Here is a 144,179-nt window from a genome sequence, read left to right as displayed (position 1 = left end):
TTAAAATTACAACGCGATCTACATGCAGCTTAGTTTATTATAAAGATTTCTGACTTTTTAAACCGTCCATATACATCCGAGTTTGTATCGATGGAAAATGGCCGAGGTGGTCCGAATGCTTCTATTTATGTTAGTACTTTTTTAGTTTAAATATAGGTGCATACAACCTGCATGTAATTAGATTTTAATTCGCCCGAGGTCCTATCATCAACTATCGGCAGTGGATGATACACCAGGTCCGCCGGGGCAGGATAGAAGCACATAAAAAACAAACAACGTTTAAGTTTTCATCTTTGAAAGTATATATATATAGCCAGTAGTTCCAGGTGTGGAGGGAGCAATTAAGCCTTCTAAGTTGAATCTGCCTCGCACGCTCACATCAGTTATTTACATGCGCAAAGCAAACAGTGATGTCAATAAACCGGGTCCTTTGGCATCCGTCGTGCGCATCGTCGGAAACCCACCACTAAGGATTGCTATTGAGCCTTAAACCTTGAACGAAAAACATCTTTATTTATCGAAAAATAGGCAGAGCTCCATTTTTGTCCATATATTGATATCAATCATCTGCTTTAAACTGAAAATAACAAAGACGGATAAATTTATCTTTATCAATTTGCATACAACTCGATTTTAACTGATATACAAAACATCGCAACGGAAATAAAATGGGCAATTAAAGTATCAAATTGTTAGAATCTATGGGATTTGCTCAAGTGTGGCTTAACCAAGGGGTTGGAAATACAATTTATTTTACTCACCTTTAAGATGAGCGCTAGAGATTGTTTCATGCAGAAATGGAATGAAGAATTACGAGAATCATCAAGGGCATCAACATATATAATATTTGCAAATTTTGATTAACAGTCATATTTCGACACCATACAAAACAAAAAAATCAGAACAGCTTTATCACGACTAAGAGTAGCTTCACATAGATTAGAAATAGAAATGGGCAGATGGCATACGCCCAAAATAATAACAAGAAATGAACGAAAATGCCGACTTTGTAATACACTTGAAGATGAATTCAATTTTCTCTTAGAATGTCCATTATACCATGAATTAAAGACTCTTATACGTCCATTAAGCGATATTATTGGGGCAATCCATACATTCCAAAATTCATCGCACTATGAAGCTATTTATAGAATAGGAAATTATGTTGTTTTGACCAAAAGGGTTTTGAACTGCGTCAGTACACATAGTAGACACTTTTCTCTACTGACTCTATTTTTCAGTATTATAAGCAGATGAGTTTTAACTTTATTTAGGTAATACATAATGAAGGATTTTAAAACTTTTGAAAATGACATCCTTTGCGTCGTAACATTTATAGAACAAACCGCTGGTATAGTGCTTTTAAGAATACGGTGAATACTAAATATAAACACGTGTATTCGTGCATTTAAAACAGCGGCTACAAAATTTCAGAAGCGATGACAAATATATAAAGCAAATGAGTAATAGAAACAAAATCAGCAGTGAAGAAAATAAATGACAATGAACACCAAACAACGTCGACAACAACGTTGCAGTGACACTTGAATAAACCATAGAGATCTAACAAAACTGAACGAAATAACGATGCACTACCAGGAACAATTAAAGATCGAAAACGAAAAGGCAGGTCAATAGAGGCTGTGCGCATAACGTTGGTGAAACACAAATTTTGTTATACGACGACGCAGCTTGTAAATCATAACCAACAAAGAAAGTATATTTCGTCAATGAATAAAAGCACACGGTTGCATTATCAAATTGATTTCTTTGACAACCTCCGACAAAGGAAACAGTCTTAGCAAGGCTTTAATATATTGGCCAGTCGTTGCAATTTGTCGAGATCATCTGGCAAAGGTTTTTTAAGTACATTGGTAAATGCTACCTTTTGTTTTTATTTATTTACAAAATATGATCCTATTACTAGTCAACTGATCACAATGGATTGAAGATATGGCAGCGATTAGGGCCTTAATCTAACTCTTGGAAAACAAATTAAACTCACATTTTAAATCCCCTGACACATACTTAATACATGAAAAGGCATAAACATTGGCAAAACATGCAATTTGATGAGAGAGATGGCTGTCCGTGTATGAAAGAATCACACCTTTGATGCTCCGACCCGTGCTTTCATTTGAAGGTGATGTGGTAAAAGCATGGTCGTTGAGTACTTGAAGTATAACATAAGTTGATATGAAGTTTTGTTTTATGCTACATTTCCTTTAAGTTGCCTCGGCGTGGCTTAAATGTGTTAAATGTTGCACGTATTAGTAAAACTTGACGCAAGCTTGAGGTTGAGCGCCTGTGAACCGGTTTCACACCAGAGAGCTCCTAATCACTTTTGCTGACAATGCTCCTGAAAGCTATATTTTGCTATGTGTATTTGGTGTTGTTGTGTGGCGTTGTGTGTCCCTTGTTTACGTTCTAGTGTTTGCTACTAGTAGTTTTAAGCGTAACATTTGTTAAATTTTAGGTACCGAGTAACGGAATAGTCCGATGATGTGGCAGAAGTTAAGGAGATCATAATTGAGAAGCGTTGGTATCCGATGGTGTTCGAGGTCTGAACTGCATAGTGAACTAAGGTCTGACAAAGGCTGAACTACGTAGCCTACTAGGGTAAGATTCAAACTGTACTAAGTAGTGCACTAGTGTAAGACAAAATTGAACTTGAAATTGATACTAAGCTACATATTGCGACAGCGATTTCAACCAAGCCAAACTAAAAGACAATTTTACCAATTCGTTTAGTGTGACCTTAACATTTGACCTTGCACGCAACATGTACTCATGCAACTTTAATATTCTATACAGTATGGCCAAGCAAAAATTCAAGTAGACTTAAACAATGATTATTTTTTATTGTGATCTTGACCTTTGACGTACAGACATATGTCTTGCACTCGATAAGACTGCTTTTTAGGGCGAATATTTGTGCGTATTTATTTTGAAATAAGCATATGCGAAAGTAAAGTTACATACCAGCAACGTAGGACGGACAGACCGCCACCACTAATATAGACTCGACCGCTATGCACATAATCTGCTTCACCATTTTGCACGCACACACATTTATTTAATGCTAGGTCATTCTAAAGTAGCTTTTTCGCAAACATTGTAGACGTAATGCAACTACTAGAAACCAAAATAGCACAAACTAACATATGCACGGACGCACGTCTACATGCTGGCTTTGGTTCTTACGCTAGCTTTAAATGCAATTGTTGAATGTTGCTTTTGTGTATTCTTTCTCTAAAACGTAGAACATTTGGGTTTACTTCGTAACAAAAACGATGCAGAAATGCCAACTGATGGAGCCATGACTTTAGACACTGTGCCGGCGGTTGGTGAAACGAAGGTATCGACGATAGTGAAGTCTCTGGGGCTGAGGGTATAGCCGTCGCATCCTCACCACTCATATCTTGGTATTGCGGCATAACCCTCGCCAGAGAAAAGAATAACAAGATGAAAAGATAAAAAAGAAAGGGAATAGGCTTTATCATGTTTGGATTGCGTATCAACCCTTAAACAAGAAATAAAATGAATTGGAAGGTCTCTTTCGTTTCAAACATGCTATCCATTAAAAGAAATGCCAATTCAATTAATTTCATTGAAGCATAATCCATTTTACACACATACATTTATACATGAATATTTTAAGCATTATGAAAAAACATTACTTCTATAGTTAAAAACGTCAAACAAAAGAAGTCTACGTTACGTGTACCTCAAATATCATTTGCAATAACATCATAATGTTTATTTTGCGGATCCATTCCGTAAGCAGCATTTGGAATATATACACTTAACTATGCATATACTAATATTCCTTCAATACATATCCTTATTTAGTATAACAAGAGTAATTTCAATCTTCCATTTCATTTCCGAATTCCTCCGAGAAATGAAAGCACAGTATCATCACGAACAGATAAAACGCATGTCGCTTATTGCAGGCCGTTTACTCATGAAGAGTTTTTGTTTTTTATGCCGCAACATATGCGTATAAGATTCAAAGACGAGCAAAAAGCCGAAAGCTCCATAAGCGGTCTACAAACAAAAAGTTCATCTGGAACATACCCAGTAGATTGCAGCAGCGGTTGCCACTCTCAAAGAGCCACACAATTCATGGAGACAGGTGATTCTCAAGTTTATAATCGCAATTTCACCGTAATAATGGAAGTATAGCAATCACCTGAATATGTCGACCTTCGGTTAAGATCCCAACAACATCATTAAATTGCAATCTGTTGTCCAAGAAGCGTCTAAAACCACAAGGACCCTCGTTAAAAGACCCATGAAAACTACACATTTAGCGTCTTTAATCATTTGTCCGATTTCATGGTTACAGTGCTGTCGGACCAAATAGTCAAGTTGTAGTTGCATGGTACTTAATGTTGACGCTTTAAGACTGAATGTTTTATTACTTCATATAAATGCTTCATATATTAATCAACGATTAAAAATAGTCCGTTAAATAAGTCGATAAATGTTTTAATCCGATATCAACATTTCAATAAGTTTAGCAATTATTCTTGTATATGCTTTGTAACGATGCCATTCTGCAAGTTACGTTAAAACATGTACAGGACGGGTCGCATAAACCAGGCTACAGTGCATGAAGCCATCAAACTACCCCAACTTCGTAGACATAAAACGTGTCAATCAAATATTTATATATATATATATATATATATATATATATATATATATATATATATATATATATATATATATATATATATATATGTATATATATATATATCTTCATTCCCGTTCTCCGAATACCTAAAACGTCGATTCATGAATTGAATATTTATTTACAAATTCCCCATTCATAATAATGTTCTCCTTAAAGAAGTAGACGAGGAAGAATGTTTACTAAGATTGACAATACTTCGACATTTTACTTTGACAAACAGACATCTAACAAGATGCCAATAGTTACTTTTTCCTCTGGGATTCCTGAAGCGATATAGAAGAATCCCATTAGTGATAATCAGTGTATATGATGTTTAAATGTCCATCGCTTGGTAGAGGGACGACACATTGTAACCAATTAAATTGTTACATGTCCCAACGATTTCCTCACGTATCCATGAAATTCATAAGCGGCTGTCGAAGGAGTCGTTAACAGGTAAAAAGGAATAAATGGACAAACGGATAAACGGACGAATAATTTCATACCTTAATATACGTCTCGTCTAAACACGTCCATGAAGTGAACTATCTAGATACTGACACAAACACGATAGCTGGCTAGAATAAAATTAACGAGTCATTCTTATTCATCATTCACCATTCAAATTCAATATCAGCTTACTCAAAAGCATAATGAATAACATATTAATATTTTAGGAGGCTCATGTTCATCAGTCAGGTTCTCCTTACCTACTTCCCTCTTTAATGAAAGTGACTGATCGGTTTGCACACCAATTAGCAAAAGGGGTGGGCAGTTGGACAGAACATCGGACAACTGCAATTCTAATTTGTCTCTTCTCAAAGGCGTGGATATATAAATACAAAAAATCGAGGGTGGTATTCAATACCGGTTTTTATTGGATCTATCAATAATGTTGCTAATCGAACTGCTCGCTATAAACAACGGACCTATAGAGTGAATGGAGTCAATGATTTATGATCACAAGGTTGACCTAAGTTGCATATGGAATACCGCTCAAATTTCTGTTTTATATTTCACTTACACCGTTTGAAGCTATATTTATGTTCAAATACGTTTCCGTCGCTTTATGACATTGCCTTATACATTCTCTTCAACCTACGAAAATTGTATTTCATACAATGTCTATTTCGCACAATTTCTATCAAGAATTGTTCGCCAAGAAAATGCCATTTTTCTGTAAACGCCGCTTTGTTTCTTTTCTTTTCTCAGATAAAATTTGTACAGCACTGTACGTTTTTTAGATGTGCACCTTGTCTGTAGTAACGTTCTTGTCTTTTTTTGCACAAATTACAAGAGCGTGTTGTAACCGTAAACCTTCCTGGTCAATCGAATGTCATTTTCCCTCAGCATTTGGAGCTCCTCGGCCATTTTCCATCGAAAACAACCTCGGGTGTATGCCGGTACATTAGTAGAAGTAGGTCATTAAATTTTAAATAATAGTTTAAATTGATTGTCGGTGAAGTGTTTTATTGCATAAATAATTAATATCCCTAAAATAGTCATTAGGTTTAACTGCTAAATTGAAATAACCTCGCGATCAACTTGCATCGTAGTAAAATGTAAAGATTTCTGACATTGTAAACCGTTCATATACATCCGAGGTTGTTTTCGATAGAAAATGGCCTAGGTGTTCCAAATGTTTCTTGGAGACGATAACTGGTGATGTGTATGAAAAGTCCATAACGTCGCGTATTCGCTACACGGCTATAGGTGTCTTTTCAGAACAAGGGCAAAAACTATGCCGGATAATTCCCAGCATGAAATGCGGCCATTCCAGGGTAACTGCTGTGCAATGGTTTCCTGCACAGTTGAACAACCACCAACGGCAGCATGTCAATATCGTCACTTGTAACTCCTATCAAAGCATTATTAAACGTCGACTTTTCAGCATCCGATTCGCTAACTATAGCTATGTCTACTATGTTGTGTTTCAAATAGGAATGGACTTTGTCATCATATCCATGCAAGAGGTCTTGCTCAGACAACTGTTCGCTTCGTTTATCTAGATGACTTGATATCCAGATCGTTCTCAAGAAGAACTGAAATACAAAAACATGTACCATGTGTTACATAAATAAACAGTTGATAGTTTAAAATGTGGTCCAAATCAAGCCAACAGTGTGAACTAAAAGTAGCATAATTTGAGAAGTTATGACTATTTTATCATTGAAGAGATATATGCAAATGTAATAGTTATAGTAAGGATTATTAATTCAGAACAGGTATTTCTATTATAATATCTCCAAATCGTTATTGTACGGTCAAGATCTATAAAAAAAGGTTTTCAGGTTACATTGCTTGTGTTTGCAGTTATATAATCATTACAACTTAAGTGTACTCAGTGTAAAAATGTGAAGTCACACTGTTTTCATTTAAATAATAAAATAATAGTTTCTTAAAACTGGTATGACACTGTGAAATCCATGTACACTACACAGATATATAGATACTGATGCATATACGTAGCATGATACAAAAAAGCTTCAATTACCTTAAAATCCACATAACTTTTGAACGGCTGCTGATACAAAGCATGGTCATAGCATGGTAATAGCTAAACGGCACGAGTGTTAAGGTATACATTAGATTAAGTAGTGCATACAAAGCCTTTCATTTCTCTCCTCCTCGTTTGTCTTTTGCAAAAAAAATTAGGTTTTGGCATAACATTCGTAGTTGTCAAAGGAATCTTAATGGTGCACAAAAACATTAATGTTGAACAAGTATATTGAAGAGGATAAACATACATGTTGCAAGCCGAGTAATGCCGCCTTAAAAATAAGGAAAATGGACGAGGATAGGTATCCCCATTGTTCAAATGCAATATATTTGGTCACTAGTACTTAACAACCGTAACAAGCCCCTTTGATAATAGTGCCAAATAAAATCCACGCGTAACACTTAAACTATGAAATTCGCGACCAGCAAGAATCGAATACAAATGATGCACAACTGTCAACGCCCCTAGCACTGGCTTCATCGGTATTATTTTCATTTGAAGAATTAATTAAAATAGACAAGAAAATAAAAACAGCTACACTGTGGACGAACTCGCACATAACATAGCCGACTATTTTACCTATTCTGCGCACATTGCATTGTTTTACGTTATTCATCTTATTAAAAGGTTAATCACCAACAACACTATTTTGAAATTTATTAAACCTATTTCTCGCTGATAAACTGTTTTATATTTGAACAATATGTCATAACTAGAACTTATCTAGAACCTTATCCATATCAATCATATCAAATATGTTTTGAAGCATGGTGGACATTTTAATGGGCAAAGGAATACCATAATACGGTTAAAATGATGACCAAATGTTTCAAATATCAACTGGGGACACAAAATAGACGAACGTGCATTTTACAAATATTCAACACCACAAAAATAAAATATATTTAAAAACACAAGAGCATGTTTGGATCGAAGAGGAACAACATTAATGCAAACAAATTGCAAAATTAAAAAAATTGGTAAATAAAAGTTTTACAACCAACGTTTGCACAATTTCCTGAATATACATGTTGTCGGTTTAAATGTTTATTCTTCGTCAGTCTACCAAAGACGATATAAAACTCGCAGGACAAATCGAAGCCATAAATTCTGCAAAATGTTCAACACCGAATTGATCTCCTTCTGCAAAACGGAAAGTACCCTTTTGCCTAGCGTTTCTTCTGATTTGTATCGCTTGTCTTTTGTAATGGTTGGTTCCTCGAAGGATTTCTAAAAGATTAAGAAATATTCACAATAAAAACATGATACTAATTGTAGCAAATGACCTATTTGTGTAAGTTATTTACTTCATGCTAATTTTCCATTTCAGTCTTTGTCGGCTGGACGATTTTGCCAATTCAAACGGAAAAAAAAACAGTAAGGATTAACATATTTGAGAGATCTTAAATGATTAGAAGTCTATACGCATACTTAAAAAATAAGATAAAAGTCACGTGTTGAAACTTGACATCTTCCAACAAATAAGACGGATTCGCGTCAAATATAAGTTGCGCACCCTCAGACACCTCACTCTCTACCGCCAAATCAATTCGGAACACATCAGTCATTTTCCCACAGAAACAACCTCGGATGTATTCCGTCTACACCATATTTAGAGTGCCTAACAGGGGTATCTTACGATGGGTTATGGGCAGTTAATGAAATCGTAAAAACGTCACTTTAAACATGTGTTGGTGGTGGTCAGAACTATATTATAAACATTTATTAGGCAACAATATTAACATACCATTGAATCTTCATCAGAATCATCCACCACGGCATTTGTTAAAACAGTAAACATTCATATGCGAGGAAATACGATCACAGTATTATATATTAATATTGAGTGGTATGTTATATAAGGATATTTCATAACCCATCAATCCTCAGCAATTAGTAGCAGACTGAACATAGATATGCAACAAAACTACTCCGTAAGATACTTGCAACCGCTCGACAAACGTTGTTCGGCAAACATATTGAAGACCACATGACAGGTCAATATAAATGAAAATCATGACACTTATTGCATGAAAAAGGGATTTAGAGAAAAATAAAATATGAAAGATAACTTCATGCAGGAGATTTCTATAACTATCCAAACTTTATCGTTGAAGTTGTTAGCTTTGAATTGGGATAAACTTTATATAATAATATTGATAAACATAGACGATCGAAAAGCTGAATGACAAAACTAACAAAAAAAGCTAAGCTGAAAAACAATAAAGTATAATAAAAACTAAAATCCCGATCAGCGTTGATTAAGTTTACTGAATTATGTGTTACAAAATGGCCAATTTAAACTGTTTTTACGACATCTCAACGATATTTTGGATATATATACGATTACGTAACATCATCACAAAATTGTCATCTTAATTTTGGGCATAAGTGTTGTAATCTATAGCCGCACTTCAATTTATATACTATTGTATAAGATTGTATGCGACTAGGATTGATTTTGAATGACCCGCAACATAACAACTCAAAATGTGTATTCGAGGGATATAAGTCTCATGTAATTTCATACACTCGTAGGCATAGTATGGTTGTGTATCAAACTACCGAACTAAACCCGACTTAGGGCGTAATAGATCGTACCTGTCCTGTTTATTTCGTGATTTACTTTGTAGTCTTACCTATTTGTTTCAATTCTAACTCACGTCGAATAATTTATTTCATATGAAATGAAATCGCGGCCATGACCTTCTGTTTCAAAACGATTAAAACTCAATCAAAGTTATTGTGACGACATGATGCGATTTATAAAGTCGAACTTGTGTTGTTATATGTCGCATACGAATATAGTTGGAAGTGCTTGCAATCATTTAAAACCATTTAAATAAAACACAATGGACGTCCAACATACAATCGCACGAATGTGCAAGACGGATAAAAACGGCTCACTGGGGAGAAGTGATTCCAAGAATTTCGTATTTACTTCAGAGAAGCATTTACCGTTGACACGACATAAATTAATTCCATATACACTCGACATACGGCCAATTTCCAGCTAGCCGAATTTCCCGAAGCCAAGACAATGCGATAGGGTTATACAACGTTTTACCAAATTGTATGCTTAGTACGTATTTCAAGATGGAGAACCGCTTTGAAACGAAAAAATATTATACTTTATCAACATAGTCGTCTTTGATTAAAGTTTTCAAGCTAGCTTGTAATAATGGATGTGCAATGCATTTGTTCCTTGGGCGGAACACATAAAACACAAACAGCGATCTATGAAAGTACCTGTGTTGTCTGTCTGGACAATGATTTTTTACGAAACCACCACTCATTCATATTAGTGTTATAAGTGTTCATGTGTATTTTGAAGAAATTATAACAAATATATATATATATATGTGTGTGTGTGTGTGTGTGTGTGTGTGTGTGTGTGTGTGTGTGTGTTTGTGTGTATCGCATTAATACTAATTAACACTTATATCCTTGCATCTAGGAATTTACCAAAGTTGTTGCTGGTCAAGTTCAATGTAGAATTTTGGTGTTTCTTTTGAAACTAATAGTGCTGTTTTGAGTGTAATTTGTGATATAATTGATGAGTACTACCTAGCCTAGGTGCCTCTTTAACAGCTTTAACATCTTTCTTCTTCTGTAAGCTTTATCCACGCAAACATCTAAAATATAAATTGAGTGAAAACCATAACCTTGTTTATGGCCACTGGTGTATGTACGTTTGTGTAGTTTGTTTACAGTGTCTCTATCCAGCCGATGAAATCACTTGGTAATGCTACTAGAACCTGTGCATGGTTGTACTTGATCTGTGCTACTGCTAAAACTTTCCGACTCCTGGGGCCGATTTCTCGAAAAAGATTAATTAATCGGATTAAAAACGGGATTAAATTCGTTAAACGATTTAGCTGATCCACTTGTTTTAATCCGATTTCACGAAGCTGTGATTAGTTGATCGAGATTATCTTTCCGTTGATTCGCTTAAAAGGCATGAATACTCTTCAAAAGGAGAATGACCAGTAGTATATGTCATAACATTGGACCGTCTGCATAGACCGATTATGGCTGCCAAAAAACGCTCGACCAATTGGTCTGAGGAAGAAAAGAGCACAGCTCTTGAGCTGATTTCATCCAAAGGGCAGAAGCTATTTGGATCTTTTAATGGTGCTTCGCTGGGGGGGGGGGGGGAGAAGAAGGAGTTGTGGGAGTCCATCACACAACAATTGAATGCGTAAGTTTTCAACAGCGCATTTAATGCAGACACTTTTTTTTCCTTCGATTTTCTTCTTATGATCCAGTGTTGTTGTTTTTTGGAGAAATTTACTGCCTTCTAAGCATCCCTTTCGAAAAACAGTTCATTTCCCCAAAAATATTGTTGTAAATGTTTTTGGAATTTGAAAGTCGTTCTTTCTGGGTCACTTTCATCATACTAGATACTTAATTATCAAAGCTTGCGGAACTTGTTCATCTTATACCATATTTACATTGTACCTTATCAATGCTGAGCTCACCCATGGTTTTGGTAAAAACATAAATATTGATTGATTTGGGCTGATTTTGATGATTGGACATAAAATTATGTAACTGGGTTGAAGTAATCATGTTATAATATCCAGGCTTTTTCTCCTTGTGATTGAGTATGTACATTTGGCTCCAACCACAGGTGGTGCTCTTCTTTTTTTGTTTACATCCTAAAATCTATAAGTAAAGAAATTAAACATCTCTGTTATTTCAGATCGGGTGTCTGTTGTCCATCTAGGACATTGGAAGAGGTTAAGATAATGTACAAAAACTCGAAGGCAGCTGGTAAGCTTAATTATGTATTTTTTTAAAGTGAAATCTAGTACATGTATGTTAAATTTGATTTAAAACTTCACATTATGATTTCTTTACATTGTTCAGAAGATTTCAGTATGTTCAGAAGATTTCAGTAAACTGTTCAGCCATGCCAATGTTTTGTAGCTTAAATGTCTATATTTAAAAGAAAAATAGCAACTAATGACATATTGAGTTATAAACATCAGAATAGTTCAACTATTAAATAAGTACATAGAATTAATATTCAAATATTAATTATTGACAATTATTTCAGTGAAAGGGAAGATCGACTTAACTCGAAAGACTGGTGGTGGGGGAATGATTTGCCTATGCCAGTCAGAGGAAGTAATGGCCAACCATTTAGAAATATTCAATGCTCGGCAGCTAAATGGGGTCCCAGGATGGTTTGAATGTAAGCTTATTAGCCCAAGATGTTCAATGAATTAAATGTGTAAAAAATACATTTTTTGTCTTGCTTAACTGTTAGCACAAAGATAATGTGTTATATTTAAAAAAAACTCTAGCTACTTTAGGTACTATTCAATTTCCTGATATATATTTTTTTAATTTTATTTTGCCATGAGCAGGTGGAGCAGCTGCTAAAGATGAGCATGGAGTGGTTGAGGAAAGTGGATGGAGTTCGCTCCTCGAAAATATGGATACAGATATGTGAGTGATGAAAGCTTCATAGATGGATTAGTTGACATTTGTACAAACTACATCCAAATAGTGATTTTGAAATGTTGCTGTTGCAAATGCTTAAAGCCCTAGGTATCACGTATATATTTATATATAAACCATGTTACAATGTTTGAAATAAAGTTTGGAAATTAATATTTTTCAGCATTCGAAATGTCATTGACTATCATCCAAGTGAAACTGATATCTGCAAAGCAAATGCCCCATTAGAGGATGCAGTGGGTGATTGCGATGTGCCGAGCACATCTGGTTTCGTGCCCTCCAAAGGTATGGGTTTTTTTATATTGCAGTACAAAAATTTTAATAAGGAAAGTTGTGTTATCTACTTTTTCATACAAAGTAATTTGTGCGAGTACTTGTATAACTTAGAAACTAAACCCTTTATGCCTAATGAGTTATCAAGTGAGTACTGTAACTTAGTTGTAACTTTTATGTTTATGATCCTTTATAATTATGTTCTTTAAATATGCACTAACTACTACTTCCACTTCTACCTTCTATGCATCCATTTCTTCTTTCTGAGTGCAGATGTTGTTTCTTGTGAATCCTTGATGAAAAAATCTTTAGAACCGGTGTTAAATAGGACAAGTCTGCATTTTACATTAATCTTTAATGTTAAATAATGATAATTTGACATCTTCAATATTACAATCTTGTACAACATTTGTATAAACAAAAATAATTCTAATTTCCAAAAAACCCTGTTTATTAAACTCATGCTTTAGCAATGACTTCATTTAAATAATAGATATCCTCCAGTATACTTGTAAAATGTTTGTTGTTCGGGATCAGGTAAAATGTCGAGACGAAAGAGAAAAAGTGATGCTGGGGACTAGCTGTTTCAGCTTGAAGAAAAGAGGTTAACAGCAGAGACAGCAGCATTTTCTGCCCAAGAGCACTATTGGAGAGAGAAGAACAGAAGGGAGGAGGAGTTGCATCTTGTTACACTAAATTTTCGCAAACATCAACTTAAGGAATTTCAATAATTTAAAATCAATCAGATGTATAAATTCATCCAAATTCTAAAAATACTAAAGCACTCTTTCTCCAAAATATGATTTACCACATTTAATAATATTGTTTTAAAGATATACCACAGTTAATGATATTGTTTAGATATTACAAAAAGGATGAATAAATGTCAAACATTGGTTCTAAAGAAGGATACCAAGTTTAATTTGAAAGAAATGAGCATAAAACATACTATTTTTTACCTTATGAGACTATAGTAGATCACAATAAATCTTTAAGCATTCACTATTCATTTTTAAAAAATTGAGCTGCTATCAAATACATGGTTAAAATGTTGTAATCAGTATTTAATATTTTCCATAAATGCATGATTAAGTAAGTAGTTAATGGTTTCTCAGTCAAAGATTTTGTTTGTTAAATATAAGTACGTACTGATTTTGAATAAGAGTGTCACTTTAATATTACAAAAAGGATAATTAAATGTCAAAACCAATGGTTATTATGAAGGAAACAGAGTTGTATTTGAAAGAATGAGAATGAAAAAGTGGTATTTGTACCTTATGATACAATAGCAGTCCTAAGAAAATCTCTTAGCACTCACCAATCATTTAAAACAGTGCTTTCTTCTATTTGTAAGATACATGGTTACAATCTGTTATTTGGAAAGATATGTTAGTTTGTTGGTGCTGTTGTAATACTTTACCTCTACTTATAACATTCATTGAAGTTAGACCTACGGATGAACAAGCACGAATTCTTATACTTTTGTTTGGCATCAAATTTTTTAACAAGCCCTGCTATATAAATTTCTGAATTTGAGCAAGCCAAAAAAAACTATTTTACAACTGCAGGGCCTATGGGCTTGTGTTAATTTCGCCCACTATTATAACTGCAATGTATTTAAATAATTTACAAAATATGTAACTTGTTTTGAATACTATGCTTTCTTTTTAACAAATGGAAAGAAAATTTCATCCTCTAATTGCATCCTCTTTTTTCCTGAGCTCTGTTAAATTTGAATGTTAAATGGGATTTTATATTTAAGTTTCTTGCAGTGTCATACAATGATATTCCTAAAATCAACTACTTACGTTAATAATCTACTATAATCTAGTAATCTACTAAGTATAATTGTGTTTTACTTCTTGCTAGAAACAAGTCAGTCGTCCTAACATATATTTTGAAATAAAACTAGATAAGCACAAAGCATTTCAATTGCTACTCGATCTGAAGTATACCTTTCTTGAATTTCAAGTATGTGAGTCACTCCTATAATATAATTGGATCAAAATTTCACAGAGAATATTTATGGGTTTGTAATACATCATGAAGCCTACTCATTTTGATGTAAATTTGATGAAGTATATACATTTTGCCTATGATATTGTTTTATTGTTGTTACTAGTTTTACATGTACATTTGCACACTTCATAATAGTTGTTGAGTTTGTGCAATTATTTGCTGCAATAGACCATACCAAGTTGTTACACTTGTTCTTACTTAACATTTAATTCAAAAAATACCTGACTTCATTTACCAAAGTCTGACAGATGACAGTTCTTTAAAATAACACATTTAGAAATTCATGCTGTGTTCAAATCGCTTTTGTGAAGTTGTTTATTGTTTATAACAGTTTAAAAGATTATATCAATTGTTAGCCATGATAAACGGATCTATGTACCGTATATGTTTCTACAGTTTGTTGATATTACTTCAAAGCTTTCTTTACAATTTCGTTCATATCAGAGGGAGGAATTGCATATATAACAACTTTCATGCAAATTTGTGATATCTTATTCTGTGATACTAAATACTGTCATATATGATATGTATATAAATAAGTCTTTTTTAAGATGTTGTTTTGTTTTTATTTTATATACCATTAAGCAATGCATTCTGTTTTCCTTGAATAAGTAATAACTAAAAATCCATCTCAAATAGAAGTTAAAAATGTATGAGAGAAGTACCATGTTTTTTTTAGGCCCATTTCATTTCAGAATGGCTATTTAAAATTTTCTTAAACTATAAAAGAATTAACATATTAAAACTTATTGAAAGACTACAGAATGTGTCATCCATCCACCTGTACCTTCTGTTCATAGGTCAAATTTTACACAGACTAAAATAGTTTTTTTAAGGCTATTACAACTACATTCATGACTTGCACCATGTTACATGAGTTCAATAATCAGGAGGTAAAATATTCATGACATCATTTTATTTTTACACATGTTTAATAATGAATACAGTTTTCACTCCATATGTGGCAGAGACAAGAATTAAGTAATGGTTCAAGACAAATGCATAAAACATTTATTTTTTAACTTAAATATAAAAATCTTCAATCAAACTCTTTGTCAGCAGTGTTATATAACTGTTTTCCCCAAAATTGGCTTATTCATTCTGTGGGAGTGCAGCTTTAAAGTTTCAATGTAATACATCAAGAATTAGATGAGAAAATAGTGCTATTGGCACCAGCGTGAGAATGATAACATCTCCATATGTACAGAGACGAGCTTTAACTTAACAAGAGATGTTTGTCAAACATTATGACCTTTGTCATGATGACCCCTCAAATCAATATAAATCTTGTACTGGTCAGGCCCAGCCTCCATGTCAAGTGTGATGGCCATAGGTCTAGGCATTGTTGATTAATTACTCGGACAAGCTTTAAAATTTATTGCCACTGTTACCTTGACCTTTGACCGAATGGCACCCTAAATCAATAGGGGTCATCTACTGGTCAGGCCATATCTTTATGTCAAGTTCGATGACCATACTTCAAGTAATTGACAGACTGACCGACATGTGCAAAGCAATATACTCCTCTTCTTCTAAGTGGGGCATAACATATATAAAATTCGACTAATGATATAAAATCACTAGTAAGAATAATTTTGAAGGTGCTTGCTGTTTACCAGTTTGCATTATTGCAAACAATATAAAACCATACAGGTTTTTAAAAATAACGTTGGGCCACAATGTCTCTATATCGAAGTCCATTTTCGTTTGCTGGGATAACATCTGCCTGAGGCTGGTCAATGTCTGTAGCATCGTGCATGTTTGCCATGATGTCTCTACGTTCAATACCATAGTTATGAAGAAAAACACAGGCTATGATCACTTGGCATGCCATCTCTGGTTCCAAATGAAGACCATACGACAAGCATGGGAATCGTCTTTTCAGCACTCCAAAAGACCTCTCCACTGTTACCCGTGTTCTAAACAGTGCTTCGTTATACCTGAAAACATAGTCTGCCTTAAACTGGAAGTTTGACCGCTATAAATAACACACTTATTTATTTTTTTCATATACTTCTATGTCTTTTCATAATAAAGATATTAATCTCAAGTAATGCTGCTGCAGATTAAATGGTACATATTTGATTTTTTGAGAATAACAGAAAAAACTTTTGTTATTGTAGATACCTTTTTCAGAAAATATGATTAGTTTTATATTTCATAACCGATTGCATAAAAATACAGGTATTGACACAAATAAATAAACAATAGCTCTCAACTATTCCGCCGCTTTTCAGATTAAGGATTGATAAGTTTTGGCCAAACATGCATGGATCACTGTTAGATTAGATTTCAATGCAATACATGATGTGCTGAGATATTAACATGAATGTGATTACATGCAAAATTTTAACCAGATTTTTTAAGTGTAATAATAAAGGGCCATTATTTGCAAAATACAGTTATCTAACTTGGTTATTCAATTAGGTTGGGTGGTTGAATACTATTGTATAAAGTCTCAATGCAATAAATCAAGTAGTTGCTGAGATATTATCCTATGTGTGCTAACATGCAAGACCTTAACCAGAATTTCTAAGTCGCATAATAAAGGGGTAAAAATTATATAATATGAAAGATAGAGTTATCTTACTTGATTAAATAAGAAGGTTAAATGGTTGGGAGCCTGTGTGTAAAGTTTCAATGCAATACATGATGTATTCGCTGAGGTATTGACTTAAATGTGGTAACAAGCAAAACCATAACCAGAATTTCTAATTCTAACAATAAAGGGCAATTATTTTGCATTAAATGCAACTAGAGTTATCTAAGTTGATTAATTTAGTAGGTTGGATGGTTGAGTACCATTGTATAAAGTCTCAATGCAATACCTCAAGTAGTTGCTGAGATATTAACCTATGTGTGCTTGCAAGCAAAACCTTAACCAGAATTTCTAAGTCAAATAATAAAGGCCGATTATTTGCATTAAATGCAAACTAGAGTTATCTAACTTGGTTAATTAAGTAGGTTGGATGGTTGAGTACCATTGTATAAAGTCCCAATGCAATACCTCAAGTAGTTGCTGAGATATTTACCTATGTGTGCTTGCAAGCAAAACCTTAACCAAGGGGTGACGCCAACGCAGACAATTGGGTGAGTAGTATAGCTCTCCTTATTCTTCGAATAGTCGAGCTAAAAATAAGCATCTATAATCTACATAAAAGTAGTGTATGTGAAGTACCTTTCTTGAGGTCCTGTTCTTGGATTCAGGTATTGTGTGAGAAGGTATGGCTTACAGCCATACCCACTGTCTCCCAGTATGTACCCATTATGTTGGCCTACAATACAACATCAAGCAAATTATAACAAATGGTCAGTGTTCTGTTTCCGAGATTGATTTTAAAATATTGCAAATTAATACTTTTATTTCATAATCTATAAATCCACCTTTCGTATGTGTGTGTGTATATATGTGTGTGTGTGTGTGTGTCTTTAGACCTTGCACTATGAGGCAGCCAGGGATTGAACCAATGACCTCCCGCTCCATAGGCGGATGCATAACCACTAGGCCACGGAGACAGTTAATCAAGATTGGATAAAAGAAAATTTTCTTAGACAAAATAAAAAAATATTGACCTGACATTTTAAAGAACATCCTAAGTTCATCATATAACATCATAATACCTCTTGAAAAAAATCACATAAAAGCCAAAGTGACCAGTTTGTGTAAAGACCAGGAACCGTTTAGCATAAGACTTCAAAGTCTTCATAATATATCCCTAATAGGAGACTAGTACTTTTATTATCCACCATGCACTGTTGTTTCGATTATGTAGCACTAGTAAATTGTAACCACATCTCTTTTCCCTGATTCCGAAAGGCTGTGGTTACAATTGACTGGTGCATTACTACCAACCTAAAGCAAAATAATTCAAAAGGTTAGAAAGTTAAACAAAACAAAAATCACTCCAGGTACCTTGCTCTATTCTGATGCAAGGCGTGACTCTCTGAATATTCTCGAGTCGTGGACACTTCCTGGCCACTTGGCAACAACATTCATAAAACGAAGCTTTTTATCACAAACCATCTGAAATAGTACACATACAACAGTAGTAAAACTTGTCTTCAAAGCTGCACCCTCATAAATTGATCTTTTGGTAAACCGTCTTCAAATCTTATAGAGAAAAAAAACACAATTTGTGGTCATATGTAATGCTATGGACAAATGCCTTACCCTTATGGAAAAAATTATAAATAATACATGAAAGACCTTAGTACAATAAAACACACTGACTTTGGTTGTCCGGTATGTGAGTTGCTTTTCATCTGGTCGACCCTGGTTCGATTTCCCAGCTTGGGTGCATGACTGCGTCATGCCAGTGCATCAGTGTGAGATTGATTAGTAGATACCAAGTTAGACAATTGTATTATCCAGGTACTCCTGACTCCCAAACAACATAAGACCACACTCTCTCATAAAATCCTGCCAGCGGGAATTAATAATATAATGCTTATTAATTAGTTTTACAATCATAAAAAAGAGATTGTAAAATGAATAAGTTTAAACTATAACAAACTCATCACAACTTCCTTCCATGTACCTGTACATTGATCGAATGATACCCTTTCCTGTTTACATAATCGGCTTCAAACTCATGAGGGGCTCGTACACATACTTGAGTGCCGTCTATCAAACCAATGACATTTGGAAATCCTGAAATTTTAGTAGGTTATTTAGAATAAGATTATATTTACATCATTTTTATTAATACTTAATAAGTACTGTACATGGTGTGTTTGCGGGATAAGAACCAGCTACCTGTTACACTCTGCTGTCATGCTAATGTTTATTCAGTTGTGGATTTGAGCCCCACATTGAGTGCATTTTTCCTCCCATGTTTCTTTATACTAGAAATAACCAGGGAGTGAGAAGTCTGCTTGGTGTGGAGCTCTAATCACAGCAATAATATCAGCTAACCCGTCAGTTGGTTCTTACCCACATACATGCATCACTTTGATAAATACTAATGTACACATCCTTTAGAATTTTTCAGAGTGCTGTCAAGAAATGTGGATGTAATAGTTAACAAATTATTTACTTACACCAATTCCGGGGATAGAACATTTACAATAGCATATAAATCTCATTTACTTTCATCTTGAACAGGTGTTCAAATACAATTAGAAAAGGATAGCATCTAAATGCTAGAAACACGATTGGTTTTTCAGAATAAAGTATTCCCTATTATTACTTAGACCAAACCTAGCTTACCATTAACTTTACGGAAAGAACACGTGAGGTCTTTTATTAAGCAGTATATCAAAGTACGTCTTGCTTCTTCTACAGCTGATCTCGAACTCCCCGAGATGTGCTCACAGACCAGTGACGTCAGCACTTCATGTGTCAACAGGTCAAAGAGTGCACTCGCACTACACTCTCCCCCTGTTTCTTTTGTTGGGACGGCACCGGGGTCTGTAGAAGGCTGATCAAGTCAAAAGTATCTGACAAGATCACTGCTAGGGCTGGTCCAACCAGTAAGTTGAACGAGCCACTGACGACTACCAAAATATCTACATCAGTAAATATTTACTTCCAGCACTTCTGGTTGAGGATACTTGAAGTAACCAACTGCAACTAGGTGTTATGGGCTTAACTTTTGTAAACCCATCTACTTCACCTTCCCCCTCCCACCTAGAAGAAAAGGAAGGCAGCTAATCCTGTATTTCAGGATACTGCTTACAGCCGCTGACTATAAGCGTTGGCTGTCATTGATACTTCATTCTCCCCTGGGTCCCATGTCCTGCTTTCTGCTGTTGTCGGAGAAGCCTGAGTATCAGGCTCAGATGAAACGGCTAATTCAGAGACAGCTATTTGCGGAGAGTCCACTCTGTCCACCGGCTTGCCACTGTCGTCACAGACATGGTGTTGTTGCTCTGTAATGTATTGAGCACTCGCTGATCCCCTGTGCACAATCTCACTCTGTATCGTTGAGCCCTCCGGCCACGAGATACTATGTGCCCGTTGTGTACTACCCAATGTGGCTGTAGCCCCCACTCCCTGACAGGCGCTCCCGGATGCTGGGTTCTCGAAGGCGCGACCTTCCCCAACCTCAGCCTTCTGCGCTGCCACCGGAACTACATCTACCTTCCGGGAAAATGAACCACATTGGTTGTCAGCCCTCACACAATAATTACAACCACCGCAAGGAAGATCTTCAACTGCAACTCCAGCTACATATGAATTGCAGTGACCAGGATTATGCAGATATGGACTTCAACAAACAAACCTTGACAGGAGGTGCAAGTACTGTACCATCAGCTGGCAGAGAACCTGGTGTCAAACAAGGAGAAGGTGTTTTGCCTTGTTCTGACTGTATGTCATTTGTGGTCTCATTTAATGAAACAATGACTGCAGATGGGGCGTCTGGTAGTGAATTGGATGGTACGGTCTCATTAGAAACAAGTTTGCTACATACCTCGTTTCGCTGTTCTGGGTTTGAGCCGGAGTATTCTTGGGTCAAGGATTGGCTCGCTATCCTGACCCTTTTGCGTTTAAAACAAACGCCTTAAAGTCCTTCTTGTGGGGACATTCAGCAATCAAGTGCGACTTACTATCACAAATGTAACAGCCATACGTACCTCGCGGACGGTTGAAACGCTGCTGTCTGCTACGCGGTTGAGTGGGCCTAGCTTCTCCAAGCCGCTTCACCTCTTCTCGCAGACTCTGTAGTTCTCTCTTGAGAACGCTCATGTCTAACGCAGTTCTAGAAGGATTCTGAACGGCGTAGACATTTGCTACATCTTCGTCATAATCTACTGCTTTATTAATAGATTTTTTCTTGCCCATAGCACTCTTGGAATGCTGAAACAACCTGATGTTATTCATGGCCTCTTCAATGGTTGTATACTTACGCATGAAGGTGCTATGACCAGCTTCTCGATCTTGCAGGCCTTGACAGAAGCGGTCTATCGCCTGCTGGTTTGTGAAGGTCTCCGGCAGTGACCGGAAAGCTTCAGCCGCTAACTCTTGTACCCTATCTGCCCAGTCTTCCATACACTCACCTTTTTCCTGTCATTCAACTGCTTTTGTGCAGAGGCAACCAAGGTCTCAAACCCGTCAACCTCTGTCTCAATCTTTGAAACAAGAGGGGTGGTATGGGATGTTTGTACACCTAGAGGAGGTGGGCAGGTGTTGCCGACCAAGTCTCTGTTTGGGGTGAAATCCAACTCTTGCATGACAGTGTCCGGCAGTTTATGCCGAAGCATTGTCTGCAAACTTTCTGGTGTGAGATTGCCATAATGCTCACGCAAATCCACAATAGTAGATGCTAACCTTGGGCCAATATTTGGAATTGTCTGCAAGTCTTCAACAGACAAGAAGTTTACAAGCACTTTACTACTGGCCATGCTTACAAATCAAATGCTCCTGAGTAGAAGATTAACTTGATTGTACAACCACCGACCTTGTTTGTCTTCTGTCCGGCTACTCTTCCCGTCCGAAAAGTTGCTAAGGACGCTGAAAAGGCCTCAAAAAACAAACAAAAGCAAACGAAGGGGCCGGGTTCGTGGCAGTCCATGAAGACTACGACGTAGAATCAAATAATCAACTGGTAAGACCAGAAGAAAATTAACAACGGCCAAAAATTGACGAAAAAATGTGACTTCAAACGCGGGAAAATTCTCGAGGAAAATTTGCCAACAAAAGTTGCAGAATTTCAAAACACCGCTGCCACCATAAAAGTATTCCCTATTATTACTTAGACCAAACCTAGCTTACCATTAACTTTAGGGAAAGAACACGTGAGGTCTTTTATTAAGCAGTATATCAAAGTACGTCTTGCTTCTTCTACATCTGATCTCGAACTCCCCGAGATGTGCTCACAGACCAGTGACGTCAGCACTTCATGTGTCAACAGGTCAAAGAGTGCACTCGCACTACAAGAATAATTAATTGAAATCACGATATTTTTGTGTTTTACAGCTAAATCGATTAATAAATGATGGAAAAATACTTCCTTAGGTATAAAATGTTAAAAATCGTTCGACAATGTTTGACAGCTGCTTCACTTCCGCCACTTCCGGTCCGGTGGTTTTAGGAACTACCGAATTTTATATTCACAGGAAGGAAATACATCGATAATGTTATTATATATAAATGCGTGTATGTTCTTACCCGCAAGTGCATAAAATTCCGCCCTCTTGGCAAGCCTAGCCATAATTATAATAACCCTACGCATTGCGCGACACACAGATGAAGTCGAAAGGCCATGAACATCGCCGATTACGGTGTAATGGGAACTACTTGCCACAAAGTGGAGTGTTACAAATACACTCAGAAGAGGGGGTAGGGGACAAGAACGCTGAGTTGCCCTCTCCAACAAAGGAAACATCAGTGTCACCAGCGTAATAATACTCTCCGGCCTATATCGGTAGCGCCGAAACACCTCCTCTGGCGATAGCACCTCCAACGGGTTTAATCTGTCCCTAAACAGGCGCGGAATAGTAATTCCGGCCGCTCTCTCACGCAGACGCTGCAATCTTCTGTGAAAGTCGGCCATTTTTAAATCGCTTATCCGAGATTTAATCCTATTAATTATAAGAATTAAAATAACGGGATTAAGCTCATTAGATGATCCAGATAATGTTTCGTGAAACCCAAAAATTAACAAGATCATCTTGAAGATCAAGTTCAAAAATTGATGTTTTATGCATTTCCTTTAACCGTTCGTAACGGTTTAAACCATATTTTTTTTAAATTTTTTTCGAACGAAAATATGAAGATGTGCGATCCAGCAATCTTTTATCATTGGTTTACAGATATTTACGCAAACATTTGCTCTTTCCAAGACATAAAAATAAAAATAAAAATGTAAAAAACGGTATATCTGTGAGAGTGCAGCTTTAATAACACTCCATATAAGTTTGACAATTCACCATTGCTATCGTGTAGATATTTGAAATCTAAATTATCTTTATTGTTAAATGATATAAACTCGGCGGCATTCCAATATCCCATTTAAGTAGACCAAATAACCAATACATAGTCGGAGTCATTCTATACATTGTTTTTGCATTCAGAATTAAAGTGAAATTGGTATAATCCATGCAAAACGGCCCGTACCTTGTAGACTTGGCCTTGGATTCGTAAACGTATTCCCTGCTAAAAGTTTAAAGTTATTTTGGAAAAAAATCAAATGTTTTCGCTGTATTTTTTTTTATTATTTGCATGGTCTACTTGTAGTCAATTCACCATTTTGACTTCGAAATACATATGTAAATATTCTTCTTAAGGTCTGATGTTAGAATGAATGATTAATACTTTAAACATTATACCACGTAATAAGTACAATGGTGATAGGTGTACGCATTTAAAAAAAAAGTATTATGTTTCTTCCATCTATGTCTTCTTTTTCAGTATCAATATAGTTTTTGCATTCAACCTGCATGTATTTGGATTATAATCCGCTTTAAACTGGCGAGCGCCGCTGTAGCGAATGAGGTCCTATCATCAATTATAGATAACGGATGATACACAAAGTCTGCCGAGGCAGGATTGGAGCACAACAAAATGAACACCATTTCATCAGACAAAGATTTTCATCTTAACACATATACCTATTCTGTAGTTCCTATAGTGCGGCAAAGTCCTGTTTGATTATCATACACCGGGCCCTTTGACATCTGTAGTGTGCATCGTCGGGCATCCATCTCCGGTATTTGCAGGAATTACAAATAGTTTTATGACCAAGTACAGCATCAAAAACGGAAAATAAATATCACAACACACCAAGAGACCGAACATGAGAATCAAATTTATAGGCAATGTCGCGAAAACAGTAATCCTTTGTGTCGTCAAATTAGGAGCCCCAACCGCTGAAGTTGTGCTATAAGGGGTCGCAAAATGTGTGTACATGAAGCGAAAAACAATTATAACACAGCATAGGATCGAACAGGAGAATTAAAGCCATAGACAATGCCAAAAACAATTTCATCCTTTGCTTCGTTATATTTGGAGAACCAATCGCTTGAATTAGTTTGTTATGTGCCGCAGAATACATGCATATCAAAGGCGGTAGGCACCAAAAGGAGCAACTTCTTAAAAATTGAGAAAGACCAAAACCATGTTGGCTGCTTTTTGAATCACGCCGACGAAACATTAGAAGCAATAATTTATATATAAAAGCGTAGGAAGAATCCATAAGAAATCAGCATTGAAGCAAACAAAGGTGCCTACAATGAACACCAAACAACGATGAAAACTACGTTGCCAGGACACTTAAATCGACAAAAAGAGATTTGACAAAAATAAACGAAAAACAAAACACAATCGGTTCGAGTATATAAGACCAAGATGGGAATGAAAAGTTTCAAAGTATCGATCCTTTACAAGAAACCGTGAGAGAGCTGCACGGAAATAAATTTGCGAACCAAAAATATGCGCTGCACACTGTATTAGAAACACAATTTTGGAATAAAAACACATCCCTGTATTTCAATATTGACCAAAAAAGGGATTGTATTAGAACAAATGAAAACACATTGTTGTATAATCCATATTATTTCTTTAATGACAAAGCTCAAGTGAGTTGACGAGCTAATGATAGTATTGCTTTTTGCAAGGCGCTTCTAGTAAATACATTGGATAATGCAACCATGTGCTTTAAATTATTAACAAAACAGAACCATATTATTGTTCAACTGATTATAGTGGTTTGATATTAGTTTAATGAGTAACGGCCTCATGGAAAACAACTTAAATCATATTATACCTTATTATACCTTAATACAATAATCGGAACAAGAACAACATGAACCATTCTTAGTTTAAGGCCATAAATTGCTGACCTATCCTCAAACCGATGTGCTAAATATTGAAATGTACATACATGTACTTATATCCAGCTTAATACACAAGTCAATCACGACATTTGATACAATCATAGCGTACATACAAACGAACTTACGTTTTTTTCGTTTTTCTTTCACACAGTTTTGAATAGAGCTAAAATCCCTCATATGCCTGCTTACAAATATAGATTTGTTAATGTAAATTTTGAATAATTATTGATGTTTAACAAGTATAATTTATGTCCATGCTCACTATGTAAAATACCTGACCATATGTGTAACCCGTTTTCGAAAAATCAACTTTCGATTTAAATGTATACTATATTAAGAAAACACTCAAAGGGAGGCTACTCAGATATTGTGTAGAAGAAATTGCTTTTTCTTCACATCATTATTAGAATGACGTATATAGCTAAATGAAAAAGATGCCTAGTGGGAATCTCAAATTTGAATGCATGCAACAACCATGCCAAATTTTAATCTTATTTGAATGCGTCTATATACTCTTATTAAGGGTTGTGTGTGTGTGTGGGGGGGGGGGGGACGGGTAAATGAGATTTCATGGCTTTCTATGCTACATTAAAGGATCATTTAAATTTTTTCAATGTTTATATAAAGAAAAAAAACACACTAGTATTTGTCCATTGGATACAGCCATGTATTATCAGTTGCACTGTAAGTAGCTGGGGATGTATTGGATATACACTTCAGTATTTTTATACCATGTACGAGCGAATCTCCCATGTTGTATGACAGCACTAAGGTTGTATATTCAATACACCCCCAGCTTCTATCTGCGAGACGATTAAATCTCATCGAGTGTTTTTTAGTTATACAAATTTTATAATTACATAAATAATTACATAAAACAAAATATTAGGGGTGTATGTATTATACACTCCCTCCACATGATGAATGTATACCAATCGGATTGTGTCATTTATATAGGAGTTAAAAATATTAAACTTTAAGACGGCTTTGTTTTAAATATGTTTAGGCGACAGATGGCTTCCACTGTATGGATGATCATACCTTGAAGGAGATAGCACATTCACGAGTAAAAACTATATAGTAGTTTGTGTTAAATGTTTGTTATTTGTCGGAGTGTGTCTAGTGTTCGCTTGCTCCGAGTACTTTTATGCACGACATTGGTTAAATGATATTGTGGAGGAAACCAATTATGAAGCAGAGTATATCATGTAATAGAATAGCTGAGGTATCGGATGGTGGAGGAGACTGTAATCGAAAATCTGCGATGGCTTATGGTGGAGTTGACTGTAATCAAATAGCTAAGGTACCTGATGGTGAAGCAGACTATACTATAATAGCTGTGGTATCTGATGGTAGAGCAGGATGTAATCAAATAGCTGAGGTTCCTAATGGTAAAGAATACTGTTATTGAATAGCTGAGGTACCGGATTCTGGAGTAGACTGTGGAATAATAGCTAAGGTACCTGGTGGTGGATCAGACTGCTATAGAATAGCTCAGGTACTTGATGGTGGTGCTGATTAATAGAATACCTGAGGAACCTGATGGTGGAGCAGACTGAAAAAAATAGCTGAAAAACCTGGTGATGGAGCAGACTGTAATGGAAAAACTGAGGTATATGATGGTGGAACAAACTGTAATAGAAAAGCTGAGGTATCCGATGGTGAGGCAGACTGTAATAAAATGGCTGAGGTATCTGATGGTGAAGCAGACTGTAATGGAATAGTTGAGGTATCTGATGGTGAAGCACACTGTAATGGAATAGCTAAGGTACCTGATGGTGGAGCACACTGTAATAAAATAGCTGAGGTACCTTATGGTGGAGTAGACTGTAATTGAATAGCTGAGGTATCTGATGGTGAGGCAGACTGTAATAAAATAGCTGAGGTATCTGATGGTGAAGCAGACTGTAATGGAATAGCTGAGGTATCTGATAGTGAAGCACACTGTAATGGAATAGCTAAGGTACCTGATGGTGGAGCACACTGTAATAAAACAGCTGAGGTACCTTATGGTTGAGCAGACTGTAATTGAATAGCTGAGGTACCTGATGGTGGAGCAGACTGTTATAGAATAACTGGGGTACCTGATGGTGATACAGACTGTAATAGAATAGCTAAGGTACCTGATGGTTGAGCAGACTGTAATAAAATAGCTGAGGCACCTGATGGTGAAGCAGACTGTTATAGAATAGCTGAGGTACCTGATGATGGTGTTGACTGTAATGTAATAGCTTAAGTACCTAATGTTGGAGCAGCCTGTAAAAAGACTGTCTGTTATAGAATAGCTGAGGTACCTGATGGTTAAACAGACAGCAAAAGAATAGCTGAGGTACCTGATGGTGGAGCATACAGCTAAAAAATAGATGAGGTACCTGATGGTGGAGCAGACAACACAAGAACAGCTGAGGTATCTGATGGTGGAGCAAACTGTTATCGAATAGCTGATGTACCTGATGGTGGAGCAGACTTTAAAGGAATAGCTGAGATACCTGATGGTGGTGCAGACTGTTTTAGAATAGCCGAGGAACCCGATGGTAGAGCAGACTGTTAAATACAAGCTAAGATACCTGATGGTGGATCAGACTGTTATAGAATAGCTGAGGTATCTGGTGGTGGAGCAGACTGTTATCGTAAAGCTGAGGTACCTGATGGTGGAATTGACTGTAATCGAATAGATGAGTTACCTGATGGTGGAGCAGACTGTTATAGAAAAGCTGCGGTATCTGATGGTGGAATTGACTGTAAAATAATAGCCAAGGTATCTGATCATGGATCAGACGGCTAAAGAAAAGCTGAGGTACCTTATGGTTGAGCAGACAGCAAAAGAAAAGCTGAGGTACCCTATGGAGAAATTGACTGTAATCAAGTAGCTGAGGTATCGGATGGTGAAGCAGACTGTAATCGAATAGCTGAGGTACCTGATTGTGGAGCAAACTGTAAAATAATAGCTTAGGTACCTCATGGTGGATCAAACTGCTTTCGAATAGTGATGTCCCTTATGTTATATCAGACTGTAATAGAATAGCTGGGGTACCTGACATAGAGCAGACAGTTAAAGAATAGATGAAGTATCTGCTGGTGGAGCAGACTGTTATCGCAAAACTGAGGTATCTGATGTTGGAATTGACTGTTATCGAATAGCTGAGGTATCTGATGGTGGAATTGACTGTAATCGAATACCTGAGGTACCTGATGGTGGAGTAGACTGAAATGGAATTCCTAATGTACCTGAAGGTGAAGTAGAGTGTAATAGAATAGCTGAGGTACCTGATTGTAGTGCAGTCTGTTAATGAATAGCTAAGGTATCTAATGGTGGAGACTGTTAATGAATAGCTGAGGTACCTGATGGTGGAGCAGACTGTAAATGAATAGTTAAGGTATCTGATGGTGGAGCAGATTGTAATAGAATAGCGGAGGTACCTGATGGTATAGCAGAATGTACTCAATTAGCTGAGGTACCTGATGATGGAGCAGACAGCTTAATAATAGCTGAGGTACCTTATGGTGGAGTAGACTGTCAAAAAATGGCTAAGGTACCCGATGGTGGAGCAAACTGTTATCGAATTGCTGAGGTACTTGATGATGGTGCAGACTGTAATTGAACTGCTGAGGTACCTGGTGGTGGTGCAGACTTTAATTGAATAACTGAGGTATCTGATGCAGGAGCAGACTGTAATAGAATAGCTAATGTACATGATGGTGGAGCAGAATGTATCAGAATGGATCAGACTTCGATAAAATAGCAGGTACCTTATGGTAGAGCAGATTGTAATAGAATAGCTAAGGTACCTGACATGGAGTAGACTGTTATAGAATAGCTGAGGAACCTGACATTGAGTAGACTGTTATAGAATAGCTGAGATATCTCACATGGAGTAAACTGTAATAGAATAGCTAAGGTACATGATGGAAGAGTAGACTGTTACTGAATAGCTGAGGTACCTGAATTTCGACCTACGATTCTTTAGGAGAGATGCTGACCTCTGGCATACAAACATGCGTCTTACAATCGACAAGCCTGGTACTTATATTGAAAATATGTTATTTCTTATTTTAGAACCAGCATATGCTTAAGCAAATTTACGTACCGGCAACATCGGACGGACAGACCGCCACCTTTAAACTACACTCAACCGCAATTGTAGCAACTGTGTTAAGTGATCCGCACGCTCTGCTCCAACATCTTTCACGCATTGATTTGTTAGTTATTTTTCGCTGGATCTAGAATGTTTAGCCTTATATTACATGTGTGCAATTCATACCTAATCATTTCGATGAGTCAGCCTTCTTAGAGACAAGTTACTCAGCAATAGCACTTGACAATACGGTATAAACGATGAACGCTGCATGGTTTTGATTTTAAATACCAATTTCATTTGGCATCTTACCGTATCAATGTGATCCCAATAACAAACATCTGAACATCAAATCATAAGTTTCTAGTTCAAGGAGGAACAACCTACAATCAAATGTGACTTCATAAAATGTGTTGTATGTCCACACTGGATTATGAACTTCTGCGAACACTATTTTCGAATGATTACTATTTTCGTATTTTCGAGCTTCGTAAATACAATGAAATCTTAAGTAATATTACCAACACTTAACAGTTTAACATTTAGAAACCCAAACAATCCATTTTGAATTCTGTTTTTTTTTTTGGGAGGAATGCTTGAACTTTTAAACTCCACTAAGCATATGTAACTTGAATAAACAAGAGGGTAATGATGGCCCTTAATCGCTCACCTGTGTGAAAGTTTTAAACATTTGTTTTTGTATGATAATAATGAGTTTATTCGTTTGTGGAGATGCAACTAGGGATCAATTTATGAGCGAGTATTGTCAAATCAAAAGTTTAGGGTTTAAACTAAAGGTGTGCGGCTCCGTTTTCCAACACCGGCCTGCTGCGTTTTATTCAGATGATTTCTACCCATTCTTCCGTCTGTACGTTGTAACTGGTGAGAATGTACCAGAGAATCTTCTTTCTCGATGACTCTCCCCGACTGTCATTGAGAGTGCCAATAACTGCCGCATTGTTTGAATAAAATTTCGGATAAACATTTTCAAACTGGTGAGGGGATGGAGGGATTTTTATATAACCAATAAAACTCCATTTGAATATGATGCTCAAATGTTGTGTATCTAAATGATTCTGCTACCTCTACGCTCTCACCCGATATGGTTTCCTTTGCCATGTATATCCCATATTGGGTCAACTACTAACCCCGTAACTAATAATATCACTCACATAAATGACGCAACGCCATTGGTCCTGGACTGGTCAAGCTTCACCAAATTTATATCGTACCAAAATGACGTCTATTTTCCGATATCGATGAATAAATGAAACATTTATACATATTAACTGGTTATCGGCGTGATAAATATCTAACGGGGTGGGTAGGTGACCCAATATTTATATATTTATTTATCACCATTTCTTGAATACCTGAACAGCCGAACAATGACATGAAAGTTTATCACGCTTTATGATGATTGCCTTGAAAGTTAACATCCTCTTCGAAAATATTTCAATGTGTCGTTACTGCTTATCAAGAATAGTTCGTCAAGATAAACGCCATTTCCCTGTTGGCACCGCTTTGTTTTGTTTTCTAATATCCGATATAAAATGTACAGCACTGTGTGTTTCGGGATGCTTCGCTTGTTTGCAGAAACGTTCATATTATTTTCTTCGCTCAAAGTTCAAGGGGGTGTTGTTACCTTAAAGAAAAAATCTTAATCCCAAATAAGACTTACCAGAATTAATTCAATTGTCTTAATATACAAAAAAGGATGAATAAATATCGAAAGCAATGGTCCTCGTGAAGGATACCGAGTTTAATTTGAAAGAAAAATGCAGAAAACACGATATGTCTTCCTTGAGATGAGTAGATCGCAGTAGATATTTTAGCACTCACCAATCATTTAATATGTGTGCGTTTTCAGCTATTCATTACACGGTTGCAATCTTGTTATCAGCAATTAATATTTTCAATAAATGCACTATTTAGTTAGTAGGTTTATCATTCAAAACATATATTTGTTATATATTGATTATGAATTAGAGTGTCACTTAAAACCTTCCTGTACACCCAAATGTCATTTTCACTTAGACGATAACTGGTTGTGATAATGAATAAGTCATATCAACGCATATTCACTTCCAGGTTAATTCCCAGCTTGAAATGCGGATTTTCCAAGGTAAATGATGGTCATTGTTATCACAAAATATTGATTCACAACCAACGGCAGCAGCGCAAATATCGTCACTTGTTACTTCAATAGAAGCAATAATATACGTCGACTTTCCAGGACCCGATTTGCCAACGACAGCATTGTCTACAGCTTTGTTTTCCATCGATTCAAGTATAAATAAAAGTTGTCTTGTAATCTATGCAACTGGTCGCAGTTTTTATCTACATGTCTTGCTATCCAGTCTGTTCTTAAGAGAAAAAATACGTGTGCCCAGTGTTACAATTCAGCTTCGAAACCTACTAATATAGATGGTAGGCAATGGTCTGAGATGGTATAACCATGGTTTGATTGATTCAATGTAGGGATGCAAACGAATGGCAAAATTGATATTCGAATATTCGGTAATTCTTTCGATCGAATATTCGAATACAAAAATTGATCCTTTAAGAATTGTAGTTAACTAATATTCACTAACGTAATAGCCAGGGCCCTGTTACCCTTCCTTGTCGTATTCGGTACACGCGACTGACACTTATTGTTTCACAAATTAGCCTCTGAATTTCCCCTTTTTCAGAATATATCCCAAGAAAAAGCGATATATTTAAAAAAAAAACGAACTTAATCAATAAATAAATAAATAACTAAATAAATAAATAAATAACTTTATCTGCGTTCACCTTTCTAAACAATGCAAAATAAGATCGGGGAATTTCGTTTTTTCCCGGTTAAATGACGATATGCGCCAACGTGTTACTTGCAGCCTCGTTCTGGGATTGATGTTTACGAAATATATTTATAGAAAACGCCACCAACCATGGCCAAACGTCGATTTTGACTGATGTATTGTACAGCAATACAGGACATATATCCTTAAACGTAAACCATACAATTACTTTTCAACGCAAGAGCGTTGTATCGAAACATGGAAAACAGTTTAAAGCACATAACTAGCACATGTCCTTCGAATCATCAAGGCGATTTGCGCAATATCGTCAAGCTTGATTAGCAGTGAAGACAACACATTGGTATAAAGGCCGATCTTATATGTTCCCAAAATAATTAGAATGTGTTTGATGTCACTTGTCTAACAGCCAGTAAATGCAAAATTACGGGGACTGTTTATAGTTCCCGACTATATATCCGATATGGCGCGTGTATAGTGTCATCAAGTTCACACCTCTGGCATTACAGGTCCATCGTTGTAAAAACAAGACAGACGAAGATGACAGTTGTAGGCAAAAAGTTTATTAATTTATTAATTCAACAAAAACATCGAATATTCGAATACCGATTTTGACATTCGAATACCAAACGTTCGATCGAATATTCGATAGCTTAATAGAACGAAGAAGTTTAACTTATACTTTAAGATATTTAGTTCGAACAAAGCTTTTTTTCACTTCTCTCCACCTCTTATTTTACAACAAAGGATAGGTTTTCGTATTTCCGTGGTAATGACGTCGTCGAAGGCATCGACCCAAGATTATTAACATGTAACTTAGACGTTGCAAGTCGAGTTATGCCCCCTTACCAATTAAGAAAATGAACGAGCTATGATTAATACACAGCGTATATGAATGTAGTATACACGAACATGATAGGTGGTGTTTTATCGCTGACGTCACAGAACTTGACTCGCAAACAGTTCTTGAGGCTATCCTACATGCTTATGTATAGGTGCCCGAGTGTCTAAGACATTAAGCTAAGTTTATTTAAACAATGTATGCGACATAGTGATTTTTGCATTAAAGAACTGTATGCATTGCCAAAGTAAATAGCTAATCGGCTTATTTTGTAGTGTTGACAATTTATTATTAATTATCATTTTATGTATTTGTATTTGAATATCACCATGAGGTGGAAATAAAGATAAATTTAGTTGGTATTAAATAAAAACAATAACCATAACATAGAAAAAGAATACCCTTTTCAAAAAACAGTGCCAAAGAAAACCAACGCGTTTTAATTAATCAGTGAGGTCTGCGACCAGAGCAAGGTATCGCGAACAAAAATTAAATCACCACCTGGCAGTCACTTTATCGGTTTTATATTTGTTTCAAGATAAGACAAACCAGACCAAGAAGGACAAAAATGGCTACACTATAGACAAAGTACCATTTAATAGAGTCCGCTATTTAAAGCTGCATTCTCAGCTGCATTCTCACAGATTGAAGTTTTGACAATTTTTGTCTTGGAATGAGCCTATTTTTTATTAAATGTCTGGACACCAGTGATACTAGACTGGTGACAAAATATCAGATCGCAGTTTACCATATTCACGTTTGTTAATTGATGATTTATGGCTAAAAGCGTTACTAACGCTTTTAGAAAAAAATCTATTTTTCGGCGGTTTTCCAAACAATTGAGATCAGTTCTGTTGTGAGTAATCTTATACGACTGAATTAAATGCATTTATACCAAAATCAGCTGAATCTGAGACAAAAACTAAAACAATTGTCAAAACGATCAATCTGTGAGAGTAAGCCTTAACATATTTTCGTCACAGAAGTTTTATGTTCTTCCTCTTAATAAATTTATATCAGAAACAACACTGTTTTGACATTTATAAAACCTTTTTCCCACAGACAAACTATTTATTTATGAACCGTTCGTCATAACTTGAAATTATCTAGAACTGTATAAATTTTTCAACGATGGTGAACATTTTGTTTGGTAAGATGGACCAAAACGAGGTTAAAATTATGTCCAAAAGTTTCTACGCATCAACTGGCGACACATGGAACACAAAAGTGTATATTACAAATATTAAACACCACAAAGATGAAATTTATACACAGGAGCATGGTTAGGATCGACGAAAAACAGCATTAACGCACACAAACACATTGAAATATTGAAACAAGAAGTGATGCCTAGTTACTAACAATCGCACACGTTCATGAATAAGCTGATTGACGGCTCAAATGTATTATTTTGCTCAGTCTACCACAAAGGATATATAACTTGCATTAATAAGGTGATATATAATTTATTCTACAGTGCAGCGGTTTGTAAACACAAACTGGTGAAGTTATAAACACGATACATTGTACAAGTTTTTGTGTGAATTCTATTCAAGTTACTCGATTGAGGTACTTGTTTTGTAAACCATCCATTGCTCGAACACTTTGTTCACATTCTTAGCCTCTTCTTCGCACATGTTCAGCAAACGGTTTAATGTGTAGAAACAAGCAGGAAAGCTAGCCGCTGCAGACACTAAGAGTCCAAAAATGTTAATACTCCCTTTAAGCAGGTTCTCCAACGTTTCAGACACAAGTGGTATAGCACACATCCTAAGAAAGCTTTCTCGTGACGCTAAGATAATATGCGAAGTCATACCGATGTCCTTGTACAACGATTCCAGAGACATACCCATCTTTGCTGCCAGCTGTTCCATGGTTTTCTTATCTGTTCCCAATTGCAACTTGTAAAATCTCACTTCCGTCATAAGTATTGCAACTTCACAAGCTAATCCAAAACCTGGAATCGGGGTAAGCGAGCCAATTGAAGCAAGCAATGCCTGTTTTTGTATCCTTGAACGAAGAGCAGCTACCTTTTCGACTATGCTCGAACCTACTGCCGATATGGAAAAGATCAATGATTGCTTAATGAGTGAAGTCAGAGCTTATGTCAACGTCTATTTTGGTTCTGATGAAACAGAAATGCTTTTTACGTTTTTCAATCTCTCTAACCAGCCATAGGTCATTTTTTTTAAAACGACACTGCGTTATCAATATGAAGAAGTCGAAACTCTCAAACTGCACAGCTTCCAGTTCCAGATAAGATTCTTTCGGAAAGTTTGGGGTTCCAAAACCAGGAAGATCATAAAACAATAATGTCTTCTTTTCAGGGTGTTGGAATTCTTTGCAACCTATCGTCCACTCGTTACAGCCTACCTTGGCCGCTGTAGGATCGTCCCCACTAAGTTCAAGCATTGCATTTATAAAGGAGGACTTGCCTGATCCTGATTCACCAATGATAGCAAACCGTATCGCAATATTTTGGCAAAGGTTCAACTCTGAGCTGATCTTCTTCTCCAAAGCAGAAATTCCTCCTGTGCTAAGCGTTTCCTCATATTCCTTTTGCATTTCGTCAGGCATGGTTATATGCACAAAGGAATCCTAAAAGATGTAGAAAAGTTAAAAACAGCTACAAAAAAGATACGCCGCACAAATAGATGTGTCAATTATTTATGTCAATCGTATTTTCCTTTAAGTAGTAATATATAACCAATTCAATAAGTTACATGGTTGAGTTATGCTAAAAGAAGATATCTCAGTGATTGGCCCAAGATGTCCACTTGAAAGTTACGTTTAATGAAGACAGTGTATTAATCGATAGGATGATATTATTTATATAAATAATATTTACATACCGTTTTATCCACATCAGAACCATTCACCACGGCATTCGCTGAAACAGTAAAATATGTATATGCGAGAAAAACTGCCCATCGTAATAGAGTACAAGTATGTCCTTGTCTTCGGTTGCATATCACAATTAGTTTTCGTTTCTAAATAAATAGTGAATAATTGTTCGTTTCAGTGTAAGATCATTTTGTAATTATCATTTTATGTATTTGTATTTGAATATCACCATGAGGTGGAAATAAAGATAAATTTAGTTGGTATTAAATAAAAACAATAACCATAACATAGAAAAAGAATACCCTTTTCAAAAAACAGTGCCAAAGAAAACCAACGCGTTTTAATTAATCAGTGAGGTCTGCGACCAGAGCAAGGTATCGCGAACAAAAATTAAATCACCACCTGGCAGTCACTTTATCGGTTTTATATTTGTTTCAAGATAAGACAAACCAGACCAAGAAGGACAAAAATGGCTACACTATAGACAAAGTACCATTTAATAGAGTCCGCTATTTAAAGCTGCATTCTCAGCTGCATTCTCACAGATTGAAGTTTTGACAATTTTTGTCTTGGAATGAGCCTATTTTTTATTAAATGTCTGGACACCAGTGATACTAGACTGGTGACAAAATATCAGATCGCAGTTTACCATATTCACGTTTGTTAATTGATGATTTATGGCTAAAAGCGTTACTAACGCTTTTAGAAAAAAATCTATTTTTCGGCGGTTTTCCAAACAATTGAGATCAGTTCTGTTGTGAGTAATCTTATACGACTGAATTAAATGCATTTATACCAAAATCAGCTGAATCTGAGACAAAAACTAAAACAATTGTCAAAACGATCAATCTGTGAGAGTAAGCCTTAACATATTTTCGTCACAGAAGTTTTATGTTCTTCCTCTTAATAAATTTATATCAGAAACAACACTGTTTTGACATTTATAAAACCTTTTTCCCACAGACAAACTATTTATTTATGAACCGTTCGTCATAACTTGAAATTATCTAGAACTGTATAAATTTTTCAACGATGGTGAACATTTTGTTTGGTAAGATGGACCAAAACGAGGTTAAAATTATGTCCAAAAGTTTCTACGCATCAACTGGCGACACATGGAACACAAAAGTGTATATTACAAATATTAAACACCACAAAGATGAAATTTATACACAGGAGCATGGTTAGGATCGACGAAAAACAGCATTAACGCACACAAACACATTGAAATATTGAAACAAGAAGTGATGCCTAGTTACTAACAATCGCACACGTTCATGAATAAGCTGATTGACGGCTCAAATGTATTATTTTGCTCAGTCTACCACAAAGGATATATAACTTGCATTAATAAGGTGATATATAATTTATTCTACAGTGCAGCGGTTTGTAAACACAAACTGGTGAAGTTATAAACACGATACATTGTACAAGTTTTTGTGTGAATTCTATTCAAGTTACTCGATTGAGGTACTTGTTTTGTAAACCATCCATTGCTCGAACACTTTGTTCACATTCTTAGCCTCTTCTTCGCACATGTTCAGCAAACGGTTTAATGTGTAGAAACAAGCAGGAAAGCTAGCCGCTGCAGACACTAAGAGTCCAAAAATGTTAATACTCCCTTTAAGCAGGTTCTCCAACGTTTCAGACACAAGTGGTATAGCACACATCCTAAGAAAGCTTTCTCGTGACGCTAAGATAATATGCGAAGTCATACCGATGTCCTTGTACAACGATTCCAGAGACATACCCATCTTTGCTGCCAGCTGTTCCATGGTTTTCTTATCTGTTCCCAATTGCAACTTGTAAAATCTCACTTCCGTCATAAGTATTGCAACTTCACAAGCTAATCCAAAACCTGGAATCGGGGTAAGCGAGCCAATTGAAGCAAGCAATGCCTGTTTTTGTATCCTTGAACGAAGAGCAGCTACCTTTTCGACTATGCTCGAACCTACTGCCGATATGGAAAAGATCAATGATTGCTTAATGAGTGAATGGTTTAAGGTTTCTGCACCATAACATTTAATGAATATGAGGCAAATAGGGATTGGGGCCCTTTTCCTTGTCCCTATCTCGTATAGCCTGCCTTAAATCCTAGATAATTCATATGTACTATCACCTAGGACTAGGTCTCAGCTACACGCTGACATAGTTCGGTATGGCCCCCTTGCTTGTTTTAAGATTAATGCATCATAACATGTAATAATATGAGGCAAATAGGGATTTGGAGCCTTTTCCATGTCCCTATCTCGTATAGCCTGCCTAAAATCCTGGTAATACATATATACTATCACATAGGACTAGGTTAAATCCGCTGACATAGGTCGCTATTGTCCCTTTGCACGTTTTAAGGTTTCTGCACCGTAACATTTAATGAATATGAGTTTAAAATAGGCATTTGGGGCCTTTTCCATATCACTTTCTCGCACAATCTGCCTTAAATCCTAGGTAATTCATATGTACTATCACCTAGGACTAGGTTTAAGCAACGACCTGCCATAGGTCGCTATGGTCCCTTTGCTCGTTTTAAGGTTTTTGCACCATAACATGTAATGAATATGAGGGAAATAGGCATTGGGAGCCTTTTCCATGTCCCTATCACCCATAGTCTACCTAAAATCCTAGGTAATTAATATTGTACTATCACCTAGGTCTTGATCTAAGCTACACGCTGACATAGGGCGGTATGGTCCCCTTGCTCGTTTGAAGGTTTTTGCACAATAACATGTAATGAATATTAGGAAAATGGACATTGAGAGCATTATCCATGTCCCTATCTCGCACAGACTGCCTAAAATCCTAGATAATTCATATGTACTATCATCTAGTACTAGGTCTGTCCTACATGGTGACATAGGTCGCTTTGGTCACCTTGCTCGTTATAAGGTTTCCGCACCAAAATATGTATATAATATGAATCAAACATGCATTGGGAGCCTTTTCCATGTCCCTATCTCGTACCATTACCTAGGACTAGGTCTCGGCTGCATGATGACAAAGGTCGATATGGTCCCCTTGCTCGTTTAAAGGTTTCTGCACCGTAACATTTAGTGAATATGAGGTAAAAATAGGCACCGCGAGCCTTTTCCATGTCCATATCTCGCATAGCCTGCCTAAAACCCTAGGTGATTCATATGTACTATCACATAGGACTAGGTGTAAGCTACATCTTGACATAGGTCACTTTGGTCCCCTTAATTGTTTTAAGGTTTTTGCACAATAACATGTAATAAATGTGAGGCAAATTGGCATTGGCAGCATTTTTCATGTCCCTATCTCGCATAGCCTGCCTAAAATCCTAGGTAATTCATATGTACTATCATCTAGAAATAGGTCCAAGCAACGAGCTTACATTGGTCGGTATGGTACCCTTATTCGTTTTAAGGTTTCTGCTACATAACATGTAATGAACATGGGTCAAACTGGCATTTGGAGCCTTTTCCATGTTCCTTTTTCGCATAACATGCCTAAAGTCCGAGGTTATTCAAATGTACTATCACTTAGGACTAGGTCTCGTTTACAAGCTTACATAGGTCGCTATGGTCCCTTTGTTTTTTTATGGGTTCTACACCATAACATTTAATAAATATGAGGTAAAAATAGTCATTTGGAGCCTTTTCCATGTCACTTTCTCGTACAATCTGCCTAAAATCCTAGGTAATCCATATGTACTATCACCTAGGACTAGGTCTAAGCAACAAACTCTCATAGGTCTATATGGTCCCCTTGCTCGTTTTAAGTTTTCTTCACCATAACATGTAATGAAAATAAGGCAAATAGGCATAAGAGGCCATTTTCCACGTCCCTATATCGCATAGCCTGCCTATAATCCTAGATAATTCATATGTACTATCATCTAGGACTAGGTCTGAGCAACGAGCTGACATAGGTCGCTTTGGTCCCCTTGCTCGTTTTAAGGTTTTTGCACCATAGCATGTAACGAATATGAGGCAAATATACACTGGGAGCCTTTTCAATGTCCCTATCTCGCATAGCCTGCCTAAAATCATACGTTATTAATATGTACTATCACCTAGGACTAGGTCTCTGCTACATGGTTGCAAAGGTCGCTTTGGTCCCGTTTCTCGTTTTAAGGTTTCTGCACCATAACATGTAATTAATACGAGGCAAATAGGCATTGAGAGCCTTTTTCATATACGTATCTCGCATAGCGTGCCTAAAATCCTAGGTTATTCATATGTACTATCACCTAGGACTTGGTCTCAGCTACATGGTGACACATGTCGCTGTGATCCCCTTGCTCGGTTGAATGCTTACGTGCCATAACAAGTTTATGACTATGAGGCACATATATATTGGGGGTCTATTCCATGTTCCTCTACCGCAAAGCCTGCCTTAAATCCTAGGAATTTCATATGTTCAATCACCTAAGACTAGGTCTCGGCTAAACGATGAAATACGTTTCTTTGGTCCCGTTTCTCGTTTTAAATTTTCTGCACCATAACATGTAATGAATGTAGGGCAATAGGCATTGGGAGCCTTTTTCATGTCTCGCATAGCCTGTTTAAAATCCTAGGTAATTCATATGTACTATCATCTAGGACTAGGTTCAAGCAACGAGCTGACATAGGTCGCTATGGTCCCCGTGCTCGTTTTAAGGTTTTTAAACGATAACATGTAATAAATGTGAGGCAAATTGGCATGTGGAGCAATTTTCATGTCCCTATCTTGCATAGCCTGCTTAAAATCCTAGGTAATTCATATGTACTATCATCTAGAAATAGGTCCAAGCAACGAGCTTACATAGGTCGGTATGGTACCCTTATTCGTTTTAAGGTTTCTGCTACATAACATGTAATGAACATGGGTCAAATTGGCATTTGGAGCCTTTTCCATGTTCCTTTTTCGCATAACAATGCTAAAGTCCGAGGTTATTCATATGTGCTATCACTTAGGACTAGTTCTCGTTTACAAGCTTACATAGGTCGCTATGGTCCCGTTTCTCGTTTTAAGGTTTCTGCATTATAACATGTAATGATTATAAGTCAAATAGGAATATGGAGCCCTTTCCATGTCCCTATCTCGTATAGCCTGCCTAAAATCCTAGGTTATTCATATGTATTATCACCTAGGACTAGGTCTAAGATACACGCTGACATAGGTCTCATTGGTTCCCTTGCTTGTTTAAAGGTTAATGGACCATAACATGTATCAGTATGAGGCAAATAGGCATTGGGATCCTTTTCCATGTCCCATAGCCTGCCTAAAATCCTAGGTAATTTATATGTACCATCACCTGGGGCTATGTCTAAGCAACGAGCTGACATAGGTCGCCATGGTCCGCTTAATTATTTTAAGGTTTATGCGCCAGAACATGTAATAAATGTGAGGCAAATTGGCTTTTAGAACATTTCTCATGTCCCTATCTCGCATAGACTGCCTAATATCCTAGGTAATTTGTATGTACTATGATCTAGGACTAGGTTCAAGCAACGAGCTGTCATAGACCGCTATGGTCCCCGTGCTCGTTTTAAGGTTTCTGCACCATAACATTTAATAAATAAGAGGTAAATATAGGCATTTGGAGTCTTTTCCATGTCCTTATCTCGCACAATCTGCCTAAAATCCTAGATAATTCATATGTACTATCACCTAGGACGAGGTCCAAGCAACGAACTTGCATAGGTCGCTATGGTCCCCTTACTACTGTTAAGGTTTCTTCACCATAACATTTAATGAATATGAGGTAAAAATAGGTTTTTGGTGTCTTTTCGATGTCTCTATCTAGCACAATCTGCGCTATGTTCCCTTGCTCGTTTTAAGGTTTCTGAACAATAACGTGTAATGAATATAAGTCAAATAGGAATGTGGACCCTTTTCCAAGTCCCTATCTCGTATAGCCTGCCTAAAATCCTAGGTTATTCATATGTACTATCACCTAGGACTAGGTCTAAGATACACGCTGACATAGGGCGCTATGGTCCCCTTGCTTGTTTAAAGGTTAATGCACCATAACATGTAATGCATATGAGACAAATAGGGATTGGGATCCTTTTCCATGTCCCTATATCGCATAGCATGCCCAAAATCCTAGGTAATTCATATGTACCATCACCTAGGGCTAGGTCTAAGCAACGAGTTGACATAGGTCGCTATGGTCCCCTTAATAATTTGCGCCAGAACATGTAATAAATGTGAAGCAAATTGGCATATGGAACATTTTTCATGTCCCTATCTCGCATAGCCTGCCTAATATACTAGGTAATTTGTATGTACTATGATCTAGGACTAGGTTCAAGCAACGAACTGACATAGGTCGCAATGGTCCCCGTGCTCGTTTTAAGGTTTCTGCACCATAACATTTAATGAATAAGAGGTTATTATAGGCATTCAGAGTCTTTTCCATGTCCCTATCTCGCACAATCTGCCTAAAATCGTAGGTAATTTATACATACTATCACCTAGGACTAGGTCTAAGCTACACGCTGACATAGGCCGCTATGGTCCCCTTGCTCGTTTTAAGGTTTTTGAACCATAACATGTAATGAATATGAGGCAAATAGGTAAAAGGGGCCTTTTTCATGTCCCTATATCGCATAGCCTGCCTAAAATCCTAGATAATTCATATGTACTATCACCTAGGACTAGGTCTAAGCAACGAGCTGACATAGGTCGCTTTGGTCCCCTTGCTTGTTTAAGGTTTTTGCAACATAACACGTAATGAATATGAGGTAAAAATAGGCATTTTAAGTCTTTCCCATGTCCCTATCACGCACAATCTGCCTAAAATCCTAGATAGTTCATATGTACTATCTCCTAGGACTAGGTCTAAGCTACACGCTGACATAGGTCGCTGTGGTCCCCTTGCTCGTTTTAAGGATTCTGAACTATAACGTGTAATGAATATGAGTCAAATAGGCATTGGGAGCCTTTTCCATGTTCCTATCTCGTATAGCCTGCCTATAATCCTAGGTAATTCATATGTACTATCACCTAGGACTAGATCTAAGTCACACACTGACATAGTTCGCTATGGTCTCGTTGCTCGTTTTAAGGTTAATGCACCATAACTTGTAATAAGAAGAGGCAAATAGGCATTGGAAGCCTTTTCCATGTCCCTATATCGCATAGCCTGCCTAAAATCCTAGGTAATTCATATGTACTATCACCTAGGACTAGGTCTAAGCAACGAGCTGACATAGGTCGTTATGGTCCCCTTCCTCTTAATTATTTAATGGTTTCTGCACCATACCATGTATTAACATTTAATGAATATGAGGTAAAAATAGGCATTTGGAGCCTTTTCTATGTCACTTTCTCGCACAATCTGCCTAAAATCCTATATAATTCATATGTACTATCACCTGGGAATAGGTCTAAGCAACGAACTGGCATAGGTCGGTTTGGTCCCCTTGCTCGTTTTAAGGTTTTTGCACAATAACATGCAATGAATATGAGGAAAATAGGCATTGGGAGCCTTTTCCATGCCCCTATCACTCATAGCCTACCTAAAATTCTAGGTAATTCTTATGTTCTATCACCTAGGATTAGGTCTAAGCTACACGCTAACATAGGTCGCTGTGGTCCCCTTGCTCGTTTTAAGGTTTCTGCACCATAACATGTAATGAATATGAGGCAAAAAGGCATTGGGAGCCTTTCCCATGCCCCTATCTCGTATAGCCTGCCTAAAATCCTAGGTAATTCATATGAACTATCACCTAGGACTAGGTCTAAGCCACACGCTGACATAGTTCGCTATGGTCCCCTTGCTCGTTTTAAGGTTAATGCACCATAACATGTAATACTAAGAGGCATATAGGTATTGGGAGCCTTTTCCATGTCCCTAAATCGCATAGCCTGCCTAAAACCCTAGGTAATTCATATGTACTATCACCTAGGACTTGGTCTAAGCAACGAGCTGACAAAGGTCGCTATGGTGACGTATGGTCCCCTTAATTATTTAAAGGTTTCTGCACCATACCATGTAATAAATGTGAGGGAAATTGGTATTAAGAGCATTTTTTATGTCCCTATCTCACATAGCCTGCCTAAAATCCTAGGTAATTCATATGTACTATCATCTAGGACTAGGTTCAAGCAACGAGCTGACATAGGTCGCTATGGTCCCCTTGCTCGTTCTTAGGTTTCTGCACCATAACATTTAATGAATATGAGGTAAAAATAGGCATTTGGAGCCTTTTCCATGTCACTTTCTGCCACAATCTGCCTAAAATCCTAGGTAATTCATATGTACTATCACCTAGGAATAGGTCTAAGCAACGAACTGGCATAGGTCGCTATGGTCCCCTTGCTCGTTTTAAGGTTTCTTCACCAAAACATGTAATGAATATGAGGCAAATAGGCATAAGGGGCCTTTCCCATGTCCCTATATTGCATAGCCTGCCTAAAATCCTAGATAATTCATATGTACTACCACCTAGAAAAAGATCTAAGCAACGAGCTGACATAGGTCGCTTTGGTCCCCTTGCTCGTTTTAAGGTGTTTGCACAATAACATGTAATGAATATGAGGGAAATAGCCATTGGGAGACTTTTCCATGCCCCTATCACTCATAGCCTACCTAAAATCCTAGGTAATTCATATGTACTATCACCTAGGACTAGGTCTAAGATTCACACTGATATAGGGCGCTAGGGTCCCCTTGCTTGTTTGAAGGTTTTTGCACCATAACATGTAATGGATATGAGGAAAATATACATTGGGAGCCTTTTCTAAGTCCCTATCTCGCATAGCCTGCATAAAATCCTACGTTAGTCATATGTACTATCACCTAGGACTAGGTCTCTGCTACATGGTGACATAGGTCGCTTTGGTCACGTTTCTCGTTTTATGGTTTTTGCACCAAAACATGTCTTTTATAAGAGGCAAATAGGCATTGGGAGCCTTTTCCATGTACGTATCTCGCATAGCCTGCTTAAAATCCTAGGTTATTCATATGTACTATCAACTAGGACTAGGGCTCGGCTACATGGTGACATATGTCGATATGGTCCCCTTGCTTGTTTTAAAGTGACCGTGCCATAACCAGTTAATGAATATGCGGCAAATAGACATTGGGGGTCTATTCTATGTTCCTCTACCGCAAAGCCTGTCTAAAATCCTAGGTTATTCACAAATACTATTACCTAGGCCTAGTCCTCGGCTACACGATGACATAGGTCGTTATGGTCTCCATGCTCATTTAGAGGTTTCCGCACCATAGTTATACCATTTTATGCGATAAATAGTCATTTGGAACCTATGTCATCTCCTTATTCCGCCTATTCAGCCTGAATTCCTAGGAAATTAACATGTTCTATCACCCATGGCCATGTTTTGGCTACACGGTGACATTGATCGCTATGGTCCCATCGCTGATTTTAAGGTTTCCCCTGTATATGAGTTACTGACTATGTGGTTAAATGAGTAACCCAAAAAATAACACGTATACTTTACTTTTAATTATAAACCAACGTTTCGGCGTGTTTTTTTACTGACTATGTGGCGAATAGCCATTATGTGCCTATATTCAAATACGGCATTGCCGGCCTAAAATCCTAGGTTATTCACATGCAACTTTTACCTATGGTTAGGTCTTGCCCCCACAGTGTTATAGGTGTCATATCCAGGAATAAGAGACTCTTAATACTACTAGTATACTGATCTGACAATATATGGAGATACGGTGCTAGCACCGCATCACCGCGGTGATATGGTGATACGGTGCTACGGTGCTAACTTCACGCACATATTATTGATTACCGTCTTACAATTAGGTTACATAACACCATTTCATCATGAATACAAATTTTGGACCCATTATGACTTAGGAACTTAGGTTAAAGTTTTAGGGCACATTGTTAGCGGTAAAAGCTTGGCCAAATATTGGGATCAACTTATCTGGGGCGAAAGAAAATAATTCATGTTTCTATTAATCTCAATACATTACTCCCGTCATTAGTTTTGCCGGTAAACGACGTGCCGAATTGACTTCACGGAGACTATAAAATTCGGGTAACATTTAAGTACATTCAAAGTGCATTAGACTTTATATATTTATATAAAGAAAGAGATTACGGAGTTTGTTCAAACTAATTCTTGTTTCATTTACTAGTTAGAGGTTAAGTGGTTTACCACTAATTCTCAATTGGGCCGCGGAAATGTTGGGTTGCACAATGGTTGCTAACATAAGACTCTCGAGAAAATACCTCAAGCAGCAAAATCAGAAATATTTAGTTAGCATAAACGAAACAGCGTCGGAAGTCAGAGAATTCCAGCAGTACCACTGTGTAGGAACTACCATCCGCAAAGTCTAGTAGCATGACCAAGGGGTTCCATCGGCTGGGTAGAGACTATCAGTATCTTCCATCACCGCTCATGTAAGAAAGGTTCATAACAGCCCGAGCGTAGTTCATTTTGCCGAAACGAGGTCTACCGAGTTTCAGCAAAACACCATGCACATGAATCGGGATGAACCTATCTTACACGAGCGGCCATGGTAGATGCCTTTTCTCCAATCTTCCATACGGTAACTTTTTTATCTTTGCCCGAGGGCAAGATAAGGATTTCCAGCATGCCCAAATATTTGGATCTACTTATCTGGGGTGGTAAAAAATGTAAACTTCTGCTTATCCTTCAGATAAACCAACTATTTCATATAGATGTCCATACACCAGTGTGGTAAAGTAATGGTCTTCACTTGACGTATATTTCAGATGCTCGACTGGATGCAGCTGACACTAACAATTTGAACGATTTGGTATTTGTGCGTTTGGCTAGCTATGGAGGACGATGTTAAAGATGCGCCTAGGACTGGTAATATTCGTCATTTATATCACCAATTACACACAAAAATAGCATCACCAAATTATAAGTTTTAACTTAACCAGTAACAACTAAGGGTAAATTTCTACATTGCATACCATTGCAATATAAAAATCATATGGTTTTTGCACAAGTTTTAATGCTGTTTATATAGAGAATAATTGTTTGTTTGAGCGTAAGATCGCAATATATTTAATACAGTGAACACCTAAAGCAGGAAAGCAACGTGTGAAATATCTACTTTTGATGTTCACGAGGTGAAATAGTTTTTATAATATGCCTATAAAGGATAAAGAACTCATTTAGTCAATAGTGATTTAAAATTACTGCGCTTGATGACGTCAGTAAACAACGTCGCACGCGCTTTTTGATGAAATGTACATAAGTGCGTTTTTTACCTTAATTTTTCCACGAATTGATAATTTTAAATATGCAAGAAAAAATATCAATCATGTATTTCCGGTTCGGATTGAAAAATCCGACCCTCGGGCATGCTGCATGGCCTCGGGTCGGATTTTTCTTTCCGTACCGGAAACATTATAGATACGTATATACTTTCGCCATTATGTGGAACCAAACATACTGACGCCAATATGTAGAATCAAGAACATCAGTGCCAATATGTAGAATTCAAAATACTGACGCCAGTTTGTAGAATCAAGAAAACTAATACAACTTAATCGAATCAAGAATACTGACGCCACTTAATCGAATCAAGAATACTGATGCCGCTTAATCGAATGAATAATACTGACGCCACTTAATCGAATCAAGAATACTGATATCACTTAATCGAATCAAGAATACTGATGCCACTTAATCGAATCAGGAATACTGATGCCACTTAATCGAATCAAGAATACTGATGCCACTTAATCGAATCAAGAATACTGACGCCACTTAATCGAATCAAGAATACTGACACCTTTATGTAGACTGAATAATGCTAACGCCACTCAATATAATTAATCTATACTGACGCTACTTAGTAGAATGAAGATTAGTGACGCCGTTTTGAAGAACCAAGAATACTGACGCCACTTTGTAGAATGAATAATACTGATGCCACTATATAGAACGAAGAATACTGAAGCAACTACGTAGAATAAAAAAATACTGACACCACTATGTTTGATAAAAATAATGACGCTACTATGTGTGATAAAAATACAAACGCCACTGAATCGAATCAAGAAAACTGACGCCACTATGAAGATTTAAGAATACTGACGCCACTCAATATTATAAATCGATACTGACGCCACTATGTAGAATGAAGAATACTAACTCCACTATGTATAACCAAGAATACAGACGTCACTATGTACAATTAAGAACACTGACGCCACTGTGTACGATAAAAAAATAATGACGCAACTATGTAGGATAAAGAATACTGAATTAAATCTAGAATACTGACACCAATATGTATAATAAATATTATAAGTATCTATCATGTGTATTCGGTACGGATAGAAAAATCCGACCCGTGGGCACATGCGTAAGCCTGTAACGAGGTTTGCCGAGTATCTAAATTTATCAATTTGTGGAAAGAATGACGTTGAAAACGAACTTTTGTACAATTGCACCAAAAAGCGCGTGCGGCGTTGTTAACTGACGTCATAGCGCGTAGTTATTTTGAATAAGTAAAAATCGCATTTTTTACGATTATTTATTTTCAATTTTAAATCGAAGTCTTGTAAACATATATATTTGTTTGCTCTTTATTGAAACGGCACAATATACTTTTCATAAACCATACAATAAAAGAAATAAGAAGTGGCGCGTTGTTGCGCGTGACTCATCTTACATGGGGGGGTGGTGTCAGATGGGTTTTTCCCAGGCAGCAGGCACGTTGACAGGACCCACCCTATGGCCACCCCCCTCTAAAAAAATATTTAAAAAAATTCAAGACCAAAAATGATTGGAACATGATCATTTATCATAAAAACATAAATATCAACCAAAAATTCCACTAATTTTTTTCCCCAATATTTACTATTATTATACAGTCGAAACTCGTTGGCTCGATATCTCATGGCTCGATATCCTCGTTGGCTCAACCAGATTAAAAGGATCGATTTTTATTTACTCTTTGTTCATATAAACAAAGACAGAGACAAGTTATTTGGAGAAAATTGGTTGAAAAATAAGTTAGTTACGTGCTTTTCAAAAACACCACCCTACGTACGAGGGCCTTCACATGTCAACCTTTACTACATAATAAAAGTAAATATTGGGGGAAACAAATAGTGGAATTTTTGGTTGATATTTATGTTTTTATGATAAATGATCATGTTCCAATCATTTTTGGTCTTGAAATTATTTTTATGCCCCCGAAGGTGGGCATATTAATATCGCACCGTCCGTCCGTCTGTCCGTCCGTCCGTCCGTCCGTCCGTCCATCCGTCCGTCCGTCCGGCTCTGTAACTTTCCCTTGTATGGAAGTCAAGGTCACACTTAGTGTTTATTCACAATGGAGTGCTGCATATAAGGACATAGAGTATAGGTTGTCGTGTCCGGGCTGTAATTTTCCCTTGTATGGACAGATTTTAAAATAACTTGCCACATGTGTTCCACATACCAAGACGACGTGTCGTGTGCAAGACCCGTGTCCCTACCTCAAAGGTCAAGGTCACACTTAGTTTTTATTCACAATGGAGTGCTGCATATAAGGACATAGAGTATAGGTTGTCGTGTCCCGGCTGTAACTTTCCCTTGTATGGACAGATTTTAAAATAACTTGCCAAATGTGTTCCACATACCAAGACGTCGTGTCGCGTGCAAGACCCGTGTCCCTACCTCAAAGGTCAAGGTCACACTTAGTGTTTATTCACAATGGAGTGCTGCATACAAGGACATAGAGTATAGGTTGTCGTGTCCGGGCTGTAACTTTCTCTTGTATGGACAGATTTTAAAATAACCTGCTACATGTGTTCCACATACGAAGACGACGTGTCGTGTGCAAGACCCAAGTCCCTACCTCTAAGGTGAAAGATACACTAAGTGCTTATTCACAAGGGAATTCTGAATATAAGGACATAACATTGTAGGTTGTCAAGTATGGGTGGTATTTTTTATGTTCAGAGGCAATTTAAAATAACTTGCCATATGTATTTGACACGTAAAGGCAAGATCAACTTTTCATCTACTGACCTTGTTCAATGTCACATTCGGGGGCATTCATCACATACTGTGACAGCTCTTGTTTTTACTATTTTTTTAGAGGGGGGTGGCCATAAGGTGGGTCCTGTCAACGTAACTGCTGCCTGTGGGTTTTTCCAGCACTGGTCACATGACCGGAAACACATGTCCGGTATGCAAGAATAATGACGCAACTATGTAGAATATAAAATACTAACGCCACTGTGGAGAATGAAGAAAATTGTCGTCATTGTGTAGGTCCAAGAAAAGTCTGATGCCACGCTTAGGAATCGAGAATCCTGATGCTACAATGTATAATCAAGAATACTGACATCTCTTTGTCGAGTTAAGAAGACTAACGTAGATTCGTATTATCAAGTATACTGACGCCACCATGCAGAATCAAGAATACTGACGCCACAACGTAGAACCAAGAATAATGATGCCACTTTGTTGATTTAAGATACCTGACGCTACGGTGTAGAATTTAAACTTCTTACGCCATTTTGTAGAATCAAGAATACCGACGCCACTCTATAGAATCAAGAATCGTGACGCCACTATGTAGAATCAAGAAATACTGACGCCACTTTGTGCAGAAAACACAATTATTTCTTATATTCTAACTCGAGTCTTAATCTCCAGTCAAACATTACAAGTAGTTTGTTACGTTCAGTATCAAAATTAAAAAAGTCCATTTATCAGCCTTACGATTTGTTTGTGTGCTAGTAAACATTACCTTAAATTGAAATATGTTTATTTGTAGCCTTAAGCTATTATAATAAGTGAGTGTCCGGCCGTCCGTCCGTCCGTCGTCAACATTTTCCTTCAAACAAATACTTTTCCTAAACCACTGGGACTATTTCAATCAACTCCACAGGAACTTCCTTGGGTTCCTCTTCCAGATTCATTTCAATAAACGTGGTTCCATCCAGAACTGTGGTTGCCATGGCAATCGAAAGGAAACACTTTGAACATTTTCTTTTCATAAGCCACTGACCTGATGAAAATTTTGTTTTCATAAGCCACTGACCCGATTTTAACTTCACAGGGAGCTTTCTTAGATGACCCTGTATCAAATTCCTTCAACTTTTGTGCCGGTTTATTGCCGATTCGGCTTGCGCCTCGTGAAATCCGAATCGGAAAAATTCACTCGCCTGGAATACAACCTCCCGGATCAAAACGCAGTACTAATAACCCTATTTTAGTTCATGTTTTCTGGTGGTTTATAGAGATTGGTCAATTAAATAAATTTGATATATCACTGTTTTGAAACAGCTTTGGCTTTGCCACTCGTGGAAATATGACTTTCGGTGCTCACTTGATGAAATAAAATCGATATCTCACTGAAACCTCCTGTTATTCTCTATCTCGTATACGCTGTCCGATGTTCCGGTGGTTTATTGAAATTGATCAGTAAAATACATTTTGATATTTTTCACTGTTTTATTTTTTTAACTCAGCGCGCACAGGGATGTGACACAATTTCAACGACGGCGTAACGTTCGTGTACAATTTGTTGCGCTTTTCTGAAAAACTACAATTCAACACAATTTTACATATTTTAGGCATATGATAAAAAAGACTACAACACTCTTAAAATAAAACTTTTGGTGCTCGGTCGGTGATATAAATTACGATCTTACACTGAAGCAAACAATTATTCACTATTTATTTAGAAACGAAAACTAATTATGATATGCAACTGAAGATAAGGACATACTTGTACTCTATTACGATGTGCAGTGTTTCTCGCATATACACATGTTACTGTTTCAGCGAATGCCGTGGTGAATGGTTCTGATGAGGATACAACGGTATGTAAATATTATCTATATAAATAATATCATCCTATCGATTAATACACTGTCTTCATTAAACGTAACTTTCAAGTGGACATCTTGGGCGAATCACTGAGATATCTAGAATTGATGGCGTTTTTCCACCAGAAATAAGATGCAGCGCTTGCTCGACTTTGCATTGGTTTTGTATCTTCTTTCAGCATAACTCAACCATGTAACTTATTGAATTGGTTATATATTACTACTTAATGTAAAATACGCTTGACATAAATAATTGACTCATCTATTTGTAGCTGTTTTTAACTTTTCTACATCTTTTAGGATTCCTTTGGGCATATAACCATGTCTGACGAAATGCAAAAGGAATATGAGGAAACGCTTAGCACAGGGGGGATTTCTGCTCTGCAGAAGAAGATCAGCTCAGAGTTGAACCTTTGGCAAAATATAATTATACGGTTTGCTATCATTGGTGAATCTGGATCAGGCAAGTCCTCCTTTATAAATGCGATGCTTGGACTAAGTGGCGACGATCCTACAGCGGCAAAGGTAGGCTGTAATGAGTGCACGACAGAAGACATTATCGTTTACTGACCTTCCTGGTGTAGGAACCCCCAAATTTCCGAAAGAATCTTACCTGGAAGCTGTGCAGTTTGAGAGTTTCGACTTCTTCATATTGATTACACAGTGTCGGTTTAAGGAAAATGACCTTTGGCTGGTTAACGAGATTGAAAAACGTAAAAAGCATTTCTATTTCGTTAGAACCAAAATAGACGTTGACATAAGCTCAGACAAAAGAGCCCACCCACGTTCAGACAATCGAGACAAGCTACTCCAGGAAATTCGAAGCAACACAGCCGACAAATTAAAATCAGCAGGCGTCGGTTCAAGCAATATTTTCCTAATAGACAACTATGATACAAGACTGTTTGATTATGAAAAATTGATGGAAAGACTCATTGTCGACGCACTCATAAAACAATCATTGATCTTTTCGATATCGGCACTAAGTTCGAACGTACTCAAGGAAAAGGTAGCTACGCTTCGTTCGCGGATAAAATACCAGGCACTGCTTGCTTCAATTGGATCGCTTACCCCGATTCCAGGAGTTGGATTAGCTTGTGAAGTTGCAATACTCCTGACGGAAGTGAGATTTTACAAGTTGCAATTGGGAACAGATAAGGAAACGATGGAGCAGCTGGCAGCAAAGATGGGTATGTCTCTGGAATCGTTGTACAAGGACATCGGTATGACTTCGCATTTTATCTTAGCGTCAAGAGATGCTTTCTTAGGATGTATGCTGAAACCATTTTGTCTGAAACGTTGGAGAGCCTGCTTAAAGGGAGTATTCCCATTTTAGGACACTTAGTGTCTGCAGCGGCTAGCATTCCTGCTTGTTTCTATACATTAAACCGTTTGCTGAACATGTGCGAAAAAGAGGCTCAGAATGTGAACAAAGCGTTCGAGCAATGGGTGGTAAACCAAACAAGTACCTCAATCGAGTGACTTTAATAGGATTCACAATGCCAAACATACACTTGTACAATGTATCGTGTTTATTAGTTTACCAGTTTGTGTTTACAAACCGCTGCTCTGTTGAATTAATCATATCACCATATTTTCTTTATGGTAGACATAAGAACAAGTACATTTAAACCGTCAATCAGCTTATTCATGACCGTGTGCGACTGTTAGTTACTAAGCATCACTTCTTGTTTTAATATTTCAATGTGTTTGTGTGCGTTAATGTTGTTCTTCTTCGATCATAACCCTAACCCTAACCCTAACCATGCTCTTGTGTATAAATTTCATCTTTGTAGTGTTAAATATTTGTAATATACACTTACATGTGGGGTGTAAGATGAGTTTTTCCAGAAATAAAAGTACCATGGCGAATTTTCCTATGACTGTAGACATTTCTAGAACATTTCCGAGATAGTCATTATTATTAGTGTAATAGTAAGATCTGTCCTGGGTTAAAACAGTATCTAGCCCATCTCGTCAATGGTACATACAGTCACGGTTTCTCAAATTTCTCTGGCCACAATGTTAACATGCATCGGAGCCTATTTGACGACTTGTATTCAAATATTAATCGTACGTTTGTGTAAGACTCGGCACATGTCTTTTTTCTTTTAAGGACAGACTGAATAAACACAGCGACCAGTTGTTCTAGCAAGACCTCTTGCAAGAACTAGAACACAAATTCTTTTTCTACTTGAATCGATGGAAAACATAGCTGTAGACAAAGCTGTTGTTGGCAAATCGGGTGCTGGAAAGTCGACACTTATTAATGCTTCTATAGAGGTAGCAAGTGACGATATTTGCGCGGCTGCCGTTGGTTGTGACTCATTATTTCGGGATAGCAATGACCATCATTTACCGTGGAAAACCCTTATTTCAAGCTGGGAATTAACCTGGAAGTGAATATGCGTAGATATGACTTATTAGTATCTATCATGTGTTTTCGCTACGGATAGAAAACTTCGACCCGAGGGCACGCGTGTAAGCCGGTAACGAGGCTTGCCGAGTTACCGGAGACGCAGCGTGCCCGAGGGTCGGATTTTTTATCCGGACCGGAAACACATGATTGATATTTTTTCTTGCATATCTAAAACTATCAATTTGTGGAAAAATTCACGTAGAAAACGCACTTTTGTACATTTTATATAAACGCGCGTGCGACGTTGTTTACTGACGTCATAAAGCGCAGTTATTTAAAATCACTATTGACGTCAAATAGTTCCTCTAAAAATCGCGTTTTAACGATTATTTATTTTCAATTTTAATTAAAGTCTTGCATACTTAAATATTTGATTGCGTTTTTTTGAAATGACATAATATACTTTTCATTAAACATACACTTTAAGAAATAAGAAGTGGCGCGTGACTCATCTTACATGGGGTATGTAAGACGGGTTTTTCCAGCACTGGTCACATGACCGGAAACACACGTCCGGTATGCAAGAATATTCATTCTCACAATCAGAGTGAAAATGACATTTAGGTGGACAGGAAGGTTTTAAGTGACACTCTAATTCATAATCAATATTTAACAAACATAACTTTTGAATGATAAACCATGAACTACTAACTAAATAGTGCATTTATTGAAAATATTAGTTGCTGATAACAAGATTGCAACCGTGTAATGAATAGCTGAAAACGCACAAATTTTAAATGATTGGTGAGTGCTAAAAGATTTACTTGTCTCAAGGAAGACATATCGTGTTGTCGGCACCTTTCTTTTAAATTAAACTCGGTATCCTTCACGAAGATCATTGTTTTTTTTTAATATTTATTCATCCTTTTTTATACATTAAAACAATTGAATTAATTGTGGTAAGTCTTATTTGGGAGTAAGGCTTTTTCTTTAAGGTAAGAACACACCCTTGAACTTTGAGCGATCAAAATAATATGAACGTTTCTTCAAACAAGCGAGGGCATCCCAAAACACACAGTTGCGTACATTTTATATCGGATATTAGAAAACAAAAAAAAATCGGTGCCAACAGGGAAATTGCATTTATCTCTACGAACTATCCTTGATATACAGTAACGAGACATTGAAATATTTTCAAAGCTTGAAGAGGATGTTAAATAACAAGGCAATCATCATAAAGCGAGATAAACTTCCACGTCATTGTTCGGCTGTTCAGGTATTCAAGAAATGGTGATACATAAATATATGAATTTTATTAACATTTTTTAACCTGTCCAACAAGTTGGTGTCATTTAATGGTTTCACGCACTGTAACATCATTTATGCGACCCATCCTGTAACTGTTTAGGATTTTAACGAGACTCTCGGAACAGCTTCGGTTCAAAGAATGTACTAAAATACAATTTCAGAAACTAGAATAAGATATTTATTTAACAAATACAACTAAACGGACTAATTTTCAATACAATAATTAATACATGTAGCAGTTCTATAAAGTAATAAACATATACATCTTAAGACAACTTATTGAAGACGGGCATGAAAACCAACACTCAAAGTAAAGTGCCTGCGATAAGCGACATGCATTTTATCGGTTCGTGATGTTACAAGACTCATTTCCCTTAGAAATGCGGGAAAATTAAATGAAAAATTAAAATTGCCAATTTATTGTTATAAATAAGGATATGTGTTGTAGGAATATTAAACTATGCGTAGCAAAGAGTATTGTATTCAATTGACTAATGCTTACGGAAAGGATCTGCAAAATATACATCATCGTGAAATTGTAAATGGTATATAATTGATATCATTATATTACATAAAATAAATAGTTTGTGTTACTTTTATAGTATTGTTCGATGCGAAATGTATTTATTTACATATTAATTTCTAATTTCTCAAGCCGTACATTGTAACTCAGACTTGTTCCTTTGATGATTTTAACTGCAAAACTAATGGGTTTTTTATAATTCATATGGTATTTCTGTATGGATCTATCCGAGTGTTTACATTTCATTACAATCAATCATATTGTTTTGAAAGATTATTTACGGCGTGTCGTGCACAACAAATGTGTGTCAAAATGTTTATTCTTTAATGAAATTCATTGAACTGGTATTTGTTAATGGATTGCATATTCGTGCACTTAATTTTAAATCCTTGTTTGTCTTTAAACACATTTAAATCTGATGCGCAATTGAAACATGGTCAATTTTTTTTTAAGATAGTATTTTTTCTCCAGAAGCAACTTTCGTACACCGATACAATAATTAAACTGGAGAGACTGCGATGGCCGCCCCAGAGCCCGTCTCTATCGACGAAACCTCCGTTTCACCGACTGCCGGCACATCGTCTATTGACATGGCAACATCAGTCTTAAGTTCTGCATCATTCTGCCTTTGACGTAATACCGTAATACCCTGTACCTAAATTTTCTAAGCGGTGCAACAGGAATACTCAATAACAACATTCAACGGATGCATTTATAGCAAGCGCGCGAATTAAAAAGACAGCATGTACACGAGTGCTATTTTGGTATCGGGCAATGACAAATGCAAAAAGTTTAATGAGCTAGAGACTTGCAGATTTAGACTTGTATTTTGCAATCGGTTTGTTACACAATATACATGTGTAAATACTAGTTATTGTTTTATTTATGTAGTTTGTACTTAGCAATTATTTAGATAAGGGTTTTAATTGCTCACCGAATAACTTACAAAGGAAAGGCTAACTAAATAATTGACAATATGATTAATCAAGTCAAGTCATGGCCTTGACCCTTGATATTTTGTTTGTATCATTATACAATGGCCTTCACCCAAATTTGTTCCAAATTATGTCCCTTAATGAGCTATACTGTTAACTTATCAACTACGTTTTTTTTTCTGAAGATACAGCAGTGAAATTTGGTCCATGAGTGCACTTTTGAAAACAAATATCAATGTTTTCTCGGATGAGCGTTACTGTGTCCTTATGAACTAGGATTTTATTGTTTAAGATACAGCAAGGAATGGTCATGTGTATAGTTTTGAAAACAAATGTTAATGTTGTGCACTGATGACCGTAACCACTCCAATATTTGACAATACTCGATCATAGTTTGATCCCTAGTTGCATCTTCATAAACGAATAAACTCATTTATTATCATACAAAAACAAATGTTAAAAACTTGCATTCAGTTTAGCGATTTAGAGCCATCATGACCCTCTTGTTTATTTTAAGTTACATATGCTTAGTGGAGTTAAAAAATTCAAGTATTCCCCTCGAAAAACATAATGCAAAATGGATTGTTTGGGTTTCTATTTGTTAAACTGTTTAGTGTTGGTTATGTAACTTAACATTTTACTGTACTTGTATTTACGAAATACTTGACGAAAATAGAAAATATTCGAAAATAGTTTTCGTAGAAGTTCACAATCCAGTGTGGACATAACATACAGTTTAAGAAGTCACATTTGGTTGTTGGTTGTTCCTAGAAACGTATTATTTGATGTTCAGATGTTTGTTATTGGGATCACACTGATACGGTAAGATTCCAATTGAAATTTGCATTTATAAATCATAACTATGCATCGTTTACCGTATTGTCCAGTGCTATTGCCATTGCAGAGTAACTTGTCTCCAAGTAAGGCTGACTATTTTTCGAATGGATTAGGTATCAATGGCACACAATTATTATAAGGCTAAACATTCTAGATCCAGAATAAAGTAACTAACAAATCAATGCGTGAAAGATGGTGGAGCAAAGAGTGCGGATCACAGTTGCCACAATTGCGGTTGGGTGTATTTTAAAGGTGGCGGTCTGTATACAATCAGATACCTCAGATATTATATTACAGTCTACTCCATATCAGGTACCTCAGCTATTCTATTACAATATGCTCTACCATAAGGTAACACAGCTTATCGATAGCTTTCTGATCCACCATCAGCTACCTCAGCTATTCGATAACAGTCTGCTCCACCATCAGGTACTTCAGCTATACGATTACAGTCTGCTCCATCATCATGCACCTCAGCAATTCGATTACAGCCTGCTTCACCATCAGGTACATCAGCTAATCCATTACATTCTGCTCCACCATCAGGTACTTCAGCTATTCGATTACAGTCTGCTTCACCATCAGGTACATCAGCTAATCTATTACATTGTGTTCCACCATCAGGTACATCAGCTAATCCATTACATTCTGCTCCACCATCAGGTACTTCAGTTATTCGATTACAGTCTGCTTCACCATCAGGTACATCAGCTAATCTATTACATTGTGCTCCACCATCAGGTACATCAGCTAATATATTAGGTTCTGCTTCACCATCAGGTACATCAGCTAATCCATTACATTCTGCTTCACCATCAGGTACTTCAGCTATTCGATTACAGTCTGCTTCACCATCAGGTACATCAGCTAATCTATTACATTGTGCTCCACCATCAGGTACATCAGCTAATCTATTAGGTTCTGCTTCACCATCAGGTACTTCAGCTAATCTATTACAGTCTGCTTCACAATCAGGTACATCAGCTAATCTATTACATTCTGCTCCATCATCAGGTACATCAGCTAATCTATTACATTCTGCTCCACCATCAGGTACTTCAGCTATTCGATTACAGTCTGCTTCACCATCAGGTACATCAGCTAATCTATTACATTCTGTTCCATCATCATGTACCTCAGCTATTCGATTACAGTCTGCTTCACCATCAGGTACATCAGCTAATCTATTACATTCTGCTCCACCATCAGGTACTTCAGCTATTCAAGCACATTCTGTTCTATCATCATGTACCTCAGCTTTTCAATTACAGTCTGCTCCACAATCAGGTACCTAAGCTATTCGATAACAGTCTGCTCCTGCATCAGGTACATCAGCTATTCGATAACAGTCTGCTCCACCATCTGGTAGCTCAGCTATTTGATCACAGTCTACTCATCCATAAGGTAACTCAGCTATTCCATAACAGACTGCTCCACCATCAGGTACCTCAGCTATTCGATAACAGCCTGCTTCTACATCAGGTATTTCAGCTATTCGATAACAGTCTGCTTCACAATTAGGTACCTCAGCTATTCGATAACAGTCTACTAAACCATGAAGTACATCAGCTTATCGATTATAGTTTGCTCCACCATCAGGTACCTCAGCTATTCGATAACAGTCTACTCCAAAATCAGGTACCTCAGCTATTCTAGGAGAGTCTGCTCCACCATCAGGTTCCTCAGCTATTCAATAACAGTCTGCTTCTGAATCAGATACCTCAGCTTTTCGATAACAGTCTGCTCCACCATCAGGTATCTCAGATTTTCTAAACTAGTTTGATCTACCATCAGATACCTTAGCTATTTTTATAGTCTGTGCCACAATTAGGTACCTAAGCTATTTGATTACTGTCTGCTCCACCATCAGGTACTTCAGCTATTCTATTACATTCTGCTTCACCACCAGGTACATTAGCTATTCTAGTTCAGTCTGCTCATCTATCAGGTACTTCATCTATTCTTTTACAGTTGGCTACACCGTCAGGCTCCTCAGCTATTCTATAACAGTCTGATCCATTATCGGGTACCTCAGCTTTTCTTTTGCGGTCTGCTCCACCATCAGAAACCTCAGCTATTTTATAGCCGTCTGATCCACCATCAGGTACCTAAGCTTTTAAATTACAGTCTGCTCAACCGCCGGGTTCCTCATTTATTATATAACAGTCTGCTCCACCATTATGTACCTCATCTATTGAATAGCAGTCTGCTCCTGCATCAAATACCTCAGCTGTTCGATAACGGTCTGCCCCACCATCAGATACCTCAGCTATTCGATAACAGTCTACTCCAAAATCAGGTACCTCAGCTATTCTAGGAGAGTCTGCTCCACCATCAGGTATCTCAGCTATTCAATAACAGTCTGCTCCTTCATCAGGTACCTCAGCTTTTCGATAACAGTCTGCTCCACCATCAGGTATTTCAGCTTTTCTAAACTAGTTTGATTCACCATCAGATACCTTAGCTATTTTTATAGGCTGTTCCACAATCAGGTACCTCAGCTATTTAATTACAGTCTGCTCCACCATCAGGTACTTCAGATTTTCTATTGCATTCTGTTTCCCCACCAGGTTCATAAGATATTCTATTTTAGTCTGCTCAACTATCATGTACTTCATCTATTCTTTTACAGTCTGCTCCACCGTCAGGTTCCTCAGCTATTCTATAATAGTCTGATCCACCATCGGGTACCTCAGTTTTTCTTTTGCAGTCTGCTCAACCATCAGGTACCTCCGCTATTTTATAACAGTCTGATCCACAATCAGATACCTTAACTTTCATTTTAAAGTTTGCTCTACCAGCAGGTACCTCAGCTGTCGATAACAGCCTGATCCACCATCAGGTAAGTAAGCGTTAATTACACAGGCTGCTCCGCCATCAAGTAACTCAGCTATTCTTTTAAAGTCTGCTCCACCATCATGCACCTCAGCTACACTTTTGCTGTCTGCTCCACTGCCAGGTACCTCAGCTATTCTTTAACAGTCAGATCCACCATCAGGTATCTTTAGTTTATTTACAGTCTGATCAACCATCAGATACTTCAGCTATTCTATAAAAGTTAAATAAATTATCAGGTACCTCAGCTATTCTATTTCAGTCTGCTTCACAATCAGGTACCTCAGTTATTCTATAACAGTCTGCTCCACCATTAGGTACCTCAGCTGTACTATAACACTCTGCTCCACCATGATGTACCTTAGCTATTCTAGTACAGTCTGCTCCACGATCAGGTACCTCAGCTATTCAATGACAGTCAGCCCCAGCATAAGGTACCTATTGTACAGCTATTATTTTGCTGTCTTCTCCACCATCAGGTACCTCAGCTACTCTTTTGCTGTCTGCTCCACAATCAGGTACCTCAGCTATTCTATACCAGTCAGATCTACCATCAGATACCTTATTTTTTACAGTCTGCTCCACCATCAGGTATTTCAGCTATTCTTTAACAGTCTTATTGACCATCCGGTACTTCAGCTATTCTATTACAGTCTGCTTCACCCTCAAGAACCGCAGCTATTATTTTACAGTCATCTTCACCATCAGGTAGTTCAGCTACACTATAACAGTCTACTTCACCATCAGTTACCTCAGCTGTTCTATAACATCCGCTCTACCATCAAGTACCTCAGCTATTCTTTTACAGTCTGTTTCACCATCAGGTTCCACAGCTATTCTATTACTGTCTGCTCCACTATCAGGTACCTCAGTGTTTCTTTATGAGTCTGATCATCCATCAGGTACCTTAGCTATCATTTTACCGTCTGCTCCACCATCAGTTATCTCAGCTATTCTGTAAATGTTTGCTTCACCAACAGGTAAATCAGCTATTTTATTACAGTGTCCTTCACATTCAGTTACCATAGCGGTTTTGTAACAGTGTACTCCACCATCAGATACCTCAGCTATTACATTACATACTGCTCCACAATCAGATGCCTCAGCTATTATATTACAGTCTGCTCCTATATCAGGTACCTCAGCTATTCTTTTTCTGTCTGCTCCACCATAAGGTACCTCTGCTTTAATATAACAGTCATATCTACCATCAGGTTCCTCAGCTATTCTATTACTGTCTGCTCCACGCTCAGGTACCTCAGCTACTATTTTGCTGTCTGCTCGGCCATTAGGTACCTCAGCTATTCTATAACAGTCAGATTTACCATCTTAAGATACCTTATTTTTTAAAGCCTGATCCTATATCATTTACCTACGCTATTCTATTACAGTCTGTTTCACCATCAGGTACCTCAGCTATTCTATAACAGTCAGATCTACCATCGAGTACCTCAGCTATTATTTTACAGTCTGCTCCACCATCAGGTACTTCAGCTATTCTATAACAGTCTACTTCACCATCAGAAACCTCAGCTATTATATTAGTACACTCTACACCACCATCAAGAACTTCAGCTATTCTTTTACAGTCTGCAGCACCATCAGGTTCCTCACTTATTCTATTACAGTCTGATCCACCATCAGGTACCTCAGCTATTCTATAGGAATTTGATCCACCAGGTACCTTAGCTATTATTTTACAGTCTGATCCACCATCAGGTACCTCAGCTATTCTGTAACAGTATGCTTCAACAACAGTTACATCAGCTATTTTATTACAGTCTGCTTCACCATCAGTTACCTCAGCTATTTTATTACAGTCTGCTCCACCTTCGGATACCTCAGCTATGACGTTTCAGTCTGTTTTACCATCAGGTACCTCAGCTATTCTATTACAGCCTGCTTCACCACCAGGTTCCTCAGCTATACTATTACAGTCTGCTCCACCATCAGGTTCCTCAGCTTTTCTATAGAAGTCTAATCCACCATCAGGTACCTTAGCTATTCAATTACAGTCTGTTCCACCATCAGGTACCTCAGCTATTCTTTCGGAGTCTAATCCACCATCAGGTACCTTAGCTATTCTATTACAGTCTGCTCCACCATCAGTTACCTCTGCTATTCTTTCGGAGTCTAACCCACCATCAGGTACCTAAGCCAATGTTTTACAGTGTGCTCCACCATCAGGTATCTCAGCTATTCTGTAACAGTATGCTTCACAAACAGGTACACCAGCTATTTTATTATAGTCTGCTTCACTATCAGGTACCTCAGCTTTTCTATAGGAGTCTTATCCACCATCAGATATCTCAACTATTCCATTACTGTCTGCTTCACCATCAGCTACCTCAGCTATACTATTACAGTCTACTCCACCATCAGGTACCTCAGCTATTCTTTCGGAGTCTTATCAACCATCAGGTACCTTAGCTATTATTTTACAGTCTGCTCCACCATCAGGTACCTCAGCTATTCTGTAACAGTATGCTTCGCCAACAGGTACCTCAGCTATTTTATTATAGTCTGCTTCACTATCAGGTACCTCAGCTTTTCTATAGGAGTCTTATCCACCATCAGATATCTCAACTATTCCATTACTGTCTGCTTCACCATCAGCTACCTCAGCTATTCCATTACAGTCTACTTCATAATCAGATACCTCAGATATTCTATTACAGTCTGCTGCACCATCAGATACCTCAGCAATTCCATTACAGTCTACTTCACCATCAGATACCTCAGCTATTACATTACAGTCTGCTTCATTATCAGATACCTCAGCTATTCTATTACAGTCTGATGCACCAAAAGATACCTCAGCAATTCCATTACAGTCTGCTTCACCATCAGATACCTCAGCTATTCCATTATAATCTGCTTCACAAGGAGGTACCTAAGCTATTATATTGCAGCCTGCTTCACCAGCATTAACCTCAGCTATTATATTACAGTCTGCTTCAACATCAGGTACCTCAGCTATTCTTTTACAGTCTGCTCCGCAATCTGGTACCTCAGATTTTCTGCAACAGTTTTTTTCAACATCAAGTACCTCAGCTATTTGATTACAGTCTGCTCTACCATCAGGTACCACAGCTATTGTATCATAGTCTGCTTCACCATCAAGTACCTCAGCTATTCTTTTACAGTCTGCTCCACCAGCGGATTCCTCAGCTATTCTATTACATGATATGCTCTTCTTCATTATCGATTTCCTCCACCGTAACATTTATCCAATGTTGTGCTTAAAGGTACTCGGAGTAAGCGAACACTAGACACACATCGACAAAAACAAACATTAAACACATATTACAATATAGTTATTACTAGTGCCTGTGCTATCTCCTTCAAGGTACTATATTTCTTACAGAAGAAGCCAACTGTCGCCTAAACATATTTAAAACTAAGCCGTAATAAAGTTTATTATCTCACCTCCTACATAAATGACGCTATCCAATTGGTCATAATTGATCACGCGGAGGGAGTGTATAATCCATACACCCCTTATATTTTGTATAATAAAATGTAATTATTTTTGTAAACTTAGTATCTGTATTACTAATAAAAAAACTCGATGAGATATAATCGTTTTACAGATAGAATCACGGTGTATTGGATATGCACCATCAGTGTTATCATACCACGTGTGAGCTCAGCTCGTACATGGAATGAAAATACTGAAGTGTATATCCCATACACCCCTAGCTACTTACAGTAACTAATAATACATGGCTGTATCCAATGGACAAATACTAGTGTTTTTTTCTTTAATTTATATAAACATTGAAAAGTTTTAAATGTTCCTTTAATGTAGCCTTGAAAGCCATGAAATATCATTTCACACACACACACGCACGCACGCACGCACGCACGCACGCACACACACACACACACACACACACACAACCCTTAATAAGAGTATATGGACGCGTTCAAATAAGAGTGAAAATTGGCATGGTTGCATGCTTCAAATTTGATTCCCACTATCCATTTTTTTCATTTAGCTATATACGTCATTCTAATAATGATGTGAAGAAAAAGCAATTATTCTACACAATATCAGTAGCTTCCCTTTGAGTGTTAATATAGAAAACATTTAAATGGAAAGTAGATTTTTCGAAAACGGGTTACACATATGGTCAGGTATTCTACATAGTGAGCATGGACATGCATTATACTTGTTAAACATCAATAATCATTCAACATTTACATTGACAAATCTATATTTGTAAGCAGGCATCTGAGGGATTTTAGCTCTATTCAAAATTGTGTGAAAGAAAACCGAAACAACGTAAGTTCGTTTGTATGTACGCTATGATTGTATCGAATGTCGTGATTGACTTGTGTAATCAGCTGAATATAAGTGCATGTACATTCCAATATTTAGCACATCGGTTTCAGCATAGGTCAGCAATTTTTGGCCTTAAACTTAGAATGGTTCATGTATTTCTTGTTCCGATTATTGTATTAAGGTATAATATGATTTAAGTTGTTTTCCATGAGGCCCTAATTCATTAACCTAACATCAAACCACTATGTACAATCAGTTGAACAATAATATGATTTTTTTTTGTAAATAATTTAAAGCACATGGTTACATTATCCAATGTATTTACCAGAAGCCCCTTGCAAAATGCAATAATATCATTAGCGAGTCGTCAACCCATTTGGACTTGGTCATTATAGAAATAATTTGGATTATACAACCATGTGATTTCATTTGTTAATTCTAATATATTTACACCTCAACTTCCATTCCTTAAATGAACTGCCTTTCGGCAATTGCGTTTATCAATCGATGAACGCAACATCTTCGGATATGTTCGGATCGCAATTCATCGCATAACAATATACATCAAAACTATTGATCTTGTAATTGTTGTATTGTGTCAGTAGGTCTCGTAAATATAAATCAACATTTAAGAAAGTGTTAATTTATTCTATTTTAAACGTATTATTGCCAAATGTGTTTCCAGTGGTTGATTTTTTCCCGCGTTATTGTGACGTCATTTGAAAAAAATGTTTCCGGTTACAGTCGGGTCGTTCTATTTACATTATGGGTAAAAAAGGATTACTGAAAGGTTTTCTTAAATGAAATGAAGTATTTTTTAACAATTCTTGAATGAAATAATGAACTATTGGTGTGAATTTAAGGAATGAATTGCAGGGTTGATGTCATTATCGGGGATATGAACGCAATTGGGCTGGTCAACGTACGCGTGGAATCATTCGGACTCCACACACTTTGACCAGCCCAAGTGCGTTCATACCCCGATAATGACACCAACCCCGCAATTCATTCCTTAAATAATCCCTTTTTGGTCAATATTGAAATACAGCGATGTGTTTTTATTACAAAATTCGTGTTTTTAACATAGTGTGCAGCGCACATTTTTGGTTCGCATGTAGGTATTATGCGGCACATAGCAAACTAATTCAAGCGATTGGTTCTCCAAATATAACGAAGCAAAGGATGGAATTGTTTTTTTGCATTGTCTATGGTTTTGATTTTCCTGTTTGGTCCTATGCTGTGTTGTAATTGTTTTTCGCTTCATGTACATACATCGTATTTTGCGACCCCTTATAGCACAACTTCAGCGGTTGGGTCTCCTAATGTTACGACACAAAGGATTATTGTTTTCGTGGCATTGCCTATAATTTTGATTCTCATGTTCGGTCTCTTGGTGTGTTGTGATATTTATTTTCCGTTTCATGCTGTACTTGGTCATAAAAGTATTATTAATTATTGCATATACCGGAGATGGTTGCCCGACGATGCACACTACGGATGTCAAAGGGCCCGGTGTATGATAATCAAACAGGGCTTTGCCGCACTATAGGAACTACAGGATAGGAATATGTGTTAAGATGAAAATCGTTATGTGATTAAATGGTGTTCATTTTTTGTGCTCCAATCCTTCCTCGGCAGACTTTGTGCATCATCCGCTATCTATAATTGATGATAGGACCTCATTCGCTACAGCGGCGCTCGCCAGTTTAAAGCGGATTATAATTCAAATACATGCAGGTTGAATGCAAATACTATATTGATACTGAAAAAGAAGACATAGATAGAAGAAACATAAGACGTTATTTTTTAAATGCGTACACCTAGCACCATTGTACTTGGTACGCGGTATGACGATTAAAGTATTAATCATTCATTCTGACACGAGACCTTTAGAAGTATATTTACGTATGTATTTCGATGTAAAAATGGAGAATTGACTACAAGTAGACCATGCAAATAAAAAAACATTTAAATACAGTGAAAGCATTTGAATTTTACCCAAAATAACTTCAACCTTTTAGCAGGGAATACGTTTACGAATCCAAGGCCGAGCCTACAAGGTACGGGCCGTTTTGCATAGATTATACCAATTTCACTTTAATTCTGAATACAAAAACAATGTAAAGAATGAAGCCAAAGATTTTACTACGCCGACCCCGACTATGTATTTGTTAATTGGTCTGCTTAAATGGGAATATTGGAATGCCGCCGAGTTTATATCATTTAACAATAAAGATAATTTAGTTTTCAAATATGTACACAATAGCAATGGTTAATTTGCAAACTTATATGATGTGTTATTAAAGCTGCACTCTCACAGATATACCGTTTGTACAACTTTTTTATTTTTTGTCTTGGAAAGAGCAAATGGTTGCGTAAATATCTGCAAACCAATGATAAAAGATTGCTGGCAAAAGCATTGCCTTGTTCAAGGGGTGGTCATAAGACGAGAAAAATCTACAACTAAACAACTAATCAACCAAACAGCAAAATAAGAATTAGGCCAAAAAAAAATTGTTTGTTTAGGGTAACCTTCCCAAAATTTCAAGGTAGGGTAGGTAGGGATTTTTTTTTTTCAAAATCTGTCGTAAGTTCAGAGTGTTTTCTTGCACATTGCAGTCTTTCCTACATTACTGTCATTGCCTGACTTTGTTTTATCATATAAACAATAATTCTGATTAAAATCTGCATTTATCCGCCCTTCGTAACTCTCTATTCGCTAACGAATATTTTTTTTGCTCAGAAACGGAAAAAAATAGTAAGGGTCGGCGCATTTTTATAGGTAGGGTCGGGTTACCCGAAACGGACATATTTTTTTAGGCCTTACCTGGTAAGCAGAAACAAAACAACATCAGGAGCCGGAAAGTTTAAGCAGTAGCACAGATCAAGTACAACCATGCGAAGGTAACATTACCAAGTGATTTCATCGGCTGGATAGAGACACTTAAAACAAACTACACAAAGTAATAATATATAAATATATATACAATACTTTTAATTAAAATTGAAAATAAATAATCGTAAGACGTGAAGCGCGATTTTTAAAGGAACTATTTGACGTCGATAGTGATTTAAAATTACTGCGCTTTATGACGTCAGTACACAACGTCTCGCGCGCTTTTTGGTGAAATGTAAAAAAAGTGCGTTTTCTACATAAATTATTCCACAAATCCATATTTTTGGTATGCAAGAAAAAAATATCAATCATATCAATCGGCAAGCCTCATTACCGGCTTACGCGCGTGCCCTCGGGTCGGATTTTTCGATCCGTACCGGAAACACATGATAGATACTTATAAGATTACATGAGACTTAAATCCCTCGAATGCACCTACCTACACATTTTGGGTTGTTCTGTTGCGGGTCATTCAAAATCAATCCTAGTCGCATACAATCTTATACAATAGTAGGTAAAGTGGAGTGCGGCTTTATATAGATAACAACACTAATGTCGTCCTATTAAGCTCTACATGTTCGTGCATTTCCGATGACAATTTCGTGATGATGTACCGTAATCGTATATATGGCCAAAATATCGTTGAGATGTCGTAAAATACACTCACATTTTGGTTAACCTTTTGTGAATCAGTATCTTGCGAGTTATCTCGCCTTTTACATCACAGCATGTCGGAAGAATGTCGAGACAGCGTGATAGGGGTAGTAGTGATAATTCACCTGGAGGTACGACCGATCGCCGAACTATGAAAACACACAACAACTGCATAACAAAACCCACATTTTGCAAGAAAACTGTTTGGGCAATAGGTCGCCGACCTGTTAACTACGTATGTTTTTAAATTGTCCGATCACCGATCACTTTCAAAGATGAAAACTTAAACGTTGTTTGTTTTTGATGTGCTTCTATCCTGCCCCGGCAGACCTGTTGTATCATCATCTGCCTTTTATTGATGATAAGACCTCGGGCGAATTACAATCTAAATAAATGCAGGTTGTATGCAACTATATTTAAACTCAGAAAAGAAATTAATAACATGAATAGTAGCATCCGGACCACCTCGGCCATTTTCCATCGAAAGCAACCTCGGATGTATATGGACAGTTTACAATGTCAGAAATCTTTATAATAAACTAAGCTGCATGTAGATCGCGTAGTATGTTTTACCCAGCAGTAATACTTTATCGCTGTACTCGTGGGATTTTAATTATTTATGCAATAATTCTTTACTTTGTCAATCAATTTAGACTTAATTATACAAAATATTCCTCAAAACACAATTAGATACTACTACAATTAAAATCTTTATATATGTATAATATACCGGCATACATCCGAGGTTATTTTCGATAGAAATAAGCGAGATGTTCCGAATGAGATAGAAGAAACATGAGACTTTATAAAGATACACGCTGCACCTTTGTACTTGTAACGCGGTATGACTATTAAAGCGTTTGATAATCATTGATTTTAGCATGAAATTTAAGAAGGAATATATACTTAAGTCTTTCGATGTAAACCATGAATAAACTTCAAGTACATTATACAAATGACATAACATTCATAGCGCATTTGAAATGAAAAGAAATGCTTTTATTACAAATACACCGACTCTGGTTCATTTGGTTGATTGATATAATGGGAATATTGGAATTGCGCCGAGTTTAAGTCATTTTACAATAAAGGTAATCAAGATAGCAATTATTTTTTACAATCTCAAGGTGTATTTTCAAACATACATGGAATATTATTAACATTTATAGATAAAACTTTATATTGATATAGAAAGAGACAATCGGAGTTAGTTTTAACTGATTCTTGTATCATTTATTAGTAAAAAGAAACGATACTGATCAGCCGTAAGTATTTGCATTTTGGTAATTTAATTTTAAATAAAGCCTCATTTTGCCTACGTGTATGCCGTTTTTATGTAGTTTTATGTCCGGTTTCTCATGTGGCAATATATTTCCCTTAGCTGTCGACGTTAAGTTATGGAAAGTTTCCCAAGTGATTCTCTTTTTCATCATAAAAGAGTAGATAAGTGCTTTTGTCATTTCCAAAGAAAGGACTATATCGAAGGTAGCATTTTATATAAAGTGTCACGGTTAAACATAGACACTAGTGTTGCGGAAATATATACTTATAGTATAAGGGTTAGTTTCCTCGAAAGCGACGTCAATGTAAGGCAATCATCGTATGTAGGTCAAACTATTGGGTTGGTCAGAGGGCAGATATAAGAGGAGAACATTGCACAAACTTAGCAACTAAATACAAATATGAAATGCAAATACCTAAGCAGATACAATACAACATCAGAAGTCGGAAGTTTCCAGCTATAGCACACATTAACAACAACCTTCTGCATGGTCTAATAGCATTACATACAAGTTTTTATCGCTATGAGATAAACCAACTATAACGATGACCATAAAGCAGGTAATGGCTTCTACTTATATTTCAGATGCTAGAGTGGATACAGCTGACCCTTACTATTGGAATGATTGGGTTGTTTTTGTACGTTTGGCTTACAAAAAAGAACGATGTTAACGATGCGCCTAGGCCAGGTAGAATACGTCATTTACCTCACAAATTATACAAAAATAGCCATACTTGTTTCAAACGCAAAATCAAAATATGGATTTTAACTTGTTCTGCTGGAACTTATTGTCACAATCCACGCGTTTACAGATTTATACTATTGCAATCACATAATTGTTTAAATTTATATTAATCAGTTGTACTTTCGTTACAGCTGTTAAATCGTTTTTGTCTCAAGATGTCCAGACAGACAACACAGGTAATTTCACAGCAGTTGGCTGAGTGGTAGCAATATCGCTATATGTCGTGCAAGGGCATTGTCGTAAATTGAACATGCTCTTCATAAATGAATTCGGAATTTCTTCTGCCCTAGTAAGCTGTATTATATACGTCTTGCAGGTTCATGCAAGAATATGTCACTCTTAAACAAACGGTGAAATTCTCGCAAGCACTTTAATATGAGGAATATTACGACAATGACCATGGAAGTTAACGATCAATCATGGAGTTTATAGTCGTTATGTCTTAGCTTACATAGCTAATTTATTGAGGAGTAAAACCTTGTGCGGTATTATACGAAAAACTAAAATTTTCAAATTAAGGCAAACAATCTTAAGACGCTTGTCTTCATATTTTTCGAATGATATATAATGATGAGTATTTTCCTTGCAGGTAGAAATCAAGCAGTTACTAAAGCCGTTCAGACTGACAACGAAGGTACGTGTAATAATATCATATATTACCGTGTAAGTGATCATGTTTGCGATAGCAAGCATGTAATAAGATATTAACACAAATACTGACAGAGTAAAAAAGAATCAAGACAAACAAAGGTCATTATGTAAAATCAAAAGTATGTCCCGGTCGTGATTTCTTTGCATATGTACACAGTTATAATAGGAAGAGATCGAATGGAAAATAGTATATATACGACTGTAAAGTTCACCTAGAATGCACCAGGATAAGAAACTATATATAACGCCCTACGTACTAAGCAAGGAAGCGTAATCTACAATCATACTATGCCTTTGATAATAAAAGATTACTTGTGACTCAGGTTATTAGAATACGCGAAAGCAATCGCCTGCGGCTTCACTTTACAGTTTTGTTGTTCTATTCGTAGTGCAGTCTTACATAAGTCATCACACTCGCAAACACTATCATACGATAATAGATTTGGTGGAATGGAGCTACCGATAACATAAGATTAATGCCGACCTAGTTAATCGGTTTTTCTGCCTGGAAAGGATAGCTATAAGGTAATGGACGGTTACATAATATTGCAAATGAATGTTCACTAAACACTCGACTTATAGATTCACAATCCGATATTTATCGAAAATCCCGATGCTTTGGACATTATGGCAGTAGCGGCAATTTATACAATCAGAGTGCGTCCGAATCGACGTCGTGTTGAACAGAATAAGCAGAAGAAAATGTTTCCTCGACTAGCGGTCATGTGTTTTGAAGAATCATAATGACTTGAACAGTCGGACAGACAATTTCCCAAATTGTTACTCTTATAATATTGATATTTTATCAACTACTTAGCACAGATCATTCTAATAACCTAAGTTATGGCAGTTTATTTGATTTTTTTCCACCCGGGGACACTTGAAGTGCACATCTTGTATGACACAAAGCTAGCTTAAATACATAAATTATATAAAGACGAATTTGTTGATAATATATACTATTATTTTTTGTTTCGTAGAGCGTCTTTGTCTTAAAAGACGTTCTAAGCAGACTTTTCATTTTTAATAAAACGTTAGAAACCCCCTTACATTGTCTTGACCTTTGCTACAAAATATGGCCGCTTCGAAACTAGCCTTATGTCCAGGGTAAGTAGAAGCGATATACAACATATTACAAGTGTAATGTCGTAAAGGTATTATAATTCAACAAGCTCCTCGGAAAAATATGTCGTAGTTAGGTGTATTTTATTCGCCTTGCCATGGTCCCGATTTTATTGCATATGCATACGATTATTCTAGGACGGAAATTTTAATGAAAGAAAATAATAATGACTGCATGGTTCATCAGTCTATTACACAGCTTAATCCGCAATAAAACTCAACAGATTGTATAATGTTTGTGTAATTATACAAGTTTTGTGTTTAGCTCACCTTAGCCGTAAGCTGTGGGTGAGCTATTAGGATCGATGAATGTCCGTCGTCCATCGTCTGTCGTCCGTCGTCCGTCCACTTTTAGTTTGTTAACACTCAAGTGGTCACATGTTTGCCTCAATTGTCACGAAACTTGGTCAGGATGTTTGTTCCAGTAATTACTCGGACGACTCTAGAGGCTACCTTTACAGTCCAAATATCCTGGAAAGGTTGTTTCGTTGATTTCTCGATCAAGTTCGAATAAAGGTCATCTGGCGTCAAAACAAGGTCATAGAGCCAGAAGATGAAAAAAACCTTGTTAACACTCTGAAGGTAACATTTTCGGCCCAAATATTCTGGAAATTTGTCAGAAATGTTTTACCGTTGATTTCTAGCTCAAGTTCGAATATGGGTCATCCGGGGTCAAAAACTAGGTCAAAATGCCCAAATATAGAAAAACGTTGTTAAACCCTCTAGAGGTAACATTTTCAGCCCAAACCTCCACGAAATTTGTCAGAAAGGTTGTTTTGATTTTTTCATGTCAAGTTCGAATTTGGGTCACCTGTTGTTGTTTTTTATGTTATTGTTTTAAAATCTTTAAAGGTACCAACTTCAAACTTCATGAGCTTATTCACAGTAAATTGTGATTTTTTTTATGACGAGTTATTTAAATCCAACCTAAATATTGTAAGAGTTATTGCCAATTGTATCTTTTAAACAAATACGTATTTGTCATGTTTTTACACGCCTGTTTAAAAAAACTGGACATATAATAGTTCCACCTATGGTGTATGGAAGGGCAGACAGGTACCATCCAGTATGTAGTCCGATCAATTACTTTTAACCCTTTGTCCAATCTTGACCAAATTTGGTCAGAATATGTATGAACGTGTTTGATAATTAGCAAAATTGCTGTAGTTACCCGAGAGTTATTGGGCTTTAATTATAGAAATAACCTAAAATTGCTCTTGTCCTATCAATAACCTTTTAAGCATTTGTCCAATAATCACAAAGTTTGGTGAGAATGTGAATTGGCATTATACATCAGAGAAGCCAAATCCCTGTTACTGTCCTTTAATGATCAACAAGTCTATAGCACAATGTTTTACTCAGGTGAGCGATATAGGCCATCTTTTTTTTAAATTCAACCTTTCTTACGTTTTCCTTGTAACATAAATGGAACTTCAGAGGCTTGGATGCGCAAATATAAATATGATTACTTGCAGCATAGACAATTCAAATGATCAAAAGCAATACTAAATAAGAAACATTCAGAATAAGGCAAACATTCTTCAGACATTTGCCTTTGTAGATCTTCACCATGTACGATAAGGAGAATTTTCCTTTCAGGTCGAAATCAAGCAGTCACTAAAGCCGTTCAGACAGACAACGAAGGTACGTGTTATAAAATACAATAATAGAATCAAGAAAACGGACGCCACTATGTTACATAATTATTTCTGACACTTTTGTGTTGATTCAGTTATACTGACGCCATAATTTAGAATTAAGAATATTTATGCAACTACGAAGAATCAAGAATATTGTCGCCACTATGGAAAATGAAAATTAATGACGCAACTATGAAGCAACAATAATACAATAATACTGAAGCCAGTGAATTATATGAATAATAATTACGCAGTTACGTAGAATAAGTAATAATGACGCTACTATGTAAAGTCAAGAGTACTGACGCCTCTGTATAATAACGAATCCAGACGTAGCTATGTAGAATCAAGTTTATTGACACTACTTTGTACAATCTAGAACACTAACGCCAACATGTAGCATCAGGAATATTGACGCCACTTTGTAGAATCATTAAAACTGATGCAACTATGTCGAAACGCTTTTTTCCAATTAGTAGTTGTCAACCTTTGTTAGAATTGCTTTCTAAATCCAGTTTGTTACTGCCAGTATCAGACAAAAATATATGAACTATTAAAAGTCCATTTACCAAATCTTCATCAGCCATATAGAAAATCAGTTTGTGCGAAAATGGGAATCATCTTGAATTGCCTTCAAATCCTGTTGAAATCAATGCTTTTCATAATGCGGAGGGTATATTATTTTCAACTATTTTATGCTAGATTGAATGTCTGGTTTCGTATCATCTAAGTATTTTTCATATTTATGTCACGTCGGGTATAATTCACAATTAATTAAATTAAGATGATTTTTTTTAAAATTCGTTATGTGTGTAGTTAGGCTCATTTACTTATACTGAGTCAATTCATGTCATAATAATTGAACCATTCTTAAACCATGTTATACCAGTTGATGAAAATGTTCTATTTCTCTTTAATATTGGTTTCGTTTCTGGTCGAAATCAAGCAATCTGTAAAGCCATTCAGACAGACAATGAAGGTACGTGTTATATCCGCATTATAGTTGAAGGAATAATATGTTATTCTACACTAATCATAATGTCACTGTTTTTCCCCTTTTTCCAGATGAAAGTTCCGTTTAAGTGTTTAATTTGAGACGAAGCATAAGATAAGCTACGTGTGTTTATATTTAACATTATCAGTTAACACTCTGGATCATGTCGGTGCTTGTTCATTTATTAGGTGGACTATCGTGCGAATGTCGGCTGTCGTTAAGCAAATAATCGGCATTAACTAAAAACTTCTGTTGACAAATGTCCAAAGGAACTCGGTAATATTGTAATTGTACACCCTTGACGCTGTCGAGACTTTTGCTTTGAGTTGCAACGAGCTGGCGCTGTGAGGGAGAAGAAATATTTTGCTAGATATGTCGTATGAATTCAAACCTTTGCCGCCTGACGGATATGGCCTACGGAACATAAGCTGTTTGAAAATGATCGGCGTCGATAGCTTCGCGTACAGCTTACCATACGCTACGACATTCAATTGCTCATGATGTCTTATGATCTTGCTGACTTAAAGCTATTTCTACACCATTGCGAAAATATGAGACACAACGCGAACATAAGTGTGCCAAATGATGACTGATCCACTACGATATTACTTCGCGTACAAGAACTTTTTTTACATCGAGTTCGTGTCAACGAGAAAGACGATCCAATCGAGTATACGCCTGTGGGCTTCGACTGTTTATGTTTAAATATATGAGACTGTATCGCACTTGTTAAGACGGGAAGGTTTTTTTCAATATTTAGCATTGATTTTCAACGCAGTTGATGGGGCTACTTAATTTTGAAAGCCCATATCATGTTGTAGTATTTTAATTCCGTTTTTTAAAAGATGATTATTAACTCGAAGAGTATTGTACCAAGCCGTACACATTACGTCTCAACTTACCGATTAATAACTTATAAACCCGAACATTTTGACTTGTACGAACCCTTAGTAATTCCAACTATATCGTACAAAGATCTCTGTATTCTCGTGCATTTCCAAAGATAATCTTGATTTTTCGTAACATACATAAATCGCCCGAAATATCGTAGAGATAATGAACAATTCCCCCATACACATTTTGGTCAACTGTTTTTCAAACAACTCGTGGTCTTTCGTGCGGTTGTATCGATCGAGTTATCGCGCTTTATATCGCGGCATGGCAGGATACGACCGATTATGAAAACAAAACTAACAACGACATCCTTTCAATACTTAGTTAAAACTACAGAAACAAGCTCAGTAGCAAAAAGTTTAAACATAAACCCGGTTAAATGGCACTGGGTAAACGCTAAAGACATATACACACAAATTTGCAAGAATACATTTGGGGCGGTAAGTCGCCGATCGGTTTAGTACCTTTTGTCTAGTTTCGTTTGAATATTGTCCGATTATCGAAGGCTTCTTAAGACTGATATCTTTCTGAATTAAATCGATCTTGGCAAAAATATTACAAATATTTAAGTAAACTTTATCAGCGTTTAGCGGGATTTATCTTATTTTACTACTCAGCTTCTTTTAAAGAGTTATTCAGCTTTTCGGTCGTCTATGGAATACCAAGAGGAATTTCCGGCATGAAGTAATATTTCAGTAGCTTAGACGTTAAAGTGATTTTACTTAAATATGAAATGCTTTAAATTTGTCCAAGAAACCAATTCACGTTGAAGAATATATATATATATATATATATATATATATATATATATATATATATATATATATATATATATATATATATATATATATATATATATTTCACTGTCTGGTTAACTGTCTCTCCACGTACGGCCCATTCTGTCACACTTATCAAACCAATTAAGAATAAGATATGATGTATCACCGCTAACGCATAATGTAGTGTATATCACGTATCAAAGGCCACATTTGCATACACATAACTGATTAAAAACGAGTTCCTATTTACATATTTTCTAATTGTATGAACCTGTCGTGTTGTCTGCATAATATTGGCTGTGCAACGGTCTTCAAGTGGTTGCCGAGGTTTGCCTCGTAATGTGCCCTCTACGGGGGAGGAAATATTATTTCTTAGAAAGGAAAACTATTAAGTGTATCTATAAAACGTGTTACACAAAAAGTATATAATAATAACCTAGGATTTCCTCGCATGTGATTCTTTATTGTTTTAGCGAATGCAGCTGTGAATGATTCTGATGACGGGTCAATGGTAAGTTAATATTGTTGCTTTATTACTTTATACAAAACCATTCTAACCACCATAAAATTGTTTAAAGTAACGTATTTCAGTTTCCCCTAATGACCCATAAACAATCGTCGGATACCCACGAAAGACTATTACGTATTCCTAAAAATGCAAACGGAATAAAGTACCAGGGTTGTGGACGATGTTCACAATCGAATACAGATCACAAAGCTTGCAAAAGGGATGGATCCAAAATTTGGCGCAAGAGATGGGGGAGAAACTTCTTGAATGCACATGTTCGTCCCATAGGCTAAATGCTTTATGAAAATAGGTCTATGCAACGTGTCATTAAGAATGTATATTAAATGTTTCTTACATATTTAAGGATCTCTTCGTGGATAATCTGCAAGATGAACATGAAGCAACACTGATCACAGGAGGATATTCCGTTTTGCAGAAGAAGATCATCTCAGAGTTGAATCTTTGGCAAAATATAGTGATACGGTTTGCTATCATTGGTGAATCAGGATCAGGCAAGTCGTCCTTTATAAATGAAATGCTTGGAATTACTTCGGACGATCCTTATGCGGCAAAGATAGGCTGTAATGAGTGCACGCCTGCATGCCAAGAATTTCGACACCCTTGTAAGAAGACATTATCGTTTATTGATCTTCCTGGTGTAGGAACACCAAACTTTCCGAAAGAATCTTACCTTAAAGCTGTGAAAATTGAGAGTTTCCACTTTTTTATATTGATTACACAGTGTCGGTTTAAAGAAAATGACCTATGGCTGGTTAAAGAAATTACGAAACGTGAAAAGCATTTTTATTTTGTTAGAACCAAAATAGACGTTGATGTTAGCTCGGACAAAAAAGCCCACCCGCGTTCACATAATCGAGTCAAACTGCTCAAGGAAATTCGAACCAAAACAGCAGAACAATTGAAATCAATAAATATTGGCCCAAACAATGTTTTCCTGATCGACAACTATGAAACCAGACGATTTTACTTTGATAACTTGATGGAAAGACTCATTGTCGACGCACCGTCACTCATTAAGCAATCATTGATATTTTCGATATCGGCAGCAAGTGCGAACATACTAAAGGAAAAGGTAGCTTCTCTTCGTTCACGAATAAAATATCAGGCAATGCTTGCTTCCATTGGCTCGCTTGCGATTCAGGGAGTTGGATTAGCTTATGAAGTTGAAATACTCATGAAGGAGGTGAACTTTTACAAGTCACAATTGGGAACAGATAAGCAAACGATGCAAGAGCTTGCAATGAAGATGTGTATAAACGTAGAGCATATATACAAGCGACTCGATATGACTTCGTATATTCTCTTAGCGTCAAGTGATAGCTTTCTTAAGATGTGTACTGAATTTGCTGTATCGGAAGCCACAGAGAGTTTGCTTAAATGGGCTGCCCCTTCTTCCGGACATTTAATATGTGCGGCAGCTAGCTTTCCTATTTGTTACTATACACTAAACAGATTGCTGAATATGTGCGAAAAAGAGGCTTATAATGTGACCATAATGTTCGAGCAATGGATGTGCGATGTAACGAGTGCGCCGATATAGTCAGAAGTTCGTGGAATTGCTAAATAAAATCTACACATTTTAACATTTTTCAACGAACGTCAGCTCGCTATAAAATATATTTCAGGTGTAAATGACATATAAAATTTCAAACTGATACATACAATATTAAGGAAACTACTGCTTTTTCATTAACATGAGGTCAGTATAGCCCCCGCAGTTTAAACATCAGAATCTGACGTCAACGTCATAACTTCTTAAAGTAAAAGCCGTTCGCCGCAATACAACGTCGATGTCTCGCTACCCACTGCCGGTAAATGTCACTGAACCACTCTGACTTGTACAGGCGTGTCTGAGGTTCACTCTGTAATTCCTGAAAGTCATTGAAGCGTTTTACCTTTCAGTTCACATTTAAGTATCGGAAAAAGGGCAAAATCACATGGCGCTAGGTCCGGCGAATAAGGGGTGTGGGGAAGGATCTCCGCTTCAAGCTGGAATGTCGCTGTAGTCTGGGCCTCCTCCGATCTATGCGCTGGTGCATTATCCTGGTGAAGAATCCACGCATTATGCAACGCCTGTGGTCTCTTTAATGCCATCGCCCTGTACAAGTCACGCCTCAATACCTTAATAGGAGAACACAACTGAGGCTAATAACATAATGCATTTGTCGCGTTTTGCGTACTTCATCAAGTATCATAACTAAAACTAACACTTATTCAATCCCATGTTTTTAATCATAAACTTTTTAAACAGTGTTTTATGCAGATTTAATCAAGAACTAAATATTGATAAAAATGAATTTTGTTATATATCACTTAACCTTAGAATAGTAAGCACCCGTCACAGATTGGCCCCGTGGAACTGCATGGAGTAGAATAACATCGTGCACATCAAAGAAGACAATAAACATATGCTTTCCTATCGAGCGGGATGATCGTGCCTTCTTCTGAGGCGGGGAACCGGTAGTCTTCCATTGACTGTTTTGCTGTTTTTTATCAGGGTCGTAATATACAGCCAGATTCATCGCAAGTGACTATCTTCTCAAGAAAACGGTTTCCTTCCTTTTCGTACCGAGCTAAGAATCGGCGTGATTCCCGTACTGTTCTGCTCATCTCATCTTCTGTCAGCAGCCGTGGAACCCAACGCGCACTCACTCGACTCATTTTCAAACTGTCTTTCATTATCGTCCGTGCCGACCCATAACTCATGTCCAACATCTTGCCTATTTCATGAAGAGTGACTCGACGATCAGCTTCAACGATGTTTCTCATGGCCTCGACGTCACTCTCCGTAGTTTGTGAAACCGGTCGCCCAGACCTCACGTCGTCACAAATGCTGTCTCGCCCGTCATTGAACCGCTTGTGCCACTTGTACACGAGCATTCGCTTAACTGGAGTTTCACTCGATGATTCATTCATCAGTTTAAGTTTTGCGATGGAGTTTTTCCTAGGTTCACACAGATCTCTATCACTGCCCGTTTTTTCAATCTGTCTTCTGGCGTCATTTTAAACAAAAAATAACTATACCGTTCTGTCTAAAATGCTTACTTTGAAACAAACAAACAAACCCACTGACTTAAAACTTCCCGTCATCACTCGTTATTGACGTCACGTCAAATGTGCAAACTTTCGCGCCGTTTTATTTGTTTCAATGTGATTGGTAAAAAAAAACAAGATATTGTCATGGGTTATTTTAGCAACTGCGGAGGAACGCGCGACCACCTGTTTCCATAGTGATCACTACGTTGTCATAATAACATGCTATTCGATGAAACTCGCATTCCTAATTTCATATTACCTGATTATTATTGTATGAAAGTTTTAAAGATATGCTGCATATTGTTTTCATTTTATCAAGCTTTTCCTACACGAACTTCTGGCTATGCCCTCGTATATAAGTTCACCAGTTTGTGTTAACAAATGGCTGCATTGTTGAATTAATTATATCACAATATTATCAAGCAGGATATATATCCTGCAGAAAAATACATTTGAACCATCAATCAATTTATTCAGGAATGTGTCCGTCTGTTAGTAACTAAGCACCATTTCTTGTTTTAATATTTCAATGTGTTTATGTGCGTTAATGTTGTTTCATTTTGTGGTGGTAATTATTTGTAATAAACACTTTTGTATTCCATGTGTCGCCAAGTGATGCGTTGAAACCTTTGGACATTATTTTAATCTCGTTATGGTACATCGTGCCAACCAAATATTCACCATCGTTCAAAACATCATTGATTTAATTCATACGGATGCAGTTATAGATAAGTTAAAGTTATGACAAATGGTTCAGAAATAATTAGTTTGTCAATGGGAAAAAAGGTTAAAAAAAACAAAAAAGGATTGTTTCTGATATTAATTTACTCAGTGAAAGAACCTAACACAAGCTTCTGTGATCATAATAGATGGACCGTTTTGACATTTGTTATAGTTTTGGCCCAGAATTAGCTGATTTTGATAGCAATGCCTTTAATTCAGTCATGTAACATTACTCACATTAGAACAGATCTCCATTTATTGGATAACTGCCGAAAATTTGATTTTTCTCAAAGCGTTAGCAGCGCTGCGATCTGATATTTTGTCACTAGTCATGTACCACTGGTTTCCAGACATTTACACAAACATCGGCTCATTTCAAGACAAACAAATGTCAAAACGTCAATCTGTGAGAGTGCAGCTTTAAATAGCGGACTCTGTTAGGTGGTTCTTTGTCTACAGTGTAGCTGTTTTTATTTTTGTCCTTCAGGGCCTGGTATATCTTGAAACAAATATGAAAGGGGCTATTTAATTTTTGTTTGCGATACCTTGCTCTGGTCGCAGAGCTCACTTGTTAAACAAAACGCTTTGATTTTCTTTTAAAAGGGTATTCCTTTTCTTAAATTATGGTTATTGTTGTTCTTAAATACAAACTTAAGTCAACATATCTTTATATCCACCACACGTGATATTCATATTATATAAATATGTACGAATGATAACTAATAATATAAATGACAATACTGTACATAATAAGCAGATTAGCGATTTACTTCGGCAATGAATACAGTTGTACAATTCAAAAATTGTGATGTCGCATACATTGTTTAAAAAACACAAGGCTTTATGTCTAAGACATTCAGGCACGTATATATAAATATAAAGGAACGCCTCAAGAAACTGTTTGCGAGTCAAGTTCTGTGACGTCAGCGATAAAACACCACCTATCTTGTTCGTGTTTACTGCATTCATATACGCTGTGTATTTATCATATCTCGTCTATTGTCTTATAACTCGGCTTGCAACGTCTAAGATGAATGTTAATTCACTTGGATATATGCCATCGACGACGCCAATACCACCGTAATGCGAAAACTTCTCATTTGTTGTAAAATAAAACAAAACAAAAACAAACGAGGCGGATAGAAGTGAAAAAGCTTTGTTCGAAATACATGACACATGACGGTGAATTAAAGCATGGTTATACCATCTCAGACAATTGCTTAATCCATATTAATAGGTTTTGAAGCTGAATTGCCTGTGATTTCAAAAACATGCTGAACATGCTGGATATACGCGATCTACTTTTTATTGTTTGCATTTCCAGTACATTGTTTGTCCTCGTTCACCGGATATTGTCATTTAACAAAATACACTGTAGTTACGTTTAACCAATTTTATTTTTCTTAGGAGAAACGTAACTTTTGTCCAACCTTGTTTAATGTTTATACTCAAGTGGAAATTTCTCCCCATATATTATGTTGGGGTCGTGAAGCAGTAGAAATCAGTGATATCGTGCATGCCAATTGGTCAATTGACTATAGAATATATAGGAAATTTATTTAGTGGTCTGTAACCTAATTACAACTCCGAGAGACGTTAATTTGAAGGTAATCAATTTCTATTGCCATGTTTAATTAATTTTTACACTAAAATGGTAATGCTTATAGAACTACAGACACAAGTAATGCAGCATGACAACTTTTCCAAAACTTTAGACATTGCTAGAACAATTTCGAGATATTGTAATGGAAATACCTGTCCTGGGTTAAAAACAGTATCTAGCCCATCTCGCCAATGGTACATACAGTCACGGTTCCTCAAAATTCTCTGGTCAAATTGTAGACAAGCATCGGAGCCTATTTGACGACTTGTATTTAAATATTAATAGTACGTTTGTGTAAGAATGGGCACATGTCCTTTTCTCTTGTGGATAGACTAGAAAGAAACTTGCAAGGCATCTAGATAAACACAGCGACCAGTGGCTTAGAAGACAAATTATATTTCTTCTTGAATTGATAGAAAACAAAGCTGTAGACATAGCTGTTGTTGGCAAATCGGGTGCTTATTATGGAAGTAACAAGTGACGATATTGGCGCTGCTGCCGTTGGTTGTGACTAAACATTGATCCTCATTTACCCTGGAAACTCGGGAAATACCATGCATACTCACCACATTGCTGAAGGTGCCGTTTTAGAACGAGGGCAAACTCACGACAATATATCATATTCATTCTCACAACCAGTTATCGTCTGAGGGAGAATGACATTTGGTTGGTCAAGAAGGTTGGAGGTAACAACACACCTTTGAAATTTGTACGAAAAAAATGACATGAACGTTACTGCAACAAGCGAGCTCATCCAAATCACACAGTGCTGTACATTTTATATCGGATATTATAAAAATTAAAGAGGCGTCTATCTGTACGAACTATTCTTGATATATAGTAACGAGACATTAAACTATTTTCGAATGTTGAAGAGGACGTTAAATAACAAGGCAATCATCATAAAGCGACAGAAACTTTCACATCATTGTTATTGCTGATCAGGTATTCACGAAATGGTGATAAATAAATATATAAATATTATAAACATTTCTACCTGTTCACCAAGTTGGTATAATTTGCTGGTTTCGGGCACTGTTAAATCATGTATGCGACCCGTCCTGTAACTGTTTAGGATTTAAACGAGATTCTCGGGACAGCTTCGTTTCAAAATATGTACAAGAATACAATTTAAGAAATTAAAATGAACGAATGCAAGTAAACGGATGAATTTTCAAAAAGTTACTTTATACATGAAGCAGTTCTATGAAGAAATAATCAAAAACAAAGCAACAAAAGAGTATTCATGAAGCCAAAACTTGACATACTGTCATATATACGACTACGAAGGTTATGCCTAAACCTAGTTTCTGTTGTAAAAGAAAAACGAGGATGAGAGAAACGGAATTGCATTGTATGCACTACGTAATCTAATACTCGTCAACACTCGTGCCTTTTAGCTATTACCATGCCTTGTATCAGCAGCCATACGAAAGACAATTATGTGGATTTTAAGGTAATTGAAGCTTTTTTGTATCATGTATATGCATCAGTATCTATATATCTATGCAGTGTACATGGAATTCACAGTGTCATACCAGTTTTAAGAAACTATTATTTTCCTTTTTTTTTTAAAAAACCCATGTCAATGTTACTGCACAATTTTACACTGAGTACACTTAAGTTGTAATGATTAACTGCAAACACAAGCAATGTAACCTGAAAACCTTATTTTATAGATTTTGACCGTACAATACCGATTTGGAAATATTATATTAGAAATGCCTGTTCTGAATTAATAACCGTTCCTATCACTATTACAACTACATACATCTCTTCAATGATAAAAAAGTCATAACTTCTCAAATTATGCTACTTTTAGGTCACACTGTTGGCTTGATTTGGACCACATTTTAAACTTTCAACTGTTTATTTATGTAACACACGGTACATGTTTTTGTATTTCAGTTCTTCTTGAGAACGATCTGGATATCAAGTCATCTCGATAAAAAAGCGAACAGTTGTCTGAGCAAGACCTCTTGCAATGATAAGATGACAAAGTCCATTCTTATTGGAAACACAACGTAGTAGACATAGCTATAGTTGGCGAATCGGATGCTGAAAAGTCGACGTTTATTAATGCTTTGATAGGAGTAACAAGCGACGATATTGACATGATGCCGTTGGTGGTTGTATAACTGTTCAGGATACCAATGCACAGCAGTTACCCTGGAATGGCCGCATTTCATGCTGGAAATTATCCGGCATAGTTTTGCCCTTGTTCTGAAAAGACACCTGCCGGGTAGCGAATATGCGACGTTATGAACTATTCATACACATCACCAGTTATCGTCTCAAGGAAACATTCGGATCACCTAGGCCATTTTCCATCGAAAACAACCTCGGATCTATATGGACGGTTTACAATGTCAGAAATCTTTACATTTTACTACGATGCAAATTGATCGCGAGGTTATTTCAATTTAGCAGTTAAACCTAATGACTTTATTCTAGGGATCTTAATTATTTATGCAATAAAACACTTCAATGACAATCAATTTAAACTATTATTTAAAATTCAACGGCCTACTTCTACTAATGTACCGGCATACATCCGAGGTTGTTTTCAATGGGAAATGGCCGAGGAGCTCCAAATGCTAAGGGAAAATGACATTTAATTGACCAGGAAGGTTTTAGGTTACAACACGCTTTTGTAATTTGTGCAACAAAAAATGATAAGAATGTTTCTACAGACAAGGTGTGCATTTAAAAAACGTACAGTGCTGTACAAATTTTATCTGAGAAAAGAAAAGAAACAAAGCTGCGTTTACAGAAAAATGGAATGCTGGCTAGAATAAAATTAACGAGTCCTTTTGCGAATTGGTGTGCAAACCGAGTAATCACTTTCATTAAAGAGGGAAGAAGGTAATGAAAACCTGCATGAGCCTCCTAAAATATTAATTTTAGGATGTTATTCATTATGCTTTTGAGTAAACTGATATTGAATTTCAATGGTAAATGATGAATAAGAATGACTCGTTAATTTTATTCTAGCCAGCTATCGTGTTTGTGTCGGTATCTAGACCGTTCATTTCTTGGGCGTGTTTAGACGAGATGTATATTAAGGTATGACATTATTTGTCAGTTTATCAGTTTGTCCGTTTATTCCGTTTTACCTGTTAACGACTCCTCCAACAGCCGCTTATGAATTTCATGGATACGTCAGGAACTCGTCTGGACATGCGACAATTTAATTGGTTACAATTTGTCGTCCCTCTACCGAGCGATGGACATTTAAACATCATATACACTGATTATCACTAATGGGATTCTTCTATATCGCTTCAGGAATCCCAGAGGAAAAAAGTAACTATTGGCATCTTGTTAGATGTCTGTTTGTCGAAGTAAAATGTCGAAGTATTGTCAATCTTGGTAAACATTCTTCCTCGTCTACTACTTTAATGAGAACATTATTATGAATGGGGAATTTGTAAATAAATATTCAATTCATGGATCGACGTTTTGGGTATTCGGAGAACGGGGATGAAGATATATATATATAAATTTGATTGACACGTTTTACGTCTACGAAGTTGGGGTAATTTGATGGTTTCATACACTGTAGCCTAGTTCATGCGACCCGTCCTGTACATGTTTTTAACGTAATTCCCAGAATGGCATTGTAACAAAGCATATACAAGAATAATTGCTGAACTTATTAAAATGTTGATATCGGAATAAAACATTTATCGAACAACTACAACTAAACGGAATATTTTTTAATCGTTGATCAATATATGAAGCATTTACATAAAGTAATAAAACATTCACTCTAAAAGCGTCAACATTAAGTACCATGCAACTACAACTTGACTATTTGGTCCGACAGCACTGTAACTATGAAATCGGACAATTGATTAAAGACGCTAAATGTGTAGTTTTCATGGATCTTTTAACGAGGGTCCTTGTGATTTTTGCTCAACTCAACTCAACTCAATTTATTTGTAAATAAAGGCCTCCGACCCAGAATACAACATCAACAAACGTTTACAATAATATAATCTGTGCCACCCTGAAATACTGACTGCTTTATGTTTTATCTATTATCTACTGCAGTCAATATTTGATCTAGAGAAAATATGCAACATGCTTAACGACAAAGCTATCGTTACTGCTCATTAAACAATTAAATGAAATTTGATTTCTCTGACTACTATACCAGTTATATAGATGGTTTATTCGTATTTCCTCATATTGAAGGCACTCGAACAAGGCGTGGTATTCAATTACATACCTGGATGTTTAAATACCTGAAACAGTGTAAACAAATTCGATTTTCACGTTGAACATAATTGTGTCTACCTATTTCAATGTTTAACTTGTGGCTTGAGCATCTAAAACGCGCGAGTGCTAGTCTGATTTTAAAAGGTATGTCTATTGTTAGATATTTCTCAGGGGTTAACAGTGATTTAAAACACTGATAAGTGCCGCATCGCGATGAAGTAATAACATCATTATGCCAAGTTTGGGATATGCAATCGTTTAAACGCTGCTTGAATGTATATAGAAATAAATGTATACCCCCAACGTCCTGCGAGATCCAAACATAACCAAAGCCAAACCTAAACAGCAGATTTTTAACACCAGTTGCCAACGTTCACCTACCCATCTCGTCCAGCGATTTTATCATTTTATAGCAATTAACTGGATATCTTTGATTTGGCATTTGCAACAATTTGCAACAAAATTTGATTCATTATGAATAATATACAGTGCAAAGTGGAAGTCGACCGCATTCCCCAAGTACCATACTTGTATTTACTGTCGAATTCACTCCAATAAAATATCTACACAATTCTGCTTGTTCAGACCCGAAGGTGAGAATTGGAGATACCATACTGTCAAATAGTTTAAATATATCAGAATGCGAAAAATAGCCGAACGGCTTTTGGAATTGTTTTATGGAAAAGGCTGCTTTGCGTGCCTGTGACACCAATTTAGTTTTAGCCGTTGTCCAGGAAAGTTTCGCGGTAAACAATAATCCCATATATTTGTATACGGATACGGTGTTAATTGGATGGTCATTGAGAAACCATTTCTCATAGTTACGTAATGGACCACCGTTCTGAAATACTATTATTTCTGTCTTTTTTTAAAATTCATTTGCATGTACTCGTATCTTTACAAAAGCTAGAAACAGCATTAAGTTGCAACTGGAGATTGTTTGCCGTATCTGCACAGTTCGCTACATCGTCAGCATACATAAGACAAACAATATCAGGAATATCATTAGTTATAAATATGCCATTTCTGCATGGGTCTCTTAAATGTGCTACTAAGTCATTGATGTAAAGAGAAAATATTATTGGTGAATTCAAATCCCCCTGTCTGGTGCCTACGTTACATAAAAATGATTGGGAAATGCTATTTCCCTCAACTTTTACATGGGCGCTTAATTTTGAATACATTGACTTAAGAACTGTTAAAGTCTTACCATTCATGCCCTTTTCTGAAAGGCTAGCGAATAATTTAAAGTGTATAAGGGAACCAAACGCTTTCTGAAAGTCTACGTAAAGGACATAGAAGCGGCCCCCCGGTTTTGAAATATATTTCTGAACCATACTTTGTAGGCAAAATAACTTATCAACTACAGAGTAGCCTGAACGAAAACCTGCTTGTGACTCTTCAATGATTTCGTGTTCCTCGACCCAAGCATATATTCTGTCATTTATTATACTAGAAAAAATCTTTACATTTTAATTTAGCCGCTTATTGGATAACGGATTGCAATTCAATGATGTTGTTGGGTGGCGGGATCTTAACCGAAGGTCGACATATTCATGTGATTGCTACACTTCTATTTTACGGTGAAATTGCGATTATGAACTTTAGAATCGCCTGTCTTCATGAATTTTGTGGCTCTTTGAGAGTGGCAATCGCTGCTGCATTCGTTTAGATATGTCTTTGAATCTAATACGCAAATGTTGCGGCATGAAAACAAACACAAAGTAAAATGCCTGCAATAAGCGACATGCGTTTTATCGGTACGTGATGTTACTGCGCTTTCAATTATCGGAGAAATTCGGGAAATATAATGGAATATTGAAAATTCTCTTGTTCTACTAAATCAGGATATGTATTAAAGGAATATTAGTATATCCATAGTAAAGAGTACATATTCCAAATGATGCGGAAAGGATCTGCAAAATAAACATTTTAATGTTATTGGAAATTATATTTATTTGATATAATAGGTAAACAAAAAAATACATAATTTGTGTAACTTTTGAATAGGATTGTTTGATGCGATATGCATTTTAATTACGCGTTCATTTTAACCGAGGCACACCGTAACGTAGACTTATTTTTTGACGTTTTTTAACAGTAGCATATTTGTAACGAACGAGACCTTCCAATTCATTATATTTCTTGTTTTAGGTTGATACGCAATCAAAACTTGGTAAAGCCTATTCCGTATCGTTGTTATCTTTTCGTCTTGTTACTCCTTTCTCTGGCGAGTTTTATGCCACAATACCACGATATGACTGGTGAGGCTGCCACAGCTTTACCCTCAGCCTCATAACCTTCTCTATCGACGATACCTTCGTTTCAACAGCCGCCGGCACAATGGCTAAAGTCATAGCAAGATCAGTGGAATTTCTGCTTAATTTGGTTTCGAAATAACCCCAAATGTTCTACGTTTTAGAGAAAGAATACAAACACGCAATATTCAACAATTGCATTTAAAGCAAGCGGCAAAACCAAAGACAGCATGTGGACGTGCGTACGTGCGTATGTTAGTTCTTGCTTTTTTTTGGTTTGTAGTAGTTGCATTTACGTCTACAATGACAATTGGCTACATGAGAATGACCTAGCATTAAATAAATGAAAGATGTGTGCGTGTAAGATGGTGAAGCAGATTACGTGCATAGCGGTCGAGTCTATGTTAGTGGTGGCGGTCTGTCCGTCCGACGTTGCTGGTATGTAACTTTACTTTCGCATATGCTTATTTCAAAATAACTAGGCACAAATATTCGCCCTAAAAAGCAGTCGTATCGAGTGCAAGACATATATGTTTGTACGTCAAAGGTCAAGGTCACAATAAAAAATAATCATTGTTTAAGTCTTGAATTTTTGCTTGGCCATACAGCTTAGAACATTAAAGTTGCATGAGTACATGTTGCGTGCAAGGTCAAATGTTAAGGTCACACTAAAGGATAATTGGTAAAATTGTCTTTTAGTTTGGCTTGGTTGAAATCGTTGTCGCATTATGTTGCTAAGTATCAATTTCAAGTTCATTTTTTGTCTTACCCTAGTGCACTACGTAGTACAGTTTATATCTTACCCTAGTAGGCTATGTAGTTAAGCCTTTGTCTGACCTTAGTTCACTATGCAGTTCAGACCTAGAACACTACGCACTACTATTCGTGCGTCTGCTCCACCATAGGATACGAACACTTTTCAATTATGCTCTGCTTTACCTCTGCCACATCATCGGACACTTCCGTTACTCGATACCTTCAGTTAAGCAAATGTCACGCTTAAAAGTGCTCGAAGCAAGAAAACACTAAAACCTAAACAATTGACACACAACGCCATAAAACAACAACAAATACTCATAGAAATATATAGTTATCAGGAGTACCACCATTTCACGGTCAGCAAAAGAGATTAGGAGCTCTCTTGGGGTGAAACTGGTGAACTAGCGCTCATCGTCAACCTTGCACCAAGTTTTACTAATACGTGCAACATTTAACGCATTGAGCCACGCCGGTGCATCTTAAAGGCAATGAAGCATAAAACGAAAATTCATATCAACTAATATTATACTTCAAGTACTCAACGACCATGCATATACCACATCACCTTCCAATGAAAGCACGAGTCGGAGCATCAAATGTACGATTCATTCATACCTGGACAGCCATCTATCATCAAATTGCATGTTTTGCCAATGTGTATGCCTTTTCAGGTATTAAGTATATGTCAGGGGATTTAAAATATGAGAAAGATTAAGGCCCAAATCGATAACATATCCTCAATTCATTGTGATCAGTTGACTAGAAATATGATTATAGTTTGCAAAATAAATAAAAACACAAGGTTGCATTAACCAACGTACTTATTTAAAAACCTTTGCCAAATAATCTCGACAAATTGCAATGACTGGCCTTGCTCAGGCTGGTCACTTGTCAGAGTTTTATTGTCGGAGTTGGTCAAAGAAATCAATTTGATCATGAGACCATGTGATTTTATTCATTGACGAAATATACTTTCTTTATTGGTCATGATTAACATGATTAACAAGCTGCGACGTCGTATTACAAAATTTGTGTTTCACTAACGTTACGCGAACGGCATCTATTAAACTGCCTTTTCGTTTTCGATCTTTAACTGTTCCTGGTAGTGCATCGTTATCTCGTTCATTTTTGTCATATCTCTTTAGTCTATTCAAGTGTCCTTGCAACGTAGCTGTCGTCGTTGTTTGGTGTTCATCGTCGCCTTTTTTGTCTTCATGGCTGCTTTGTTTTTATAACTCCTTCGCGTTATATATTTGTCATCGCTTCTGAAATTTCGTCGGCGTTGTTCTAAATGCACAGATACACGCAAAGGATGTCATTTTTTTGCGCAGCAATTTATATGGCTTTGATTCTCCCTTCACATATTTAGTTATTGTTTATATATGTACGCCTTATTGTGCACAGAAGAAGAAGAAGAAGAAGAAGAAGAAGAAGAAGAAGACGATTTTATTTACCTTAAACTTACAGCTCATAAGTTACATATAATATAAACATGTACAGTATATAAACATTTCCGATAGAACAACTTTAAAAATCAATCATACTGTATAAACAAAATGAAGTTATAACACATTTGGTTGCGACCATGTGCACATCGCAATAATTATGTGCATATGATAACTTTATAATAGTTTGTTGAAAAAAAAAGTTTGTAATTCAAATATCAGGTTATACACATTCCAAAAACTCCTAAATACTTGAACGGAGATGACTACAAACAAGTAACACTGTTAAAGTGTTAATTAATGTTAAAATGGTATCTTTCATATAACAGGACACAGAGCGTTCATCCAGAGTAAAACCCAAGTGGATCACAGACTTCGTCATTATGCCACAGTTTACAAAGTTCATCGTCGGAACTGGGTTTGTGACCATTAGTATTCCAAAGGCAGCAATAAGTTCACTAATGCCATAGTCTTTACTGTTGTTTTTTTAAATGAGCCTGACACCCATTGATTGCTAGTATTTGCTCCTTTGGTATTTTAATTTGTAAAATCTTATCAACAATTAAAACTATGTATGAAAAGTTTAATCATATATGATGATGAAAAAATGTATGTTCATTAATAATGAAACGACTTGGGTACGGTATGTCTGAATTATGTTCTTTATAATGTGTTTTAATGGTCATGAAAACGTGTATAGCTGTTATTATTTTAGATTTACAGAGACCGAGAGATTCAGTTCTTTGAGTTGTCGTCATTTGAGCCATATTGTCAGATCAGTGGTCTGGAAACTGTTCCTCTCAAACTCGACTACTGGTATGTAAAACAGTATGACAAGCATTTGTTAATAACTCAGTACTGGCACGAGAAATCAAATGCTGATTAAAGTGCATGTACAGGGCCTTTATACCAGTTATGGAGAAGACACCATAGCCCTTTTTTTGGAAAAAAACACACGTTTTTTTCAGTTTTGGGGGAAAAATTCTCGGAGCACTTTCAAACATTTTGGGAATAAACCTAGTAAAATATGACAAAATACAATTGATTGTCGCTGATTTCAGACCAAACCAATCAATTTTTGATTGTAATTGATCATTGGAACATGATTAGGAAATGGTTACCTTCACAATGTATAAGACTCTAGATAGTCACCATTTACCGGTAACCTTTCAGTTATGGGATTGTATTTTGTCAGTAAATAACAACACATTGTGTAATACTCCAATGGATTACTTTAAGCACCTCTGACAGTAACTTCTGACTAAGTGAACAGCAGGCCCAAATTTCTCGAAACTTCTTATAAAAAATGCTTTACAGGCTTAAGTAGCTTATTTCAATTAGCATTTGATAATTGAAAAATTGGTTAATTGTGTTTTTATCATAAAGATAATCTGTATCTAAAGTATAAACACACTTAAAGAAGTCAATAGTATGCAAATGATTGAAAAACAAAAATAGTGAGCTTTGCTTAATCCTGTTTTAAGGGACTTAAGAAGTTTCGAGAAATTGGGGCCAGGAGCTTAGCTCACATTTGCACCATGTTTATTAGATAGAAGATAGTGATATAGACATTTATTAAAATTTCAATGTTTCAAAATATACTATATTAATAATTTTTCACCGATCTAGTTCTACTGGCCATGATGTAAGCCTGATCCTGTTTGGTGACAGTCAGGGAGCAGTCAACATTCTTGTCATCACCTCCACTGGCGAGTGTCTCAGGTATTGAGTGCTTCACAATCATATTTCAGACATTTTGATAAAGAACTCCGCTCACCTGTTTGTGTCTACGTGGAATATCATTAATATCAAAGTAGGCAGTTTAGTATGAGATTAAATTATTCATTTTTTTGAAACATTTTGCTATAAAGGCATAAATTTTAGAAATGTTGACTTTACTGCCAGTGATTTTTTGGCTAATTTTAGAATATCGGCCCTTTCCCCTCGGCGAAAAGCCTCCATTTTCCCCCAAATATCGCCAGTTTTTTCCCAAAAAACAGAATTCATTTTTCCCCTTTTTTCCGAGTTTCTATTTACTTACAATTTAAACCTGCAAAATTAAGTTTGCATTTCATTGAAGTTACTTCTATTTCAAACATTTTTTGATAGCAAACTTTCAGATATTATCCGTGCCCGTATCCGGTAAAATCCGATCCGGGTAACCGCAAAATAGCGGGTGCGGGGTGATACAGGAATCCAGTGGAGTTCACGTGAAATCCACTCAAAACGTGAAATCCACTCAGAACTCAGTTATTTTAATTAATAATTTTTTTTATATACATGTTAGAAAGTGCCTCATGAAGGGTTTATATTTCAAATTTTATTGAAATTGGTCAAAAAATAAAGAAGTTAGAGCAATTTTTCATTTTTTCCAAAAAGAGATCGGATATCGAGGTGAAATCCAGATTCCGATAAGTGAAATCCACTCATAACTCATTAATTTTAATAAATAATTTTCTGTTTTTGTATATTTATTAGAAAGTGCCCCATCAAGGGTTTATATTTCAAATTTTATTGAAATTGGTCAAAAAATAAAGAAGTTAAAGCAATTTTTCATTTTTTTCCAAAAATAGCGGAAATCGAGGTGAAATCCAGTTTTCGAGAAGTGAAATCCACTCATAACTCATTAATTTTAATAAATAATTTTCTGTTTTTGTATATTTATTATAAAGTGCCTCATAAATGGTTTATATTTCAAATTTTATTGAAATTAGTCAAAAAATGAAGAAGTTAGAGCAATTTTTCGAAAATAGATCGGAAATTGAGGTGAAATCCAGTTTTCGAGAAGTGAAATCCACTCTTAACTCAGTTTTATTAATAAGTTATTTTTATTTTTTGTATACATTTTGGAAAGTGCCTAATGAAGGGTTTATATTTCAAATTTTATTGAAATATATTAAGAAATGAAGAAGTTAGAGCAATTTTTCGGAAATCGAAGTGAAATCCACATTTTGACAAGTGAAATCCACTTTTTCAGACGTGAAATCCACTCACAACTCATTTATTTTTAACAAATTAATTTTTCTGTAGAACAAATAATTGAAAGCGCTTCATAATGGGTTTATATTTCAAATTTTATCCAAATTGATCCAAAAATAAGAAAGTTGTAGACCTATTTTGAAAAAAAGATCGGAAATCGAAGTGAAATCCACATTTTAACAAGTGAAATCCACTTTTTGAGACGTGAAATCCACTCATAACTCATTTATTGTTCACAAATTATTTTTTTGTTGAACAAATAATTGAAAAGGCTACATAATGGGTTTATATTTCAAATTTTATTCAAATTGATCCAAAAATAAGAAAGTTGAAGTTATATTGTGAGGGCGTTTTGTTGTGTATGCATAATTGTTTAATTTTTTTCATGATAAACACAATATCCATACACATCCAGGCCATACCACGTGGAGGCGCCCTCAATCATGGCCCTTTTTTACGTTCGAATTTTGAAAATATTAAAAATTTAATAAATAATCCGAAAATTGTTTTGTATTATTTGTTTATGCCAGACATTTATTTATGGTTATTTATACATGTACATTGGTTGATATACGTAATCATAAAAAAAATTAAAAAAAATAAACAAACAAATACAACAGAACAAAGTTACACCAAGTGAAATCATATGTTTAACTTGGTTTACAATAATGAGAGATAATGAAAAGGTATGTTCACAACAGTTAAGGAAAATAATTACACAAAATAAACAATAGCAAAATACGAAAAAATATACACAGGTAAACAGAAAGGGGGAACTTCAAAGACAAATTTCTAAGCAAAAAAATTTCAACGCACAGAGAAAACGCATCAATAATCTTGTTCGAAAAAGTGTACAATGCATTGAAATGAAGGACATAAGATTTCATAAGGACTATCACAGTGACATGGTGCACTACAAAAACAAAGGACACATTAAATACTTTCACGCCATCAGGAAACATATTACGTAATTTCACAGATTAATACGAGCTCAAAGCAATTATTGTGATGTTAGTTATAAATATGTTTATTGTTGTAGTAATAGTAGTAGTAGTTCGCAAATGTGCTTATAAAAACACGTAGTTATTAATTTATTGTTGTTATATAGTTGTTATTTATGTTTTCAAATGTGCTTCATGCTTCATTCATTCATTTAAAGATGTAGTAATATCTATTCATGACTGTTAATGTACTTTTAAACTTATTATGAAATATATTTTTGAAATGAATAAATATTGCATTAACTCATATAAAACGTCTCCGTTTTCAATAATAAGCATATTATAAAATATGCTAAGTATATATTACACTTACCGATTCAGTGCTGCTGTGTAGTTGTACTCATCCCCGACACAAGCACACTTTATACACGCAAACTTGAGATGACGTTGGTCCCAAGACTTAAGCTCAAGCTGGCCCATTTGACAACATGTACGATGGCACCACAACTTACAATTATCACAATAAATTGAGTCAAGTGCACATGCCTCAAGGCATACACTACACGGAAAGGTTCCCCATTTTATGAACAAATACAGCAGAAATATACAGAAACAATTAATTATCCTTTTAAATATCCAAATATAATAAAACAAAATACACAGAAACAATTAATTATCCGTTTAAATATCAAATAATACGTATATCCAACATTACATGTTCATAGCATAAAAAATAAAAACATAGCAATGACAATTGCCATTTCTGATACATTTTATACTTACCATATCTTCTCAAATTCTTTTTCGGCATAAAATAATTACTGCCATTGTACTAAACTTCTTTAATTTTACCGCCGAGTATGTTATGTCAACTTTCTCGGATATGTGATGTATCACCTTAACCGCTAAATGCGAAAGTAACGGCACGTGAGAGTCGTGATCAAATAAAATTTGAAATATATACCCTTCATGAGGCATTTTCCAAAATGTATGCAAAAAATAAAAATTACTAATTAATAAAACTGAGTTAAGAGTGGATTTCACTTCTCGAAAACTGGATTTCACCTCGATTTCCGATCTATTTTCGAAAAATTGCTCTAACTTCTTCATTGTTTGACCAATTTCAATAAAATTTGAAATATAAACCCTTTATGAGGCACTTTATAATAAATATACAAAAACAGAAAATTATTTATTAAAATTAATGAGTTATGAGTGGATTTCACTTATCGGAATCTGGATTTCACCTCGATTTCCGATCTATTTTTGGAAAAAATGAAAAATTGCTCTAACTTCTTTATTATTTGACCAATTTTAATAAAATTTGAAATATAAACCCTTCATGAGGCACAATCTAATATGTATATAAAAAAATTAAATTATTAATTAAAATAACTGAGTTCTGAGTGGATTTCACGTTTTGAGTGGATTTCACGTGAAATCCACTGGATTCCTGTATCACAATTAAAAATATTGCTTTCAAATAATTGTACTGTACATCGTAATTAAAACCGTGATAAATTTCACATATTTTCAACAAACCAGTAAAAAACAACTCAATTCATTTCATTGAAATGCAATTCCCCCCCCCCCCAAAAAAAAAAAAAAACCCAGACGAACATCCGTCTATTCTTACACTATAAGGAGTATATAAAATAAATTTAACATAATATGTCTTGAAAAATCTTACAGTAAATATCAAAACTTTTTTTTCATGTGTTTTCCTTCTTTGTCTATATGGTCAGCAATTGGTCAGCAACTCTCTTCTATTTCTATATGGTCAGCTAATCGGTCAGCAGTTTAGTATTGACCCTGTATCACCCCGCACCGCAAAATAGCCAATATTTGTTTACAGTCTTTTTTGCCAGGAATATTTTGCATTTTGCACCATTAGTTTTCTGCTTCCGGTTTTAATTTTCAGTTTACTTTCAATTTTTCGTAATGCAAAATACACGTTTAACCTGACAATTGTTGCCATAGTCAATGAAGTATGGTATTCAGTAGTTTCACAGCGTCGAAGGAAATTTATTTGTGTGTTTTAAGTATCTCAATGTTTTGTACTCAACTATTTAGTTCTAAATAATGACTAAATTAGATTTCGAGTGCAACACTTAATACACAGACTTCAATTACAAGCACATACAATTAACAACTAGTTTAAACATGTTGTCGTGAGTAGTGTTTTGAATTCAAAAATGCATTTTTCAGTACAGTATTCATATTAATCATCAATGTTTAATATAAGAAGATAAAAAAGTGGGACAAGCTTGTTAATTGCTGTCTTGCATCACCATGTTATAGAAAAAGTATGTATGGACACATATAATAATCTCAGTAAAAGCAGAAAATTAAAAACTTAATATGTAAAATTGCCATGTTATAATTTTCCCATTTTTTTTTACTTTTCGCGCTTATTTTCCCAATTGAAAAGGCACAGGCAGTAAAATTATTTTGAAAAAAAAATCACTGAGTCTGCATACCTCTATGATTAAAATTTGAACAATGGCAGATTTGTTCTATGGATAAAGAAGATATTTATTGCATAAAAAGCATGCAATGAAGTGCTAATGTTTATTTCTTTTCAATCCTCTTTAATCCTTTGTTTATGATAACAAGTTCTGATGTAGGTTATAAGTACACATTAATTTGGTTCTATTTGTTTTTGATTTGACAAACTCATTTCAAAAATGTTAACTAATTCTTAAACTGGTTATGTGCATACCAAAAAAAATGAATATACGATTTGCTAGTAGTTTAAAATAAATGGAGTTTGCTTATTTTGGTAATAAGTTAATATAGTAAATTGCTATGATTAAAACATTACAAACAAGCCTTCTTTAGATATAAGATATATTTCATATAATTCCATCAATGAAGAGATTTTGAAATTGAAATTGATAAAAATAATAGTTATAATAACAATTATAATAATAATAATTACAACAATAATAATTATAATAATTATATTAATAAACTATGGATCACTTTACATATTTTTGTAATATCTCTTACAAGTCACTTAGTAACAGTGGTCAAAATTAGAACATTAGCCCACAACTCCTGCACTGGTTATTTCAATGACTGGAAGAAATTAACAAATAAAAATTATTATATGTTCTACCTAACTTGGAAAAAGGCTAACGACAGTCATATCCAAAGGTCACTTAATTCACTAGTCTGTGGATGGTAAATTCAACTTGTAACTTGGTTTTTAAGGAGCAATTATATATTGTAGAACTTGAAAGAAAGCGACAAAAGTTGATGGTTTCATAGCGAGTGTGTCACTGAACGATGCTGTCGGACCAAACGTCAACTTTATACGATGGGCCGTACATGGAGACTGGGTCCAACAGGTATACCAATTTTGTCCTTATAGGCATGCATGACCTAATCCACATGCAGAGTGTCCTTTCCTCAGCATTTTTACAGACTGTTAGCCATTGATTATGTTTATCCAAATAATTTTGACTTGCCAGGTTTATGCTAATTATTGGCGATTATCTTTCATAATATGGCATATTTAACAAATAAAGATACGACACAAGTAGTTTGTAAATTAAATTGTTCATCAAAAAATACCTCTTTGGGCCTTTTTTCATGAAAACAAAATTTTCAAGAATGATTTCTCAAGGCAAGTGACAAATTTTTAACAAGGGGAGGAAATTTCCTCCGACTAAAATATGATTTGTACCAAAAATTTTAATATTTGAACCTCAAATGAATCAATTAAAATAACTCTGCTGCTGAAACAACCATTTTGTTGACTGTTGACACAACCTAATAATTGTATAATTAGTGAGTTTTGTGAATTTGTACTTAACTGATAAGTCTCTGTCTGTGTGGTTCAGCTCAAGTATTACCACGACATTGGTCAGGTGATTGCCTGCTAAAACCATGCAAACACTACCCTCGTCATTGGTAAGAATAATTTAAAAACATTTTTTTAAGTATATCTTTTTTGAGCTATGTAGCCACACTTTTCAATTCATAAATTAAGAGTTCTGTATGGAATGAAATTTCAAAAAAATAAGTGTTGCAGTTTGATTGTCTAAAGAAAATGATATCATACACAATATTGAAAACGAACAGCATACTCTGAAAAATGGATATGTTTATGTCATTATATGCTGGAAGCCAAATGGTAATAGCCAAATGGTAATAAAATAGTGATTATAATCAGTCATTTGCCTTTTAAACAAAATCCCACATGTGATTGCAGACTGTACAACAGGAAGTACCAACGTTGAGGCCCAGCTCAAAGAGATAAAAGATGTTGGGCAGAAAGAGAACCGGGAAACAGGCACAAATGTACAAGAACGCGCCCGACAGAACAAATACACTTATAGGCTCATGAAACAACGCCTTGAGACCGATCAGTCTGTGTTCAAGGTGTACAAAGGCGTGAAGTGCTTCGACTTCTCGAAGGATAAGAATATCATTGACTTTTTGTCACAGGTGGACCGAGTCGTGAGGCTGTGGAATCCATATGTGCCAGGGTTGGTATAAACTTTATTTATTTTGAATAGTTTAATTTAACATGCATTTATATGACACATGTTTTGTGTTGTTATATTTTTATGTAACTCTTTAAGCCTAACAGGGTTGGTATAAAATTAATTTATTTTGAATAACTTAATTTATTTCATGCTTTTCGATGAAATATGGAGTTTTATCAGTGAAATAACAACAGTGAAATTATCAGTTTGATTGCAAAACTAGGAGTGAAAATATCAAATTTTAGAACTACTTTTAAAATCCATTGTAGTTACTTCCCCTGGATCAAAACTTTTTACTTTGAACAAGAAATTGTTGCCAAAATAAATGAAATTTAAAAAAAAGAATATATATCAGAGAACTTTTTCTCAACAAACCGGAAATAGTAAATTAACAGCTACGTAATCAGCTTTAATTTTGCGTGACGGGTATCCCACGTATAGCAGGGTAAATAACACATAGTTTTTCTAGGACAGTCATGAAATAAAATCTGATATTATACTGAAATAAATAAATATCCTCTATTTAACATGTAATTTTTTAGTTATATTTTTATGTTACTCTTTTAGCCTACCAAGCTAGCCTCCAGAACTTAAGTTGCATTGCATGTAAGATAATTTCAGTTTAATGACTTTAATTTTGATTCGCCTGATCCTGCAGATATTACAATCTCATGTTTAAGGATGAATTTATAACTGGATTGCATGACAAGATACATTATCTGTATCACATGGAAAATACGACTCCTTGTATCAGGAAACAGACTGCCAAGCTACAAGAACGCAGCACATTTTATATTGTCATTGATATAGTAAACGACATCATTATTATGAAATATTTAATGCTGTCATTTATATAATAAATCAAGTCATTATTATGAAATATTGTTATTATATTTTTTTTTATATAACTAGTGAGATCTTTTGACATGAGGTTATTGTACATTGTGCACCTGACATGACAATGTTTTATGTGTTAAGCCTTGTAAAATATCAAATTAGTATTTATGATATAATAGAATATCACATTCCTGGTCATTCAATGCAAAAATTATAAAATTTGTTTTATACATGAATTCCTTAAAAGTTTTTAGTACTTAGATTAGCCTAGCTCGATAGCGCTTACAGCTGAAAGCTAATATAATTCACATTTGAGTCCGTTTCCTGGGCAGAAACCAATTCTGTCTACTTTCTGGAAAGTTATGAGAAAGCACCCCAGATGGGGATCCAACAACTCCTTGGATTAGAAATGGACATCTATACCACTAGACCCTTCTTGCTCTGTATTGAACTACTCATGAAGTATCCTCAATACAAGACTGATTTATTGATATAATCTCAGGTTTAAATTCACATTTTATAATGTTTCATATTTAAGCACCATCATGGTATGTGAATGGAATGAATTAATCTGCAAAACTGTTTAACACACATGAACTTGATGCCATTGCCTTAATGATCTTATGATTTACGGTTCCTTGGCCTTTATCGACAATGGTGTATTGCATGAACAAAAAAATTACATACTAGACAAATTTGATCACAAGCAGTATTTTATGGTTAATTGGCGCTGGCTGTAAATAAAAATGATATTGCATGTTTCAGGAAGCCAACTGCCATGTTATGAGGACACAGCGCGCCGATCTTCTTCCTGTTTGTAGCCGAGGAGGAGAACAGAGTCTTCAGCATTTCTACTGATAAATGTATTAAGGTAACATGAGCATTTGAGTTGGAAGTCTTTTTTTTCAAGGTTAAATGTATTGTTATTATTTATATCTCTAGTTTATTGCCGTTTGGAATTTTCATCAAATGGGCTTGTCCCTGTAGTTTTCATTATATTATTGGTACCAAACATACTGGTAGTAAATATGTATTGGCTTCTTTAATTGCAAATACAACTTGTCAGCCATGATGACATGATCTTAAAACGAAATGATTCTTGCGAGATCACACATTCAAGATTTGTTATGAGGGATTCTAGCTGGTAGCATAGCAACCAATAGTTGCTCTTGTAAACTTTGTTGTCATAAAGCTATTTTGAGTTACTGCTTTACATTTATAGGAAAAACAAATGATCTTTTTTACTGACATTTTAATGTTTGGTTTTCAAATAAAGGAATTATTAATTGTTACAAACATGCAAGTTAGTAATAACATTAATTCTAAAAATCTAAGAATAAAAAAAGAAAAAGGAAGAATGAAAAATTTAGATCACAGCTTGTGATGTTTTGGTTGTTATTTTAAGGTCTTCACGGCTGAACCACATTAGCATCGATATGAAACAGGTGTTACATTATACTATAAACACAAATGATGATTATATCAGAATTAGCGAACATTACTAAAAAAGAGTAAACATTCAAATGTTGATGTTTTACAATCTGAGCAAAATTCACTTTTTTGTGGACACTATTCACTATTAGACAGAAGTTTAATGAAAATTCATTCGAGAGTCCTTAATATTTTTGCAACCAGTGATTTGTTGTAAAACAAAAATGCTGACCAAAGCTCAGAGAGTGGACAATAAACAAATAGTATAAGCATAATTGAATGTCAGAATTCAAGTGAACTGCTCTTAAACATCAGCCAAACACTTTCGTTTCTGATAATATGTTAAAAATGAATTATTTGATGTACAGTCTTTAAACTTCATACTGAGATTGTTCATGGTCATACATGTAGTTCATTAGGTCAAATGTCAAGATTAAAGTCTCCTTCGTTTCTGATCAATAACTTATGAACTATTTGTTATAGACTCTTAAAAAATAGTTTTTATTCACATTAGTCATGGTCAGTAGTTGACCCATATTGAATTTGGATCAAAGGTCAAGGTCATGATGCCTATTATAAGGAAAATTATGGGTGACCAACAGGTCCAACAGGTGACTCATCTGATTCACATAATTTTTTAATTGTTTGATTTCCATGTATTGCCCTGATTTGTAAGGATGTTGGAAGATCAACTTGCATCTTTTTCTTGAAGGTCTGGGACATCCAGGATCACATGTGCCTCCTGACGATCCGCCCAAAAAGCCACAAGATCGGTGCAGATCTGCAAGCAGTTCACTATTCCAATATCTCAAAAACAGTTGCCGTGGCAACGGACCAGATGGCTGCACTCAACCTAAGACTTAAGTATGTGTTTTATTGTTAGATTAGTTATAAAAAATGTATTTATTTTTTTAAAGTGACACTCTTATTCAAAATCAGTACATAAACATGTATAACAAACATCAATTATGACTGATAAACCTTTAACTACTTACTAAATAATGCATTGATGGAAAATATTAATTACTGATAACAAGATTGTAACCGTGCAGTTAATAGCAGAAAGCGCAAAAATATTTAATGATTGGTGAATGCTAAAAGATTTACTGTGGTCTACAATAGTCTCATAAGGTAGAAATACCGTGTTTTATGCTCATTTCTTTCAAATTAAACTCATTATCCTTCATAAGAATCATTATTTTCCACATTTATTCAACCTCTTTGGAATATTAAAACAATATGATTAATTGTGTTAAATATTATCTTGGAGTAAGAGTGCATCTTTAAGATTTGGCGTTGTTTCAACTGTACCAATCATTAAAGTGCTAGTAAATGTTAGTCATAAATTTTTAATTGTTTTTTAGTGATTACATTAGATGGTACGTGTATTTAAATATCAGCTTATGCTATTCATATCAAAGCTAGTTATAGAATATTGTAATATATTGTGCAAATAATCAGTTTAGTATGCTTACATGTATTTACTGTTTCAGCTTTCAAATATTTAGAGATATTTTGAGCATATGTTTTGTTCAGTAATCTTAAAGAAAAAGAACTAGGAATAAAACAGTTCTAAACTAAAACACTTTTGAACCAACATTACAAGATTTGAACATTTGAAGGTATAAAATTCCTAATAAAATCATTTATTTTTTCATTTTGATAAATAATCTGGAATATTGATTTTTTTCCTATTACGAATTTTAGTATTTTTTTTCTACATACATGTATTTGATAACTCTTTTTCTATTGATCTTTTCGTATTGGTTAAGGAACATAATGTTTTCTATAATAGAGTTGAGAAAGACTTAGTAGGCGGAAGGTAAAACTATTTGCATTTGAAACACAGAGCTATCATTTCAATTTGCACAAACAATGTCTTTGGATTACCTCCCCTTTTACTTTTTTTCTTTTGATTGTATAGCTTCTTCATTTAGACACATATGTAGGTTTGATAGCTATCGTTTACACTTATTCAGCTTTCCAACATTCTCCACTTTCATTTCTTTCTCTTCCAAAAAAATCATAAAATTATTTATAGTAAGTTTTGTATAAATACGAATGGTTGTCCGGTTGGCGCACCAAGATAACACGGGTTTGATTCCCGGCATGGACGTGTTTGAGTTTAGTTTGTGGACACCAAGTCAGACAAGTGGGCCTCCACCGTGTTCTCCGATTTCCCCCACAAAACTAAACCAAACTCTCGCGGAACATTGTGTACAGTCAATAAAAAAATTAGAAAGCTGAAAACTAAACTGCTCGTCCTAAAGGAATTATGTAACTTAAGCCGAGGGATAATTTACCCTTTAAGCCTTTTGATGAATAAATGTTCGTAACACTTTTCAAAATCATTGACTTCAAAGACAATATTTGAGCAAATATCAACATTTGTTGAAGTGTTCCAACAGGCAGTATCATACATGCAATATTTCTGAGAGGCTTCCAAGGGGATTTTGGTCTGAATATCAGGGCATTTTAATATTAAACCAGGAGAATTTTACGCAGCAACATTTAGCGCAATATCTACATTCATGATTAAAGAATAAGAACACAAACACACTGATATTACAATAATTAAAAAAAATAAAATAATTATTATTTTTAATTCCAGGGGATATGGATCCCCCGGCCGGGGACCAGGGGATGGGTCGGCAGTATCTTTGCCCTGTTTATCAATATTTGCCCTGTCTTTCCGTCTTTCAGTCAGTCCATCCTTACTTCACACTTTGTTTCTGCTCAATTATTTTATTCACTTGGACCCAGGGACTTCATACTTATAGTTTGCACGATGGTCATGACTAGATGAAAAGTATGTTGGCTTGTCTCCAGTCCAAAAGTAGAAATTTCATGTCCATCATTGATTATTTCTTTGAGCTATGACCACAAATGGGGGGGGGAACAAGCTCTTTTTCAAAAAAGCAATCTGTAGTTTTACTATTCTGTCTAAAGGTTCTTGGTCTTTTTCCATCTATTTCTTGAGGTTGAAATCTTAGACCTTGTTTTCTTTATCAAATTCAACTATTGCACCTTTCTTTTGGGAATTCCCTTTTATTTTCCCTTTAATTTTGTACTCCATTTTTGAATATTGTACAAAGATTATATGTTTTTTTATTCATGATATACTCTTTTTTTACTCTTTTTTTTATAGTTTTATAGATGTTTTATAGATGTGTGTAGGAATAAGAACTAGTTCTAAGAAAGTACCCAGTTCATTGATTGCCTGTATTTTGTATGCCAATATTTATAGACATGTGAAACATTTGTTACATTTTGAAATTGTAATTGGAAGTTACTTATGTATAGTACATGTACTAAAGCTCAAAGTATGCTTTGCAGGTTTGAAAATTAAATGTCAGTATATTATATGGAAAAAAGGTGAATGTGATGTTTAACTTTTGACAACGGTTCTTGATTCCTAACAATGAAATTAGCTGTCCCGTTGGTGTAGTGGTTAGTGCACTCGCTTCTCACCAAGGCAACCCAGGTTTTAATTCCTGGCCTTGGCCCATTTGGGTTTGGTTCGCGGTCACAAACCCATACAATTGGGTTTTCTCCAGTTTCCCCATTTTTCGCAAGACAACACTTTCACGCAACATCGTGCCAATGAGATTGACTTTGAATAGTCGTAAAAATTAATAGATATTTATTTAACAATGAAATGATTATTACACTTGAAGAAATTTGTCACTTACTTTTACTACATGGAAACAATAAAAAAAAACTCTCCAAAGAAGACAAAGTTATTGTTATAAGAAAATAATGAAAATCAGTATATTTTGCCCACTAGCAGACAACACTTGAAATTTGCCAATTATAACACAACATAAAAATCCATGGTGTTTTGCAGGCCGAGCCTGAATGCGGACATCGTGCTTACCCACAAAGAGCCAGTGACAGGATGTCTCTATAACCCTAGCTTTAAGCAGGTCATCACGTGCTCAGAAAGCTCGGTAAGTATTGGATTAATCAATAATGTTTCGAATTTCTAAGAGATGGGATATAACATAACTGTTTAACTTGCTACCCACAAGGAAAACCCTATGTTTAATGACTGTATTTCATTGAATTCATTCGTGCCCAATTCATTTCCAGGACTTCCATACGCACTTTATCCTGTGGGGATATACAAACTTGCAAAGAACTGCTGAGAGTTAAAGCTGCACTCTCACAGATTGAAGGTTTTGACAACTTTTTTTTTTGTCTTGGATGGTGTAAATTTTCGCTAAAATCCATGGAAACCTGAGTAATATAAGACTGCTGACGAAAAATTTGATCGCAGATTTATAGATTTAATTTCAAAAATTTATGTTTTAAGCATTTTCCTAAACCGTTAGTAACAGTTTAAGCCATTAAACATTAATTTTCGAACGGAAATATGAAAATGTAGGATCTGATTTTTTGTCAGCAATCTTATATTAATGGTTTGCATATATTTACGCAAAAATTTGCTCTTTCCAAGACAAAAACTTAAAAAGTTGTAAAAATGGTATATCTGTGAGAGTGCAGCTTTAAACCAGAATCTAAACGTCGTTGAGAACTCTACTTTAATTTGATTATTCTGTTCATCGCTTTGTTTTTAATTTGCCTGCTATAATATGTCAGAATTCAACTTTTGTTTGTTTTACAGTGATAAAGAGGTAATTCAGTGCAATCATTGCCAGAAATATTGTTTCATTGTTGCCAAAAAGTTGTCCTTGTCATCTTGCACCCTGATATTGTTATTGTTGTGTTAAAGTACTGTTTCTCCCTGAACCTTACAAATGTTATAAGGAAAAAAGACCTTAAATTTTGTCCGTTGAATACTTGAACATAATTTTTCCATTGAAATGTTTCCAAACCTAACTTTCTCTTTCAGTCTATTGTTGAAATGTTTGTTGTTAATTATGCTGTTAGTATGTTTATGTTTTTGTCGCCTGCAAAGCATGGCAGAACCAGGGATTACTTTGTCATGCATTGACGTCCACTTTCATTTACGATGAAGAACTTTTAAAACAACTTGATGTAGAGTCTTTTATCTTTGTATGCACATTGAACATGATCAGTAGATGTCCTCTTTTCATTTGAGGTTAATTTGTTAAAGTCAAGGTCATGGTGACCTTTTGTTTTGGATCAAGAACTTTTGAACAAATTTGTGAAGAGTCTTATAACTTGATGTGCAAATAACTCATTGTCAGTAGATAAACCCTATTGATTTTGGGATTAAGCTATTAAGGTCAAGGTCATTGTGACATTTACTAGAAAAAATAAGGTCACTTTTGTTTGTTCAAGAATTTTTTAACAATTTAGTGTAGAATATTAAACTTGATGTACTAATTTGCTCATTGTCAGTAGATTAACCCCTATTGATTTTGTGATCAATCTATTAAGGTCAAGGTCATGGTGACCTTTACTAGAACAAATATGGTCACTTATGTTCATTGAAGAACTTATAAACAAATTAGTGTATCAAACTTGATGTGCAAACTGCTCATTATCAGTAGATTACCCCCTTTAATTTTAGGATCAATCTATTAAAGGTCAAGGTCATGACGACCTTTACTAGAACAAATATGGTCACTTTTATTCAGTCAAGAACTTTTAAACAAATTAGTTCGGAAGCTTAAAACTTGATGTTCAAATTGCTCATTGTCAGTAGATTAACCTTATTGATTTTAGGATCAATCTATTAAAGGTCAAGGTCATGGTGACCTTCACTAGAAAAATCATGAGTCCTCCTGTCAGGCCACAAATCAATCTCCCCTATTCATTTTGGGATCAATATATCAGTTCAAGGTCATCGTATTGCCTTCAATAGAAAAATCATGGGTTCTCCTGACAGGCGATGCATTCTAATTTTGCAGAATTCCAGTTTATTGCCCTTGTTTACTGTACAAAGTCACGTACTTCTGAAAAGTAGTTAATTCTCTGTTGGAGATAAGAGTCGATAAGTATTGCAGAACCTTTAACTCAAAGTTTAAAAGTTGATGAAACAAGTACAATTTAAGTCTATCCTATTCTAGAATTGTTAAAATATCCTGAGAAAAAACTTTGTCTGAAGCTTTGCCTGAATAAGAAATTGATTTTCTGGTATATTAAGCCAATGAATTCTGAGTGAAAACAGTATATTGTTTGCTAAACGTAAGTGTAAACTGTTATGTTCGTTTTACAGACAATCAAGATTTGGGACTTTGAGACAGGAACAGCTATATTTGAGTACGGTGAAGCCCATGGTGACTCTGCCATCACATGTATGACTTTCGACAAATGTGAACAGAGGTAACATAAATCTATAACCTGATATTGTGATGAATGCTTGTGCATAAGTTTACAGGCAGTTCATTTTGAAAACGGCTATTAAAAAGTAATCAATAGTAACTACTAAGTTATGGAGGGATGATCGATTATAATCAAATATTATCATTGATTTGCCCCAAACATTGGCAACAATTGATTGTGATCAATCTTAATTGATTTTCATTCTTTTTTCCCTTAAGACACATTTTATTCATATATATGTGTAGAAAATCATTTGTTAAGGCAAGGTGGTGCTGTGAATGTTCTTATTATCCCCCGCCGAATCGAAGATTTCGGGAGGGGGATATTGTTTTGGCGTTGTCCGTCAGTCATTCCGTCCGTCCATCCGTCCGGTACCATATCTTGGTAGGCATTGATCAGAAAATGTTCAAACTTGGTCAGAATGTTCCCCTTGATCATATTTCGACCTATTATAAAAGTGGGTCACATGGGGTCAAAAACTAGGTCACTAGTTCAAATCTTGGAAAAATCTTTGGAACATACTAGAGGCATTATACATGGTCAAATATTCATGAAACTTTATCATAATGTTTTCCTTGATGAACTCTTGGTTGTAAATAAAACTGGGACACATATGATCGAAAATTAGGTCACTAGATCAAATCTTTGAAAAATCTTGTCCGGAACCATATCATGGTACTGATTGGTCAAGTTATGTTCAAAATTGGTCATGATGTAAACCTTGATGAAATATTGACCACTTTAAAAAGTGGATCACATAGGGTCAAAAGCTAGGTCAGTAGGTCAAATCTTAGAAAAATCATTGGAACATACTAGAGGCATTATACATGGTCAAATATTTATAAAACTTAATCAGAATGTTTTCCTTGATGAAATTTTCCACTATTTATTGTTATCACTTCAGACATATCTGAACTTTCACTTTGAAATCATTCAAATTCATAGAAACTATTACAAATGTTACTCTATATACAAAACTTTTACTTCAAATAATTCCAAACAAGCTCAAACTTATATCGAACGTTCATAACGGTCCATTTCTCTGTAGCCATATTACATGTTAATATAGGAGTATTCCACCTTCTTTTTATTTCCAAATCATGAATCTTGCCAAGGCGGGGGATATCAATTCAACGAAATTGCTTGTTCTTTTTTATTTATTTGTCATTTAGCCTATATATTGAGCAAAAATTGAGATATATATATATATATATATATATATATATATATATATATATATATATATATATAATACATAAAAATTGTTCAAATCAACATAAACACTATTTTCAAACCAATATTTAGCATGGAAGTAATGCCTGTGATAGGCTTCGAATGCATGATCTCTTGAGTTGCCTGTTTATGACGGCAAACTCTGGCTGAAATAATTGTTGAGTTGTGCTCCTGGATTTAGTGATAACAGCATTCAACAGTTGGCATCTGTGTGTTGTGTTCTTGAATATGTATGACTGTTACAAAATTTAACTTTTGGTTTGATGCAGATGTTGTAATTGCTTGTGGAAAATGACACAAGAAAGATAAAAATATCTTTATCAAACCAACTTTATTATTGAAACTGTCTAACGAGTATTTCATACAATGTTTCAAAGACCTCTGAATAAGTCTTAAAATACTGAATGATGGCGTCTTTATTTGATCTTTTATTGTTGACAGATTGATAACTGGAGGTCGAGATGGTCTGATTCGAATCTGGAACTACAATAATGGCCACTGCCTCAAGGTTTTACAGAAAGGTAGGTAACTCAGAAACAGAGTTGTCTTCATGCCTGAACTTCTAAAACAATCTCAAGTTCATAAGTATAACAGAATTAAGCTAAGCACACTACTGGTACTTTTGTTTTGGTATAATGCACCGGTCAATTGTAACCGTGCCCCCACCCCCCAGGTGAGAGGAATAGCAGGAACATTGACTTTCAGTCCAGCCAATTCCGGGTAAAAACCTTGCCCTAACCCAATTTAGGTGCTCTTGTATAGACTCTTTCATGAGTTGCGATTTAATATGAAATTATTAAAACAAATTTAAAAAACTTATAAAGCAAGCCTTTGGCAAACTTCATAATTTTTCCAGAACAATATTCATAAAAAATTGTTTTAAAGGGCAAAGAATGTAAGATTCTTTTTAGCACATGACTGATTTGATGTGCAAAACGAAGATTTTATTCATTTTTCGGTAACAAAAAGCTACATTACCAGGGATAAATGATTTAAAAGTAAAGTTATCATTATATCACTTGAGTGTAATAAGAAAATATGTTATAGTCATATTTCATTTGAAACAAGAAACATCATGTGATAAAATCATGTCTGATAAACTTATTCAAAATTTGTAACTTCTTTTGCTTTAAAACCTAAGTTTGGATGTATTTGACTTGATATTTGTAGCTCCAACCCATACCGATGAAGAAGAAAAAGGTAAGCTGTAACAGGTGTTATGAAAACATGTATAACGTTTAGATTTAATTTTGAGCTCAAGATAAGAATTTTATTTTGAATTTTCATACTATAGAGGATATTGTAACATGTGTACTATTGATTTTATTAAACAAGTTGTTTAACGTTTCAATTTTAGTTAACAAGTTTAATAATAATAATAATGTTCATATATCATCAATATAAATTTGTTGACAATGCTAAATAATGATACAAGCACATTTTAAATGCTTTTCATTTATGACATCACGCCAAAACATATTAAACTTCAGATATATATATAAAAATATTTAATAATGTTGTATCATAATGGTGACGTTTTTATAAAATAATTTTTAAGAGTATTTTTATCGTAAAGACAAAGTTTTGGACAATAACTTAATGGGACATTTCTGAATAAGCTCACACTCATTTATCTTGATAACTCTTATTTTGAGCTCTGGTTGCATGGTGTTTATGTATTGTAATTCATTGTAAAAATATTGTTGTCCGAGCAAAAAATGCTATTAATATAGTAACATAATAATGTGGCTGAGCTTATGATACTGAGGTTCATGACTTGTGTAGTTGCTAACATGCTGTTGTGTGCAGGTCAAAGAAAGATGGAGGAGGAGGAAGTGGAAGTGGAAGGTATATACATGCAATGTGATGCACGAGAATTTCGGGAAATGTATTGTCTTTAACCTTGAGGCATATTTTCCTTTCAATCAGAGCTCTTAGGCCATTTTTCATCAAAAATAACCTCGGATATGTTGGTACATAAGAAGAAGTAGTTCATAAAATTAATAATAATAATAATAAATTGAAGCGTTTTAATGTGTAACTTGTATGACTATGTTTTAATTGATTCCCAGGGAAGTGTCTAATTGCATAAATAATAAATACTCCTCAAGTCCATGTTTCAGTGCTATATTGGAATTACTACATGATCTAGCTGCTTTCAGCATAATTAAATGTAAAGATTTCTGACATTGTAGACTATTCATATTCATCTGAGGTTGTTTACAGAAAATGGCCAAGGAGTTTTGATTTTTTTGTCTTTAAAGTTTTTTTGTAGAATATAATTTTGGGCTAGTGCGATTTAATACTGTCAGAGTTTACAAATGCAATCTGTAAACACCCCCACATTGTGGTCTGTTGTTATGATAGAGCTGCAGCGGAAAAATTGTTTTGTCATTTTCACTACTTAGCTAATTAGTTTGTCAATATTGGTATAATTTAACCTTATCAAAATACAAAGTTGTCTCTCTTGAAGAGTACATAATTCATACATATAACACCACTGTGGATTGCTTTAATTTGGAGTGAACTTTTGTTTGCAATTATTTTTGATTGGCTACTTATGTAAGGTTGGAACCTGGGGATGTTTATCATATTTGTTCTAGCAACTGGTAGCAATGGGAAATTGAATATATTGCTCAGTTTTCTCTTCTAAGCAACATGATTTAAATTTGCTAAACATCATTAAAATTAAACACTTGTGAAAAATTAAACAGTCTACAGTATTATATTAGTGATAATTTTTTTTTTTGTATTTGGTTATTTTAGTTTAGTAATCGTTGTACAATAATTAATATGCATGTATGTTGTCTATATTGTAACTATGATAACACTTAGCATTATTATAAGGAGGGTGGGGGTACATTATTGTAGCAGTATTACATAAGTATGTTTTTTTTTCTTCTGGGGAACCTTGATGTATACATTTACAACTTATATATTATTATATCATATCATGTTCCATTTATGTTTCTTAGAAGCAACACTGTAAGATGTCTCATGAATATTAGTTAAATGCTTAATATGTTAATAACAACATTAATGTTATTAATACAGTGTGTATCACATGATGTTACAATTTTGAAAGTCATTAATTATGTCAAATACATATTGAATAAATATATTTGTGTAAATTATTGTTATTATTATTATTATTATTATTATTATTATTATTATTATTGCAATTGTATTCTCTAATGTATACTTACGCTTCAGTTAATTCCTTATATTAATTTGTCATGTATAGGGTATGAAAAGACACTAGAAGAAATTCGAAACCTTCGTAAAAGGAGATTACTGGCCAACAAGGTTAATTATGGAATAAAAGATATACCTGGTAAAAATATGCACAGTTTGCAAAGCACTGATATTAAATCAACAATAAATTAAGTTTTATTAAACAAGATGATACATTTTTTTATTAATATAAAGCAACATTTGATAAAATTTGGTAACACTGAAGTTTAAATTAAAAAAAGTTCAAATTATTGAAAAGACTGGTGATATTTTCAAAATCAGTTTAAACTTTTCTTATTTATTTTAAACTTGCCTATTAAAAGTTATTGATGTCATTAATTAAACATATATATGTAATTTTAACTCAAACTAAAAATAATATTTGCTTTATTTAAACATAATCATTTGTTAACTGTTTTAAGTCCCTCAACAACCAAAGAAAGTAGAATTCCCGAACCCAGGTAAGAATTGGCACAGTTGAAAGGATATGGGCAATTATACTTGTTACCTTGAATTAGCTGTATTAAATTGGGTCAAGGTCAACCATCTTAAAATCATTATTCAAATGTATCCAAGGTGACCGTGTCAGTTATGCATCCTGGAAAATTCGGTACTTGCCTTTATTATGATGACATGTATTTTTGTACACGGCCCTGAGGGCTTGTGCGAAACCCCGTTGGTATATGAAGAATAACAAAAGGTTTCACATTTAGACAACAATTGATTAATAGTTTGCTTGGCATTTCCCTTTGACATTTTAAGGTGTGGTTATGTTGTTTTTGTAACTACCTTATTTTAAACCCTTAATTCTGAATTGAAAAACAAAATCAAATGACCACTGGAGAGGTTAAGCAATAGTAAGATGTCATGAAGTAAATTCTTAATGAATAAGAACGGGCAGAGTGAGGGTAGTGATGAGCCCTTTCTTAATTATCAAGAAAGTACTTCATGTCATCTAACTGACAGAGTACAACCTCATTGGCTTACACTTTGTCAATGCATTATCTGACGCAGTGATTATGTATACGGTACCATTGGAAGAATGGCAGTTGGTGGACCTTTAAACACCAACGAAAGTTGAAATTCTTAATGATGTAAGTTTAGTACTTAATGATTGCCTATCTGCAATTTCATTGGCTGAAAATGTCGGCTGTATTCTAAAAAGACGTAGGTCTTGTGTTTATTTTTGTCACTTGGATTGGAAGCGCAAACAAACTTTTAATTAATCGTGGCCTTACATTTACTTACACTTATTTTTGTCATTTATATGATATCATCCCTGATTTGTATTCTCTTGTTTTATTATTTGTTATTGACTCCTTGTTAGGTATTCATATGTAATAAGGTTGGATCATATCACCTAGTTACAAACCCTCCAACCCCAATTCATGTAATCAACAATCAGATGTCATTCGAAACTACTGTTTGCTGTTTTGTGGATTTGATTGCAGTTTGCTATGTGCATTTTTTTTTTTTTTAGAAAGTTCAGCATATAGTCATTGTAACTTGGCAACATTTAAGCAATACTGCATTTAATGTTGGTCATTTTAATTCTTGGTTGTTATTTTAAGTTCAATTGTTATTACTTGGACAGCTTTACTCTTGAATGACAGTCTTTCCATTTTTATGACTTTTGTCAAGATAGTTACAGATTACTCATGTTAGTGCAGTCAATGCCAACTTTCCTCAGAAACTATAATTGTTTTACATTTTCAGATGAAGAAAATGAAGAGATCTGTGACCTGACGTATGTTGAGATGAATCGTAACAAGTACATTGTGGGTGTCGGCTGGGATAGGCGTATCAATATCTACAGCGACGACGTCAACGACAGCAATATTCACCATGTTCAGCACCCACTGCCAAACTGGCATGATGATGTGGTAGAACAAACATGAGTTTTATTTCTGATCAATTTACTATATGTAATATCTTGACATAATTAACATGATGCGAATGGGAGTTGCACAGCCTGGTTACTTATTGGACGAACATTTTCCTCGATTGGTCAAATGGTTTAATTGCAACTTTTTTCATGTTTGCTTCCAGATTGTTTAGCATTTACTATGATGCAAATGGGAGCATCACTCTAATCTACATACTTGATAATATCTTATTAAAATGACATAATCAACATGATGCGAATGTTTCTTGCTCTAGTCTATATACTTTAGAATATCTTAATATATTTTACATGATGTGAATGGTAGAATCAATATTATCTTTATTCATAGGAATGTCTTAATTATAATAACATAATCAACATGATGTAAATGGGAGCCTTGCTCCGTCTGATCACCTTTGACTGTCAGAGGTTGTTTGACAGAGTAGATCGAAGTAATCCGTAGGATTATACAACCTTGTACTTTTGATGTTATCATGTAACAATTGAATGGTTGAATCCAGCATCTTTTGAATTGATGTTTTTCTTTCAAATTATAACAATAGTTTGACTATAATATAGTACAGATTTCTAAAAAGCAATTAAAATGTAGGACTTTTACAAAGCATATTTTTTATGCCCCCGAAGGTGGGCATATTAAAATCGCACCGTCCGTCCGTCCGTCTGTCCGTCCGTCCGTCCGTCCGTCCGGCTCTGTAACTTTCCCTTGTATAGACAGATTTTAAAATAACTTGCCACTTGTGTTCCACATACCAAGACGACGTGTGGCATGCAAGACTCGTGTCCCTACCTTAAAGGTCAAGGTCACACTTAGTGTTTATTCACAATGGAGTGCTGCATATAAGAACATAAGAGTATAGGTTGTCGTGTCCGGGCTGTAACTTTCTCTTGTATGGACAGATTTTAAAATAACTTGCCACATGTGTACCACATACCAAGACGACGTGTCGTGTGCAAGACCCGTGTCCCTACCTCAAAGGTCAAGGTCACACTAAGTGTTTATTCACAATGGAGTGCTGCATATAAGGACATAGAGTATAGGTTGTCGTGTCCGGGCTTTAACTTTCCCTTGTATGGACAGATTTTAAAATAACTTGCCACATGTGTTCCACATACCAAGACGACGTGTCGCGTGCAAGACCCGTGTCACTACCTCAAAGGTCAAGGTCACACTTAGTATTTATTCACAATGGAGTGCTGCATATAAGGACATAGAGTATAGGTTGTCGTGTCCGGGCTGTAACTTTCTCTTGTATTGACAGATTTTAAAATAACTTGCCACATGTGTACCACATACCAAGACGACATGTCGCGTGCAAGACCCGTGTCCCTACCTCAAAGGTCAAGGTCACACTTAGTGTTTATTCACAATGGAGTGCTGCATATAAGGACATAGAGTATAGGTTGTCGTGTCCGGGCTGTAACTTTCCCTTGTATGGACAGATTTTAAAATAACTTGCCACATGTGTTCCACATACCAAGACGACGTGTCATGTGCAAGACCCGTGTCCCTACCTCAAAGGTCAAGGTCACACTTAGTGTTCATTCACAATGGAGTGCTGCATATAAGGACATAGAGTATAGATTGTCGTGTCTGGGCTGTAACTTTCCCTTGTATGGACAGATTTTAAAATAACTTGCCACATGTGTTCCACATACCAAGACGACGTGTCATGTGCAAAACCCGTGTCCCTACCTCAAAGGTCAAGGTCACACTTAGTGTTTATTCACAATGGAGTGCTGCATATAAGGACATAGAGTATAGGTTGTCGTGTCCGGGCTGTAACTTTCTCTTGTATGGACAGATTTTAAAATAACTTACCACATGTGTTCCACATACCAAGACGACGTGTCGCGTGCAAAACGCATGTCCCTACCTCTAAGGTGAAAGATACACTAAGTGTTTATTCACAAGGGAATTCTGAATATAAGGACATAACAGTGTAGGTTTTCAAGTATGGGTGGTATTTTTTATGTTCAGAGGCAATTTAAAATAACTTGCCATATGTATTTGACACGTAAAGGCAAGATAAACTTTTCATGTACTGACCTTGTTCGTAGGTCAATGTCACATTCGGGGGCATTCGTCACATACTGTGACAGCTCTTGTTTAAATTAAAAGTTTGATTTAAGGTTTGAATTCATTTACCAAAGCTGTAGTTAGATATACATGTAGGACTGTTTGTTCAGAACGTTTTTAAAGTTAACAACGGGATTTTTGACATTGTTGTTAACTTTTAAATGTGAAATCTTTAATGATGTGCTCACATCTTTAAATGTTAACAAGAACAGCTGAAATGCTTGTATCAAATCAGGTTAGAAATACAGCAGATCACAAGTGTATCCATTAAACTTCAAGAGAAGTAACAATATGGAAGTTAACATTGATGATGTAAACATGGTTGTTAACTTTCACAAGGTTCCGAACAATCAGCCCATAGTTTCATAAAAATCTACAACATACATGAAGGCAGTGATTGCTGATTTTATGAACAAAATTTCTATTTATCAACACTTTAACAATTTTATCATTATAACAAATCAATATATTCATAATTCCAGAATCGTGGCCATAAAGAGGACATTCTATCTGTCGCCCAGTGTCCGCCAAACCTGCTTGCTACTGCCAGCTATGACGGCAAGATTATCGTCTGGAACATGGTCTCTGGTCACATCTTCGCCAACCTCATGGCACCAAAACCTTCAGACTATGTAGACCAGTCATGTGAGTTTATAGAAATAAGAAGCAATGTTGTTATTATATTTCATTAAAAGTTTACCGTAATTATCATCTTTGGTTATCTCACAGAGCACTCCCAACTGTTATGTCGATAAGTCATTCAAGTCAACATCTTAACCAATTAGATTGATCCAAAACTGCATGTCCAAGTAGATCTCTTTTTTTCATTTGTCTTTTGCCGATGAGTCATGCAAGTCAACATCTTAACCAATCAGATTGCTCCAAAACTGCATGTCCAAGTAGATCTCTTTTTTTCATTTGTCTTTTGTCGATGAGTCATGCAAGTCAACATCTTAACCAATCAGATTGCTCCAAAACTGCATGTCCAAGTAGATCTCTTTTTTTCATTTGTCTTTTGTCGATGAGTCATGCAAGTCAACATCTTAACCAATCAGATTGCTCCAAAACTGCATGTCCAAGTAGATCTCTTTTTTTCATTTGTCTTTTGTCGATGAGTCATGCAAGTCAACATCTTAACCAATCAGATTGCTCCAAAACTGCATGTCCAAGTAGATCTCAATATTTTAAGACAGTGTTTTTGTAGTTGAATTTGCTGTTGGTTTAACAGTAACTGTTGCAATTTAAGTACAGAATATAGTATTCATTTATTTTCCTGTATGTTTGTATGTAAATCATATTTTTCAGTGGATGGAGATCTGAGCATTAACAAGCTGTGTTTCATGGCAACACGGGCATACAACAAGGATGCGGGCTCCCTGATCTCTAGCGGGCCCAGGGCTCACATCCATATATGGAACGTGTTCCAGGGAGGGACCCTCATGGCCCAGTTTGCTGGGGTAAGTTGAGGCTTGGGAGTTTTTTTCATTTCATTTCTCTTTTGAATACTGTGTACTAGAGCCACAGGAAAATAACCAAGAAATAAGAAAACTCTGGTTAGCGCAGTGGTTTGCCCACTTGCTTCTCACCAATGCGATCCAGGTTCGATTCCCAGTGAGTTTGGTTATTGGTCACCAAACTGGACAAGTGGATTTTCTCCGGGTACTCTGGTATCCTCCACAACATAAGACCACACTCTTGCGCAACATCGTGCCAATGAGAGTGACTTAGTAAAAGTTATCATAACTTTCTTCAAAATTGTTGTAAAATAAATAATGTTTAAACTAACATTTTTTTTTATCCCTCTTTATTTTATTTCAGTCAAACTCTAAGGGTGCTATGGTGAGTGTGATGGGGGTGAACAAGGCAAACACAGTCCTGTTTACGGGCGACAGTCTCGGCTTTGTCTACCTCTGGGACATCGATGGATACGCTGCCACACACGTGGAGTCCGAACCACCAGAAGGTAATGTTTTATGTGGAATTTTATTTTGTATGAGTCCTAGACAGATGATAACCAAGGCATTTGCATACAATCCCAATGTATACAACATACCCTGTATAAGCAGTTTATAATATAAAATATCATCAAAAGGTCAGATAGTCGTTATTTTGTTGCATTTTTTATGATATTTTAAAAATAATACATGAATTATATCATCAACGAAAATGATGATATAACGTTGAACAATTTATTAAGAAAGTCTATGCAGTCTTTGAATGGCCTGAATATATTCATACTCATGATTTTGATATTAACTTTTTGCAGTGACGATGACATGGCGAGGTCACGTGAAGAGTGTAACGGCCATCTCTCTGGTGGAAGAACATAAACTTCTGATCACAGCGTCTGTAGACTGCACAGTCAGACTCTGGAATATGGACGGCCACTATGTTGGTAAGTTACATGACATTAAGGAAGAGAGGATAATTGTTTGTTTCAATGTAAGATCATAACATATTTCACCAAGTGAACTTCAAAACTTTTTGGCAAAAGATATATTTTACCAGTGGCGTAGCGAGTGAATTGTAATGTGATCTTACACACAAGACAATAAACAACCATTTTTTGGGCTTCCGAAGGTTGCAAAATAAGTAATTTCATGTCAGACATCAGCTGAAGTATATGGCAATTAATCAAGTCTGATTTCTCACTTATATCAAAGCTTTAGGAGCCAAAACCACAGAACATAGATCAAGAACACTTCACCGTTCAGTATTTCACTCTGGCTCCGGACTCGAAGTCCGGACTAACCTTTGACAAGGCATGCAATTGTTAACTTTTGTTCACAACTTCTCAGTGTAAGGGCGTGTCAGCCTATTACATATACAAATCAAGTCCACACTACTCCAATTTTGAGTAGAGCGCCAAAAAGACTTGTATGTTGCTTGTCAATGGTAAGATATGGAGATGTTGGATTTCACTATAATGCCTTGTTGAAAACTGTTATTGAGACAATGTTGATTTCTATTCTTCTGTTAACGGGTTGATACATTTTTTTCATATTTTGTAATGCATTTTTATGTTAAAATCATTTGACTTTATGTTAAAAACTGTATGATTTGTGTACACTGTGAGTGTCGAAAGGCAAATTTTTGTTTCAAATGAAAACAAATAATTATATCTTTACTATTTATTCACCATTTTAAATGAAACATAGCATAGTCTACGCTGCTAACAAAGCCTCACATTCGGTCTTTTTCTGGAGTTTGTTTAAGAGTTTAGCTTCTCCAAACACTCTGACAAACCTTTTCATAAACCGCAGCCTGACGGAGCACTGTCAAACCATTGTTTTGAAAACAGGTTTGTCGAAGTGTTTGAGGCAACTAATCACCTAATCAAACTCCGGTAATGAACTGAAGGCGCAGCTCTTTAAGCGGCATAGACTGCCCTTTTTTTCATTTGAAATGGTAAATAAAAAGAAAAGTTATCTTTGTTTTAAGTCATTATTCGAAGCAAAATGTTGCCTTCAGATGTAGCACTTATGACGTAATTTATCACGTGGTATGCACACACTGTGTACAAATACAAATAAATGAGTTTAACATAATAATGCATTAAAATTCATATTCTTTGCATCAACCTATATTGTGGCCCTTTAAAACTACATACCTTAAAGTTGAATGACTGGCCTGAAATAAAAAGTTTCTGTCTCCAGGTACATTTGGTCAGCCTGACCCTTGGGACATTTACAACCAGGGCACATGGCAACACCCTATGGTGCCGTACGACGTCCTCATTGACCCCATGAGTCTGCCAGACCACCCTGTTGTCTCAGAGAAACAGAACATGCATCAGATCATATATGAAGATAAATCTTCTACAGATAAGGTACTGTTTTAGCATTAGCTGTAGGCTCATATGAATTACTTTTGAGTCCATTTCTTCATCAGTGCTAGTGACCTTTTTGAGAGCCTTTGCTGGGCTTGAACCAACAGCCTCTCTGGTGAGTGGTGGACCCAATAAACAACAATGAACCGGTGTCACTTTCATAATGTTGACTGGTTTTAGAACCTTATCGATGTACTAAAAACACTGTATTAGAGAGACCTTCTACAAATTCCCCTAACAAATGTTCTGTAGCTGTTTTTCCTAATTCAATTTGCTATAATTTCCCCACCTTAATTCAATCTTTCCCAAACTTGGTTAAAATGTTTGTTAATAATTTTATGATGACCTTGATAAAAATGTTAAGGCTATAGATACTGTGGAGTTAGGTCCCTTCAATTGTTAAAATTTGACCAAATTGCATTTTTCACTTTCTAACATGACTTTTTCTTATGCAATTTAATCCTGTTTTACTTGATTTTATTTTGGATAATATTGTCTCACTCTTGTTCAGTTTCAATGTATTTTTTTTTCAGACAACGCGGACCCCCACTCCTCCAGTTGTGTACAGCAAACAACAGTACCACATAGATGACGACACTATAGCTAGTCTCATTAGGGAAAAGACCTTCAAGAAGGGAACAGGGAAAAGGTATGGGGCCAGCATCATGTACTTTTATTTCATTGGCCGAATGTTTAGCACGGTGATATTTTCACTGCTCCTATAAAGTTCAGCTCCCATATTGATCAATAAGCGTAACGCAGTGTTCAATTACTTCCAAAAAAATATCATCAATGTGACGTCACTACATTATATTATTAAGATGAAAATTTATTTCACTTGTAGATTATTCGCTCGTTGTGATAACTCGGTGTAATAAATTTTGACCTTTCATCGAAATGATTATCCTCTGTATTTTTTTTGTTTGTATGAAGCTCATCCATTTTGCAAAGAATACATCAAGAAATTCATGTTAAACTTTCATTTACTCAGTCATGAATACGAGTGTACCAAGGACTGTAACTCTGTTTTCATTAATTGTTTGCTTACATATGTCCCCTGATTGACTGGCTCTTCTTTTAAGATCGAACAAACATTAGCAGCTGTTTTTGGTCAAAACTTCAAGATGGTGTTTAGTTGTTTGTGTACTAGACATACTACAATCATAGCTTTATTGTTTATACCAAACCCTACAAACTTTTCAGTCTGATTGAATAAAAGTAAAAAAAGAATATTTGAATTTCAGACAACGTCATGAAAAGCTCCGCCCAGTCCGCATTGATAGAGGTGGGCCAAGCGAATACCAGATGCTTCGAACCCTCGATCTAGAAGACACACCCAGACCTAAAACTCCCACCCTGAAATTGGACAAGAATGATCCTTTTAACTTTAACTTCATAGACTGAGAAATATGTGATATTCTATTGTTTGACTTTGCCATTGGATTGTATATTGAATTATTGTCTGTGATAAAAATGAATTTCTGCTGCCAGATGTGCATAATCGTTTGAAAGGGTAAGAAATGTAGATTATAAAATTCTAGTACATGCGTAATTGACATGACGCTAAATTAGATCAAAACCACCTCTTTGTTGAACAAAAGATTACATTGAATCCAAGTCCATATATATAAGTTTGTCCAGGGTTATCATGTGACTAGTAAAGCATTCCATTGGTTAAACAGTTATGAATTTTATATAATGGTGAATCAGCATCATGTTGCCATGTGACTTGTAAAGCATTCCATTGGTTTAACAGTTATGAATATTGATATCATGATGAATCAGCTTCCTGTTACCATGTGACTAATGTAAAGCATTCCATTGGTTCAACAATTATGAATATTTATATCATGGTGGATGAGCATCCTGTTACCATGCGACTTGTAAAGCATTCCATTGGTTTAACAGTTATGAATATTTATATCATGGTGGATGAGCATCCTGTTACCATGGGACTTGTAAAGCATTCCATTGGTTCAACAGTTATGAATATTTATATCATGGTAGATCAGCATCCTGTTACCATGGGACTTGTAAAGCATTCCATTGGTTCAATAGTTATGAATATTTATATCATGGTAGATCAGCATCCTGTTACCATGTGACTTGTAAAGCATTCCATTGGTTTAACAGTTATGAAAATTTATAGCATGGTGGATGAGCATCCTGTTACCATGTGACTTGTAAAGTATTCCATTGGCTCAATAGTTATGAATATTTATATCAGGGTTGATCAGCATCATTTTACCATGTGACTTGTAAATCTCTTCATTGGTTCAACAGTTATGAATATTAATATAAGGGTGGATCGGCGTCATGTCAATTATGTACATGGACATGTGTACTTGTAAGTTGAGATCTGTATTGTGTTGCGATAGGCTTCATATACTTACTTCTTCGAGTTAGAATGTGAATATGTTATTTCTTATTTATAACTGTATGTGTCGATTGGTTTCTTCCGGAGTTTTTGACCGGCAGCATCTGCTACGCTGTGATAGATTTAAACACTGTTATTTATGTTGCACCAAAAGACGTTCTGAATCGAACATTTTATTTGTTGTCACTATGTGTGTATTGTTGTTGAACTCTCTTCCTTTTACAAAGTCATCTTTTAACATTTCCTGAGTACTGTAATAAAATAAATGAAAGTTATGTTTGAATTTTTTTATTTCAAAAATGATATATCACATGATATATCACAGGGGCGGTTCAGGATTTCGCTTTAGAGGAGGCACACTTTGGAAGTGCAACAGAGAACGTGCGCTCGCTTCCCAAAGAATACGAACAATCCATGGGTTTCAATTGGTTAATTGGGGATTGAAGTAGTCCCCCGGGAAAAATTGAGACATTTCAGTCTGAAGTATTGCATTAACAGGCTTAAAACTAAGCAGTCATATAAGAAACCAATAAATGAATTCTATTGTCTTCAGTACCACAAATCGCTATCAGTTATCGTCAGATCTTTTTTTTTTACATGTTAAAAGACTAAATGCGCCTGGATTACAAATGGGTGTTATGGGATTTTAATTGAAGAATCTTAAAGCTGCACTCTCATAGATTGAGCGTTTTGACAACTTTTTTATTTTTTGTATTGGAACGAGCCAATTTTTGAGAAAATCCATGGAAACCAGTTATATAAGACTGCTGACAAAAATTAGATCGCAGATTATTAAATTTAAGTTCAAAAATTGATGTTTTATGCATTTTTCTTAAACCGTTAGTAACGGTTTAAGCCACAAAACATTAATTTTCGAACGGAAATATGAAAATCTACGATCTGATTTTTTGTCAGCAATCTTATATCATTAGTTTGCAGATATTAACACAAAAATTTGCTCTTTCTAAGACAAAAAATAAAAAAGCTGTAAAGATAGTATATCTGTGAGAATACAGCTTTAAATAAATCGTGGGAGGAACCGAGGGGAATACGCAGTTATAGACAATTACGCAGAAAATGGAAAAGTGTTGTCAACACTAGAAGACCCTGCCTTACATTACGAACTACAAATAGTCAAAAGGTCCTCAGCCAATATCCGGGGTTTCCTTTAATTAACTTTACTCTAGAAAGCAATACATGTGCGAGATGAAAGCAATATTTATGTATCATAGTTCATAAAGGTGTACTGTCAGTAAGTGTTTAATATGAAACTAGCTCATATAATTTAAAATTTCATAACTTTATATTTCAAATTGGTAATGACAGGCACTTATTAGTTTGGGGGTCACTCAAAATATTTTTTGGAATCGGTTTGTATTGCACATATAATGCTTAAATTATATATATCATTAAATTGACTTTAAAATAAATTTATAAAAGGTTATAATTTGGTTGCTATTTGAAACATGTTCTACTTCCAATTTAACACAGGTTATATCCGTACAGATAAAAATATCAGTTTAGTATAACCTTACTGAGCCGAACCTACTTTCTGGCAATGTTTATAATCTCCCTTTGATATATTTATTGTTTACTTCCTGTACATAGTAAATCTTGGAGTAAAGGTTAAAAAATATTTATATCATTACACTTAGTTTTTATATTATATATTTGTATATATTACATATAAGTATAATAATGTTTATTTGGTTTGGTTGTATAATTTACGTGCTAGTATAAGAAGGCTTGGATATTATCTATGTAACTAAACGTACTTTTCTTAAATTGTTTTGATCTAGTTTCGATTTAAAATTCATTTTATTACATTTGAAAACAGTAAGATGTTTAGTATATTTAAATGATAGAACTAACAAATGAGTACAATCTTTCAATATCATGGGTAAAAGTTGAGAATTTTGAAAATCCTGAAAAATGCTGGGGGCCTGGGGGCCGCAGGGCCCCCAGTCAGGTCCAGGGCGAAGCCTTGGCCAGGGGTCCAGGGGGCCAGAGGCCCTCGGAAGCTCCTTAAACATAGCCATTTTAGTGGATATGAAATGCCTTTTCCAGGCTTTAATTTTAAATAATGAGGAGTATTGGAATAAGGTTTTTCAGACAAATATGACTATATGAATAAGTATACTGAAGTATACTAAAGAATATCCTGCATAAGCAAGCCAGTAATCATGATTTACTAATTTTATTTTAAAAACCTCAAAATTAACCATGCTAAAATACCATATTAATCTGTCACTTTAAAGAACATGGTGCAATAAGCAACTTGTCAAATCACTTCGCACTTCGGCCGAGATCGTTGCTAAGTTACCGGTACGGTACAAAAGACCATTAATCATTCTTGTTAATTGGCATCCTACTAATCAGCATTTTTGTAAATATCCAAGACATAATAAAACTGTCAAAACATAAAGGAAACAACATTACTAAGGTGTTATAAATTATCTACAGTGTATAAAATTTTACGACATTTTGGGGGAAAATTTGACATATACAGTACTGCAGTCGTCTGCACATACACTCCGACCTGTTTTGGCAGTCTGATTTGATTTTTTTAGCAGCACTTCTGATAATAAACTTGTTTTTACAAGTCAGAGGTAATATTTCTTCTGTTTCTCAATCAAAAACACTGGCACTTGACAAGTCTCAACCATGACGTATTTAATGCGTATTTTCCGAAAATCTAAAAATAGTAACAAATATCAAGTTTTTGTTTACATTGTTTCCGTCATTGTTTTTGTCTGAAAATTTAAGAAATTAGAAATTCTACCGCTTTTGAACACAAACTACCGCTAATGAGACCTAAATCTACCTCTCTGTCATTGCCGAAGTAAACTCAGCAAGTTTGCGGTTATGTTTGAGAGGCCTGTTGTAAGTTTTTCGGTATCGGACGTAGAGGTTACCTTATATGGAAAATGCTTAAAATAGCACATGACGTATTGCAAAGGTTACGATCTACGCACATTTCTGGAGAAATGACCCGGAAACTGATGCTTTCTGTCACGGAAAGCTCACGAGAGAGATTCAATTCGAATTTCTTGAGATTGAAACTGAGATTTAAGCTTGCTTAGATATCATCGCTGACCAAACTTGAAAACAAAATACTACTCGCGCCTTTTTTTGAATATAATTGTGACTAAGGACCGCGTCTGCCATATATGGAAACTTTCGTGATTCTCCTCAATGACGTTAATCTTCCGATCGATTCGATTAGTCGCGCAGCAAGTCGTGTTTTCCCGCCTATTTCCGTGAAATATACGTCACAGCGTCGTTTCAAAATACCGCAGTGTTCGGATAAGACAATAATAACATAAGTTATCGCAGATCTATACGAACGTCGAAGCATCGAATAAGCGATGGAAAATATAGTTCAAGGTCCCAGCCTAACCCCCTCAACCCCCCCCCCAATTTTCTCAACGGATCTCGACGAATTGGAAATTCGACCCTCCGGGAATACGAAAATCCGGAATTTCCGGATAAATCCGGAAAACTTTTACCCATGCTGAATATAAGATTACATTTTTGAAAACAATAAAAGTAAATCATGTAATAGTTAAAGTATGTTATAGTATGTAAAAGTGTCTGCACAAATGTTGTCTTACATACAATTTAATTTCTAGCGTATGAATAATTGAATAGTGCAAACCCAAACCATAGGTATAGCACAGTAAAGCTTAGTCTTCGTGTCATTGTACATATATATGAAAATGCATACAGTTATCACTACCGAATCATTGCAATCATGCAGTTATTAGCAAGGATACACATGAACAGTCACATGTGAAAGCATGTATTTGCTATTTGCTATTTTGTTTTCATGGGGAAAAAAACTCACAAACCAATGAAAGATTACTCTTTTGGACAAACATCTTTCAAGTTAGTCCCAGTGGTTGGAATGTATAGAATTTGGTTTCCCAGCCTATCTCTGGATATTTTATTAAATGCCTAAACATCCATCAACCAAACTTATAAAATATCATCATTTCTATTGATAAAGTGTTCTACATTCATTTAAAGCAAATGTGATATCCATACAGTGAAGTGTAACCTTACCAAGCTTGACCTAATTTCTGGTGATGTTTATCTCCTTTGCGATATTTATTATCTTCTTTATGTTCACCCTTAAACATGAAGTAAAGGTAGAATTCATTTTGAATCATAAAATTCGTACTTATATTTATTTTATTTCGTTAGAGTATAAGAATGTTTTCTGAGTTTGTTTGTTTCATTTACAATTGCTTTTTCTTAAAAAATGCGTTGATCTAGTTTCGATTTTGATTTCATTCTTAAACATTTCTTTGACAGTTAAATATCCGAACTTTTAAACTGTAGAATGCAAATGATACAAACAAACTCAGGAAACATAATTATACCTTAAAGAAGTTCAAACATCATATATCATGAAGTTAAATTAAATTTTGGATATTTAACTATCTTTGTGTACTGTATAGATACACTTTTACAAATGCGTTGATCTAGTTTCGTTTTTGAATTCATTCTTTGACATTTAAATACAGCATATATATATCCTGAAGTATATGTTAAGTTTATTTATATGAGAGAACTAGCACGTGAGTACAATCTTAAACTATACTGTAAGATATAATTTTGAAATTCTAAAACTATTAAACTGGAGTTATGAAACAATATCGAGGGATGTGGAAGAAGTTATTGTTTTGTCCCATGTTGTGTGGAACAGAATTTAAAAAATAGCGTGCATATATATTATGGGTGAATAATTTTAAACCCGTCATGGTTATGGCACGGATAAGCTCAGCCTTCTAGATTCTTCCTTTATATTGTATATACGAAAATACGAAAAAAAACGTTCTTAAAATCATAAGAAATGTATAAATTTCTTTTTAATTGTGGTGAAGGCCGTGAGATATGATAGTTGTTACAATGTAACTAGCGCACAATTTTACATTTATCCTTAAACATATTCATCATAAACAGAATACAAAATGTATATCGCGCACTTTTTAATGTGTTAGACATGTTGTTTACGAATGCATACGATCAGCGTTCGACACTAACGGGAGTCCGGTAGTCCGAGACTCCTAAAATTCGGCTCGGACTACCGGATTTTCCGTCTAGGCAGTCCGTCGGACTCCTTCATTTCAAAATCCAATTGTACACAAATCGTATCCGAAGGTTACAAGTATCCGAAAGCTCGTATATAATTATTTTGCGACTCGTCAAATCGTTATCATTTTGACGCTCTTTAAAGTAGTAAGTGACGTCATAGACTGGTATTCATGTATCTTTTAATGTTTGTAATATGGTAACTAAATCGTTAAAACCCGTCAAACGGTGTTTACAAAAAATATTCCTCGTTGATTTTAGATGTAAACAATGTTTATGTCAACGGTAAAATGGATTTCGCCACCGGCAGCGAAAATTATAAGAACTGAAAAAGAAAAAAAGATAAAGAGTTTGTAATTTATAGAGAAAGGAAATTCAGCAAGCATGGTTAAAACAATTGTCTTGGCTGATATTTGAATTGACATCTGTATATGAGTACCTGACTGTAGGGAGCTTTGTCACTGTGCGCTCTAAGTTCTAACGTGCGATTGAAAGCCATCAAAAAACTTTTAAGGGCCATGATAATATTATAAGCTAAGAAAATACAAAAAAGGGAAAAATAATTAAGTTAGTCACCAGCTGGCTGCTTGTTAATTCAGCTGAACAAAGCTATCTTTGACAGGTAGTGCATTCTGTTTATGGATGCTGAACATTATTCAGAAATAAGGACAGTCCTACACAGACTATGTCACCATGTACCAAGCTTATATTGCAAAGTCTGTTAGTATTGGCACAACATATAAGGCATGTCAGTGTCTCATTGCACTGATTGCAGATGAATGTTCCAATTAAACAAAATTCAGTATTTGATAATGCCCCGTTCAATTCCCTTATATCTGATGGCTCCACAGCCACTTCACAAGAGGCCAAGGTTCTATATGCTAGATCCTCAGTTCATGGCAATTTTTTCAAGTCATATTAGAATCTATTAGATAAATAGTTTCAGTCATGTTCATGTTATTTGAATAAAACAATTAAAATGTAACTTTATTGTGCTCTCAGAATACAAATCTCTAGTTTGCCCTTCAGAAATGAAATACCAAAGGCTCTGTGAAATCATTGAATAAATAGTCATCATTGCTCCAGCCAGGGGGTAGGTCAGAAATGAAACTTTTGATGTGAATTAAATTAGCCTTTATGGGACACTTGCAAGGGCCAGTACTCAACTTTTTATGTGATGTTACTTCTTTCAATACTTACAGTTTGTTACCTCAGCTGTTAACTTTAAGTTACATTTATAACTCATTCCTGGACATTGACTGGCAAACAAAAGGGCACAGCAGGGTGTAGTAAAATGGCAGCTGGGTACTTGAAAAGGGCAGCGGGTGTCCCAATCTGTTAATTAGGGCTAGCTGGAGCATTGAGTCAATAAATTTGAATAAATGTTGTAATTATCCTGGACTCCTTAATTTTATGCCGGACTCCTTGATTTTGGAATTAAGGAGTGGACTCCTTCTCTAAAAGATTAAGTGTCAAACACTGACGATATTGTATATAATTTAAAATTTGTTCTTTTTAAATATCAGGACTATGGAGGTTCCAGGGAAGAAATTGCAAGCAGGACCATCTACAGCAGACACAACCTACTGCCAGCCCTGTGAACAAGATGACGAAATCCTCCCCGCTGAGGCCTTCTGCACCGTCTGCAAGGAGTTCTTCTGCTCAAAATGCGCAAGTCTCCATAGAAAACAGAAGATTTCTAGATCGCACAACCTTCTTGACAAATCCAATATGCCTACATCTATCAGTGGCCACGAGGATAACCACGGATACACAGAACCTTGTAAGACCCATCCAGAAGAGTCTATCAAATACTTTTGCAGCGCCCATCAGGCCCTGATTTGTGGACACTGTGCAGTACAGAACCATCGATCGTGTCATGCTGATGTCATATCAGATATATCCAAGGCCTTCAAAGATGAACAAGAGTATGGAGATGTCATAAAAACAATTGCCAGGTTATTTGAAGACATTGATTTATGCGCGTCTGATGTGAAGAAAAACGTTGACGTTGTAGCAAAGTTAGGTGAAAATGAAGTGTACAAGCTGAGAAGATATCGAGAGGAAGTTAACAAGTATTTTGAAGAAAGAGAACAAGCGCTGTTAAAGCTTATAGAGAAGACGAAAAACATGGATGAAGAACTTTTAGAGTCTCTGAAACCGAAATATACAAACCTTAAGTCCAAGCTAGAAGAAATAAATGTTAAACTTGCAGCACAAGAAAATAACATGATACAGTTGTTTATAGAGACCAAAAAAGCTAAGAAGCTATTAGAAGGTCTACAGAATGACTTTGCTGACATTAAAAAGGACAACGTAATTCACCACTACGAATTCAGAAAGGATCCAACTACAGAGCGTCTTATTGCATCTGACACTGGCCTTGGGACTTTAGAAAACATTGTGACTGAACCGCACAAGATAGCATCCGCATCAGGTATATCTGAATATTTATTTAATTAAACTATTGTAAACAACTTTGATGAAAAAGAACATAACAGAGAGTGTATTAAGACTTGTCTAATAGGACATAGTCTAAATAATGTATATCTCTCTATTTACATATACATTACATTCATTGCATGTATCTAAACATGTCAAATGATTTTGAAGTGATTTATATAGAATAAAAGTTATGTACTTCAATCATATTCACAGATATGTTATAGGATTATTATAAGTTTGTTAACAAAGGCAATGGGCAAAATGAACATACATGTAATTCACATAAAATTACGCTGCATGTTTTGAAATTAAATTACGTTATACAAAAGTTTTTTTTCTTCATAATTATAGATATTCATAATCTTGTTATCTGATTAAGACAGTAGTTTACTGAACTTAAAAACAAGTTGCAATAACGTTTAATACAGAAGTTCAAGATAGTATCTGAAAAAGGTTCACAATCTTTTATCTAGTATTTACAACAGAAGCAATAACGTTCATTACGAGATGTACAAAAACCCTTATTTTAAGAAACTACAAGTGGATTAACTCATAAAGTATTGAAGTTAACATAGGCAAAACTATAACTTTTAAGGTAGCCACTGTACAATTACATGACGTATTAATGATCAGTGATCCTATATTTTTGTATCAATTGAAAAAGGCTTATTAAAGGGACTGTACACCAGATTGGCACCAAAAACAGTTTTTTCTGTATAATATCTCAGGACAATTATCTAATAGAATGTGTTACGCTTTGATATCATAATTGTAAAAAAAGTACCAAAATGTAAAATATAAAATGTGTCGGAGACCGGGTTCGAACCCGTGTCGCCAAAATTGCAGTCCAGCGTCGTATCCACTGAGCTACAACGGCTTACTCTAATTCGGTGACATAATTAAGCTATAAACCTACCTCGGTAATATCACGTGACTAGCCAATCACGCATAAGGAATGAATTCTACCTAGTAGACATACCCATTAATCTTTTTTAATGGAAAAATACGAATAACTGCTAAACTTAAATAAATTGTTAACTATGTGGTAATTCAGTTTGTAAGTTTGAATGCATTGTACACATCGATGCCAAGTTTATGTCAGTTTTCGGCAATTTTCTTTTTTCCCCGCTTTTTTATCATATGGAGTACAGCCCCTTTCAAGAGGATAGATAATATGTAAATTTTTATATCGAAGACTAATTACAAACAAGATTTTTTATCTTTGAAAGATAGCTAAATAGGCCAATTGAAGCTTGATTTCAATTAAGGTAATGATCACAATTACAATGTCTGTTCAAACTGTACCAAAATTTCATGGGGTCTACATGTACAAAAATATAACTTTAGTACCAATGCTTTGGTGAAAGCTTATTTGTCCATCGCATATCTTAACAACTTGATTAATTCGTCATTGCATTTTTTTGCTGAACTTTTAAACATAATTTATGGAAAACAAGAAGTACAATTCCTACAAACTGCAAACAACGCCCCTAATACCAAAAGTTATGACAGTTATGTTTTAAATCACTGCAGAGAGCGACCATAGCATAAAAGGACTCACAGTTCTGGGAGATGGCACAAGGGAAACCATGGAAATTTCCAAACCTACAGGTACTGACAGTCATGAATTATCTGAGTAAATGAGCATTCTTATTTAAAGATGCACTCTTACTCCTAAACAAGATTTACCACAATTAATAATATTGTTTTAAAAGATGAATATATGTCGAAAACAATGGTTCTTATAAAGGATACCGAGTTTAATTTAAAAGAAATAAGTATAAAGCACAGAATTTCTACCTTATGAGACTATAGTTGACCACAGTAAATATTTTACCATTCACGAATCATGTAATATTTTTCACTTTCTGCTATTAAATACACGGTTAAAATCTTGTTATCAGTAATTTATATTTTCCATAAATGTATTATTTAGTAAGGACTTCAAGATTTATCAGTCAAAATTTATGTTTGTTATACATGTGTGTGTATTGATTTTGAATAAGAGTGTCACTTTCGTACATATCCACATGATGTGCTATGTATTATTTGTCTTATGAGAAATGTTTACTTCAAATTTTTATAATACCTGTAATTTTTTCAACGAGCAATGAACATTATTGTTACGAAATAATGAAAATGATTGACATGGTATTAATTAATATGGCATTTTGAAATAAAACCATAATGCTATTTGCAAACGATGATTTTTTTTAACTTTGATATGTTGCCCTATGTAACGTTATTGTAACACATATATTAAATTTACTATAAATAATTCATTACAGTGGGTCAGGCCACTGTAGACCTGACTAAATTACGGTTTACACAAGCCATGGGTATCCCAATGAAGTCCCCAACTGACAACATGCCCTGCTGCCTGACTAGCATGCTCAAACTTACTGGATCCAGGCTGCTGATAGCTGACTGTACCAACAACAAAGTCAAGGTGGTGGACATGCAGACCAACAGCCTGGTCTCCCAGATCAGTGTACGAGGTCAGCCATGGGACATATGTCATCTTCCCGGGGACAGGGTGGCTGTTACTATGAGCAATACAGGTGTTCAGTTCCTTGCCACTGGAGGACAACTCGCTATTGGTGACCATTTCAAAGTTAATGGTGACTGCCGAGGTATTGCTTACCATAAAGAAAGGTTGATAGTGTCCTTCTTATCTGGAAAGGTAGCGGTACTAAATATGAACGGACATGTTATAAGGCAAATAGAAAGAGATGGCAATGGAAAGGAACTGTGCAAATGTCCTGTCTATTTAACATTGGTGTGTGAAGATTCGACTGATTTCATCTACAAATCAGACGATTGCAGCAACACTATCACTAAGCTCGACATGAACCTGAACATTATCAAGACGTTCCAGGACCCTGCATTGGAAGGTCCAAGAAGTATCACGGCACTCGGGGACCAACTGTTAATATCTGGTTACAGAAGTAACAACATTATGATTCTTGATTTGTCCACTGGTCAGATGACACAACTGATCGGAATGAAGGAGGGGATAATATTTCCAATGTTTGCCTATTGCTCTCCGCAACAGGGCAAACTTCTTGTCACGGAAGTCTTCAACAATTCATTAAAGCTGTTCAATACAATCGAATAATGCGAGCCAATGGGGTGAAATGGTCCGAAACATCAACTTATTATTCACTTACCCCTTGCCATTTAGTTGATGCATTCTTTTCAGAATGTTACGTTGACTACTTCAGAAAACGATTTTTCATGATGTTATTTATATTGAACACCGGATCCTTATAGTTTTAGTAAAGAACACGTACTCAATATGATTTGATGATTTTGCTTTGTTTGCATTCAAATTGTGTACAAATCCAAATATTTTTCAAATGTCATCGAACATATAGCATTAATATTCTACCAGAAGGAAATGTTACTTTATGTGCAATGTAAGTTTCCTTTAGCTGCAATAACCTGAAATAAAGATTATCAATATGGCATAAAATTATATACATGTTTTCTTAATTGGGTTGGAAGCCATTGCGTTGATTTGTTATCAGTTATCCAAAAAGGAACCACTCACTTTAAATGTATGATATTGTACCATGTTTTCGCTGTCTTTTTTGTATTTTTCTTGTCATTGGCATCTCTTTTGATATTTGTCGTAACTTAAAATATCTTAAATCTCCAGGAACAACACTGATACCAACATAGCGATTTTATTTATTTCATAGTTTTAATATACAGTTTAAATGAAACGGGCCCCAGGGTCTGATATTGTGCTCCAATTATGGATATATGGCATTGACCTGCCTTTATATAAACAACATAGAATTGCGATTGTTTGGCACACATTTCTTGTTCTTAATCTAGTGTCTGTTTCATTAGGGAAAGTCTTGACAAAATATTCTTAAGACAGTATACAAAGTGGCGATAAGTTTAGTTTTCATTTTGTTGCAAAATATAGATAATATAATTTCAGTTCACGACTCGGATCGAAATAGCGATCTGTGACTGCCCTGACCCCATTTGTTTGCTAGTTTTGTTATGGCATTAACTAGTTAAATATGTTGCCCATGTGTTTGACTACTTCTCCGTCTAATAGGGTTGACTCTATTCATGTCATGACCAATTGCCATATTCTACCGTTCCAAGTTACTAGCGAAGGTCAGTCGTAATTCATAATAGAATGTTTGTTTGTTGATTTTCAACCAGTTACAAATATATGTCTAAGTTAGTACATTTATCTTCTGCAACGCAAATGTTCGCTGGGGATAATGTGTCAAGTTTGCATAACAGTTGATATCAAACGTTTTAAACACATTTTAGTTATGATAGAAAAGCCGCATCAAAATGTATGTTAATTATTTATGGATTATAAAAAAGGGCGAAATGAAAGCCATGTTATATCATAAAACAAACGGTGAATGTTCTAAAAAAAAGTTTTATTCACGGGACGTATAATAGTTTTACTTGCGATGTATGTGCGTGCCGGTGGGCGAGCGGTGTCTAGTATGTTGTCCGATCAATCCTTTTTGTCCAAACATCAATAAATCTAGTCAGAATTGGGACAATATCTTGGACAAGTTCGATAATAAGCCTTTTTTCTTAAGTCACCCGACATTTATATATCGCCCTTTAATTATAGAAATCATCCAAAATCGGTATTTTTCAATAACTTAAGAGGCTTTTGTCCAATCATTTGAATATTTGAGAATGTGTATTGAAATAAGATCTTCGACAATGGCGATAAGCAGCCATATCGCTTAGATCACTCAGGAGTTATCACCCTTTAATTCAAGAAATTACCTAAAATCGGACTTATTAATTACTTTAGAATCCTCTCTCCACTCGTAACCACATTTGGTCAGAATGTGTATTAGCATTATAGCTCGTACAAAATTTGATAACCAGCCATATCGCTTAAATTGTCACTTGAGAGATATCACCATTTAATTATAGAAATAAAGTAAAATCTTGTCCGATCAATAACTTCTAATCACCAACTTTGGTCAGAGTGAGTTTTGACAGGATATCTCGACCAGGTTCGATAATCAGCCTTGTTGCCTCTGTCACTCCAAAGAAATGGCCCTTGAAATTGCAAAAAATCTGTATAAACTGTGTTCTCCCTCTAAAGTTGGCTTAACATACAACCATTTATCACCACTTCTCATCAAACATGATGTCATAAAAAGTGGACGGGCGTAATTTGCCCCAATTTCTCGAAATTTCTTAAGCTTAAAAGGTTTAAGTAGCTTATTCAAAAATAAATACATACTTAAATTTGATTTTGATAAAAAAGGTTAGTTGTGATTATCATAAAGATAACTCCTATCTAAAATATAAAAAACTTTTAAAGGAGTTAACATTAAGCAAATAATTAAAAAGCAAAAATAGTGATCTTAGCTTAATCCTGTTAAAGGGACTTAAAAAAGTTTCGAGAAAATGGGGCCTGTATATAAATTTACGTTAAAGTGTTAATGATTGTTTTCAACTTTTAAACCATGAAAATATATGGTAACATGAGGTCCATGCAATTCAGTAAACAAATGGGTACCAGACTATAAGGCGTAACGAAAAGAAATGCTTGTAAAAGGTTTCCATGCCTTGTTTTTTCACTATTCCTACTTTTTTGTATTCCAGCACTCATATTTTCTTCCGATCGTTATTTTGTTTCTTTTGTCATAGCTTTCGGTAGTTTTGCACTGGAAAGCCTTGACAAAATGGCGATGATTTTAGTGTTAACATGGTAAGAAGACACAACTTCACTTAAAGGGACTGTACACCAGATTGGCACCAAAAAAGTGTTTTTCTGTAACAAATCTCAGGACAATTATCTAATAGAATGTGTTACGCTTTGATATCATAATTGTAAAAAAGTACCAAAATGTAAAAAAAATGCATTGTACACATCGATGCCAAGTTTATGTCAGTTTTCAACAATTTCCTTTTTTTCGCTATTTTATCACACGGAGTACAGCCCTTTTAAAGAAGAAGAGAAAAGAAATACACCCCCTCCTTTTTCTCAATATAATTAAACTGACAAACAGTTATATCAAGGTGAGGAATCACGTGAATTCAATGGGGTTCTCACATGTGTCACCACGGTTAAAAACTCATGTAAACAAGCAAGAAAGTGACAGTTATTTCTAAATAACTTTTTTGAGTAAAAAGATGGGAAAATATTTCTTAGTCTATAAAAGACTATACTATTTTCTGCTTCTAAAAGTGTGAAATATTTTGGATTTACTTGTATTTTAACGATGGAATCCTTGGCCAAAATTTCGAATCGACGGGATTTTGTAGAACGATGCAACGCTGTGTGCGCCGTGATTCTTTGTTTTGTACATATTTCTTAGTCATCTGTAATAGTTAGATATCAGACATGCGTTAAAAGGTTAGTTTTGCTCATTACTCTCATCAAACGAACTGTTCGTTAAATGTTATTAAGGGTTTTCAATAAATATCGAATTTTCATGAAGTGCTGTTGTAAACGTGATAGTGATATGTGTTGTCGTTAACGTAAACATTTTCTCATCTCAATAAAGCTGACTATGTTAAGTTGGTATCCTTAACAAACTTATCATAACATGCTCAGTTAATTCTATTTTATGGTTTGTATTGCCCTCTCATTTGTGACGAGAATTTATACAACCTAAAGCTCTTATTCATGGTATGAATCGACACCAATTTGAAACTTCCAAATATTCAGTATCCCTCTGCAGTTTCACCAAATGTTTACCAAGATGGATAAATTAAATAGATGAAGTAATAGATACAATGAACTGGAAGGCAAAATTCACTTCAGCCAAACCCGTCTCATGTACGTTTCGAAGTTAAAGAAATTCAACACCCAATAAACGACAAATAGCAATAACAATTAAATAACAAAATCGCCGTTTATAAAGGTTAATCATAAAACTGCCCACGCTCCATTTAAATTCCATGCTTCAAAAAGGGTCAAAATATATTTATCCATAAGAAGTCAGGAAATAATAAGAAGCACTGATAACGAAATTGACTACCATGAAAATGACCTTCCCTCGTAAGATGATAATTTGTATCTGGCATGGCCTTTCGTGTAAAAAGGTTCATCCCCAACCCGAGCATAGCGTGTTATGCGGAAACAAAGTTAAAAAGTTTTCACTTTAAAAAACAAATACCATACGACAATGTTTCCATTGTGTTGCAGACGACGGTCTTCAACAAGGGAGGCAGGTGTGTGGTGACAATCACGTGTTTCCGGTACGGATAGAAAAATCCGACCCGAGGGCTCGCGCGTAAGCCGGTAACGAGGCTTGCCGAGTTACTGGCCACGTAGCGTGCCCGAGCGTCGGATTTTTTCGATCCTTACTGGAAACACATGATTGATATTTTTTCTTGCATATCTAAAATTTTTAATTTGTGGGAAATTGTTTTAAAAAAACACTCTTTTGTAGATTTCATCAAAAAGTTCTGTAGCTATGAGCACGATAAGGACGTCCAGCGTGGCCAAATATTTTAATCTACTTATCTGGGGAGGGGGGAGAGAGAGGGAGAGAGAGAAATGGATAGCTTTTATGCCATAGAAGAAAATATCACAAACCAGAGACCTTAAGTGGAATCACAAGCCTCGAGTTGTGATAATTAAGTTTCATAGTTTATTCAAATGCATAAAGGCCTTAGGCCAATGAACATACCCCAATGGAATTCATAATATATATATTTAAATGCACTTCTATCAATCGATCGTAGGTCACGATATATATTAATACACGTATACTTATTCTTACTAACAAGGTACATTCGAAACACAAATTAAACATAGACAGTACACATACAATATAATGTAACCATAGTGAGGTGACAGTGGTTACAAAAATCATTTAAATGTGTTATCTAGCATCATTATAAGTACAACAGGGACTCTAAATTAAAAAGTTTTGAGGATAAACATTGCTAATTTCCTTTGAATAGTTTTATTGGTATTTGTAAAAGTTAAAACAAATTTGGTTATATTTGGTCTATTTAAATACAATGTATTTTTTATGTATGCATTGTATTGTTTTCTTCAATAACTAAATTGAGTACATTCAAACAAGAAATGAAACTCATCTACTATTTTATTGCAAACTTGACTTTTCCTTTCAAATTCCGAATTAGGTTTAGGTTTGTGCCATCTACCGGCCTCAATTTCTAACCTGTGTGACGAAAGTCTATGTCTCGTCAATGCTTTCCTGAATTTAACTATATTAACAGCACACAAAAGTGGTTGTAACTTACAGTCAGTGAACAAAACAAACGTTTTGGCTGTAGCTGAATTAATAAATTCAGCAAGCCATTTTTTGTACATATACATTTTAGTCTCCGTTTCAGTTCACTTTAAATATATATAAATAGTCACCAACACTTTGAAATAATCATGCATCATAAAATCCAAGTGATTATTAATTTATCTATAATAGCTTTTGCTCATGACTAACAATTTGGCAATCTTTCTAAATATCTATACGATTTTTTTAAAACGGCTTTAACATATTTAAAGGGACTGTACACCAGATTGGCACCAAAAAAAGTTTTATTCTGTAACGAATCTCAGGACAATGATTTAAAAAAATGTGTTACACTTTGATATCATAATTGTAAAAAAGTACCAAAATATAAAAAAAGAATGATTTATTGTACATTAAAACGTAGTTCAATAATTTCTTCGCTGTTGACTTTCTTTTACCAGGGGATGTACATGGAACGGGGTTGGCTGGAGTATATCTTGTCTTCCATTTGAATGTACTCATCACTGCATCAAATAAATTTATCCGTCTTTTGTCAACATTTGGTGAAATATATAAGGGTTGACTCCGTATCTTACAGAAAGACAATGGATACTTTGGATGAACAACCATGACGGCCAACATAACATAAACATAAATTTAACATTTTAAATCGAACAAATGGATGGATATATATTCAGAAATATTATTTGGAATACAAGTTCAGTGTTGAATGCAATATCGTCAAAGTTGAAAGAGTAGTTCAAACTACTTATTAAATCAATTAAGCATGTTATGAGAAGAATTCACGTTAACAACAGCAGATATGAAATTCACGTTAACAACAGCCTCTCTTGAAATATCGATATTCATAAAAGATCTAAAATTTTACAAAGAATTCGTTTAATGAATGAAATGAGTAAAATCAACATTTTAACACATGTTGGAGTTCTTAAATATTACTAATTACTAAGAAATGTATACAAAACAAAGACTCACGGCGCACACAGCGTTGCATCGTTCTACAAAATCCTGTCGATTCGAAATTTTGGCCAATGATTCCATCGTTAAAATACAAGTAAACCCAAAATATTTCACACTTGTAGAAGCAGAAAATAGTATAGTCTTTTATAGGCTAAGAAATATATTCCCATCTTTTCTCTCAAAAAAGTTATTTAAAAATAACTGTCACTTTCTTGCTTGTTTACATCGGATTTAAACCGTGGTGACACATGTGAGAACCCCGTTGAAGTCACGTGATTCCTCACCCTGTATATGTTAACCTTATAATGTATCATCGTAAGATATTACTACGCATTCAGCTTGATGACATCACTCACCCTCTTGCGTGTATTCTTCCGCCATATCGTGGACAATTTCTAACCGATTTTCCTCACTACCGGAGGTTCCTGTGCTGGATCGGGAGGTTGCACTTCCGCCGCTCGTGCGCGCCCATTTAAACTCGTTCTTGTTTATTACATTTATCATTTGTATTGAAACTGAGACAATTAAAGGAAAAACATTATTGCTGATATTCTGAAAACAAATCTTTTAATATTCAAATATTTAATTTGTAAGATGAACTAAGGTTAATATTGATAAGAGATTGCTTCAGGTGGATTTAAACTAACCACCAACAAAAATATATGCGGGGATGCATTTAAATCACACAACGTAAACAACTGCGCCACAGATCTTATCTGTATGTTTTGGGTTTTTTAGTTGCTAAGTACGAGGTAAACATAATGTCAGTGATTTCATCACTAAATAAAAATATCAGTTTTCTTCTTCAAAGCTTCTCACATTTGCACCATTTTTTTACCATTTATCATAACAATGGGAAACAATTTCAATCAAAACTGAATCACAAAAAGATAACAAACAAACACCGATGAAACATTTGAAAATACAATAGATTTCAGTTGGTTACTATTTTTTGTTCATTTTTGCTTGAAATAATTCTGCTTGAATGTGATTATTGTTGCTTAAATTAGAACTTTACACTTCATGAATATTTAAGAAATATAAAAAAAATATTGAAAAATATATATTTTTTTAAATATGCACTTTGTACTGTATAAGGGTATATTACATGTTAGTATATTATACAGTACAAAGTGCATATTTTAAAAACAATATTTTTCAATATTTTTTTTCATATTCGGTATTATAATTTTAAGTAAGGAATTATAAGATTTGTTTTGATTTTTTTTTTAAAAATGATTGAGTTTGAAAATCCGGTGCCAGTGATTCATCCAAATCATTTGGGTAAATATTGGCAGAAAAACTGCTTTTGGATTTATACTGGTCATCAAAACCGGCACTGACAAAACATAAGACATGTTCAATGAATGTGCGGGAAAGAGGTATAAATGTGTCGGCCCACAACGAAATGCTTCAGGGTCGCAGTACCCCTTCAAGTAGTTATTGAAAAAAATGTTTCTCTCAGGTAGCATTTGATTATGTGTACATTGTATTCTTGTATGTATTTTCAAGTTTACACATGATTTATATCATATTTAATACAGTGATGTGGTTTTGAATGATATTTTGCAGGACGTCTTTCTTGTGTGGATGGATTCAGAGATGACCCCAGATATGCGGTAATGACTGTGGCACATGTACGTTATAGATAGTGACTGTTAAGAAATGTTGATAGCAGAAAAACGAAACTATCTTGATATGGTTTTCTGGTGTTAAATTAACTGACGACGTGTTCATAATTTGTTGGAAAATAGTGTCAAAGCTGAAATCTGTTCTGCAAATTCAAAATAAAGTGGTGAACTGGAGTGATTTTATATAAATATAACAAGAAGGACAATTTTGTTGTGGACCGTGACCTAGAAGTGAAAACCAGATTTTTAAATAACTCGGCTGATATGCAACTTGTACAGTAATGAAATTTCACACAAATGTTCCTGAGGGTATAGGCACCTCGTTTCAAAAAGGTTTTTACCAAGGTTTGTATAATTTTAGTTTTTTTATTATTATTTTTTTTTTAAGATTTGCCTGCCCCTGTCTGAACACTTAAATTCTTGGTCTTTGGACTACTGTCTGCAAATGAAAAGTCTGACATTTTGGAACAGGGCACATTTTTCTGATATTTTATCCAGTTTGACTGCAATTTAAGTTGTATTTATCAATAATTCAGATAAAAAATTATATTATTTCCATTTAATACCTGGTAGTTATTTGACAATTGGTTTTAATTCACGGATAGGTCTATTGAAAAGTGTCATGGAAAGCTGAAACTTTTCAGTGCACAACATGCAAACTAAGAATGAACTGTGTGTTCCCGCTTTGTGAACAAAAACGCAAGGCGGCTATGGAAAGTTGCGTCAAGATAACCTTGGGACCCCCGTCCCCCCTTGGACACACAATGCATTACGTGTTTCGCTGATCTTTGGGATTAAGATATGTTATCCAAGCCAACAGGCTGAATGCTTAATTGTACTCAATACTATGCTTTGTTTTAGTGCGAACATCAACAGATTCATCTCTTCCAAAGGATGTCATATCTTTCCAGGTGGGTGTGCATTGATTGATTAATTGACTGACTGATTGATAGATTGATTGATTGATTGATTGATTGATTAAGTATGACTTTGTGTAAGTGAATAAGTGTGAGACTGAATGACTGTTGGGCTGTAAAGGTGTGTGAGTGTGTGCATGCTTAACATATTCTCCGTCCTGGTTGGCATACTGGACCATCATCAGACATTCTGCCATGAATGTGAGAGAGTTTAAAGAGACACTCTTATACAAAATCAATGAATAAATATGTAAAACAAACATAAATTTTGACTTACAAACCTTTAACTACTTACTTAATAATGCATTTATGGAAAATATTAATTACTGATAACAAGATTATAACTGTGTATTTAATAGCAGAAAGCGCAAAAATATTAAAAGATTGGTGAATGCTAAAAGATTTACTGTGGTCCTCTATAGTCTCATAAGGTAGATATGCTGTGTTTTATGCTCATTTCTTTCCAATTAAAGTCAGTATCCTTCATAAGAACCATTGTTTTCGACATTTCTTTAACTTCTTTGAAATATTAAAACAATATTATTAATTGTGTTAAATCTTATTTGGGAGTAAGAGTGCATCTTTAAAGCCATTTCTTATTTTCCTGTGTTACTTTATTGATGTTTGATTAAATTTATGCCGCCGTGTTACTGAGTAACACTTTGAAATTGGGCCTAAATCATCAAGCTAGAGCTTGGCGTAATCTTTTACAAACTTCTGCAAGATTTCTGCCCTTGAAAATATTTGCTCGCAGCCCGCCTCAAGGTTACGCTTTGTTCATAATTTTAAAGCTTTCTGATACACTTTTTGTTAATTTAAGATCTTATTGAGGCTACTTCAAAGTAACTAGATGCTCTTAGTGCTCACTGGGTGACAAAAGCTGCCCAGTAATAGTTGTTTCTTTTTTCTGAAAGGATAGTGAATTGCCCAGTTGCAGTGGTTTTGACGCCACAGAACCAGCACAGCTTCATGACAGATATACATGTTTCGTCATTGATGTCAAAACTGCTGTATTGGAGGCCTCACAATGTCTGTGTGGAAATGTCATCTGATACAATCATAACTGCCTGTGTACCAAGGCGTATTTCTAGCATAGCTTTCATAAGTGCATGGCCATTCTCGGTCATTTTCAGATACACTGTGTTGCGTGTGGAAATGCCGAGTGGTACCACCAGTCACCTAAGCCACCTAACTGACCAAAGACTCCTGGAGACAGTCCCTGCAGTTAACAGCAAAGCTCTTAATTGCAACCCTACAAACTTCAGGTAAGTGATAAATCTGGGCTTCAAGATATCTATGTACTCGTTTTAAGTTAGTACTTGATTTGAACTAAACTCACAATTTCAGCATCAAAATCCCAGATCCCAGACCGAACCTTGTCTCCTTCATAAAACTTTAGTTCAGATGTTCTATAAGCCACATACATGTTCACTACTTATGACAGATAAGAATTTTCTCAGATTGATTATAAATGCGTTTTCCCAGATCTTAACCCTCCTCTTGCAGATACTGCCGAGGGCGTAGCTTGGGTGCACGGGGCTGGTTTTCCAGCTGTGTTGAATCAACATCTCCAGCTGATCTGGGGCCGGGAATAATATAAGACTCCTCAGCAGCACGGCGAGTTTTTGCGTATTTATTTCCAGGCTGGTATATCCGGCCAGACTTGCGTTTAAGCTTTCCTTTCGTCATTTTTTAAATAATGTACCTCAAGTATTTCAATGAAATCACAACTGTGACACCTTTTGAGACTAGATACAAATTAAGGAACTATTATGTGTAGAAAGCCTTTTGGGTGATTTAAAAACAGATAAGTAAACAGGATTCTCATGGTTTATAAGAGGCCTTGTGGACCTTTCATTCTTTTCTTGGGTAAGAGCAGATTAAGTATGTAAGAAGGGGGGATACAGATGAGATAGTAAACAGTGTTTTATTAGGTATAT

The 144,179-nt window shown here is 35.4% G+C and overlaps 4 protein-coding genes, 1 long non-coding RNA gene and 1 pseudogene across 6 annotated transcripts; 4 read left to right on the top strand and 2 right to left on the bottom strand.

The window, feature by feature from the left end:
• Positions 1 to 15,935: 15,935 nt before the first annotated feature.
• On the bottom strand, positions 15,936 to 25,984 carry LOC128227867 (uncharacterized). 2 transcript variants are annotated; one of them, XR_008259867.1, is made up of 5 exons: positions 25,844 to 25,984; positions 19,481 to 22,814; positions 18,856 to 18,966; positions 18,121 to 18,217; positions 15,936 to 16,882 (listed from the first exon to the last, which is right to left on the bottom strand). It is a non-coding gene; the product is annotated as an uncharacterized LOC128227867 (long non-coding RNA). The 2 variants fall into 2 exon arrangements; XR_008259866.1 differs by having other exon boundaries at positions 19,481 to 19,593.
• A 20,977-nt stretch (positions 25,985 to 46,961) lies between these two features.
• Positions 46,962 to 53,676, top strand: LOC128227865 (interferon-inducible GTPase 1-like). The gene is made up of 3 exons (XM_052938768.1): positions 46,962 to 47,056; positions 51,989 to 52,026; positions 52,333 to 53,676. Exons 1-3 carry the CDS (start codon positions 47,023 to 47,025, stop codon positions 52,600 to 52,602), a joined length of 342 nt encoding a protein of 113 aa, XP_052794728.1. The 5' UTR covers positions 46,962 to 47,022; the 3' UTR covers positions 52,603 to 53,676.
• A 4,679-nt stretch (positions 53,677 to 58,355) lies between these two features.
• Positions 58,356 to 64,031, bottom strand: LOC128225892 (uncharacterized). The gene is made up of 8 exons (XM_052935790.1): positions 63,908 to 64,031; positions 63,428 to 63,703; positions 62,699 to 62,830; positions 62,206 to 62,575; positions 61,581 to 61,685; positions 60,793 to 60,967; positions 59,964 to 60,102; positions 58,356 to 59,212 (listed from the first exon to the last, which is right to left on the bottom strand). The coding sequence occupies exons 1-8, from the start codon at positions 64,029 to 64,031 to the stop codon at positions 58,356 to 58,358; spliced, it is 2,178 nt and encodes a 725-aa protein (XP_052791750.1).
• Positions 64,032 to 69,716: 5,685 nt separating this feature from the next.
• Positions 69,717 to 78,859, top strand: LOC128227862 (interferon-inducible GTPase 1-like). Its single transcript, XM_052938765.1, has 7 exons — positions 69,717 to 69,758; positions 70,535 to 70,637; positions 70,826 to 70,870; positions 71,284 to 71,328; positions 74,067 to 74,111; positions 77,248 to 77,285; positions 77,647 to 78,859. Exons 2-7 carry the CDS (start codon positions 70,535 to 70,537, stop codon positions 78,841 to 78,843), a joined length of 1,473 nt encoding a protein of 490 aa, XP_052794725.1. The 5' UTR covers positions 69,717 to 69,758; the 3' UTR covers positions 78,844 to 78,859.
• Positions 78,860 to 85,719: 6,860 nt separating this feature from the next.
• Positions 85,720 to 123,212, top strand: LOC128225891 (WD repeat-containing protein 49-like; annotated as a pseudogene).
• A 1,308-nt stretch (positions 123,213 to 124,520) lies between these two features.
• On the top strand, positions 124,521 to 133,988 carry LOC128227858 (uncharacterized). Its single transcript, XM_052938757.1, has 4 exons — positions 124,521 to 124,571; positions 129,570 to 130,480; positions 132,022 to 132,099; positions 132,777 to 133,988. The coding sequence occupies exons 2-4, from the start codon at positions 129,574 to 129,576 to the stop codon at positions 133,604 to 133,606; spliced, it is 1,815 nt and encodes a 604-aa protein (XP_052794717.1). The 5' UTR covers positions 124,521 to 124,571; positions 129,570 to 129,573; the 3' UTR covers positions 133,607 to 133,988.
• The last annotated feature ends 10,191 nt before the right edge of the window (positions 133,989 to 144,179 follow it).

Source organism: Mya arenaria, chromosome 3 (assembly GCF_026914265.1).
Source record: "Mya arenaria isolate MELC-2E11 chromosome 3, ASM2691426v1".
NCBI lineage: Eukaryota > Metazoa > Mollusca > Bivalvia > Myida > Myidae > Mya > Mya arenaria.
Note: the sequence above shows the minus strand (reverse complement) of the source record. Positions and strands in the feature narration are given on the sequence as shown.

What these genes read in the sequence shown, in the direction of transcription:
- LOC128225892 (XM_052935790.1), bottom strand. Translation starts at nt 64,031, where the DNA reads ATGAAGAAGAGCATATCATGTAATAGAATAGCTGAGGAATCCGCTGGT. An exon ending in AGCTGATGGTGAAGCAGACA is followed by an intron (nt 62,831 to 63,427) that starts GTAATGGAATAG and finishes GTAATTGAATAG; the next exon opens with CTAAGGTACCTGATGGTGGA. An exon ending in AATAGCTGAGGTACCTGATG is followed by an intron (nt 62,576 to 62,698) that starts GTAAAACAGACT and finishes CTGTTGTTGAAG; the next exon opens with CATACTGTTACAGAATAGCT.
- LOC128227862 (XM_052938765.1), top strand. Translation starts at nt 70,535, where the DNA reads ATGCTAGAGTGGATACAGCTGACCCTTACTATTGGAATGATTGGGTTG. An exon ending in TAACGATGCGCCTAGGCCAG is followed by an intron (nt 70,638 to 70,825) that starts GTAGAATACGTC and finishes CTTTCGTTACAG; the next exon opens with CTGTTAAATCGTTTTTGTCT. An exon ending in CGTTCAGACAGACAACGAAG is followed by an intron (nt 74,112 to 77,247) that starts GTACGTGTTATA and finishes TTATTGTTTTAG; the next exon opens with CGAATGCAGCTGTGAATGAT.
- LOC128227858 (XM_052938757.1), top strand. Translation starts at nt 129,574, where the DNA reads ATGGAGGTTCCAGGGAAGAAATTGCAAGCAGGACCATCTACAGCAGAC. An exon ending in CAAGATAGCATCCGCATCAG is followed by an intron (nt 130,481 to 132,021) that starts GTATATCTGAAT and finishes AAATCACTGCAG; the next exon opens with AGAGCGACCATAGCATAAAA. An exon ending in GGAAATTTCCAAACCTACAG is followed by an intron (nt 132,100 to 132,776) that starts GTACTGACAGTC and finishes AATTCATTACAG; the next exon opens with TGGGTCAGGCCACTGTAGAC.
- LOC128227865 (XM_052938768.1), top strand. Translation starts at nt 47,023, where the DNA reads ATGGAGGACGATGTTAAAGATGCGCCTAGGACTG. An exon ending in TAAAGATGCGCCTAGGACTG is followed by an intron (nt 47,057 to 51,988) that starts GTAATATTCGTC and finishes TTACTGTTTCAG; the next exon opens with CGAATGCCGTGGTGAATGGT. An exon ending in GTTCTGATGAGGATACAACG is followed by an intron (nt 52,027 to 52,332) that starts GTATGTAAATAT and finishes TACATCTTTTAG; the next exon opens with GATTCCTTTGGGCATATAAC.